The sequence below is a fragment of the Castor canadensis genome, chromosome 8 (genome assembly GCF_047511655.1).
Source record: "Castor canadensis chromosome 8, mCasCan1.hap1v2, whole genome shotgun sequence".
In the NCBI taxonomy this organism is placed as follows: Eukaryota; Metazoa; Chordata; class Mammalia; order Rodentia; family Castoridae; genus Castor; species Castor canadensis.
In genome coordinates, this window is record NC_133393.1 from 83,720,996 (window position 1) to 83,865,174 (window position 144,179).

Sequence of the window (144,179 nt, forward strand, 5' to 3'; positions counted from 1 at the left end):
CAGTGGAGCAAATATGGAGCCCTGAGTTCAAGCACCAGTACCACCAAAAAAAGAAAAGGTTTATTAAGAATATTAAAATATAAATAAATAAACAAAAGTGTAAGTGTTTATACTGACAAAGGCAGTGTATGGAATTCCTTTCTCCCACTTCAAGGGAAATTCTTAATTTATTCATTGGGCTTGGGTTTAATTAATACAACTGGTTAAATCATTAATAAATTAAAAATTAATATTTTATAAGTATTTGTGACTTTCCATATCCTAAAATGCTTAGTGATATAATTAATGAATGGGTAATCAAACTGTGAAGCCCACTGTCTTCTTTAATTGCTGAGGAATGGAGAGCACTTATGGTGATTTTGTTTCTCATGTGCTATTCTCAAAGAATGAATTCAGGGTCTTTTGTGCACACAAAATAGAAAGGCTATGGAGGTTGGGGGTAAAGAGGCTATAATGGTGTATGATGAAATGAAAAGAATATGATTCGGAGCCAGAATATGTAAGTGTGCATCTTATTTTTTTTAATAAGAGATGTAAAGCAAGAAAAAACTGGGCAAGCATTTAGGGGAATGAAGGGTTTGGGGAACAAAGAATGTCCAAAATGTAGTCAGGGAAGGCAACAGAAGGATGCTTACTGACTTGAATGAAGCAAGGGATAGTGAGATGGAGTTTGAAATAGAGTTAGGGACCAGATGCAGGAAATAGTTTGGCTGTTTACATCAGCAATCTTGACAGTACAAGAAAGAGCAAGAAGGCCAATGTGGCAGGAGTAAGGTGAATGAGTAGAGAGGAAAAAGGGAATCAGTTCAGGGAGGTGCAGAGGAGTGCTAGAGTGCCTAGGATTTTCTCTTATGGAAATGCGGAATCTGTAGGTGTGTATCTGATTGTGCCATTTACTGGTTCTGAGTGATACTGGACAATATCTTATGAGAATGCTATTCCTCCTCTATAAAATGGCTTCTTGACAAAACACTGTATGGCTGTTGTGGAAAAAACAAAAAATGTTTTGTAATTCTACTTTGCTATAGAATTAGCTTATGTCTTTCATAAACTATTTGAGACATATTCTGAACTGATGAACAAGAAATCACCAGAAAATTCTGATCTGATAGGACTCCACCAGAGTCTTACCCCAACTTTTTAGCCCTAGAAAACACATGAAAGCACAATACACTATAAACATGTAAATATATAATATACCATGCACAAAAAGATAACTTGTGTAGAATTCATTATCATTTAGACTATGATGTACTTTATTTAAGTCTATATGTTTACAGTCTTGAGTTTATTGTATGGGCTACATGGACACGCTTTAAGAATGATTCCATGGGAGGAGGGGGGAATAAAGGAAAGCAGTGGAGGGGGTAAATTCAAGTATGACATATTTGATACATTGTAAGAACTTTTATAAATGCCACAATGTACCCCCACCTAGCACAACAATAAACAACAACAAAAAAAGATTCCGCATAGGACATTGTAACCCAAAGTAGCTTATGTAATGGTCAGTGCACCTCTTTCTTTTCTACCTTTAAGATTCTGTACCTATAGACAAAACAAATGCTAACTGACAAGGTATAAAATGCCCCCATTCACACTTAGAGTAGGCTGTAATTCTGGAAAAGATCTTCTCTGAAGCAGTTTAATCTGATATTTGTCACCACAGAGATAGGACTGAACTCAGGTTACTTTTCTGAAAAGGAAGTGGTTGCCCAACTTTACACAGAATGAATCACAAATTCCATTTTTACCTATAACTAACATTCTTTAAAGTTATTTAATAGTTAATGAATAATTCTTTAGAAAGTGTTTGAAGGAACTATTATCATAATCAGAAAAGTTCAGGTAAGCTTGCTCAAGCCAAAGCAATCATCCAATTGACTCCCAGAACTGTAAACTAAATCATGAGAATTAAAAAAGGGACTCATATTCTATTGCTTCTCTACTGCTGTGTAATAAATCATTCTCAAATTTAAACCCTAAAATAACACTTATTATCTCCTACATTATGTACTTAGGAATCTAAGGACAGCTTAAGTGAATGCCTCTGGTTGAAGGTCCTATACAAGAGTGAGGTCAAGGTGTTGACTCAAGCTAAAGTCATCTCAGTACTTGACTGAGGAAGGATCTACTTCTAATCTCATTCACACGCCTGCTGGGGAACCTCAGGTCCTCACTGGCTGTTGGATGGAGATTGTTTTCTTGCCACATAGGCCTCTCCATAAAGCTGCTTACAACCTGGCAGCCTACTTCTCCCAGAGTGAGAGATCTGCATAAGAGCAAAAAATTTATATGGAAACACAAGAGGCCACGAATAGCCAAGGCAATACTCAGTCAAAAGAACAATGCAGGAGGTATCACAATACCTGACTTCAAACTATATTACAAAGCAATAACAATAAAAACAGCATGGTACTGGCACAAAAACAGACATGAAGACCAGTGGAACAGAATAGAGGATCCAGATATGAAGCCACACAACTATGAGCAACTTATCTTTGACAAAGGAGCTAAAAATATACGATGGAGAAATAGCAGCCTCTTCAACAAAAACTGCTGGGAAAACTGGTTAGCAGTCTGCAAAAAACTGAAACTAGATCCATGTATATCACCCTATACCAAGATTAACTCAAAATGGATCAATGATCTTAATATCAGACCCCAAACTCTTAAGTTGATACAAGAAAGAATAGGAAATACTCTGGAGTTAGTAGGTATAGGTAAGAACTTTCTCAATGAAACCCCAGCAGCACAGCAACTAAGAGATAGCATAGCTAAATGGGACCTCATAAAACTAAAAAGCTTCTGTTCATCAAAAGAAATGGTCTCTAAACTGAAGAGAACACCCACAGAGTGGGAGAAAATATTTGCCAATTATACATCAGACAAAGGACTGATAACCAGAATATACAGGGAACTTAAAAAACTAAATTCTCCCAAAACTAATGAACCAATAAAGAAATGGGCATGTGAACTAAACAGAACTTTCTCAAAAGAAGAAATTCAAATGGCCAGAAAACACATGAAAAAATGCTCACCATCTTTAGCAATAAAGGAAATGCAAATTAAAACCACACTAAGATTCCACCTCACCCCTGTTAGAATAGCCATCATCAGCAACACCACCAACAACAGGTGTTGGCGAGGATGCTGGGAAAAAGGAACCCTCTTACACTGTTGGTGGGAATGTACAACCACTCTGGAAGAAAATTTGGAGGCTACTTAAAAAGCTAGACATTGATCTACCATTTGATCCAGCAATACCACTCTTGGGGATATACCCAAAAGACTGAGACACAGGTTACTCCAGAGGCACCTGCACACCCATGTTTATTGCGGCACTATTCACAATAGCCAAGTTATGGAAACAGCCAAGATGTCCCACCACTGACGAATGGATTAAGAAAATGTGGTATCTATACACAATGGAATTCTATGCAGCCATGAAGAAGAATGAAGTGTTATCATTTGCTGGTAAATGGATGGAATTGGAGAACATCATTCTGAGTGAGGTTAGCCTGGCCCAAAAGACCAAAAATCGTATGTTCTCCCTCATATGTGGACATTAGATCAAGGGCAAACACAACAAGGGGATTGGACTTTGAGCACCCGATAAAAGTGAGAGCACACAAGGGAGGGGTGAGGATAGGTAAGACACCTAAAAAACTAGCTAGCATTTGTTGCCCTTAATGCAGAGAAACTAAAGCAGATACTTTAAAGCAACTGAGGCCAATAGGAAAAGGGGAACAGGAACTAGAGAAAAGGTTAGATCAAAAGAATTAACCTAGAAGGTAACACCCACGCACAGGAAATCAATGTGAGTCAATGCCCTGTATAGCTATCCTTATCTCAACCAGCAAAACCCCTTGTTCCTTCCTATTATTGCTTATACTCTCTCTACAACAAAATTAGAGATAAGGGCAAAATAGTTTCTGCTGGGTATTGAGTGGGGGGAGCGGGAGGGGGTGGAGTGGGTGGTAAGGGAGGGGGTGGGGGCAGGGGGGAGAAATGAACCAAGCCTTGTATGCACATATGAATAATAAAAGAAAAATGAAAAAAAAAATAATAAATTTTAAAATCAGAAAAAAAAAAAAGAAAAAGTCTCCTCCAAGCTGGAAGCTACAGTCTTTTTATAATCTAATCTTGAAATTGACAAGATTCTCATTAATTCTACCAAATTCTATTTATTAGAAATAAGTCCCCAAATCCAGCCTATCTTCAAGGGGAAAGAAATATACAAGGGCACAACAACAGAAGATAGAGCTCACTGGGAGCCTTCTTTGAGGCTGCCTATTCCATGCTCTTAGGAAAATATTGGTTTTTCTGTAGTTGAGATAACAAGTAGCCATCACACCAATCTTAAACCCATTTAAGAGATCAACTATTAACATACCTCATTGAACACATACTTTTGTAAGCATACCAATCAATATTATCTCCCTATTTCTAAAAATTAGTGAGGAATGAATTCACCTGAATAAGCATACCTCTGAGTGTGCCAACCAATCAACCAAAATCAGGTCATTCATCTATGACTCTGAGAATCCACCAACCTCTGAACTGCGTGATCCCCCAAACCTTCTATTAGATCAGTCCTCTGCTACACTAGGAATGACTGTGCTTGATAAGCATAGCACTCCCCTACCATACCAGTACTAAATTCAGCCTTGTGTTTTTGTTTGTTTGTTTCAGGCTTTGAGTAGTGTTCCATCACCTTTAACAACACTTTAAGTCACTAAGTTTTTTTTTGTTTTTATTTTCTGGTGGTACTAGGGTTTGAACTCAGAACTTCAGGCTTGCTCTACTGCCTGAACCACGCTCCCAGTCCTTTTCATTCTGGTTATTTTTGAGATATAGTCTTATTTTTTCCCTTGGGCTGGCCTGGATCATATGCCTCCTATGTATGCTTCCTGCAGTAGCTGGGATGACAGGCATGCTCCACCATGCTTGCCTTTTTCTGTTGAGATGCAATATTTGGCCTTTTGAGCTTGGCTTATCTCACTCAGGATAATGATCTCTAATTCCATCCATTTTCTTACAAATGACATAATTTTGTTTTTCTTTATAGATGAGTATTTATATTATATATTATAGATTATATATAAATATATAATTTATATTATATTGTATTTATAATACATAATTGTATATATTGCATATTATATAATATATATATATATACATATAACATACATGTAATATTTTCTTTACCCTTTCTTTGATTATTGGTTACCTTGCTATTTCCATAGTTTGGTCATTGTGAAGAGAGCTGAAATAAACATGGGTATGCAGGTATCTCTCTTGTGTATTGATTTATATTCTTTCAGATGTATTCCCAAGAGTGGTATGGCAGGGTCATAAGGTAAGTCTATTTTTAGTTTTTTTTTTTTTGAGGAACCTCCATACTGATTTCCATAGTGGTTGCACTAGTTTATATTGTAACCAACAGTGCATGAAGGTTCCTTTTCCCTCTGCATCCTTGCCAGCATTTGTTGTTTGTTTTCTTAATGATGGTTGATCTGATGGTGGTGAGATGGAATGTCAGTGTTGCTTTTATTTGTATTTTCTTTATGGCTGAGGATGTTGAACATTCTTCATGTATTTATTACCATTTGTATTTCTTCTTTGGAGAGCTGTTCATTTAATTCATTTGCCCATTTTTAAATTAGGTTATTTGTTCTTCTGCTGCTTAGTTTTTTGAGCTCTTTGTGTATTCTGGTTGATAATCCCTTATTTGTTGAAGAGCTGATGAAGATTTTTCTCCCATTCTTTGGGTTGTCTCTTGATTCTGGTAACTTTTTTTTTCTGATGTGCAAAAGCTTTTAAATTTGATGCAGTTCCATTTGGCAGTACTTGCTCTTGTTTCCTGGCAATTGGAGTTCAAGTCAGAAAATAATCACCTAAGCCTGTATCTTCTAGACTTTTTCCTATTTCCTATAATAGTTTCAATGTTTTAGATCTTACATTAAGATCTTTGATTCATTTAGAGTTGATTTTTGTACAAGGTGACAGATAGGAGTCTAGTTTTAGACTTCATGTAGATAGTCAGTTTTGCCAGTATCATGCAAACTTTTTTCCTGGGCTGGCCTCAAGCTATGAGCCTCTTCATCTCAGCCTCCTGTGTAGCTGGGGCGACAGGCACATGCTGCCACACCCAGGTTTTTTTGTTGAGATGGGGTCTTGAAAACTTTTTTTCCTAGACTGGTCTGGAACTGAAATCCTCTTGATCTCTGCCTCCCACATAGCTGGGGTGACAGGCACACATCACTGTGCCCAGATATTGCTTGAAGTGGGGTTTCACAAACTTTTCCCAGGTTGGCCTCGAACTGTGATTCTCTCATTCTCTGCCTCCTGACTAGCTAGGATTATAGGCATGAACAAATGACATCCTACTTGAAGCCACTAAGTTTGAGTAGTAACTTGTTAGGCAGAAAAACTATCTGATATACTGGCAAATAACAGGTCTATCACAAGCCATTGTTTTTTATGCTCAAAAGAATAGAACTCAGGTTCATTTGAGGTGAAAATTTGAAAGTATACATTGTCAATCACTGCTGGAAATGATGGCTTGTAAAAGCAGTTAAGACTCAAAGTTATTGTTATCATGGATTCAGATTAATTTCTGATTCAACACATTTTATTTTATGATTCCTTTTAAAATCCATAATTGTAGATGTCTAGTGTTCTGAAGGTATCTGCTAAGTGCATCAAGGGGACGTGAACTTTTCTCTTAAAATACTACAGATGTTGGTATGCTCTTGGAAGGCACAAACACATGCATAACTGCAGAATAATTTCTGAGATGCTGGTATCTAGAAGACACATGTTATAAGCTCTGATTTATTTCCATAGTGAAGAGAAGAAAAAGTATTATGTGATTCTTGGAAATGTGCTATGACTAGGTTTCTTTCTTCTCATATTTACAGGCTTTCATGGGAAGCTTCCTTAGTGAAGATTAGGCCAAAACATGTGCACCCCATGGCACCTTGTGTTAATTTTACAGATGAACAGTACATTTACAAAAAATTCTAAGGTTTGTCAACCAACAGATGAGCAGAAAACCCTGCAAAGAAGGAATGTAGCAAGAAATAGTCCTAGAAATTGGAGAACAGGAAGACAGAACATGTCCTGTCTGGTGGGGGGAAAAGGTGTTGGTACCAGTGGAAAGGGAGAGGAGGTGAGAAAGGGTGTGTGAGGATGAATACAGTGCAAATACTGTGCACATATGTATGTAAATAGAAGAATCATACCTGTTGAAACTATTCAAGGAATGGGGGCTGATAAAGGAGAATGGTGGAGGGGATGAATTCAAGTATGATATATTTGATATATTGTAAGAACTTTTGGAAATGCCACAATGTACCCCCACCTATCACAACAATAAAAAAGAAATAGTCCTAGAAATAAAATTATTTTCCAAATCAATTATATTTAGTACACATTTAACTTAGAAAACATCTTAGTGTATATAAAGAGCTAGTATTGAGAGGTTGTTGTTGGAGATAAAATCAAGAAAATTGAGTCTGAAATTGTTGTAATAAAGAATTTCAAGTAAATAAGGGATTTCAAAGGTAGTTTTAAAGAGCACAGGAGCTTTTGTTTAAATGCAGCAATGACATAATCAGAGCTGTGCTATAGGAATATCATTCTGGCACACGTGTAGGATAAATAATACTGAGGAGAGCAGATGGAAGGAGAAGATTGTGGTACTCCAGGTCCTCATCTTCCTGTTCTGCCATTTGCCAACCATGTGACCTTAGAAGCACCTGGTAATTGTGCCCCAGTCTCTTTATCAACAAAACAGGGTAAGGTTGAGCTGTATGATTTCCAAGGTCTTTTGTAGAATTTAAAAACAAAACTCTTTAGCTCTCTGGGATTTTATGGAGCAAAATTAAAGCAGTTTAAGAGTTTAGGTCATTGAAAGAACAAAAAGCAACATTGTGAGTATTGGTGAAGGATAAGCCTCCTCTGTTTACCTCTGCCATCTCTCGAAGAAGAAATCCTACTTGCATGATAGTTGACAGATGGTCTCAAGTACCTATTTCAATACGTCCAGTGATAGATAGGTGACTAACTCATTCTTCTGAAATATACCACTTCTTCCATTCCTGGGCAATTCTAATTGTGTTTTCATTTACTTTTATGTTGAGGTTAAGAGTTTCTCATTATTATCAAATGTGCTTTCTGGAATTTGAAGAGTAAGTTCATGTTTTCTTTTGGATAACCAACTTGAGCCTGTTCCATCTATGCTAAACATTCTATAGTATTTCACTGTCTTCAAAGGATGTGATTTTTGGACCCTCACCATCTTGAGCATCTTTAAGGAAAGGGTTACAATTTATGTCAATCTCCAGTTGCTGTTCTGGCTCCCCTTGGTTCCTCCTGTGCCACCTATACTTCCGTTGGTTGTCAGAACAAGAGCATGGCTCATATTCTTCCTTAAGATCAGAACCTGTGACTCTCCATTGTGTGGACTCTAATGATGAGGCCTGTGGAATGATTCAGGAATACTTTGTGGATTAACAAACTGGCTGGGACTAAACTCGCTAGTTCTCACTGGTATAGAGATTGCACCTGAGTCCAACTTGTCAAGGAAATAGTAACCTCTGGACTGATCACATCAGGAGAGACTGTGAATTCTCATGAGCCTTGAAGTCTGCAGGTCCTGGGCAGCAAGCATTTCTCAACATCCCTTAGTCAGCAAGCAGTTACATTCAGGCTGTTGAGCACCTGAATCCAACAATGTTTGTTGTCTCATTAATAAGACCACTTTCAATATCACAAGAGTGCTGAGTAGTAGTTCAAGTTCCCTTCCTTGAAATGCACACTTATTGTGTGTTATGGTTTGTGTCTTAAATGTCCCCCACAAGATCATGTGTTGATGGTTTGGCCCCCAGTGCAGCAGTGTTCAGAGGTGAGGCCTTTGGGAGATGATTGGATCATGAGGTCTCTGAGTTCCTCAGTGGGTGGATTCATGGCTTAATGGACTATTTGGGAGGTGGTGGAAACCTAGGAGGTGGGTCCTAGTTGGAAGAAGAAGGTCATTGGGGGTGTTCTCTTAAATGGTATGTTTTGTCACTGTCTCTTTCACCTCTCTCTGTTTCCTGGACACATGGGTTGAGCAGCTTTGCTCCACCATCTTCTCCCTGCCATAATGTTCTGCCTCCCCACAGGCCCAGAAACAATGGAGTCAAGTGACCATGGACCCAAACCTCTAAAAATAAATCTCTCCTCCTTTTAAGTTGTTTTTTTCAGGTGTTTTGTCACAGAGATGGAAAATTGAATGATACACTGTGTCCCAGGCAACATTGCCTTGACCTAGCATACCTAGCTAAGCCTCAGGGTTTTGAGGAAGCCGAGATCTCCAAGCCTCCTCTTTCTGACCCTTGGATGACATGTTTCCCTAGTAAATCTTGTCCCTTTTCCCTATTCTGAAGTTGTGGAACTCACATTCATCTCATCACCGAGCTATAGTTTTCCTTGTCAAGTTGCAAGTTGAAATATTAATGTGATGCTGTTTGGGTTTCTTGTTTCTCTGTACCTGAGCTCTCTTGTGCCAAGAGATTACTCAAGTTTTCCATCCCTTTTATTTATTCAAATGCGAGAAAATTTTTATAAGGTGTTCAATGTCATTAGCCTTCCTTTAGTGGAAATGCTTGATTTATGCATAAATATTCAAGTGTTCTTTTTATACTTGTCTATAATCACAAGAATATTATATTACTTGGTGGCAAGAATTTGTTCCCTGTTGTCAAATCAATCTCACTTATTCACTAATGTAAGACATTGAACTTGTATATTAAAGAAAAATCTTTTAACTAGAAACTATCATTCACAAGAGAAGTTGCATGTTCATACTGGTAAAAATAATTCATTTTGAGTGTAACTAAGAACAATGTTTCGATGCCAGGACACCTAAAATTTGATTGCTGACTTAACATCAGGCTAACATGTATCTAATATTCAACTTACATGTGCTTGCCTCAAGTGACTGTGAGCAACAGAGTGAGAGGCAGCAGCCTAGAGAGCAGGTCTACAGGGGCCTGGGACAGTCACTAGGCTTCCCATAATCCCACCTCACTACAAAAGGGACTTAGAAGGAGAGCAGGACTTCCTCATCCCGGAAGAAAGTCACACAACCTAGCTAAGAGCTTCTGGTAGCCCTGAGGTGGGTACAGCAGTCATGAAGGATGACATCAAAGGACAGCACATTAAGGATGTGCGAGCTCAAAAGACTGATACCAGTAACTAGGACAGCAGCCATGACAGTGAGTGTCACTATGGCCAAATGGCTAAGGATTAGATGTGTTCTCTAAAAAAAAAAAAAAAAAAAAAAAAAAAAAGATGTGTTCTCTGGTGCTAAGATGGTACATGAGCTCCAAATACAGATGCCACCTCAGTGAGAAGGTGGCGGACACTCCCCCATGACTGAACCTATGATGACTACATTTATCAATCATATTTAATGACATACATCAACTTATCAATCATTTTTATGGCAAAACATTAAAAAGAATCATAAACTTAATTGATAAATTCTGCTCTGCAAAACTAGCATTTATCAATATATCCTGAATGCAGGCTTCAAAAGACACAATCTGAGAAAATATCTGGACTTCAGTATTCATACATTTTAATGTAAAAGTACTGAATCAAGAATATTCTCAATTCTGAATTTGCTTGGCGTTTACCAGGTGCCTCAATGCCTATAGAAAGAGATGTTTTCAAATAGATACTAGGTTCATTTAAATAGAGCAGGATCATTTAAAAGTAACAAAAATTCAGAGGCACTGTTCATAATATGCAAATCTGAGGAATATTTTAGGCATGAAATATTTTTAAAAGAACTTATTAAAAAAGATACAGTTAGGCCAGGCACAGGAAATCCCAGTTACTAAGGAAGCAGAAATTAGGAGGATGGCAGTTTGAGGACAGATTGGGCAAGAAGTTAGCAAGAGTCCATCTCAACAAACAAGCCAGGTGTGATGGTTCACATCCATAATCCCAGGTATGTAGGAAGCAGATATAGGTGGATTTCAGTCTGAGGCCTGCACCAGGCAAAAACACAAGACCCTATCTGAAAAACAACTAAGACCAGAAAATGACTGGAGGTGCAGCCAAGTGGTAGGGTGCCTAGCAAGTGTGAGGCCCTGAGTTCAAATCCCAGTACTGCAAAATCAAAAGAAGATAAATTAATCACCAGGAATGGTGGTGCAAGCCTATAACCATAGCAACTGGGGAACTGAGGCAAGAGATGGCTAGTTTGAAGCCAGCCTGGGTTACATAGTGGGACTCTCAAAACACAAACAAAAAAGAATGGATAAATTCTTCAAAAGATAACAATCATCTATTAAAAATAGAAATGCTAAAGCTAAGAAATGGAGTTCATTAATATATAGCAAAATTAGTAATTCTTAGTGTACTTTATAAGGAAACATGTTTAATTAATTTTAATTTTGACTTACAAATAAATATAGAAAAGAACACAAATCATAAGCATGCAGTTTACTGAATTTTCATAAACTGAAACCAGCAACCAGATAAAAAAGAATCATATTCCTCCCAGGCCCCAGAATCCTCCCTCCCAGTCTTACTATCCACCTCAAGGTAACCTCCATGTTGGCTTCTGTCATAGGTTAGTCTGGCCTGTTTTTGAATTCTATTAATGCACTGTTTTGTATCTGGATCTTTATGCTGAACACTGTGCTTGCACAATATTGATTTTGTGTGGAGTTGTGTTTTGTTTTTCTCATGGCTGTGTCCCTATGCTGTAGAACTATGCACCACAACTTTTTATCCATTCTATCCAACTATGCTGTAGAACTATGCACCACAACTTTTTATCCATTCTACCATCGATGAACATTTGCTATGTTAGGTTTGGGGCTTTTAAGAATAGTGCTTTAAATGAGTCTGTTCTTATATGAGGCTTTTGATGAATATTTGTGCACTTTTCTTTTGTATTTGTTCCTATGAATTGAATGGCTGTCATATAGTATACATATATTCAATTTTAAGAGTCTGCCAAACCAGTAGTTCCTATTCCTCTGCCCATCTGCATTACCAACAGAGTTCCAGCTGATGACTCTTTCAGAAATAACATTTATCTTTCTTCTCCTCCTCTTCCTTCTTTTTCCCCTCCTTCTATCTCTTCTCCCCACTCCTCTTCTCCCTTCCCCTGTATTTTCTTCTTTGATAAATTTTTAGTGGATAAGTAGTGGCAATATTTTGTGAATTTAGTTTTTATTTCTTTCACGACTAAACAGTTTTTCACTTTTATTGACTGTTTGGATATTTCCTTTTATGAGATACTTGTTGGAGTCTTTTGTTCATTTGGAAAACTAAGTTATCTGACTTTTTCTTAAGTTTTGTAGAAATTCTTTATATACTATGCCATATGAGTCATTTGTCAGGCATATGTATTGCAATATCTTCTCCCATTTGAATTTTTTATGATTTAGTATAATATACATTGTACATTTTTTGTAATATTCTTTGCCAAAAAATATACTTCCTTTTCAGTCATTCCTAATTTGTTAGCAGTTCACCAAAAATGTGCTTTGCATTTTATTAAGTACCTTTCTTCACCTTGCAACTTGATCATATGCCTTTCCTCCTTTATTCTATTGATGTAGTGTGATACATTGCTTGCATTTTGAGTGGTAAATGAACTTCAGGTTCTTGGAATAACTCAATGTGGTCTTTTCCTTTTCTTTCCATTTCAGAATTTTAATTCCTAAGATTCCTAAGATTTTGTTTAGGATTTTTTTTATCTATGGTTTTTTTTTCAGCTTTTTGTATTTGTTAAGACTTGCTTTGTCAACTAAACTGTGATCCATTCTGGAGAAAGTTACGTAGGTTGCTGAGAAGAATGAATATTCTAGAGCTATTCAGTGGAATATGCTGTAAATGTCTGTTAGTCCATTTGATATATTATGCAATTAAATTCTGAGTTTCTTTGTTCAATTTTTGTCTGGATGATCTATTTAGAGAGTAGCATGGGGTACTGAAATCATCCTCTATTATTTTTTCTGGATTTATCTGAATTTATGTCCAGCAGTATTTGTTTTATGAAACTGGGAGCACCAACATTTGGTGCATATGTCTTTACAATATATATTCTATCTTCTTGATGGACTGTTCTGTTCTGGATACCTTTAGTCTGTAACTCAGTGCCCTCTTCTATACCACAGATTTATAGGATTGTTCCTTTAATTAGTATGTAGTGAACTTCTTTATTCCTTCTGACTAATTCTGCCTTGAAATCTGCTTTATCAGATAAGTATAACTACCTCTGTTTGCTTTTGGATTCCATTTTGTTGGCATATCATCTTCCATTCTTGCAGATGGTAAACAGTTACTTTTTAATTCATTCAGCCAACCTGTGTCTTTTAATTGGGTAGTTAAGATCATTTACACTTAGGGTTATTATTGAAAACTATGTGCTAATATCCTCCCATCTTTGTCTTAGAGGTTTTGATGAATTGATAATGATTTCTTCCTTATTCTCATTTCTATATTCTTTTAGTGAGATTTAGTCTTCCCTGAGCTCTCATGATTGTATATATCTTTCTTCCTTTTCTGTGTGTAGCTTTTTTTTCTGTATATTTTGCAATTGTAGCTTAGTGGTTCTTGATTGCTTTACTTTATGCTTATCATGGAAGGTCTTTATTTCTTCTTTGATTTTAAAGGATAACTGTTATTGGATGTAGTAATCTTGGTTGGCAGTTATTTTCTTTCTGGGCTTGAAATACATCAGTTCATGCTCTCTTGGCCTTTAGGGCTTCTGCTAAGAAGTCTGCTATTCTTTTGAGAGGTTTGCCTTTGTAAGTAACTTGCACTTCTCTCTTGCAGCTTTTGATATCCTTTCTCTGTTCTGTACTCTTGGCATTTTTAAACTATAATATGCCATGAAGAGGATCTTTTCTTGCCACGTCTAATTGGTGTTCTAATATGTATTCGTATGCCCATTTCTTTCCCCAGATTTGGGAACTTTTCTGCCAATTCCACTGAATAGGATGCCTGCATCATGGCATCCTCTTGTACACCACAGAAGCCTTACTTTTTTTTTCTTTATTGTTAATAAATGCAGTAATTCCTCAACCTTTTCTTCAATTCCTGGTATTCTTTCTTCAGGCTAGTCTAGTCTATTGGTCATGCATTCCATTGAGAATTTGATTTATTGAGTTTTTATTTCCAGTTCAGAACCAAAATTGTCTGTCCCCTCATTGGGGTCATTTATCATTCTTGGTTTGTTTGTTTGGCAGTATTGGGATTTGAACTTAGGGCCTCATGCTTTCTAGGCAAGTGCTCTTACCACTTGAGCCATTCCATCAGCCCATTGATCATTCTTAAAAGTAGATTTTTGAATTATTTGTCCTGCTTTTCAACCACTTTGATATCTTTTGATTCAGTTATTTAAGAGCTATAAACTTTTTTCATAGTTATTGTGCTTTTATATTGTGATTTACACATCCGTTAGGATGGATGGATATCTATTCAGTTTTAAAAGGGGTTCTTTTTAGTAAGAAGTCTTTTCTTCAGGGCTTAATCCCCAGTACCACTCAGAGGGGGAAAAAAACCAATGACCATAATAGCAACAACATTAAAACAAACCAGATATAGAAATACAATAAAAAACAAAAACAACTACTATACCACCAATAAACACAGATATGGTTATATATGGGACAGTGGTCATGGCTGGAGTCCACTGTCATGCCTCTTTATTCTCTATTCTGAGTGATAGGCCAGTCAGGGGTCACTTGTGAGCTTCGGGGCTGCATTTTTAGAAGCTTCCCTTTTTTGTGTACCAGGATCTCTGTCTGGCCCCAGTGAGCTTTGCAGCTTGTGAACCCAGAAGGTTCTCACTCACTCCAGTTCTCCACTTTCTGCACCCAGGAGTAACAAATGTCCAAGTTAAGGAGTGTTCCCTGAGTGTGTCAGAGAGTCGGGGAAGAAAACTGACTGATGAATCCTGCACTAAAGGGGAGACGTGAGGATTCCCAGTATTCTGCCTACTGGTTTCAGTGACTTCAGACCTCCCTTAGTAATAACCCTCTCTTCAGGAGGGAGGAAGCTGTGGAAATCAAGCAATCTTGACCTTGACTGAGTGCTTTCAGTCCTTCCTGACAGTAGGGAGGCACAACAGGAAGGCAGCTCCATAGTCTGAGCAATCCACTGGTCCCCAAACTTGGAACTTTCAGTCCTAATCCATACGTGACAGGCTTCGCTCCTTGCCACTGACAGTGGGGTCACCAACCACTGGGTCCTCTACAACTGAAGCTTCCCAGTGCTTAAACTTCTCAGTGGGTCCACATCTGGCCCTCCCCTCTTCACAGCTGCTTCTCACAGCCATTTCCCACTCAGACTTGTAGCAGGTGACCCCAGGTATCTTGACTTACCAGTGTTCCTTGTCTTCAGATCCCCAGAGAAGCTCAGTCTGAAACAATAGGCTTCCTCCCAAGGTGGCCTCTAGCTATAGCACTTCCGAGACATGGGGAGCAACAGAATGGATTTCTTCTCCAGAGCTAGCCTGCCACACAGGAGGAGTTACTGTCACACCAGATTCCAACGCTGGACTTAATGCTGAAGAGAACCTTGGGACTGTCCTGCAGCTGTTGTCTCTCCACACTGTCATCTCCACACTTACTCTAGGGTCATGGCTTTCAGTTCTCTTCTGATGTCACCCTCCCTCAGCTGTGGTTGGAGATGTGGACTGTTTCTTACTTTTCTCTGTGTCACCTTTCTGTTTCTCTGTGCTTTTCCAGCTGTCCTGTCACCTCTTTCTTTATTCTTAATGTTCTAACTTCTAATCTGCTATCCTGAATGTTCTCTCTATTCCATTCCTTTTATCATCCTTCTCTTGTTCCTTTATTTAAAATTTCTCTTATAAATGGCATGTGTTTGTGGGGTTTTAAAATCAAGTCTAAAATTTTTTGTTTTTTACTCAAGAATTTCTTTTTACGTTTTCTTTAATTACTATTTAGGTTTGTACTAAATACCAACTTACTGTTTGCATGCTATCTGAACTAGCTGTTCTGTTTTTCTCCACTTTTAACTTACTATTTTTTATTATTTCACTTTTCTGCTCTGTTAGCTTGTTAGTTACATTCTTTTATTATTCTACTCATTATCTAAGAAATTACAGCATTCATTCTTGATTTATTGCAATCTTATGAATTGACATTTTTATCTTTTTCTGGATAATGCAGGAGCCACAGAATTCTTTAATTGTGTTCACCCTGTCTTTAATATTATCATTGTCTTGTATTTTCAATAAGAAAATACATTATTAGAAATGCTTTATAGAATGAATATTCATTTAGATTTCTTCCTTTCATACCCTTCATTTTTTTCTTCATTTCAGTTACATCAAATGAATCCAGAAGCATAAAAGATGGTCCCCTTTGTCCCTTGATAAAATTCTGAAGGACTATCTCAGCTTGAAGTTTCCTTTGGAGTTGGCTAACAGTTTTGAGGCCTCATTTTCTCCTCTGCCCAATTTCACTTTCTTCACTTTCCTTACTTCTCTCCAGATGTTAATTACAATAGTTTTGCCCACAAAACTTCCTGCATGTTAATCTCAGAGCTGAGGCTGCTTCCTAAGGTATCTGACCTGTAGCACTGTATTTTATCTTAGTTTGAAATTCTGCTAATCTATTTGCACCTCATTAATCTTTCCATGGCTATGATGAATTGCAATGAACTATTTGATTTTTAAATTTTAGTTATTTTATTTATAATTCTATAATTTCCTTTATATGCACTTTCACAGGTTTCAATTCTCTGGTAAAATTCTTTACCTTGCTAAAGTCCAATCTGATTATTTAATATATGGATTGTCTACAATATGATTCTACTGTTGTTTTTTCCCCAAGTCTTTTCTGAGGCCATGCTTAATAATTTTTAATTCAAATGTTAAACAATGTCTTTGAAAAATCATAGAGACTTGGGATAATGTTATCTGCCTTGAAGAGAATTAAACTTTTTTTTTTTCTTGCAGACAGCAGGGTTGATTATATCAATGCAATCCAGCACAGCCCTGAGATGAAGATGGGTTTCACCATTTGCAGCAACTTGTTTGTTTCTGGTTATTCTTACTGCCAGGTTTAACACTTCAGAAGTCCTTCCTACAAGCTTGAGTTTGTAACGGGCTCCTCCTTTCTCTCTTTTTTCTTCTTCCCCTCTTTCTCTCCCTTTCTTGCCTTAAGAGTAAAACTTTTATATTATTAGAAATATTTGATATTATTCTTTTTATGTAGTGAAGCCCAGTTTGGCTTCACAATAATAAGCTAGTAATTTTAAAACACTTAAAATAGTTTTAGGAACATAGTAACCACTGTTTGAATACTTGCCTTTATGTATTATTTTGTAAGGGCATACTTTATATATATTCTGGGGTCCTTCTTGCCTTATAATGATTTTGTTTTAGAATTTCAGGATTTAAACCACTCTGGATGGGCCCTTTTAATACTAAATCTTGCTCTTGAGTGAAAAATACTAGAGGGTGATTTTAGTGTTAGTACAAAGATCCTAAATCTCATTATTGATGTAGCTAGTATATTAGAACCACAACCAATCAATTCCAAGCATTTGGTCAAATTTCATGCAATTAAACCTAAACATTGCAAATGAAAATAACACAGTTGTTTAAGAGGCTTTTTTTGCTTCTCTGTTAACACCTGGTTTTACACTTCCCTGTACTTCTGCTTAACAAGGTTTCATACTGCTTTCCCAGAAAAATCCAGGAATAATTGAAAGAAAACTACACAACTCTCCATCATATACACATTTAAATTTTGAACACTTTAAATCATAATCTAAATGTAATTTTTAAAAAAGCTGTTAAAGACTACAAGACATTAGAGACACAGTGGCAGAGACTAAGTGTCAGAAAGTCTGAATGAATCTACCAGAGCCTGCATCCGGGGCCCAGGCCTGAGATGCCCAAGTTCTAGAGAGCTGTACCTGGAAGCTGTCACTCAGTCTTGCAGTGTGCAGAGCCAGGGTTCTGAGTGAGAATCCCTGAGTCTGACCCATCTGGAGTCTTCACAGCTATCAGCTGCTTTCTTTTCCTGTACTTCAAACACTGTTGGGTTTAATAGACTGTTTCATGGTCTTTCTGCCTACACATGCTTCCAAACATTTTCCTCTGCTTTGACTGGCCCATGTGGATGGACACTGTGTACAGAGTTGTCAGGCTCTGAGATAGCAATTTTATCTGTACAGCACTCCAAAGGATCGCAGCTTTTGAATGTGTGAAAGTGATTACTTGGAAAGAAGAGTTGCAATAGACCTCAAACTCGGCACCTTCTTTGTTAGGTTTATCCATGTCAGTAGAAAACAGGATGGCACAGTGGGAGGCTCACATTAGTAAGGATGGCCACTAACAGAGGTGGTCTGTGATTCGTGCCCCCAAATCACAGATGCTGATGTTTGCAATCTATCCCTTATGTGGATATAGTAAAGTACATTCTTCAGTGATGGGGATGAAAACTCATAATGATCTGTGGTCAAGTAAGGATTCAGCCATTGTCTCAGACCTGGCAGGGCTCTACCCAATGTGGCCAGTATGGTGATTACATCACGAATAGGATGGCCATATATGCCCACATTCCAGGACAGTCCTGGTTTGTGTGTTGTCCCTGCATTGTCCAGTTAATAGACTCTTCACCCTCAAATGTGTCCACATTTGGAAGATAAATTTAATGGCCAATTAATTTATAAATGAATAAGAATCATGAAAAAGAAAACCACGTCAGGATAATGTGGCATCTGCTCTTACCCAATTTACAGTTCTGATAAATTGTTGTGATTTCTGCTAATTGAATCAGAAGGTTAATTGAATCTTCAGTGACAAAGGCGGGAGTGAGGCGGGAGGCATCCCTTCTCACAAATTTGTGCCTTAGTGAGCTATTGTACCCTAAAACTATACCGGAGAAGGCCATTGACATCATTTCACTTCTTTTCTACCGTTGGGGCTCAGAACATGATACTGCTAAGTAAGCCACTTTGGACTGACAGACATTGGCAGAGCCTCAGAAACAGTCTTCCTTCTGACCTTTGCCTGCCTTCCAGTCTTCTGTTCTTCTTCCCTCCCTAGACAGGTCATGAAAACATTTCCCTCAAAGCCAACCATAAAGTCTAAATATGTTATTCTGACCTCCCCTTCCCACTACACTCCTTTGTAAGAGCTGACCAAAAAGAAATCCTCTGACCTACCTCATCTGGCAGAAGGTCATATCAAAACAGATCCTGCCTTAAACCTGAGAGAACATCACATAGGCAAGAAGAGTCTAAGCAGACAGGTCTTGTTGGGTTTCTCTTCTCAGTCTATTACTATCAGGTCATGCTCTTTCTATATAGCTTCATCTTTCTGATGAATCATTTCTACATGGCTGTCCATGCTTCATCAAATCTAAGCATAAAAATGGACAGTTTCCTTTGGCCCTTTGGGTCTTCATTTCTTCACATAAAACCAGGCACAGGTAGTTTATACCTGTAATCCTAGTTATCTGTGTGGCAGAGATGGGGAGGATGGTGGTTTGAGGTCAGCCATAGCAAAAAGTTGTTGAGACCCCAAGTTCTATCAATACCTGGGCATGGTGTGGTCCATCCATCATTCCAAATTACATGCGAGGCTGAGTTTGGGAAGATCACAATTCCAGGCCAGTCTGGGCAAATAAAAGATTGTGAGATCCCATTTCAATGGAAAAAAAAAAAACAAAACCAAAACTGGGTGTAGTGGCACATACCTGTCATCCCAAAGATTGTGGTAAGTGTAAAGTGGGAGGATGGCTATCCAGGCCAGCCTGGGCAAAAAAGCGATATCCATTTCCAAAACAACTGGAGCAAAAAAGGGCTGGAGGCTTAGCTCAAGTGGTCAAACACCAGCCTTGCAAGTACAAAGTCTTGAGTTCAAACTCCAGTTCTGGGGTTGGGAGATCACTTTGATAAAGTCAGTTTGTTATATTTTTCTCCTGTTAACCATGTTTTTCACTGTAGGACTGTCACTGTGACCTTATGGTGGGAGGAGAGATGTTTATAGGTTTCTGTCCCTATGCCACCTCCCCCATTCCTCTCCTTCACCTCCTAACTGCTGTTACTGCTTTTTCCCTCCGCTCTCTTGTTTGAAATTATTGGGCCAAATCTTTATAAGATGTTTCTTGTTTTAGCAATTTTTGCCAAACAATTAGAATGCAAGTTGCAGCTGCACTGTAAGAAATTATTTGTCTTACTTGCTTGCTTTACTGGTTTCTGTTTTTGTATTCCTTGTGTCCCATGTCCTTCCCTTTTTTGGATCACATTTATATTTTGAATAGTATTTTCAGAAGAATATATGCATGGCAAAAATTGCATGTTGGAAATGATCTTCATTTTGCCTTCATGTGTGAATGGTAACATGGTAACCCATATGGGAAGTTTCCCAAAGCCTTTTCCCCTCAGAATAGGCTGGCATGTCTCTAGGGTATATTGTAGCTTCCAGTGTTCCATTGAGTTCAGTACCAGATTCATTCTCAGTCCTTCTTAATGCTCCTTTTCCTTTCACCTTCTCTCTCTTTTTGAGTTTGTATTTTCTTTCTGTCCTTAGAATTCATGACAATCACCAAAATGTGTTGTTTCCTAATATTCACGTAAAGCACACAGTGGGCACTTTTGATGTGAACACACGTGTATTTCTTGAACACATGGAATTTTGTTCCATATTCCTTTGCTTTTATTTTTCCCTCACACTTTCTTTTTATTAAGTGAACATTAGATTTATGGATAAAGTTTATGCTTTTCAACTTTTCACTTTACTTTTTGGATCATGATTTTTTAAGCTTAAGCTTAAGCTTCTACGTTGCTAAGTATGTCGTTAGCCTCCTCCATTCTTTACCTCAGTCTTTTCAGTGAGTTTTCACTTTAGCAACTAGAATTCTCACTTTTAAAAATAGTTTAGTTTCCTCATGCTTAAATTTCATACTATCTCATGTAGTGGATGTGATTTTCTTGAATTCTCAGAAGACATTCATTATGATTAATTTTTGGGATTTGTTACCTTCTTACATTAACTGTGTTCTCCTTGAGGTTAATTCTTCTATTTGTGTTATTTATTGACTTTCTTTTTTCCATCAATGTAAGAGCATGGCTTCACCACATAGTGGTGAACCTATGTGATGGCAGGCTTCCTCTGTAGGCCAAAGAAGCTTGTCTTCTCAGTTAGGGGATTCATGTCCAGAGTGAAGCCAGAAGTGACCTGGGACATTACTTTACTTTCTCTGTAACCCAAGGGTTCACACTTGACACTCCTAGAACTAAACCTATTTTATGGAGAGGTATTCTCAGGACTTTAGACTGGGATTTATTGGAAAGCAGTTTCGCCTATTCTGTGAGGTTTGCCAAAGTCCAAATCCTACAATTGTATACAATGATGTACTAATATACATTCTCACCAACTATTATAAAGAATGGTTCAGTTTTCTCTGCTTTCTCACTAATCTTGTCTTTCATCTTCTTGAGAAAAGCTATTCTAATAGGCATGAAGTGATATGTCATTATAATCCTTGCCTCACATGATACACAAAAGTCAACTTGCAATGGATGAAAGAATTAAACATTAGACTTGAACTATAAAAACTACTGGAATAAGATAGGGAAAACTTCTTGTCATTGGAGTAAGCAATTTTTTTTTGACCCCAAAAGCATATTCAGCAAAAGGAAAAACAGACAAATAAAATTTCATCAAAGTAAAGGAAATAATTAACAGAGTGGAGAGACAACATATGGATTGATATAAAATATTTGCAAACCATGCATTTAATAAGGGTTACAACCAAAATATATAATGAACTCAAATAACTGAATAACAATGAAACATATTAACCTGATTAGAAAAATGGGCAAAGAACCCAAATACACATTTCTCAAAATAAGACATGCATACAGCCAACAGGTATATAAAAAAAATGCTCAACATCACTAATCATTAGAGAAAGACAAGTTAAAACTATAAAAAGTACTTCTGACTTTTTGCCTCTAGATTAAGGATAGGAGCAAATGCTAAAAATAAGCCTTTTTTAAAGCATGCTTGGGATGTCCTAAGACCATGCGTGGTAATTGATATGCATTATATGCACATAAAACATTGTTACCTTGAATCTGTAGATGAGGAAGTTGAGGCACAGATAATTCAGAAAAATTTCCCAAGGTTACAAAGGCAGAAAGCAACAGAATCAGTATTCAAACCCAGGAATTTTCAGTGAACAGTGCTTATGTTTCACTACTGTGCCCTTACCCTTTTCCTAATTTACTCACTTTGGCACTTTTTTTATTGGTTACCACCTCTATGTAGGTATATGTGAAGCTTCCGTCTATTTGTACCTCTCCTTACCCACTTTTCAGACTTTTACACTCCTTAGCCTAGTTACATCTTTCTCTACACTATAAACATCACTCATGGTTCCTTTCCAAGGAAGCCACCTCAGTTTCACAGTGGACCCCACAGGATTCTGGGCTTGTATATTCCTCATGTTGTTATCCTTGGGGTTCTTTATTACCATTAAGTAATTATCTGTGTGTTTTGTATTCCCCAAGTAGATGGCAATCTCTTCAAAGTAAAACTCTGCATTCTCATTTAGTTCACAATCCCTTCTTAGACGGAATTGAGACCATAATTGACTTTGCCTACTCAAAACATTCAATTAAATGCTTGCTGAAGGATTGGAGAAAACCCTGTGGTTATTTCCACTCAGACTTAGAAAGTGAAGGTCAAGGTAACTGTGGAGGAAGCATCTGTTCTATGTGAGAATTTTGTATGAGAGAAATGGCCTCTGCAAAGCAGAGAAAGGTATTTCCTCTTAACACCATACTCAAAAGTAAATTACATATAAATATCTGAATAGCTTAGATCTACTTAAAAGTTTCAAATATATTATTTTTATGTCCTTGAATTTGGAAGAAAAATGAAAATAGAAAAATGGCATATTACGCTATCTTAAAATACAAAGCAATTTTATGAAAAAAGACATAAGGAAATCTAAAAAACTAGAGACTGGTTTGAAGAAAATATATGTAATACATAGCAGACAAACATTTATCACATATATATGTATATATACACACACATATATACATACATATATATATATATATATATATAATATGAATAGATAAGCAAGATTCTAGTTGGTGGGGATGTAAAATGGTGTACCCATTATGGAAAAGAGAATGGAGAGTCCTCAAAAAATTAAAAATAGAATTACCATGTGATTCAGTAATTGCACTTCTAGGTACATATATGAAGGTATTTAAAACAGTATCTTAAGGAGATATTTGCACTTGTGTTAATTATAGCATTATCCACAAGGACAAGTGGTAGAAGCAACTTAAAAGCCCACTGAGGGATGAACGGATACAGAAGATACCATATATAATCAGAGAATTTCCAGTCTTGAGAAAGAAAGAAACCCCCTGTCATATACTACAATATGGATATTATGCCAAATGAACTAACATAGTTACAAAAAGACAAATACTTCATGATTCCACTTGTATGAGATAGCTAAAGAAATCAAATTCCCAGAAACAAAATGGTGATTTTGAATGGTGATTGCCGGGGGCTGCAGATAGGGGCGAAAGAAGAGTTGTTGACCAATGTGTATAGAGTTTTAGTTTTGCAAGATGAAAAATGCAGTAGATTTGTTGCATAGGAATATGAATATACTTAACACTACGGAGCTGTCCAATTAAAAGTAGTTGATGGTAAATATTATGTTATGTGCTTTTTAACTACAACTTAAAAAACTGTTAAATCTCAGTTTGAGAGAAGCTTTAAGTATAAATACTCCAGGAAGAGAGAAACAATTGTCTTAAATTCATCCTTACTTATAAACACTTGGTAGCATATCTTGTTCTAACAGCAGGGTTTCACAGCAGGATGACTGGCTGAGAACTTCAAATTGTTAGACTTCTGAAGTGGTCAGGTGGGCACATGATGATGCCAAAAGTTTGGGCCAGTGCCGAAGTTAGTGATGCTCTGAGATGGAGAGGGGCATGAGTACTTGTTTACTAATATCGGTTTGTTGGGTACAGCATGTTCAAACAAAATTACTCAAGGAGTCAAAGCACGTTTGGAAAATGAACTGCTAGTGGTGTGATGGCTCATCTTTATTGCTAACTGGATTGGATTGAGAGATGCCTACAAGATTAGTAAAGCACACGTCTGAGTGTATCTGTGACAGTGTTTCTAGAGAGGATTATAAGGCAGGAAGACCTGTCCTTAATGTGGATGGCACCACCCAATATCCTGGAGACCCAGATGGATAAGAGGGGAAGAAGGAGGCCTGCTCTCACAGGCATTTTTTCTCTGTTTCTTGGCTGCCATGAGGTGAGCTGTCCTGTTTTGTCACACTCTCCCTGCCACGATGCACTAAAATCTTTGAAACTTTAAGCCAAAATATATCTTTCCTCCCTTAACTTGTGTGTGTCAGGTATTTTGTCACAAAGATGAGAAAAACAAGTAGCATTCAACACATAGTTCATGAAGTTATGAGTTTTCAAAGTGTTATAGTATACATCTCAATGCTGTAAAAAGCTAAAAACACATATGGTAGCCATTCATCATGATGGGATTAGTGGTTTTACACCGCTGGGTGGTCACTGACAATCCTGGTTAGAAGATTCTTAGGCACTTGCATCCTAAAGAAAGCACTGAATGGAGATACACTGATTGCAAAGCAGGACAAAGTTTTACTGAAAGTAGAGAGAAAACAGAGTTTTAAAGGAAGCATTGCAAGAGAAAATCAATGGGCTCCAGTCAGATGGTTCAGAGACCAAAACACCCTGATTTTTATTAGAGGGGTGATTTATTACTGTAAGAGGGTGGGGACATCTGGGAAGTCTTTGCAGGGTGAGCTTGAATGGATCTCCAAAGTAACATTGAGTCCATTCTACCCCCAGGATATGTTTTTTTTCCCTGTGTCTTTTTGCATCTATTCTCTCAGGATGTTGATGCTGACACATCTTAGGTTGGATAACTCAAAAACTCCTGTGACTTCCCATGACCTTGGTGATTATTTTGATCCTAATAGAGGCTATTAAGTGTTTTTTAGAGAGCCTAAAGAATCTTCTATTTTTGGTACTCTTTGTATATCCCCATTGCTTCGCTGGGCTGAGACAAGGAGAGTTTCTTCTTTCCCTATTACTAGCCTGCCTCAGTGGCAAGAAATTGTTAACCTGTTTAAAAACGAACAAACAAATCTGTAGTCACCTAGTTTGATAAAAGCAAAATTTACAAAAGCTTCATATTTCAGGATAAGTTATGTTAGTGTCAGCTTTCCATTACTAACAAAATACTTGAGATAATCAACTTAAAAAAGACAATTTATTTGGGCTCATGGTTTGGGAAGTTTCAGTCTATAGTCACCTAGCCCTGTCTCTTTGGGGCTGTGGGGAGACAGAACATCATGGCAGAAGTGTATGGATGTCAGAAGTGATTGGCTGGGGAAGCTGCTTACCTCATAGTGGCCAGGAGCAAAAGACGGAAGGAGAGGAAAGGGCTAGAGTTCAATATCTCCTTCAAAGTCACATCCCTAATGACCTAACTTCCTCCCAGTAGGCCCCACCTCCTAAAGGTTCCACAAGTGTCCAGTAGTGCCTCAGGCTGGCAACCAAGACTTCGGTACATGGGCCTTGGGAGGACACTTATCTAAATCACAGCACGTGCTCTTCCAGTGTATACCTCTTGAGTATATGAGTCATACTAAGCACTAAGAAGAAGTTATAAAATAGCAAAAGTCCAAATAGACTAAGTTTAAAAACTAGGAGATACAAATGTTACCTTTTGATTGAAGACATGAAAACAGAAACAGAACACTCAAATCAATTTTTCTTAAATCTTAACTTTATTTCACAGGAAAAGTTTCTTTAAATTAAGTTTATTAAAAAAAAATCCTAAGGATAAACTAATCAGAAAGTAAGGACATTTTACTTCAGAAATTTTTCTGTTCTATCTTCTCATTATTTTGAACATTTGCCTTACTGATAAATATATCCTCCATTGCTCCCTTTTGACTAAACTGCTATTTATACTGAGATAGCTGAGGTCAGGAGACTTACCTCAGGTTGTTTAAAATTCACATTAACACACATCTACAATAAACTGATAATGCAGATTAATGTAAAAATAGAAAACAAAATACTCTAACAGAAAAAAAGTGATTAAAGACTCTAAGTAAGCAATTTCCAATGATGAAGTTGTGGTCAGAAATATATTGTGAAGTACATAATTAGGTTCATTCAAATTAAAGTGAGATAGTGTATCTACCTATCATAAAAGCAAATATTAGAGGAATAACAATATTAAGGAGCAAATCACTATTCTCATAAACCGATAGTGCAAAACATACTGATAGAGCTATTTTGGAGAATAGCTTGGTGATTTCTATTAGGTTAAAGATGGTGTGCTGTAAGAACCAACTAGAAAAACATTTGCACCTGTGTATGTGGAGAAGTGGTTCATCACATGCAGCAGTATTTTTACAGTGTTTGCCAATTTTCATGGAATAAAGATTTCCATTAATTTCAAGCGACAACATCACATCACTGAATGGAGTTGTGTGTGTGTGTGTGTGTGTGTGTGTGCGCCCGCATGTGTGTGCGCACTTGCATTTTAATTGACACAGTCTGCCATAATAAAATACCATAGACTGAGTGGTTTAAACAATAGATAGTTGTTTTTCATCATTCAGGAGGCCAGGAAGTCTAAAATCAAGGTGGCAGTAGGTTTTGCATCTGGTGAGGGCCTTTTCCAAGCTTGCAGGTGGCCACCTTCTTCCTGTGTCTTCCCATGGCAGAGAGAGAGAGAGTTCTGGTCTCTTCTTCCTACGAGGACACTAATCTAATCATGAGAGTCCCAACCTCATGATCTGTAGACAATCACCTTCCAAGGGTCCACTTCCAAAAGCCATCACATTGGTGGTTAGAGCTGCACTATACAAATTTATAGAGGAAACCACATTTGTTCCTTGGCAATGCATGTGTTACTGATAAGAGAAACATGAGCCTAGGATGTGAAGAGTTATATAAGCCCATAGGCAATGTCCTGATCCTCTACAGTAACACAAGATTCTGCCCAAACTGTCGACCAATCTGTTTTTCAGGGAGATTTAAAAAATATCACAGGAACCCAGCAACTTTCACTGGTAAATTTTCCTCTAGCTGGAGGCTCCTGCATAGACTCAGGGTCCCTAGGGGGGATCAATTTCAGGGCATTTGTTTTCTGAGGGTAGAGATCGCTTGGCAGGGTGTGGTAATTAGCATTCAGGTCCCCAGAACCCCAGTCCGGATTTTTCTACTTTCACATTAGTAAAGCTAGTCAGAAGTAAAATAATTTAGTTGAAATATTGATGTGAAGTTCTAAACAGTACTTTATTTCATAACATGGTAAAATAGAAGGTAGTCAATGGGGCCAGTACTTTTTAATAGGTAAAATCATTTGATAAAGCAGTCCAATTTCTTCATTTTTTTTCTACACAGAAAGATGATGAATTCCATCATCTTAGCAGTGACTAGACCCTTCCAGCAACCCATCAATGGTTAGCCAAAACTTGTACCTTTAGGAAAAGAGATAAATACAAAATGGCAACTCTTTTTGGCCTTTTTTAAATTGCTGATTTAGCACAGGCTGAAAGAAATGCTGAGCATCCCTCTAGGAACAGTTTGGACTGCAGACCAGGTTTAAACATCCTCTTACTCACTAAGTAAAACTTGGGGGCTTTCCAAAATTATAAGTGAAAATGCTGGCAATGATAGAAGAAATAGGCCCACTGCTTTATGGAGAATAGTCAAGTTTCCTTTGAGATGATGATACAAGGACTCTAACCGTAAAATAATCAATCTCAAGTAGTTTATTCACAAATGACCTGGTAAAATGCTTCATGACCTTGTGCCAGAAGCCTGAGTCATGCTGAATAGGGAAGAATTGGATTTCTGTCTTTCTGCCTGCACCCCCAGGGCTGGTGGAAAAGTTCCAGGTTGTTGACAATGTCAAACTAAGTAGGGTTGTCTAGGAGCCTTACTGTTGAAACTGCACACCAACTGAGCTAGGCTAGGACATACAGAGACCAGGAAAGCCAATGGTGGAGACCATTTTTCTGCTTCTTCATTTCTTTAATAAAATGAATATAATAGAGTCTTTCTATGAATTCACTTAACCTATCAACTTGGCCAGAATTAGACTGCTTTAGAAAAAATTCAGATGTGAGGTCACATTTTATGTGGTTACACTGGGCAACCTTTCTTTAGTCTAGAGTGACCCCTTCCATCCTGTTTCCAAAACATGCACATGATATCATCCTAGTGATGGTAAACATGCCATTTTATACAACCTCTAATGGAAAAGTCTAGAACACTAACCACAGAGCATTTTAACTACACATTATCTCTCTCTCTCTCTCCTTCCCTCCCTTTCTTCCTTCTCCCTTGCTTCCTTTGACTGGAGTTTGAACTCAAGGCTTCATACTTGCTAAACAGGCACTTGAACCACTCTGCTTCTGAGATAGGGGCTCATGAACTATTTGCCTGGGCTGGCTTTGAGCCATAAGGTTCCTGATCTATGCCTCTCTAAGTAGCTAGGATTACAGCTGTGATCCACAGGTGCTCAGCACCATCGGTTATTTTTGAATAGGGTCTGACTTCATGCCTTGGCTGGCCTAGACCACAATGGTCTTATTTGTGCTTCCTGCTTAGCTAGGATGACAGGAGTACACCACCACATCCAGCCATTGTTTGCGATAGGGTCTTGTTAACTTTTTGCCCACCCTGGTCTAGAACCACAATCCTCCCAATCTCCACCTCATGAGATGTTAGGATTATTAGTCTTGAACTTGTATGCCCAGCAGAGTAGTTTTCTTTATTTCTAATATAAGCATTTAGAGATAAATTTCCCTCTCAGCACTGCATTAGGTGCATCCACATATTTCAACATGTTCTTAAAATTTCATTCAGTTCTCTCTATTTTTTTATCTTCTTTGGTCCATGGAGTATATCCATGTGTTTAGAGGTTGTTCTATTTTTCTGTTGTTGGTATCTAATTAATTGTTATGGTCAGAAAACACTCTGATTTCAGTTCTTTTAAATTTGTTAAGGTTTGTTTTATTTCCCAGAATACGATCTGTCTTGGAAATGGTCTATGGAGTTTTTGAAATACAGTATTTTCAGCTGTTGGCAGTAAAATGTTCTATAAATATCAATTAAAAACTGCTGGTTAGTTGTATTGTTCATATCTTTTATATCTTTGCTGATTTTGTCTTATTAGTTTTATGTTTCTGAGAGGTGGGTGTTGAAGTCCCCATCTATAATTATGGGTTCATTTATTCCTCTTTCTAGCCCTATCAGGTTTTGCTTCAGGTTGAGGCTCTGTTGTTTGATGCATACTTCATTAGGATTGTTATCTCTTCCTGTTGAATTTATCCTTTTATCATTATGTACATGATAGGGACAAAAGGATGCCTCTTGGTTCTAGGAATGTTCTCTTCTCTGAAGTCTGCTCTAGCAGATGTTAATATAGCCATTCATTTTCCATTATAAATTTCTATGTGTATAGCCTTTTCTATCCTTTTGCTTTCATTAGACCTAGGTCATTAAATTTGAAGTAAGTTTCTTACAAACAGCACAAAGTTAAGTCAAGGTTTTTATTCATTCTTCCAATCTCTGTCAATTGGTATATTTAAACCATACTTACTAATAAAGCAATTATTGATATGCTAGCACATAAGTCTGTCTTTTAAATTATTTTTTCCCTTGGTCTTTGTTCCTTTGTTTTTATTTTCTTGGATCTAGTGGATTTCTTAAACATAGTTTTGTAAGTTCCTCTTGATTTATTTACAGTGTTGTTGAATGAATCCCTTTTCATCGTTGCTATAGTGGTTTTCTGGGTATAACGTTACATGGTATCAACATTTAACCCCTTAGAGTGAAATATGGAAACATCACTTCTAGAAACTTCACCTTCCCCATTAAAAAAAAAAAAACAACTTTGTCTTGACCAAATGATGTTGTAATTTTTTTTCACAGTACCGGGGATCAAACCCAGGGCACATGCTAGGCAAGCACTTTACCCTCTGGCGTTTGATTAGTGCTCCCTGTGAGTGATGTGCTGTTTCCCTCAGGCTGTCTTCAAGACTGTTTCTTGTCTTTTGTTTCTGGAGGTTTGTCTTTCTTAGCCGAAATTTGTTTGGGTTTATACTAGTTTGGATTCAGTCAGCTTTTGATATATGTAGCTTTGTATCTTTTGCCAAATTTGCAGAGTTTTAAGCCATTTTTTTCCCTCAAATTGTCTTTCAGTTTCAATCTCTTTCTCTTGTTTTGTCAATGTAAAATACAAATGTTGAATGTTTTATTTTTTATTTTTGCCCCACAGGTACACAGCCCTGTATTTGGGGGAAAGTTTATTTGCTTGTTTTGTTTTCATTGCTTTCGGTCTCTTTCTGCTTACTATTCAGATTGAGTGAACTCTACTAACATTTGTTTGAGTCCATTGATTTTTGTCTTCCTTTTCCACCCACTATTAAGTACATCCAACGAGTTTTCTTTAATTACTGTTATTATATTTATCAAGTCTATAATTTCTATTTGGGTTTTTTAAGATAGCTTTCTTTGCTGGAATGCTCTAATTTTTCAATTTTTCAAGAGAATTTGTGATTAATTGTTGGATCATTTTTAGGATGTCTACTTTAAAATCCTTGTCTGACAATATCAACATGTGATTCACTGTAGTGTTAGCATCACCTGTCTGTTTTCATTCAAGTTGTACTTTTACTGGTTCTGCATATGATGAGTGCTTTTCACTTATATTCTGAAGATTTTGTCTAGTATGTCTATTTAGATCCTTTATGTAGGAAACAGTCACTGTGTTAGACTTGACACCTAGCACTTTGCTTACTTTGTGAGCTCTAATAATTACAGCTCAATTTTAAGACCCTTTGTTGTATTAATTGCTCTGCTTGGTTTATATGATTCTGCTGGGGCTTCCACTGATCCCTGCTGGTGCTGCCTGAGGATACAGAAATGTTTTCTGTAAGCCAGGCTGCAGGTGTCTTAGTGGGGGAAGGACATCCCCAGCCTGCAGGAACAAAAAAAGAACTTTTCATTTCTGAGAGCTTGTTATGACAGGATCTCCCTGAAGGCTAATCCCACCTGCCCCGTGTGTCTGGCCGGAGGAGGGGAGTCTCAGGCTCACTGGTACCAACTTTCAGGGCAGTGGCTGAGTCCTTCCTGATAGTTGTGTCCACTTGCTCCACAGGCATTCATTGGAGGAGCAATGGGGAGCCCATGGGGGCTTCTCTGGTTGCTTGCAGGGGACAGAGGTATGCTTCTCACACCAGGCTGCGATGCTTTTTGTGTTTAGAATTTTTATTTTAAATTACTAAAGGAAGTTTTTTTTAGAATTATGTAGGTTTTAATTAAAAAACTTTTGTGCTTATATAAAAACATAAATAAATTGGTTAAGGTGTTAATACAATTTTTCAGATGAGTGAATTTTTTATTTTTGCCTAAGAATCATAAATGTTGGTAGTTCTCAACAGAATATCTCCTTTTTGTTGTAAACTCTTGGTGATGAAGAAGAGCTTAATAAAAGCACCACTATTTTCCCTGGGAATTTCTTTTAACTGCTAATCATTCAGCACATTTTGATACACATTTGGAGCCAATAGTGATGGTTGTATCATACGCGTCATTTGCCAAAAGTCACTATAAGATGCCTTTCAATTTCTAAGATGTTGAAATGTGAAAAAGTGCTAAGAATTATGTTATTATATTAGTCAGTTTATGTTCCTTTCTTCAGTTTAATTAATTTTTTTAAATAATTTTTTAAATATACATGTACAACATCAACTGTAAAACAGCCTAGAGAAATCTATGTCTTTGGAAAATTCCTGGGCAAAACCACTTTTCTAGTTTAGGGTAGGATGAAGGTATCAATGAGAATAATCTCTTTTATTACACTTGGTGGCCTACAGGTGTCAGTGGGTTTCTTCTTTATCTTAGCTCTCTCCCATCCCACTTTCCAGTCAGTGCTACAGAAGTCTTTCTAAACTTTACTTTTGATCTCAGTTTCCTTCTTCTTGTATTTCAGTGGCACCCAGTGCCTCTGAGATAATGTGCGTGCATGTGGTATGTTCACAGGTGAATGTGAACATGTAATGGGGTATAGGATGTGCTTGTGCTGTACGGGCATGTGTGTACAGAATGATGGCCCACCATGGATGTTCATGGTCCAGTCCTTGGGTCTGTGAATATATAGCCTTGCCGGGGGACTTCACAGACGTGATTAGGGATGTTTTCAAGAGCAATATTATTATGTGTTATTGGAGTGGGCCCCTTGAATCATAAAAATCCTTTAAAAAGTAAGAGGGAGGAAGAAAGGCAGAGAGAGAGAGGAGTATAATGATGGAAAAAGAAGCATGAGACAGACAGACAATCAGACACAGAGAGTCCATGAGATGGTGACAAAGGGATTTGAATTTGAAGGTGCTATACTGTTAACTGAGGGTGGAGGAAGAGGCTATGGGCCAAGGGATTTATTTAGTTGTCCTCTAGCAGCTGGAAAAGGCAAGGGAACAGATTCTCCCTTAAAGTTTCCAGAAGGGACGCAGCCCTACCACACCTTGACTTTAGGATTTCTGACTTCCAGAATTGTAGGATAATAAAATGATTTATATTCTTTTTTTTTTTTTTTTTTGAGACAAAGTCTCATTATGTAGGCTAGGCTGGCATCTGCCTCCCAAGTGCTAAGATTACGGAAGTGCTCTACCACATTTGGCTTTAAGTGACTTGTGTTCTTTTACACCACTAAGTGGCCATTTGTTACAGCAGCAGTAAGAATATATAAGGGTGTATGTGTAGTAAGGGCATCTAAGTGTCTGTGTACAGGGGCTGGGGGAGTCCTGCTTTTGTGCATGTGTACAATGAAAATGCAACCTATACCAATGTAAGAGAGATGGTATTCAGACTTTAAATTTGTTTCATGTGCAAATAACTCACAGCCTTCTTTGACAATGGAAGGAAAATCACATCATGGTCATCTAAAAAGTTCATTTATTATATACCAATATACACTTTCTGTAATAAAAAAGCCTCCCAATACATTGAACCATCTTATAAATGAAATATGAAAATAAAATTTTTATCTGTTTACAAATGGGGTTAAATTAACCAGCACAAGATACCATATGTCTGTCTGTCCTGCAGTATGTGTGAACTCCTATCCTGCAAATGGCCAGGAGAAAAAATGGTGCTTTATTATTTGGCACTCTAGTATTGCTCTTGAACATTTATATAATTAAACATGTTGCTATTTTCAAGTTAGCCATTATAAATGTAAAATATTCAAAGTATATATATATATACATACACACAGATTTTACAGTTTTTCAATATTGTCGGATTAATCTGTAATATTTACATTTAAATATGTTCAGATTATACATTTTTAGCATTTATTTATTTATTTTTGTGGTACTGGGGTTGAACTCAGGCCTTCACCTTGAGTCACTCCACCAGCCCTATTTTTGTGAAGGTTTTTTCGAGACAGGGTCTTGTGAACTATTTGCCAGGCTGGCTTCAAACCCAATCCTCCTGATCTCTGCCTTCTGAGTAGCCAAGAGTGCCTGGTTACTTTTAGCATTTAAAAAATACCTTTTCCACTTTCTATTTTGATTATTGTTTAGATGAATGAAGATGAAAACATATTTTAAAGATGCTATGGAGCATTTTTCCCAAATGCTTAGTAATTTAAAAGTTATGATAGTTTCTAGTAATGCTCAGTTTCCATAACAGATTACACTATTTTATAGCATTAAGCCTCTGGAAAAAATACATAAAACAAATATGTATTTTCATAGGCACACTCCATAAGAACTATAAAAATATTGTTTAGTATGACCATATTTTTTGATACTTATGTATCATTACTGCTACACAACAAATATTCTTGCTACTGATTTGAAAAATGATTAGTGAACTCCAAAAACTCTAGGCAGTGAGTAGTAACTATTGAGTCCATTCCATGTAAGTATGTTTGGAAGTGAGGAAGAACGTAGTTTGCATTTCTTTATGGTGTTAGCACTTTTATTTCTATGGAGAATCACTCAAAATTGCATTATAAGACACATGAATGTCAGCAAACACTTAGGCAGGCTAAAATGAACCAAATCCTATTTTAGTCATGCTAAATTAAAAGAATAACCTTAGCATTGATAATTTTCACTTATAAGGAACTTACTTCTTTCTTATTTTCTTGTAGATGATTATTGTAAACATTGAAGGAGAGCATTACTGAACTATATATAACTTAGGTTTCAAATTTAAACTATCCCCAGTAGACAGATACATACAAATGGATTTGGAACCCACCAACTCACTTCCCTGCCCCACCCCCACTAATATAAATGTTTGAGCTGTGAAGAAAGAAAACTATATACGTAAAAATAAAAAATCAAATGTACCATACATTAACATTCTGATGACTACAGAATAAGATTATATACATAAACATGTAGCAAATCACAGTTTCCTGCACTGAATGTTTATCAAATAAAAATGTATCAAACAATACTGGGAAGTGTATCTCCACATGAACTGTGGTCTTCTGGAAATTCTGAATGAGAATGGAAGACGAGAGGGAAAGCCTTGTTCAAAGACAAATGCGTGACAGAGGACCAGGAAAAGCACTGAAAAGCAGATGCTTCCTCAGCAGGCATTTCAGCTAGAAGTATTACTTTTATTGTTGCTCTATAATTTAAATAAAGCCCCTCTCTATATTTAGGAAGATGTTTTAACATTTACCAAAAAACCGATTGAATAAAGAATTCACTAACTCCATGTCACAAGAAGGATGGGCAAGCTACTCTTTTAGTGTTGGTATTAAGTGCTATACACTGGCATCTGATCACTGATACTTCACAAGGATAGTCACAAGACAAGCATTTTGCTATCTCCCCTTACTCAAGAGACCACAGTATTTGATACAAGATGGGGGAGGGCATTAAGTGGTGATAGCTTTGCCACCAGGACATTGTTATTTGATGTTCTGAGGATACAACTATTTTTTACCTTTTGGATTAATGAAGGTGGGGGAGCAGGCAGGGAGAAAGGCTATTATCTAATGACCATTACAGGCAGCTACTTTGATGCTGCTGGACCAGTGGCAAAGTGCACCCTGGTCATCTCATAATTCTAGGAAAACCTGGGTAGAAATGTGCACAGATTTTAAACACATCAGCAGCCATTCTTGACAAGAGCCCTAATTCTCTCTTTTGCAGGTGTCTGGGGGATATTTAATAGTAAAAGTCTTTGGAATCTTCCTGTTATTTCCTATGAATAACATTCCAATCAAGGTAACTCAAATGTCTTTTGGAGCACAACTTGCAATCATGTCCAATAGAAAAAAGAAAGCGCTTCTCCCGTAGATTAGTGATGCTTGGCATTTGGGGGATCGAAAATCCAGTCAATTATGATGAGTGCCATGCTTCCCATCATGAAGATAATTCCAGTCACAAGGAAGATCAAAGCCTGCAATTCAGAGAGAACTCATCAGAGAACACAGACATCACACTTAGCACAGTTGGGTTTAAGTTGATTTGTATGCTGAGTCGTAACATTCTTATAACTCAGATGCTCAACAAATCAATTTGGAATCTTAGTTGGGAAAAGGGGGAAATTCAGTGGAGAAATATAACTTAAAGCTTCAACAACTGAGTAATAGTGAATCAATTTGGTATATCAAAATTATACCTTGCGATCACAAAAATTAAGAGATAGAAAAAAGATTTAATGAGGTGGGGAACGCTTACAATCTCTTGGGTGAAAAAGAGTTAGTCATAAAATAATAATATGTATATGGTTCCAATTTTATAAAACAAAAAAGAAAGCACAATATATGTTGCATATTTCCGAACAAAGACAAAAGATACATATATATATATATATCTTTGTATGTATGAATATTTATAACACATACACACACACATATAGATATATATATACACAGTAATTCAGAATTTTAACACTAGAAGAAACCTTAAATGTTCCATTCAGATCAACCTCCTAATTCTGTATATTAGAAAGCACCAGACGGAATTCTTTTAGGAGATAATTTTACTCATTTTTACAGCTGGTCAAACTGAAAATGGGTACCAAGTAGATAAGTAACTTGCCCAGGACACACTACTGTAGAAAATCACAAAGACAGGGTACAAAGAGTTAAAATTTGGGGTGAGATGGTGGGAGGAGCTTTTGATACCAAGTAGTCCTAAAGTCTCTTCCCAAGAAGTAGATATCTTCAAGGCAAAAATGGAGAGTAGTCGAGTAAGACACATTCTTTCAAAACCTTAATGAAAGCCCTTCTTAAACAGTCACTGATAATATTTAACTATCATAAAAACAATTATTTCCAATATATGTTTTGGTAGTACTATGGAAAAGAAATATGCACTGCCTAGTTTAATCAGATGGTACAAATGCATACAAATGTGATATAAATGTATCACAAAGAGGTTAACTGGTAAGCAAATGGTTCTGTTTTTTATCTCAGTCCAATCTAGGGGACAATGGGGTATGGTAGAGGGCAAGAACAACTGTTTGTTCTTGCAAACCTAACAAATATGACCAAAATGTTTACATGATTCAGTGACTCTGGTAAGAAGCTTAATTCCTTCTTGGTAATTTCACAAGGGTAGTGAAGCTGCAGCCGGCACCTTTTCCCCTGCACTCCAGCAGCCTGCACTCTTTTAGACTTCCAGCTCACCTTTGACTGTTGGTTCTTGTTCATTGTTTCACTTCTCTGGGCCATGTATATTTTCTGGTTACTCTTAAGTACTTGAAGATCTACTGTTTTTGGGGAGACATTGCAAGTCTTACTTACCCCAACCTTTTGGGGTGATCTGAGAGGTTCTTTTTTGACAAGTCTGAGATAAAAGGCTGCTGGAAGAATGAAAATCAGCATAGTGGCAGAAGAAGCCCCTGGGGAGAGACACACAGGGTAGATCAATGTCTTGCATGGTAGCTCTTCAATGAAAAGCAGACCCTTCAGAGCACACACCTTAGAAAAGTCAAATGGCACTCTCCCGTTCTTGCCACTAAAAGCACACATTTAAATCACACGAGCTAATCTGGTTGCCTATCCATACGAAGCATGTTTGTAAAGAAAATTAAAATATACCTAATATCATAGCTGCAGAAGTATACATAATATAAGCAACAAAAGGCTAAATACAACACAAACTTATTGAAGATTAGTAAAATAAGTACATACTAAGAAGGCTGAACTCGCCACATATGCTTCATCCACCTTTTCCTTTTCAAGTTCACCTACACCTGATTCTCTTAAAAGTTCCATACTACTTTAAAATTTGAAGGTTGGGGGTGTAGCTCAGTGGTAGAGTGCTTGCCTAGCATGCACAAGGCACTGGGTTTGATCCCCAGCATCACAAAAATAAATAAATAAATAAATAAATAAGATTTGAGCAAACCCTCTATAGGTAGAAAAAAATATATGTATTATTAAACCACGTAGTTAAGGGAAATGATACGATCTAAAAAGTCAACCTCCTATTCTTCAGAGGATACCCTTTAATGCTCAGCTGATACCCACAGACGGAGACAGTTTCTGGTATGTAAATATCTATCTTCCTGACTTCTTCCTTGATGACAGAGTTATGACCAAATCCTGGGTCTACCCCAAGGTATAGGACTTAACTTCTTTGAAGCTCAGTTTCCTCATCTGTCAGAAAAAGCAGGTGGATTAAATGACTATAAGGTATCTCCCAGTGTCACTTGGGAGGGAGGGAAAGTGACCAGTGCAGTTGCTGGAACCCAGCAGGGCCAAGGAGATTCCCATGAGACTGGGATGGACTGGGGATCTGACTACCTAGCACTGGCTCCCTGGCCTCCATTAAGGAAGAATAAGTCTGTGTTAACTAAATGAAACTCTTTTCAAAACTTACCTATGAATCCAAAGATGTATTTTATAGTTGGCACAAGGATAACCAGGACATTATTAAGTGCAATAATGATGGCCGCAATCAGAAAATGTCTTATCCAGCTGAAAGGTCTTTTGGGAAATAACAGTGTAGTCACTGATGTACGAATCTGCAACAAGGATGTTGAATGGCAAAATCACTTCTTTTTTATTTAACTTTTGCTATTATTATTTTTAATTTAGTCTCATCATTTCCTTTTTCCATTTCTCCCAGAAAAAAATCTTGAAGCTTTTTTCCAATTTTTTATTGCACTAAAACACACATAACATGGAATTTACTGTCTTGACCATTTTTAAGTTCAGTGGTGCTAAGTACATTCATATTATTGGGCAATCTTCATGCCGAATTTTGATGTCCAAGACAGGGTCATTTTTCTCTGGGAGTATAGTGTAGGTTCACCTTCTCAGTTTTCAGAATTTTTTTGTTAAAAATAATTCAGTCAGAAAGAGATACAATAACTGATAAGATACACATCTCAGAGACAGTGAGACCCTGTTGGTGACTAAGTGTGTCTAAAGAGACTGGCTTAAAGATTAAGGACAAAACTGAACTGATTTATGCGACTGTGAAAGGAATTTTTACAAACCTGACTAATTTTACATTTTATTTAACACTTTCCACATGATGTTTTAAAAATATAGTATTTGTGTGTGTGTGTTTACTCCTTTCTCTGTCTCTCCCTGTACCTCCCTCTTAGGTAGATTTTAAGTCCATAAAAGGCAAGGATAGTCTAGAACAAAATTAGAGATAAGGGCAAAATAGTTTCTGCTGGGTATTGAGGGGGGAGCGGGAGGGGGTGGAGTGGGTGGTAAGGGAGGGGGTGGGGGCAGGGGGGAGAAATAAACCAAGCCTTGTATGCACATATGAATAATAAAAGAAAAATGAAAAAGAAAAAAAAATAAAAAAAAAATAAAAACAGTTTTCAGACAAAAAAAAAAAAAGGCAAGGATAGGATTTAATAATCTCAACACTGCTCAGAGTTTCTAGCTTAGTGTCTTGCACATAGCAGGCACTCAGTAAATGCTGAATTAAGTTGACAGGAAGAATCTTTTCCCTCCCTTCAGAGTCCTTCACAGATTTCAGCCCTGTGTGAGCAGCTAAATAAGTAGGCAAAGGGTCAAGAGAGGCTCCATTTGCAGCAGTGCTCAAGTTACTGTGGTGTGGCTGGTTAAAGAGGTCCCTGTGGGCAGAGGGTGGGGGTGCATTTGTGTTTGTACAGCTTAAAAATGTTGAGAACATGCTTATCTTTGGAGACTGCGAGAAGCCACTTTTTTGACTTAGTGGAATTTGCTCTATTGGCTTTTCAGTAAGCGAGCACTTCAGTTAAGCCTAGACTTCACATGGTTAGAAATGCTGGGATTGATTTTCACTTAAACATTTTTAGTTCTGAAGTCTCTTAATGGTGTGGAGATGGGAAGGCATTTAAATGAGAGAAAATGTGAAATACATTTGAAACACGTATGAACAGCAAAAATTGCAAGCTAAATTGCTTGCAGTTTTCCATGTGACATTCCCTTCATACCATTCCACCAAAAATTAAAGCCATCTGTTTAGATTGGAAAGGGAATTTCACTTCTGAAATGGCGAACCAGACAGTCCTGCAAATGGTTTAAGAATGACTTTTGGAAAGGATTTTAAAAATTGAATTAGTGAAAATTATGAAACTCATTTTGCAAAACACACAGAGGAAAGCAAATGGCTTGATTTTATTTTCCTCAGCAGCCTATAAATTCTACGTATGACCTACAATCAGTGCTTGTTCAATATTGTCCAAAGTGACCTAATCAGTAGGCTTAAAATATGCTTTCTATGATACATACACAGAGCTTAAGGACTTGCCTGACAGTACTAAACACAGAATAAGTAAGTTGAATATAGATTCATTTTCTATGCACATCTATGTCACACTTGTATGCTTTTTAGTTCTTTGTTTAAAAATGGTGCATTCACTATTCACAATAGCCAAGTTATGGAAACAGCCAAGATGCCCCACCACTGACGAATGGATTAAGAAAATGTGGTATCTATTCACAATGGAATTCTATGCAGCCATGAAGAAGAACAAAATGTTATCATTCGCTGGTAAATGGATGGAATTGGAGAGCATCATTCTGAGTGAGGTTAGCCTGGCCCAAAAGACCAAAAATCGCATGTTCTCCCTCATATGTGGACATTAGATCAAGGGCAAACACAACAAGGGGATTGGACTTTGAGCACATGATAAAAGCGAGAGCACACAAGGGAGGTGTGAGGATAGGTAAGACACCCAAAAAATTAGCTATCATTTGTTGCCCTTAACGCAGAGAAACTAAAGCAGATACCTTAAAAGCAACTGAGGCCAATAGGAAAAGGGGACCAGGAACTAGAGAAAAGGTGAGATCAAAAAGAATTAACCTAGAAGGTAACACCCACGCACAGGAAATTAATGTGAGTCAGTTCCCTGTATAGCTATCCTTATCTCAACCAGCAAAAACCCTTGTTCCTTCCTATTATTGCTTATACTGTCTCTACAACAAAATTAGAGATAAGGGCAAAATAGTTTCTGCTGGGTATTGAGAGGATGGGGGGGAGGGGGGGAGGGGGTGGTAAGGGAGGGGGTGGGGGCAGGGGGGAGAAATGACCCAAGCCTTGTATGCACATATGAATAATAAAACAATAAAAAAAAAGAAAAAAAAAGGTGCATTCAATTCAGTAAGTTGAGGTGCAGGCATTCTACACGTACAGGGTCTATGAGTGTGAAGACTGTCTTTCTGACTTCCAGAATGACTAAGGTTTGGCCTACTGATATAAGCAGACAAACATTTATTTATAGCAATAATATGTAGAATGGTTGGATTAAATGGTGAAAGCGTCCTCCTCATAGTGAGGAAGGGTTAAGGAAATCCCAAATGAACTAAAAGAAGAGTTGTCAGTGCATTCCTAGAGGGCAACAGAGCAAACAGGAGGCAGGCTGATGGTGGTGGGAGTCAAAAGGAAACCTGCTGGTCATGCCCGTTAGGATGTTGCTGCTGAGGAGGGAGGCACGGATGGATGGAAACATCTGCAGTGCTGTTTACCCAGGGCAGAACAGAGGCAGCTCTGCGTTCTGACCCTCAAAGCCCTGCCTGCTCTTCCATTTATCCACATGCCCTTTTCTCCACTGACATAAACTGATAAGAATCTAGAAATGTGGGTCAGATGCTGTGGGTAGAGGAAGTTTCCAGCACCAGCCAGGGCCCCTGACCTGGAATGATTCTAGAATGTTATATGCATCAGTTATTTACAGAGAGGGTGTCCTGAACACAGCCTGTGAGGAGGTGCTAAGAATTTATATGGAGACCTAAGGTGAAGGTCAGAGATGTCAGAGGCAGAGTAGAAAGAGAGAGCCTAACTCTGTACTCTAGATGATGGCTAGACAGATAGATAAGTAAAGTCTCCTATCTCATAGACACAACTCCTTTCACTTGTAGGATTGCTTAGGACAAGGGCATTGAAAACACCTACTCTACTATAGTTGCTGGCAATGTGTGTCACATTTCCATGCCTATATCTATGTACGCTTCAAGACAAGAGATCTGAAGGCAACATAAGTGAGAAGAAGGATTTTACTAAGAGAAGATGAAATAGAATTAACTAGGAAATCTGAGATGTGATTTTTTTCCCTTTTTTTGGGGGGGGGGAGTGGTATTAGGGCTTGAATTCAGAGTCTTGCACTTGCAAGGCAGGTGTTCTACCACTTGAACCATACCCCAGCTCTTCTTGCTTTAGTTATTTTGGAGATAGGGTCTCACTAAATGCCCAGGGCTGATCTGAACTGTGATTCTCCCATTTATAGTTCCCATGTAGCTTAGATGACAGGTGCTTGCTACCACACCCAGCTTTTTATTGGGTAAGATGGGGTCTCACAAGCTTTTTGCCCAGTCTGTCCTTGAACCACAATCCTCCCTATCTCTGCTTCCTGTGTGGCTAGGATTATAGGTGTAAGCCACCATGCCCAGCTGAGATGTGAGCTTTTTTTTTTTTGAAAGAATTTGAGTCTGTGTGTTCACAGTAAACCATAAGATTATTTGGTTTTCTGCTTTTCATGGTGATACATGAACTTTGTGGCATAAAGAGAAGCACAGGTTGAAATGTCATTATCAATCCTCTTGAAGGAGATACACTCCCATAATAGACCCCCATCCCATCCCACTACTAAAGACATAAGCATTGGGGTGCTGGAGAAAAGTTAACTTCATTTATCCATGCATTTGTTCAACAAATATTACATATAGTTACTATGTGTCTAGTACTAAAAAGAAAAAAAATGAAAACAAAAAACTAACCCAACTGGAAAAAAGATTATAAATGAAGTAAAAGAAAAATAAGCAAACAGAGCCGGATCCTGTATTCTTGGACCCAGTTGTCATTTGTGTTGAAAGAAGGGGCACACTGATAGATTTTAACCCAGACTAGGTTATTTGTTTTATTGTTTGTATGTGGTGATATCAAGGTAGGTAAATCAACTTCCTAGTGTCAAGTGTTCCTTAATGCAAAGAAGACTGTCAGGAAAATATGGTGTGCTTTAGCATCTGACACACTGAAAACCATAACTCTAAATTCTAAGAAACAAACAAAAACACCACAAGCAACTTCTATGACTTTATAAAATTGTCTGAATTTAGCCTTGTAGGGCTGATTGGGACAAGGAGGTTGGACCTGTTATCTGCCACCATCACACTGGTGGATGCATGTCACATTCATAACCATTTAATTCATTTAGCACAGTTTCCCCCACAAAGTGAGTCATGGCACATGACAGCCAGCGAACAGTCTATGCTTTTGCCAGAAAAAGAAGTTTATACATCTCAAGAAAAAGCAAGATTCGCTTAAAGACCATTCTCAGCCAACGTTACTGAGCTCGTCCTCTGTGCCAGTCACCAGGCATATCTCCAGCTTCCAGAGACTTGTAACCAGTGGGGAAAGAAGGGGGCCTTTTTTTTTTTTTTTGGATTTTGAGGCATTTATTCTTTTTTATTTTATTTTATTATTCATATGTGCTTACAAGGCTTGGGTCATTTTTCCCCCCTGCCCCCACCCCCTCCCTTACCACCCACTCCGCCCCCTCCCTCTCCCAAGCAGGGGGGCCTTATGCAGATAATTTCACTGTTATGTGGTCTGGGCAAAGACAGTTTATATGCAAAGTGTTTCATAACTGCTAATGTTGAGTGAAAATACATAATAAAGGATAACTTCATTATTTTCTGAATATTTATTTTTATGGCCAACATTGGTTTTAATGGTATTTCATGCTTAAAAATTATTGATAAGCCTAATGATCAAATCTATTCCAGAGCTTTCTTTCCTACACAGGGGAAGAATTTCTAAGGGGAGATTTTTACCTTCAATGCTGAGTTGAAGCTGTCATCAACAAACAAAAGGCTAGCTTTTACTTCCCACTCCAATGATGGCACCCATCAATGTTGTCACCCACCAGTGTTAGTTCAACTGTTACCCACTAGTTGTGCACCCATAGTCGTATCTAACAATTTCTTGAGACCATGGCTCAAACACACCCTATTTAGGGCTTATGAAAAGCAATACAAAATTACTTAACAGATTTCTTTCATAAAATGCTTTGATTTAACAGTTCCGAGAGTGCTTCTGTTGTGCCAAAATGTGGTTAGTAAGATCTTGACCCACAAAAAAGGACTCCAAATATTCTTTTCCCAATGAAACTATTTATCCAGATTTTATCCTATAGTATACTTTCTGGTTTATAGTGGTGTTCTGCTTCATATCCAAGCTAGAGCTGATTTTAGGCTAAAGCTGTGTGTATGGCATTTGAAATACTTTTAAAGGCAAGAAATTATTAGCCACTACAGTAATAAGGGTCTTATTTCATGCACTCATGAAAAAGGAATGTGCTAAAATACATTTCAGCACACAAGCTACATTTAAAGCGATCATAAGGCTGTTATGAAAGTGGTCCTCATACACCAGGTCCTGTATGGATCATTCTGTACACGACAGTGCTGGTTACTGTGTGAGTAAATTCAGTGCTTATGAAAGAGGCAGAGCTGGCGGGCAGGTGAAGACCTGTGTTTATCCATAGGCAGTAGTTTTAACTTAAGAAACCTAAATCCTCATAGACAGCACAGCTGTGTGAGCCCCGGAAATTCTGACACTCGTGGCAAACACCAAGGAGAGGATGATACCAGCCTGAGTCTGCTAGAACTCAGTTTTGGTGGGGGAAGAGGTAAAAGAGACATATGATGGACAGCATAGCAAGTTTTGAGAAATTTTGTTCTAGTATGTAATTTTGTTAATACAAATCCATTCTTATTAGCCTTTTAGATATCTGATTCAGTAAGGTAACATTCAAATATTACAGCAGCACAAGACACTGAAAAAATCTGAAACACCTTCCACACTGTGGTGGAAAGGCAATGTGATCTGAAAGTTAAAGTGGTTTTGGCTCTCTAGTTTCAGAAGTTATATGAATTCCAACCCATTTTTAATAATCTACAAGACAGCAGCTTAAGCTCTGTTCTTTGAATTTAAAAATAATTTTCATGATTTTTCCCCCCACACTTTAAAAATACTACCTAAATACTTGTTATAGCTACATATGAAATGGCTGGTTTTAAGTGGCTCCAAAATGCTGTGTGAAAATAATAATATCCTTGGGCACCACAATTGCAAAGTCACACTACAATTAAATACATAGCAAGTCAGAATACAGCCTTCATTTATGGATTCAGCAAGGACTTTTTAATCAGAATTTTATGTACTTACTGGGAACAAGACAATGGGCACAGTCAGTGTTACTGCCACCAGGACTGCCAGGCGCACCATAAGAAGAGGGGTATCAAATGTGTACACTTTGCTATAAGCGTGAAGCAATTCATCTTCAACATCTCCTGCAAGAGTAAGAAAGAGAATGAGTCCACCTGGTGTTGCCTAGTCGACACTGGTTACTTATTGAAACATTTTGTGGAAGTAACACAGGACAGTAGAAAAGATCTGGGTCTGGGAATCCAGACATCTCTCTTCTCTTCTTTTAAGCTATGACTTTTGTTCAAATGCACAAAGGGATCCTGAAGCTTACAAAGTTCCAGAAACTAACAAAAAATTGCTAAGGCGCTTCTCAAGCTTATTTGCATCATCCTAAATCTATCTTTGCTATGGAGAAGCATCACAAACCAGGCAAGTTTCTCTTGTTGAAGTGGCTGAAAGGTCCAAGCTCCACCAGCTTGTCCCTCCCATCCCACCACCCTCTGCCCCCATCAGCTCAGCAGCCCCGATGCAGCTTTTCTAAACCCAGGATGGAAACTCTAGGACTAACGATACATAACTACTTTTCAAACTCAACAATTATGACATCATCTCAACACTGAACCACATACTCTTGGGCTTTTTAAAAATTTTTGTTTATCTTATGAAACTCAGTAGAGAGACATATCAGGATAAATTAGTGTGATTTTTAAAGGGTCTCCCAATGAATATTCTAAAATTGGTGATTCCTTCTTTGAAAACACATTTATTCAGAATTCCAGACCCAAATTACAAGGAGACATTTAGGGAGTCATCTGTAGCTGGATTTTCTCACTACTCCTCTCAAGATCAGACAAAGGGGTAAAATTAAAATTTAATGGTTATTGACCCTGATTTTCATTTAACTCACAACCAGCAAGAAGTTAATGCCCAATCCAGAGCAAGTGCTTGGTTAACACTCAAGTATTAGTCAAATAGAAAACAAACCTAAGCTAATGGCAGCCTATGCCTAAGTCAATTCTTCCCCAACTTGCCATGCAATCAATTTAATTTTTCAAGTCAGTCAGAAAAAAACAACCCAAAGTTAGAGAGGTTTATACAAAAATATATTTATGTTGATACACTGACTAGTGTCACTAGTCAGTGACACTACCAGGTTTGTATTTGGCTCGCAGTAATTTGTCTATAGAGCCACACTTTATGGAAGGTGCTCCTCCTTTTGTGTACTATTAAGATGCCAGAGAAGAAACATTTAATGCATAATCTAATCTAATGTGGCCATAGGCAGCTTTTTAAAAAAAAATATGTCCTTCTCTTTCTGAGGAAGCCATTCACTGCAATAGAATAGAATAAGACAAGTCAGAATTTTTACGTAATGCTCCAAGCCCCCAGATGTGACTGGACTGCTAAATAAGAAGCAGGTTAGAACTCGAGGACTTTTGTAAATTGCTTTTGCCATTTGCTTGGCGGTTACTTACTCCATCTAAAAATCTGGACCACATCTGACTGGATTCATTTTCATTTCTTCCAGCCTGAGATAGACCAGGGAGTCTAATAAAAAAAATCATCTATTCCAGAAGAAAGGCTAATTTAATGAGGGATTTAAAAAATAAAATACAGATGAATTCACAAAACTTTGTAACCTGTTAGCTAGGCTGGTCTAGGACTCATTTCCTTAGGTCAAGGAGCAAAGCTAAATGGCATGCTAACTGTGTCATTTATAGATCGTGCTGCTTAATTAAAAGGAGAATGATGGAGGGGGTGAAATTAACTAATATATATTGTAAGCACTTTTGTAAATGTCATAATGAACCTCCAGTACAACATTAATATGGTAACAAAAATAAAAGTAAATTAAAAAGTTATTGGTGAATCACCAATCTAACCAGGGTTTTCACAAACAGAATGACTTTGACAGAGCGACGTACCATAGAAGGTTAGGTAACCAAAGAGGGCAGCAAGCATGTACATGACAAGCATCCCTGTGATAGAAACATTGGACACTGTTTGCATCTTCCTTCGGGATCGACTGAAAAGAAAAAGAACACTGAAGTTTATTTCTTTAACTTATCAAAATAAGTTTTTTTAAAATTAGGATAAAAAGTAATGAAAGAATATATGTCTATATTGCTCGTTATAAAACCACATTTCCAGTACATAAACCTATAACTAATTTAAATTGTCTTAGAGAGCCAAGGAGGATTTACTTCCATTTTTCTTAAACACTAATCCTTCAGTCTTAGAAACAACCATTTCCCCAGTAGAACAGTCTGTTTCATGTCAGTAAGTAAGCTTGCCTACTGAATAATTAAGAATGTAATTAACATAAAGATGAAAGTGGTTCCTGATGTAGCAACCTTTTGCATTTTCTGGTCGGATGAGCTTAATAAGTAAAGGAATCCTCTAGAATCAGTTATAGTACTACTGCCAAGAGTTCAGATTATGAGGAAGCCGTACACTATTATTGTTCCTACAGTTGAACCTTCTGGAAACTGCTCTAGATGGTACCCATCTAGAGGTCAGTTGTCAGGTTTTGTGGAGTAACTGCTACATGTGATTTTCAAAGTAAATCAAAAACATGAAAATTGAAAGTGTTCAAAAAATTTTTATGATGTAAATTAGAATTTATAGGAAAATTATTGTTAGTACAAATGAAGACTGGGGTATCGATGTTTGGGTTAAAGAAGTTGATAATTATTACACGACAACCTTCCCTAAAAATAAAGAGGGAAGTTGCTAGAGTGGGCTCATACCCAAGTAAATTTCAACAACTTCAAGGAGAAAGAGTGTGAATAGATCACAGACCACCTGCTAGAAGAAACAAGATTCTCTAACCATGTCTCCAATGTACATATAAGACATGAAGACTGGATATTGGCATATCTGTTATGGTGAATGTCTTCCAGACAAGGGTTGTGAATTGACCACAGGTGACATCAGTGGTTTAGTAAGGCCATCCTAACTATAAGTTTTAGTCTTCATGGGTACAGTCATTTCCATTCTCAGTGGCATTGTATCTTCCCACCAAAATTCAAATTTAAATTCCTAACACCTGCCCAAATCATTACACCCATTGGCTCTTCCTCAATCTGCCCTGAACTCTCTCCTGAAACTATTACAGCAGAGGGAGAGGAGAGGAAGCAGATAAGGCAGTGTGGTGTATGGACTGATTCATACCTTGTTGGTTCAAACATATAACTGATGAATGGTGTGGCACAAACTTTTTCTGAAGAGAATACTACAAACCATGCTTCCTCACAAAGTATCTTTGAGCATATGAGCACATTTTCAAAGGAAATTAGAATGCTAAAATGATGGCTGTCTTACTCTTTAAGTTCACTGTAGATGGGAAGGACCTCAGGGTGGCATACAAAAGCAAATGCTAGGATAGGAATTGCATAGGCCGTCTGCAAAACAAAGACAACACCATATATTTAGCATTCCAACATGGATGGCAGTCCCAGGCCATCTCATCTTAGGAAATAAAAACTCAGAACCCACATGACTGGGGCTCATTAAAGTCTTGGGTCTCTCACTTACCCGGGAGTTGAATACAAAGTACTTGGGTTCACACTTGTCATCACTATGGGCTTCATATTCTATTCCACTGCCCTGAAGAGAGCCCTTGGCCTTGTTCTCATCCAGCCCCGCAGGACTGCGGTGGGTGTAATCCATCATGAAGTTCACATCAGTGCTCTCTGAGTTGTTGGGTAGCATTATTAAGTGCATCGGAAGTGTGTTGTTGAATGTCAAATTTCCCACATTATGATCCAGAACAGGCAGAGGACAGGGTATTTGAAATTTTTTGTAAATCACCTAGACCCAGTCATTTAAAAGGAAAAAAAAGTCAAGGTTTTGAGGAAAAATAATGAAATGAAAATCCATATGTGTGGCTTGTGGGGTGGCAGTGAGAGAACTCAGCTGAGGATCCTTTCACCTAATGGACCATGGAGACTCCCAATAGCCTCTTTTTAGGGAAAGAACTGGAACTATTGTTGACCTCTCAGAATCAACAGGACTGTATTTTGCATGAATTCATCCTAAGTCTTTCTTGCCCTTTATAACAAAGATGATCCTTTCCTTGCTACATTTCATATATTTTATATCTTCAAACTGATAATGGCTATGGGTCATCAAAATTTCCCTCTTCTTTTGCTTCTTTGGGGGAAATGCTTTATAAATTTTGTATCTCTTGTATTGTAAGAAATTTCTCCCTTTTTTGTTAGGGATAGAATTTCTTCTTTAATTCCACTGTGGTTGTTCTCATACTGTTGTGTAGAATGTGAAAGAGAAAATAGCTTGCTCATATAAATATAGCCTTTTCATGTCTCTTCTGGACCTTTTCACCTCTTCCTCCACCTTCCTAAATACTGGATTATTGTTATGGTCTTTTGTCCAAATATTTGCTCAGTGTGCCTAGAACATACCATTTACAATGATCTTGGCATTCTAACTCAACTATTTTTACTTTATTTTATGTTTATTTTTTCTTGTTCCAGATTCCTAAATTTTCTTTTTCCTTTCTTTTATATAGATACATGTTGTGCCAGGGATACGTTGTGGCATTTACAAAATTTCTTACAATATATCAATCATATCAGACTTGAATTTAACTCAACTATTTTTAAACTCATGACTGCTCTTTCCTCATTCCAAATGAGAATAGAGTAAAATTGCTTGTGGTGCAAGAACTATTTCATGCTAGTGAAGTCCTTGAACAAAACTGAGCACAATAATTCAGACTCTAACAACATCTCATGCTCCTCAATCTACATGGATCACGTCAACAAATCACTTACCACACTGACAAAAAACACCATGCAGGTGAGAGAAAATCCACTGGTGTAACCAAGGTAACCTATGGGTTAGCAGAAATAGTTTGGAGGGTGAAATAGCATCTTCAAGCAGCTTATGTATAAGATTATGAAATAAATATAAGCATAATTTCAGTTAGAAAATGATTTACCTAAATTTTTAAGAAGAGAAAGTGGAAGAATAATTCCCACAGACACAAATATGACGAGGTAGTTGCCATTGAGGTACCATTCCCTAGAAGTGGAAAAGAGACAAAGATGTCAAGATCAGAAAAGATCAAGCAGAATGAGCCATTTGATGTCACAGAAAGAACACAAGACATACCCAGTATTTTCTTCAAGTCCCATGAATGCTTTGATTACTTCAGGTAGTTCGTATTTAATGATAAAGAGGTAGCTGGACATAGCTAAAATGGAAAACATGACAGCTTAGTGGTGTGTGTAGCACTATAGTTACAGGCAAGTTGTAGGAAGTCATGACATTTATAAGATCTTCTTGGTAGGATGGGTGTCATCTAATCCTCTAAACAGAAAGAGAAGCCAACATATATTCTGTAATGCTTCCAAGTTTTCTTTCAAAAATAGATATTTGGTTTCCTTGCTTTTACATGTGGACTGTTGCTAAGGGTATCAATATTGATTTTGTGTTAAATTCAGTTCCCGGGTTTCCAGGGAAGCTGCGGTTGCAAAGTCTTTACCCTCATTAGTGATAAATCATCCTGGTCTATATTGAGTGTGCCTGTTTTTGTGTCTGTGGGTAATGAATTGGCAACAAAAAGCATAGGCCTGAAGACAAAGGGCAGAATTAGAGCTGAGTATACTCTACATCACTCTGGCTGTCCCCAGGTGGACACTGATCTGGTCCTCTGTAATCTCCATTAGGGGCACATGAGATCTCAGACCACTTGGTTGAAACCAGAGTCTTCCTGGATTGATAAGAGAATACAAAGATAATAGCTCAGCCCTTTTTTTTGTTAATTAAGGTTTTGGGTTTTTTTCCCTCCTATAATCTAACTCCCATTGGCCAAATAAGAAATTTCACAAGTGACAAAACTTCATGAGTGACCACATACTGTTGAAAATCTGATGAAATCTATAAATCTCTGAAGTGAGTATGTAGATGTATGTATAACACTGCAGCTTTGCTTACAACTGTGGCAATTTATTCAGCTTTCCTTTCTGAAGTCCAATCATTTAGTGAAGTACAGTACTAATTTATTATTTGACACAATGATCAGAAGACTCAATTAAGAATAAAATTTACCATGAAGCTTTTGGTATGGTCTCCATCCTTCTGATGAATTTTTGCTAACAGGCATTTCAAACACTTATATAAGTTATAAATTGAACTATAGTTCAAGAATACTTCCTTAACTTCAAACAGATGTAATAATAGTGATTATAATTCTCCACATTGTTTAGCTCTACACATGACTTCATTTAAAGAATGAATGTGTGTGAGATGACAGGGCATCTATTGTTACCTTATTTTGCAGCTGAGGATGCAAGTATTTTTCAAAGTTTGATGACATGTCCAAGCTCACATGGCTTGAAAAAGGCAGAGGGAATCCAAGATATAAGTCCCTCACTTCTGAGTCTGTTTCTTTCCTTTTGTCAAAGTGGAATGATTTCTACAATACCTGTTGCATCTTCCGTAGACATTACTTAGTTAATCTTTACAAAGACCTTGGTGAAAGCAGAGTTTTACAGAGCGTAAACAGGAGATATTTCTGATTAACTAGCTCTGTGTGGTACCATTCAATTTTAGAGCTATGAATTGCTGACTTTCAGCGATGTCACACTGTTAATGTGTTTGGTCTTTGAAAATTCAGTATGGTCCAGATCTGTTTGGGTAAGGTCAACATTATTCTGCTAACGTTAAAACATCTGTGATGAAGGTTAATTTTTTTTTAGGGGATTAAGAAACCAAGGATTCTAAATCTGGAGTTGCTAATTAAAGAAATACAACTGTTTTCCCTTGGGCCAAATATCCAGGAGTTGTATAAAATAACTAAAGTAAGAGCATTTTCTAGAGTGGTATTATGAAACTTCATCTCACCCTGCTCAAGCCACATGTCTTGTGTGTGGCTTGATGCACAGCCTACTGTATGTTTTATTCTATGGTCAGAAGCATTACAGTGGCTGTACTTTGAATAACTGGTGCTGTTGCTGTCACTCAGCGAGATGAGTCCAGGGATGATGATGTTCACGTCTGCTCATCTCAGTTGTCAAAACAAGTAAATTAGATCAACTATGAAGTGATCTTATGAAATGCTTGCGACTATAAATCTTGGTAAAGCTAAGAATTTGAACCAAATGTAAAGCAGTCTCTTCGGTGGGATTTGAGGGGTTTAGATGGTTTAAGGATCAAATCCAGTAAAATGAATGAGACAATCCCGGTGTTATGGCCAAATTCTACCTATGACTGCATTGTTAGTATATAAAAGTACATAGAGAAATAAACACAAATTGGGGTCTGGGGATGTAGCTCAGTGGTAGAGAGCATGACCAACATGTGTGTGTGAGGCCCTGGGTTTAATCCCTAACACCAAAAAGTAAACAGAAAAAGGAGCAGGCAGAGAAATCATTAAGATATGGCTGAGTCAAGCATGGTTGTGCACATCTGTAATCCCAGCACTTGAGAGGCTGAGAAGAATTCAAGGCCAACTTGAGCTACACTGAGAGACCCTGTCTCTTCCCCCCCCATCACCAGTTTTTTTTTAATTTATCTGCTTACCAACTATCCATTATTAGGGCAGGTTATAGTTGGATAAAGATGATTAAAGTAATTTCTCTATTCCAGAAATCCTACATAACCCCAGCGAGTTTATTTATCCAAGGGAGTGCTATTTTTGCAAGGTCTTTGTGCACATTAATTGCAGCACTATTATTTATAATGGTGAAAAGTTAGGAACAATCCAACTATTCATCAATAAGAATTTGGTAAACCAATTATGGTACTTATTTATAGTGGAAAACTCTAAAGGCATTAAAAGGAATAACATGCAAAAACATTCAAGTTGCATTGTTAAATGAAAAAGCAAACTGTAAATCAGAATTATAATATGTTTCAATTTTAACAATATCAATTTTTTTGGTAGCATTGGGGGCTTGAATTCACACTTGCTAGACAGGTGGTCTACCACTTTGAGCCACTCCACCAGCCCCTTATTGAGTTTGGTATTTTCAAGATAAGGTCTTGAGAACTATTTGCCCAGGCTGAATTTGAACTGCAATCCTCTGTAGTTAGGATTACAGGCATAAGTCACTGATGCCCATCTATCAATATATTTATTGAATTTGTCATAGAGGAAAACTGGGAGCAATTATTTTTGGGGATGACTTACATAAAATTTACATATATAAAAGTATGTAATGCCTTAGTTATTCACAATTAGCATAAATTAATTTTATAATTCTAAAAATGCCCATTAATGTCCCATTAATTCAAGGCATTCCAGAGACAAAGATATTAAGCTGAGACCCAGGCAAGGAGGAAGCAGGTTCTGAGCCCTTATTACATGCCATACATTATCTTATTCCATCTTCACAATGACGGCAGAAGGTTAGAGAATTTCATTTTCATAGATGAAAAAATTAGACTTAAAGAAGTAAAATGATTTTTCCAAGGTCACAGATAATGACAGAAACAGTGCAACTGACTCCAAAAGCTTATTCTTTACTCAGGGGTTCAAAAAACCTTTTTAAAAAAGTAGCATACAACCATACAAACAAACAAATACATAGAAACAGGGCCAAGAGAATCCTGAGGAACCTAACAGCTCAGAGAAATGATGCACCAGGGAGAGGAGAGGGAGAGAGGGAGAGGGTGGGGGAGAGAATGTATGTTATGCTATGCTAGAGGTCTTCATGATATATTCACAAAGGGAATATATTATGCACAAAGAAGTCATGGAGGATCTAAAAATATTTAAATAATACTAATATTATTGGAGGAATGAATTCAATTTGCTGTGGTTTGAGACAGAATATGATGAGATAGATGACTGACAGACAGGCAAACAGACAGATAGATATGGCATTGGTAGGAAAGGTATGGAAAGGTAGGTAGAAGAATGGAATGAAGACCCTTGTCTCAGGCCAACAAATTTAAATAAATTTCACCTTGAAAATAACAAGGGCATTTGCATAGAAGAAGCAGGACTAGACTTGGGCCTGAGAAAGTTTATCTGGGGGATGGATTAGAGAATGGGAGCAGGGGGAGTTCAAAGCAGAGTGATCAGTCAGAAACTGCTGCCATAGTCTGAGCTAAGATGGGGGCCACCTGAATTGTGGCCCTGAGGCACAGCAGTGGAGAAATTCAAGAGACAAGAGAGAGATCAAATGGATGGATTTGGTATTCGAGTGGATGTGCAAGAGGGAGGAATGAGGCTGACACTCAGATTTCTGATTTAAAAAATGGGATGACTGATGGTGGAGTAACTAGAAGAAAGAACAGAGGACCAGAGCAGTAGGTTGGCAGATAGGCAGGAGAGAGGAAGTAAGGGACACTACATGGGGATAAAGTTGGCCCCATGCAGGAGACACAGCCAGCAGGGCACCTGGACTCAAGGTCTGAATGCCTTCTGGGAGACAAAGACACAGCAGAACCAGGGTGAAGCTGGTGGGCATTGTCTAAAACACTGATAAGGCATGCACTTGCTGGGCACCTGTGACTCATACCTGTAATCCCAGCTGCTCTGGAGGCAGAGATCAGGAGTTTCATGGTGTTCAGTGCTAGCCTGGGCAAATAGTTTGTGAAACCTTATCTCTAAAATACTCAACACAAAAATGAGTTGGCGGAGTGAGTGGCTCAAGTGGTAGAGTGCTTGCCTAGCAAGTATTCAAACACCAGCGCCACCAAAAAAACAAAAAAAGATTCATTTTTAGGCTCCACTTTGGAAATCATAATTCACTAGGAATTATAAAGAATTTATAGAACCAGTGCTTCTGATGCCTAGCTGTAGATGTTTGTCTTGCTACAACTTTTCCAGACTCTCTCCAGTGGCCTCGCTCAGTGGGGGCTGTGCCTCACTAGCCATAAACTTGGCTGTACCAACTGCCACCCCATAATGACTCTTCAATCTTATGAAATGAACTCAGTCATACATATGGGACATCAGCTGTTCTGGCAATGAGAAATGGAGGCACTCATGCTTTAATTTTTAAAAGTGATAATTAACACCACAAAAGCATTAGAAATTAAGCAAGATTTCGATCTGTATTTCAATTCCAGAGTTCATATTGCTGGGTTGTTATTTTATTTTATTTTGGTGGGGCTGGGGTTTGAACTCAGGGCTTTGTGGTCGGATATTGCTGTTTTTAATTAAAGAGGGATAGCAAATCTCTTAAGAAATTTTATTTCTGAAATTTAAGAACAACAAAGCAGCTGTTCTTTTGGACTGGAAGTGTTTATTTGCTGCTATGAGAGTTTTCCTGTTTATTGAACATTCTATAGAAAGTTCGAGTGGTCCATTGAAAGCCGTGTCCCCTTACCTCCAAGGTTCTGCAGTGTAATGGAAAAAAAGGCTCCAATTTTTCCAGGCCATCCAAAAGCCTTCTCCCCTAATTTTTCATAAATTAAAGACCCTACAATGACAGATAAAATAATCTTGTTAGAAGATTGTGTTAATGACTAAAATATTAACTGTAGTACTACATTGACTTCCTAGCCATGTAAATAAACATGTAGAAATAATAAACCCCAAAAGAGGCAACCTCAAAAACCAAAAGGCAATGTGTTAAAATGGTCTAAAGAAGCTGCACTATTGCTCCATTTACTTGAGCAGTGCTTAGCAAGTCAGAATAGTTCTATCATCTACCAGAAATCTCTATTTTTTTCCTATTTGATTTGAACCTGAGCCAATCAGCTTTCACTCTTGCCTCTCACTTGCCCAAATAACTAAAAATCTTGACAGACCATGTCACTGCAGTCAGAAGAAGAAAATGAAGTATGAAACCGACTAAAATCATCTTCAGATTAGGAAACCTTACAGACTGAAAAGCACTTTCACAAGGAGGAAAACAGAAAAATATTCTCTTATCTTAAGATATGGACCTAAAGGGTTGCATACCTCCTTCCTTGGCTGTCTTTAGTAAAAGGTGAACTGAATAGAGTGATAAGATTGCCACCGTGAGCAGCAAGATTCTGTAAAGGAACAGAGAGTAGAAAAATAAAGTTTCTATAAAAAATACGACATTGTAATATTAGATGTTACAATAAATGATCTGTCTTTTCAAGAGTGTTGATTTGGGGAATGCTGAGAAATTCTTAGCAGAATGACACACATATCCTTTAATGTCACACACTAGAATTTTCTGTATTTTATGTGTTTGAACCTACTATCTGAAGTTCCTAACATATTTATTTTAAGGTTATACCGTTGTAGAGTCTGTTTTATAGCTGAGATGCTAGGTGTATAACAAAAATAGCAAATATGCTACTTACTCAGCACATAGACAAATGCACATAATATTTGCATCAATAAATGGAATTGGAGGGCTATTCAAGAGCCTGACTAAATTTTAATCTAAAATCTGGGCATCCAGAAACCAGAGCATGCAGTCTGTGCTCCATTACTATAATCCTAAAGTTTGTCAACAAGAGGGTCAGACAAATGCATGTGTAAGAGAGAATGCAAAGAAAGGTAAGCATAGGGAGCAAAAAAAAAAACTCCTCTTTTTTTATTCTGAAAGAATCATTTCTGGCATCAGGACCTTCTATGTGTCCACATGTATGCATGGTTGCTTTATGTGTATACTGATCAGTATTTTCCAAAACCAAGAATTAGAGCATAAAAAAATAAGAGTGTGAGTAGAGCCAGGCCTGGTGGTACATGCATGCAATCCCAGCTCTAAGGAAGTTGAGGCAGGAGGATCGTGAGTTCAAGACCAGTCTGGACTACATAGCAAGACCCTATCTCAAAAAACAAACAACAAAGAGTGTGAATAGAAGCATCTGCTTAATAAAGGAAGGGACACTACTAACTTTTACCTGAAATTAAGAAAAAAATTTCCTTTGTTTACTTTACATGTTGAGAATACACTTACATTTTCACCACAATTTATCTGCTCCAGTAGTAATTCCCAATGAAATCAATGCTACAAAGTGAATTGTACATTTTATAACTACTTGACCTATATTGTGCTGTTCTTTTCCAGAAAATATATTTCTCCCAGAACTGACTAATCAATGATTTATTCACCTTTTCCCATATGCCTTGTGAACTTACCTGTTTTTAATGAATCATGTATCTCAGGTCGCATAGAAAAATAGTAAGCGTTCCTTATATTCTAGACTTGCTTTGGCAGAAAATACTAAAAGTGAAACTGATTGAATAATGTGTCACTTGAACTAAGGAAGACACTGAATCCATTCTATGCCACTTGGACCTACAAAACACATCCTATTGTGTTTAGTGATTTAATTGCTCTAGCCAAATTAATCTGCTAAATGTTTATACGTCTTTGTTTTAAAAATGAAATAGTCTCTTTCCATGAAATGATCTGTGTCTCTGGGACTGAGGCAAGTGTTTCTCATTTCTATTCATCACTGATCTATCATGACCTCTTGATTAATTTTAATGGTATGCATAATTAATAAGGAGAAGACAGTCTTTTTGTCTTCGGTAGTGCACATTATAAAAGCATGAAAATTATGAGTACATTTCTAGCATAAGATTCACATAACAAAAAGCTAGTTTATTTCAAATGAGGCTTACAAAGATAAAGTTGATATAAAAACCCCTTCAAATAAAAAGTAGTATATATAAGAGTTCAATCAAAGCACTCACACAAGATGAATATTTATAGTCCTGATCCTTTTCCCTCAAATGGCTGTGTGATTACCTAATCATCTGTGATGTTCAGAACATAAATAGTATATATTTGTAACATAAATGGTGCATGCTTAGACATTTAACTCACGAGCATTACATTTGGGACCAGGGTCTGTGCACACGTGATGTCTATCATTAGACTGTATTCTTGTGAAGAATTCCACTGCTGCTGACTGTGTCTTAGAAAATACTAGGGCATACGTAATGCCTGCAAGCATCTGTGGTTGTCCATCCTGGATGGTGCAGTATCCATCCTGGAGGTCATCTATGTGCGACTGCTATGTCTAGGCAGCATTTGACCAAGTTTGGGAAAAGCACACATGTTTGAGAATAAGCTTCACTCAGCAAATATTTCCTATGCATGCTAGGTTTTGAAGATGAGACATGTGGTGAAACATGGACTCCATTCTACGAATTTTATAATTTAGCAAGGAAGATAGACATAAACCACATGACTCAGACAAACAAACTAAAATATTAAAACTGCAATGAGTATAGAATAGATTTGTCCCAGTCATGGAGGTCAGGGAAAGAAGCATGAAGTTGAGATCTAAAAAGGTTAAGTAGATGAAGAAGGAAGAAAAAGAGAGTTCCGAGTATAAAGACTCAGTGGTGAGAAGGAATATGGCACCTTTATTGCATGGTGAGCAATGCACCTGGTGGCAAGGGACATAAGGAGTGGGCGTGCAGGGCTCTCAGGTCTGGTTTGAGGTGGGCTATTTTCCCTAGGAATATTTTACAGTCACATTTGATTCAGGGAAAGATCTTCTTGACCTCTAAACAACAAATTACTTTAAGCATCTATTAAGCAATGACATCCTCTGCGAAATGTTTCCTTTGTATGAACTGCTAAAGCATTTGGGGTGGTTGAAAACATAAAATTTCTGCCCTTTGGTTAGAGATGGTTAGGTGAGCAAGTATCAGGCTGCAGTTTTCGCTAAGCTGGAGGAATTCACCGATACATCCTTCAATTCTTTCTTTGATTCTTCACAAATGTCGTACCTCAGATTGGTAATTGAATGAGTACCAGGTTGTGCATGGACTTCATCACCAAATGTAGATATGTATGTTCACTTACATAAAAAGTATGATGCCTGTGTTGGCCATGGCATAGGATAAGCCCAGAATTCCACTGCCCATGATGGCATTGCTCAGGTTGAATGAAGACATTCCAAAGGAAGTGGTTCCAGGATGCTTGAAACAAAAAAAGGGATGCTCTATAAGCAAACATTTGTCACAGCATCAATCCTCTCTTCACAAATTATCTGTTCTGGAGGAGACTGCAATCCAAAATCAAAGACCTTAGCCACTGATCATCACTCAAGTTTAATAACAATATGTAATTTTCATAGAATGAACTATGGTGCTTAGCCTCAACACAAGTCTCGGTAAAAATAAAAAAATACAGGTGGAGTAAAACAAAGATGGGAAACATGGATGATTACAGATTACATTTAGGTTAGAATGACTTCTCAAAAAAACAAATAAATTTCATAAATGATTTATGCAGCCATATGGCGAACAAGAAAAACAAGCCCTTATTCCAGTAAGGGCCTGAATAAACACAGAATTGCTGATCGAGGCTTGGAAAATTTCAGTCACATTGTTTTCCCACAGAGTCAAGGTAGATGAAACTCTCAAAGCTGTTTATTGCCTGAAAGCAGAGACTCGCTTACATGTTCGTCATCATAATCTGCCAGCTTCTTTTCCCCCAAAAATCCATTTGTCAGGAACTTCTGGCTTTCCGCATCTTCGTTAGCAAATTGACTGCACACACACACACATACACACACACAAAAGGAAAACACGAAAGTAAAAACATGCAAGTAAATGCTCTAAATTAGATTTATGTGTCAGGTGATCTAAGAAATTGAATTGGAGGGGACAAAACTAAATTAGGGGGGAAAAAAACACCTAAAACTTTCTTTCTTCTTCTTTACAACAGTGTTCCTTGCAGACTAACACCTAAACTCAATTTATGACTAGACTTGGGGAAGAAGAGAAGGTGTTATGAAGGAAATATTATTTTTAGGTGAAAAACTTGTGTATGCCATTTTTATTCTTTCCCACATTAACTATGCAAGGAAGAAACTAATTGTACTTAATTTTGTTCCCACTTAGAGCCCTTCCAAAGAAAGTGTACAGAATAGACTCGGAGTTTTCTAAACTACTTCCATGTCTTAATCATGTGATTTTATTAAAATAAATTTATCTATTTATTTATCCTTGTGGTGCTGGAAATTGAACCCAAGTCCTCAACAATGCTAAGCAAGCACTCTACCACTGAACCATGCCCCAGCCAAGATTTTATTAACTTAATGAACATTTGTTAAATGCTTAGGCACGTTTGGTCCTCACCTCATTTGATGCCGAGAATATCCCTATGAGAAGAACTGTCATGGTCCTACTCATAAGATGAGGTAACTGTGGCTCAGAAAAGTGAAAAGAGCATGTGCCTACCTACCCGACTCCAGATCTCTGGGCTTCCCTAAGTAGCAGTATTTCCTCTTATTTGTTTATTAGAATATAGTGCAATAGTAGCTCTATGTTATGTTTGGTTATTTTTGCATTTGTATATGCATGCGTATTGTGCTAATTGCTCTAAAATATATCCAGGTTATTATGAGATAATGGGTGAAACTAAAAGAAATCTAGTGAGGAGGGAGAAGAGTTGGATGGGAAACGAGGCTTCAAAATGGTGCTAGCCACAGAATATTGTGTTTATGGTCTGCTTGGGCACAGGTTAGAAGCTGCACGAGTTAGTCACAATGTGACTGTGGTGGTCAGCTCTTGCAGTCCCATGCTAGGAGCTCTGAGGTTATGGACCAAGGGCCAGCCATATTTCTAAAAGACTTGACTAACCAAGGCCAGCTGCCACCATTGCATTTTTACCCACCGAAATAGCACGTATGCTTTTTTCATGTGTGCTCAACTCTGTATGCTCCTTAAATGCTTTCTAATTAGACAGATTGCAATTTTTAGGGCATTTCTTGCATTAAAGACTAAGACAAAATAATTTGAGAGTGTTTTATTGAAGTAACCCTTAGAAATAAAGTGGGAAAGGATTATAATAGGAGATCTATGCAAATTATCTTTCATAATAGAAGCCAATTTTGAAAATAATGTGATGAAGAAAAAAGAAGGGTTACTTTTTGAGAATAGAGAGTGCTACAATGTGTAGAAATAGCAGACAAAGCTGGTTTTATGTACTTTTCTAGAACTCAAGGAACAGCTGGCTCTGAGCATATAAGTTGAAAGCATTTCCTGGCACTCTCCCTCTACTCCTCATGGGAAACACAATGCCCTCAGCCATTGCCTTCTTCATTTTTACACCCTCTGCCACCTTTTTTGTGATTTATAATAGTAGTCTGCTATGCAAGGATAAGTATGCAATGTTCACAGCTGGAAAATGAGACGATAGGATAAAATGAACTGGGGACTACAGAACAACATTGTCACTTAAAAGTAGAATTTAAACTCAGGAATGTCCAACATTCTGTTTTCAGTTTAGTCAATAAATAAATCACTATTCCATGAGTAATTTTTAAAATTTAGAATTTGAAAGTAAGCTTATTATCTTTTTTTGAGGTATTTGCATACTGTTATTTTGGCATGAAATGTATTGTAGCCCTAAAACATGCAGGATTGTATAAAATAAATGAGCAATGTCCCCAGCATGTTAAATGTTTTGATATCAAATACAGTGTGATATTGAGAACATAAGTAAAATGATTCCAAATAAATGCAATCTGTTGACTTTCTCAAAAAGTTATGTTTGAAGTTTCAATACAAATCAAACATAAACAAAACCCATCTTTTTCAGGTGACTATAAAATTGCAAAATGATGACTTGTGTTTGAGCCAAGAGTTACAAGGTAAGCCATTGTAAGTGGTTCAGAAGTCACTGTATGAAACTTGAAAGCATTGTTGCTCTTTCCATTACAGCTTTTTGAGGGCCAAATGGAATCACTCACTCTGGGTCTCTATTCTTGGGATGGTGACCTCTTCAGTTCAGCCAACATCTGCAGAGTTCATAATTGTGTGTGTTACTTTCAGAATCAAAAGAGCCCTCAGATATGGATCAATTTACTAAAGGTGATGATGTGGAGAAGAAAGAACAAAAATGTATTAAATACCATCTATAGTCCATGTACTCACTTAATCCTTGAAAAGTAGATGGCTTGCCACTCTGCCTTGTCCACTGAAGCTCAAAGAAGCTAAATCTTTTCCAAAGTCAAGTAAGATCTTGGCAGACTCCAATGTCCTGTGTTCTACCACACTGTATTTCCTCTAGAAACACTCAACTTAGAAACAGCTTCTCTGCCCCAACAAACCTCAAGTTCGCTGCACTGTACTACTTAGGGGAAGAACACTTCTGCCTGAAGGGTCTTCCTGGACAATGTGAATCAAGTGAGAAGTCCTTGTTTATAGATAATATTCCCTACTTTAGACCTAGATTTGGTCAAAAATTCCCTTCTGAATGTCTTTAATCATACACAAATTTGTGCAATATATTATTTTATGGAAAATTAACTTTCTTGCCAAGTAACTACAGTGCACCTAATATGCACCAGGCAGTGTGATACATGCAAGACAGCAGAGACCATTAACCTGTGGTGCGATTAACTCCCGAACTGGGAGAAGGAGCACAAAAGAGGGGTGATCACTTCCACCTGGCAGAATAGAGGCATTTGGAGAGGCTGCATAGGAAACCTGATACTGAGCTGGTTCATGGAGGGAAAGGAGTATTAACGGAGAGAAAGGCAGAGTAAGTGGGTGATTTCAGGTCAGTGGAGCAGAATGAGTAGAGGCAAGAGAGTACAAGAAGGGACTATACCAAGACACTAGACAGGAGAAGTAGTTCAGGGACAGATCACAAAGGATTCCACGCAATGCAGAGCCTCATGTGTATCTCACAGCTAATGCAGTCATGAGAGGATTTTACCCCATGATGGGACATGCTTCTGTTTGTAATTATAAAAGATTATTTTTGTAAAAGTGTGGGAGACTACACAGAGGAAAGGAATATACAAGACAGATAGACAAATAAGGGCTGTTCTAACAGACAAGTGAGAGAAAATGAGGACCTAAAATAAGATGGCAATAGAATGGAGAAACAGAAGTTGGAGGGTTTGAAACATTAATAAGGTCAAAAGAACTGAGTGTAGATGACCATTGTGTGTGTGTGATTTGAGAGAAGGAATGAGTCAAAGTTGACATCCAGGGTATTTGGACTGAGTTGCTGAAAGACAGTGGTGATTTTTTATTAGGACAGGGATTACTAGAGGAGGATCAGGCTTTGAAGGGAATGACAGGAATTCGGTATTAGACATTATAAGTGTCACTTTAGAAATGAGGCAATTCAGACACCTTAGTTTTCCTGTAGCGATTAATTGTTCTGTAGACAGTTAGATATTGTGATCTGAATCTCAGTTGAGAACTTTAACAGGCTAATATAGCATATGTCCTATATTGTGGGTGACCCTATGATAATTATGGATGACCTTGAGCAAAAGAATTGCTACAGAACCCTAGAGATGTAGCAACATTCATAGTGCAGTCAAAGGAAGAAGAATCTGAGAAGGAATAGTAGAAAAGGCAAGAGGCTAAGTAATTGAACTATAGTGTACACAGTTAAGACCAGGATGTTGTAACCTCAAATCTAAATTAGTTGCACAAAATGGACGTTACTACATATTTCAGGACTAGGGAATTGATGTGTTAACATCAGTGTTATTGTTATCTCAAATTTATTTGTAAAAAAAAAAAAAATCTAATTCTTCCCAACAAGACCCTTGTTTTCACTATCCATAGCCTGTCTCTGTTTTCCATGGAGCCTGGTAGTTTTTCACCCCATACCTGCTCATTGCTGCCTTTTCTGAATTTCCCATTCCCAGGTAGCTATCTTGAATACTTTCTCCACTGCTGCTTTCATCATCGGGTTCGATGTTGACATTTCTCAGTTCCATGGGATCCATTTGACCTGTCAGCGCTTTCTTGTCCACACAAGAGCTCCTTCAGTGTAAATAATATACTGTACCTTCGGCTTAAAGTTCTTCCACTTTTTGTTGATGTTCAGAACACCCTGTTCTGCAAACAGAGCACAAAACACATCATAATTTTCTTTAAATTAGATGAATCTGAATTACCTGCTTTGTGAATGCATTTTGTAAAATATGAAAAATAAACTTCTGGAAACTTTACTAAAATATGTCCTGGGTGTTTCCTTTACCTAAAACAAAAACCAAACTATGCGGGCATAAAAGAAAAATCAAAGCAGTAGATATCTAAAGTGCCTATGCAGAACAAACCCAACAGTTACCTTGCTAATCACCATGGTAAGAAAAGGAAATTCTAAGAAGTGGCAGAAGTCTTCATGAAAATGTATTTGTAAGCAAACTTTGCATGATCTAAAAGAAAAGACAAAAGTAAACTGTTGGCAAAGGAAGATCTACAAGGTTTCTTTAGTAGCAGTAACTGGAAAGAAAATTAATGCTTTAATCTAATTGTGCATGAAAGAATTAAAAAGTCCTGGCAACTGGCAACCCAGGCTAGGGTCAAGGTTAGGAGGACACATTCTCGGCATCTGGATCCCGAAGTCAGAGTTACGAATTGGAACAAAAGGCAGTATAGATTTACCTACCTCTGAATGATCACATGTCACCACTTATACCAACCAATGATGTGATTAGTTTGACAATAAAGTTTATTTTAACAACAGAGAGATACTGCTCTGTCTTTACCTCATTTGACCTCAGCACAAGTCCATCAACTTTTTTGAACCTCATTTTTCTCAATTTTAAAGTGACAAGGGTTGGACTATCTTTATGTTTTTTAAAAATACTATGAGTCCATGAATCCATTATATTTTGCCAACAGAATCTCTGAAATTTTTATAATTAGATTCATTCAATTATTTCTGAACCATTATATTGGGAGAAACATGATCACTCTCAACAGGAAAGGTTCTAAAATGTGCATTACTCATTTGATAAGGAAATCCTAAGCAGAGAAACTAGAGTAAAAATTCCTCCAGAACTTACAAAATCCATAATCCCCTTATAAACATGGAGCTTCCACATGGGAATGCCTTCCTTCACAGTCTCGTGCCCTGGCAGTACACCCATGGAAGGCAGCACACATGTGAGATGGATTCACAACTCCAAATTACAGATGTTACAAAACACACATGGAAACTCACTAGTCTTAATGTCAGTAGGCACAAGAAATGATTCACAAATAATGAAGCAATTTAAAGGAGACTTTAAAATTAATATAATAAAACATAATAAAAACTCAGAAGGGGAAAATAGCAGGCTGGGGGTGGTGACAATTGGGAGTGGAGGCAGTAGGATGAAAAGTTCCAGGCCAGCCTGAACTCCACTGTGAGACCCTTCTCACCCGCCCACACACACACTAAATAGCAGTAACAACAAAAATGAAGGAAGAAAGGGAGGAAGGAAAGAGAGAGGGAGGGATAGAAAGAATGAAAAAAGAATGGAAGAATAGAAGGAAGGTAGAAAATAATGTCCATAGAGTAAATACATTGTAAAAGAAGAAAAGTTACTTTGTAAAAGAGCCCAAAAAAGAATTCTTTAAAAACACAGTCACTGAAATAAAGAAAAGTCAACCAGCTGAAGGAAGAATTATGAAACTGGAAGACAGATCTGTGGAAATCACTCACATAATAGCACAAAGAGATAAAGGAAGAAAATGTAAAAGAGAAGAGATATGAGTTTAAAAAAAAAGGAATAAGACATTTAAGCATAGAGTAACAAGTCATTCTAGTATGACAGAGTTGTGAGACTAGGCAAGGACAAAATAAGAAAGAAATAATGGCAAAGAATTGTCCAGAATTGAAAAGATAATAATTCTCAGAATTTAAGAAAAGTACATGGCTTTTCAAGTAGGAAGAATAAAAAATGAATCTAGACATAAGCACTCGGCAGTCTAAGTACATAATGTAGAAGCAAAGCAAAGAAGCTTAAAAGCTACCAGAGAGAATAGAAGACATAAGGACTGGTGGAGTGGCTCAAGGGGTAAATGCACCTGCCTAACAAGCATGAAGCCCTGAGTTCAAACCCCAGTACTGCCAAAACAAAACAACACAAAACAAAAACAGAATGAAACTTGAGAATAGAAGACATGTAAAGCTTAAAAGAAAAAAAAATAGAAACTCAAATGAGTACAAACATTTCCCTTACCTATCAACAGTCTCACTTCCCAGTAACACCCACTAATTACAATTTCTGTTTTTAGTTCTTCATTTAACTTTAGCCATCTAAATTTAAACAATTCATTAAAACTTCCCTGACCTGGCTCATTAACTCTAGACTAGTATCTATGAAAGACAAGGAAACTGACATGCTTCTATCCTTCCCTCACATTCCTAATATTTTAATTAATAAAATACAATGTTGAGAACCATAATGTTTTCATCAGAAAACAAAAAAAATCAGCACTTATGTTATAATTTGTGTTGATACATGTCCCAAAGAAGAGTACATAATAATTGAAATACAACCTAGATTACCAAAATTCTGGAAGCAATTTTTCTGTGCTTTTTTACTTTCTGAATGGCTCCCCCTCCAACCTCTGCATGTTGTTTAGTTGACAAATTCTTGAATGCTTGTTTATCTTCCTTCTTCATTTTGCATTGTGATGAAGTATCAACTTGAATAACTCTCACACAGCAGAATTTCTGAGTTGTTTCAAATTGGAAAATGTTTTTATTTTGCCTTCAGACTTCATTGATTGTTCAAATTTTAGATTCAGAGTCATTTTCCTTCCACAAGGTCAAAGATATTTTTTCACTTGACTTCTACCTTCAACTGGTGAGTCTGGCTCTCATTTCTTTGTAGGTAACATATTATTTACCAAAGGGTTTTCTCTATACCCTTATCTGAAATGTGAATAACCTTTAAAATTCATCTCATTCAGCATATGGAGAAAAAAGTCAATAAAAAACCTGTGGCTTTCTTCAGATCAGAAAAATGTTCTACTATTTTAAAAAAACACTACTACTTTCTCTACATTAAGTCTTCAAAAAACTTTTTAGACAGGTATTGGACCTCTTCATCCATACTGATAAACTTCCCTTTTGCAAATGCTCCCTGACTTAACAAAGGTTCAAGTTAACAACTTTTCTGATGGCTCTACAGTGTACTGTGTTGATTAATGATAATGTTTAATAGGGGCTATAATTCATATCATGAGTATTTGCCAAAGGACCCTGTGTGTTGAAGGTTTAGTCCTTAGTGTCTGGCACTACTGGGAAGTGGTAGACTATTTAGGAGGTAGGGCCTAGTGGAAAGATGTTAGGTCATTGGAAGCATGCCCTTGAAGGGCATACTGGGACCCCAGACTGTTCCTTTCTTTTTATTTCCTGGACACAACAAAGTAAATAGGTCTCCTCTGCCACACGCTACAACCATGCTAAACTGTGCCAGCACAGGGCCAAAGGAACAGGGTCAAACAACCATGGACTGAACTTCTGAAACTGTGTGCAAAAATAAACCTTTCCTCCTTTAAGTTGATTATCTCAGGTGTTTTGTCACAGTAATCAAAACTGACTAGCACAGTGGGTTAAGTGTATTAAATGAATCCTTGATTTAATATTTTCAACTTACAATGGGTTTACCACTATGTAGCCCCTTCTTAAGTAGAAGAACACTTGTATCTTCCATCCCCTTATCTTAATGACCATGTTCAGGGATAATTACCTAATGTCATATCCAAAATAACACACTAAATTTTCAGCTATATCCATTTTTCTTCTCTACCTAACTATTTGATTAACTATTTTTCTCAGTCATGTTTTTAATTTTCATGTTTTCTTATCCTCTTTCTTTTTCTTCATATCACTTTTTTTTCACTACTGTTGTTTTGTTTTATAGATGCAATATTTTTTCCAGATCTTTCTAAAGATATTGATTGGAGGTTTTCAGAAGTTCTTTCATTCTCTAAATTCTGTGTATCTTTTGAAGGTGGTTAGTCTGTTTGCTCATCTTGTTCCTTCTCTTTCCTGCTGTGGGTTTTCCTTATATTCCTGCAATCCTAGGTTGTCTGTTCATATTTATGAAGAAGGAGTGTAGTGGTTAGCTTAGTCAGTTAGGGCTCGGATTTCTCAGACATTATGATAGCTATCATTTTGTTGGGAGTTTCATTGCTTGATTTCCAAGACTAGATTCTAAGTCCCCTTTTTTCAACCTACTTTTAAGACTTCATATACCATCTACTTGATTGGGCTAAGGATGGCCAGAAAGCTGGTCAGACATCATTTCTGAGTGTGTCTGTGAGGGTGTGGAAGAGATTAACATTTGATTTGATAAAGTGAGTATGAAACGTCATGTGGACCAGCATCAATCAATGTGCCGAGGCCCTGAAGGGAACAAAAACATGGAGGAAGGGCAAATTCACTCTCTCCTTGATTGGGACATCCATCCTTTGCCATTGGACATTGGAGTTCCTGGTTCACAGACCTTGAGATCCCAGATTCTCAGGCTTTCAGCCTCAGATTGAATTACTCCAGGAACTGCCTTGGTTCTCCAGTTTGCAGATGGCATGTGTGGAATTTCTAAGCCTTACTTCATAGTTACATGAACCAATTCCCATAATAAATCTTGACTTTCTATCTATCTATCTATCATCTATCTATCTATCTATCTATCATCTACCTATCCATCTATCATATCTATCTATCTGTCTATTTATCTACCTATCATTTATCATCACCTGTCTATGTCTATCTCATTGGTTCTGCTTCCCTGACTTATTCATACAACACCAAAGACTTCTCAGCTTACATCTTCCACCCAGGCTTCTCCTTTGAGTTCCACTTTCATGTGTCCAGGGCCTAACTAACATCTGCATATCATAAAGAGTTCAAATTAAATGTATCTAATATCTAATTTGTGATAGTTCCTTCTTCCCCCAGTGTTTCCTATCCAAAGAATACTCTCACTATTCATCCAATTATTCAAACCAGAAGCTTAAGAGTATGCTATTATAAAACTTTCTTTCCTTCCTCCAGTATCCAGTCTGGTAAGTTTACAACTAACTGAAGTATTTCTCAAGTTAATCTACTTCTTTCAATTTCTTCCACCATCACTTGCCAAAACTACTGTCAATGTAATGTTCTTACATTGCCTACTGTAATAATCTCCTGATTGATCTCCTCAAATCATCATTTGCCTTCTCTAACCTCCCTATTCACTTTCTACACAAAAGGCAGAATGCTCTTAAAACAACATTGATTATATCATTTCTCTGCTTAAAAACTCTTTAATGTCAAACTACAATTCTCAACAAGCCCAACAAGGTTCTACTTGGTCTGCCCACTCCTTCTTCCATACTGTCTCTACTTTAGGTTTAGCTACACTAGTCTCCTTTCAGTTTTGAGACTATACCGTGTTGTCTACCACCTTAGGCCATTTGCACAAGATGGTCGCACCAACTGAAATGTTCTCCCTTCTCCTCCATTCCATTGTTTATCTAGCTTTCCCCTCTAGGGGGATGCAGGAGTATTATCATGAAATCAACTTAGTCTGAGGGATGAGGGAAGGGTTCTCAAAAGAACAGACATTGGGACTAAGACCTTTATTACCACAGGTGCACACATACCCTGGTACTGCAGTTAAAGTCTGTTTCACTTGTTCTTATTTATAGGAACTTCACAGACTTCCTTCACATTAAACCATGCCAATTCCAGAATGATGATGGTGATAAAAGAATATCAAACACATATGTGGCACTTACTACCTGCCAGGCACTATGTTACGGCTTTAACAAATAACAACTCATTTTATTCTCAGAGCAACCCTCTGAGGTAGGTAATAGCTTTGTTTTTATTTCCATTTTACAGATAAAGTAATGGAGGCACAAGTCAAGTGACTATGCCATGTCTGTATTGCAGTCTTTACTACAGAGAACTAATGTCTGGATAAGGAACAAAGATGCTAGCTTTAGTGAGTAACAGAACTATATGTAAATGCTAGAAAAATTGACTATTAACTTTTCCAGACCAATATTATTTACCACAAAATTAGTACAGTGAAGGTTAAAGTGAGAGTTTGCATGCCATATATAAAGCATTTAGTCCATTCTCTTTTGAAGGAGATAAATTTCATGAAATAGTAGCTTAAGACCTCAGATCCTAATCCTAATTTTGGTCCTGAGTAAGCAAAATCTCAGAAAAGTTAAAACATAAGTTTTTATAGCTCTTCAGTGTGCATATTCTGTTATTGATCTATTATAAGGTAATAGAAGCTAACAGCACAATTTCAAAGACATGGGAACATTTTGAGACATGACATATTCTGAATCATTTGCCTGTAGTATAAGTATGTACCTCGAAGCATTTAGACTGCATCAAAATTGCTAAAATTTAATCACACTATTATTTACATGATTATATTTCAATATGGAAGTGTTTTACAGAGAGTATTTATTTATTCATTCATTCATTCAATAAATATTGAGAATGAAACATGATCCAGAAACAACGGAAGTCATAGAGAATGAATAAGACACCATCCTTGCATTTGAGGAACTCAGCTTACTAGAGCAAACAGATCTTTGAACAAATGATTACAGTATAATGTAATTAAATTCTTTGCTTTTTTTCTTTGCATAAATACTTACTGAAATACTCAACAAATTGCTGCATGAGTAGGAAGGAAAAGATTAATGTTGGCAAATACCATGATTGAAGAATGTAATTTTCACAGGCATAAATTCTTCTGCTACTGCCCATCTCAGTACCTGGTACTTCATCCATGCCATTGCTCATTGGAGGAATCCATCCTTTCAATTTTGACAACTCTCAGTCTCTATCTTTCACCTCCCTACTCAGGTCTGACCTATTACTACTTCCTACCAGTCTTTTGTTCAATATTTATCTAAAATTCATTCACTCTTCCTCTATGACCATTGTTATCCCAAATTATTAATCTCCTAATAGCCCTGGAGGGATTTTCTATTGGCTTTTTAGACTAAAGTTAAAAGTCCTCATCACTTTATTGATTATTTGAGAAATAACTATCTCTGCCACTAGTCAGATGCTTCATGAGGATGGAAACAGTGCCAAGTTTGCAGACTCTACACTTTCCCAGCATCTAACACAGTGCCTAGTGTTTCATTCTACTAAGACCAAAGCCACCTGAAATGATCTCCATGCTAGATAAAGTAGTCATTCTTGTTATAGCTTAAGGGATTAATATTTCAAAATGAAATGGAAATGTTATCCTTTGGTTACTAGTAGAAGGAACAGCTTTGTTGCCCAAAGAATTCTCAAAAGAAAAATCAGATTTGATTTGATAGAATTTTCTGTAGCTCAGCCTTCCTCTCCATTGAAGTCAAGCTTTTCTGTGATACAAAGAGGTCTTACAAGCAGACTGCACCATTCAGTGCAGTGGTCAACAGCACTGCTAATTCAATCCACTCATTCGTGGGGTTCAAAAACCCAAACTTGAAACAACAGCATTAAAAATAGTATATCACATTAGAAGACTTTGGTTTCATGACATTTGTTAATGGATATCTAGGTGTTCTAAGTAGTGGATTCCGTACATCCAAATTCTAGTTATTAAACATTTTAATGTCTTGTACTTTTAGTGGCTACCTAAGAAATTCAGTATAGAAGAAGATTCTAAAAGAAGTAGATTTCTCAAATTTTATGTTTAGGGTTCAACTTCAAAAAAAAGACACTACATCTGATAAATAAAACTGTGGTAGAGTCAAGAGGCAAAAGTTGTGACCTTTGGAAGGTACTGCAAACATTTATTTTACCTGATAAGTGAAAGTAGAAAGGAAGTGATGTCACCAGGGCAGACTTCCCACCATTGCTATGGCTCTGGTCCTTTGTACCAACCTGGTACTGATAAGTTCACTCTGAAATCTAGGTGTAGCTAGCTGACAACCTCACATGACAGTCACTCTGGGGTTGAGCAAGCAAGTCATAGATAGTTATGCAACTTCAAAAAGGCAAATAATCTTATATTCAAGGAACTGATTTAAAACCACATCTAAAATGTACCTCAAAAAAAAAATTAGAGGCTGGCAGAGTAGCTGAAGTGGTAGAGCACCTGCCTAGCAAGTGTGAGTCCCTGAGTTCTAACCCCAGTACCACCAAATAAACAAACAAACAAATAAATAAATAAAATGAACCTCAGGTAAGTGAACATAGCTTTGACAAGAAAATCAATCTGATACTACCTTTATATTAAATTTTCTTAAGTTCCTCCACTATATCATTCTTGTCATATTTCAATACTAAGACAGTCTCTTAATCTATCACATGATTTCTTAGAGAAATTAGCTTCCATAAAGCTATTCAGTCTGAGGTACCTCTCAGACAAGAAACTGCAAATAACAATAGAACCATAGCTCTATTGGCTATTTTCAATTGCTGGTGCTAATAGTTCAGCATTTTCATTCCCTTCCTATACTCAGGCATAGCTTAGAAGCAACATCTAGGAACAACAAGAAGAATTACAATAAATCACCCTATGCTGAGGTCTTTTTCCTTGGCTAAAAATATTACATGTTTGCTAGCATAGGAATTGAAGCAGTCATGTGACAAGGTGTAAATGTGTTCTGTTCCTTACAGACTTTCTAGTTCTGTTCTTAGAAGAAGACACAGATTCTCTAGGCATCTATTTCTAAATAATGGGTTTCACTATGACTTTTTCATATATGTATATAACTCACTTTGATCAATTTCATGCCCCCCCACGCCTTTATAGCTTCTTATCTCCCCTCTCCCCTCCTTTGGTCCCTGTCCTCTCTCCAAATAGTCCCTCTTCTATTTCCATGTCTTTTTGTTTATTTTATTTTTATATTTTAACCTTTTTTTTCTTTGGGGTACTGGTGATCAAACACAGGGCTTCATACTTGCTAGGCAAGGGCTCTACCACTTGAGCTATGCAACTAGTTCTTGTTTGTTTTAAGTCTAGATTCCATATATGAGAGAAGTGATGACTGCACACCCATGTTCATAGCAGCACTGTTCACAATAGCCAAATTAAGGAATTAGCCTCAGTGCCTAGCAACAGATGAGTGGATAGAGAAAATGTGGTACCATATACACAATAGAGTATTTTTCAGCTATAAAGAAGAATGTAATGATGACAGGAAAATGCATGGAATTGGAGATCATCACATTAAGCAAAATAAGCCAGACTCAGAAAGACAAACTGCATGCTTTCTCTAGTCATTTTAAATTCCCAAGTAAACTTTAGCTCATATTTTCTTGCACAAATAATAGTTAAGTTGCAGAATGAAAAGGGATATGTAGCATGTGTGATACTATCATAGAGAACACTTGGTGTTGTACATTTTAATGAATGATCCCAATAATCTTCTGTGAATTATGGTTGAATCTACATTCTACATAATAGATTCTGGGCCATTCCCAGAGGTAATTTTTTGGAAATAAATAATTTTTGCTACTTTAAAGTAATCATATTAAAAATAACCACTTCAACAACAAGGGATTGGACTTTGATCACATGATAAAGTGAGAGCACACAAGGAAGGTATGAGGATAGATAGGTAAGACATCCAAAAAACTAGATAGCACTTGTTGCCCTCAACACAGAGAAACTAAAGCAGATACTTTAAAGCAACTGAGGCCAATAGGAGAAGGAGACCAGGAACTAGAGAAAAGGTTAGATCAAAAAGAATTAACCTAGAAGGTAACACACATGCACAGGAAATTAACGTGAGCCAACTCCCTATATAGCTATCCTTATCTCAACCAGCAAAAACCCTTGGTCCTTCCTATTATTGCTTATACTCTGTCTTCAACAAAATTAGAAATAAGGGCAGAACAGTTTTTTTTCTGCCAGGTAGCGAGGGGTAAGTGGGGGTAAGGGAGGGAATGGGGTGGGGGGAGGTAAGGGAGGGAATGGGGGGAAGGAGGGAGAAATGACCCAAACATTGTATGCACATATGAATAAAATAAATTTTTTTAAAAAAATAAATAAAATTAATAAAAATAACCACTTCAATAATCTTTAAAGCATATTGCATAACATGGTTAAAGGAAGTACTAGAGTTTAGCTGTAAAAACTACCATTTTTTCAGAACTTAAATGTTGCTGATCTTTTAGGAGTACAAGTGTAAATACTTTCAAAATAATCCTAGAACATGATTTAAATACAAATCTGAACTGAAGGCTCTTGAACTATAAAATAAATGGCAATCTTTTTTAGAAAACATATCTAGAACTTTTTGTCCTAGAGCCCATGTATGTGAATTATTTCTTCAGTTCAAATATTTTTTCACTAAGTTACAAAACACTCCTAGTTTTGCTTTAGTCTGGACTTTTCATTAAAATCATCACCATATACTCTGTAAGATGCTAAAGATGCAAGGGTGTTATAGTCCAGCAGCTATTTTCAATACATTTGAAGAGAATAGCTCTACTTTTAGATAACTTGATTCTAGTTCTTTAAAACTTAAAGCTATATTTGACTAAATTTTGTGGGGTTTTTTGTTTTGATTTCAAGATACAGAAAAAAATCTTAGTGTATATTTTTTCTTAAAACAAACTATGTCAACTTTTAATTCTATTCGGTGATTATAAATAACTAAACACCTGTTACCTGTTGCTTTTGCAGTGTTTCATTTTCCTATGCTCCACTGTCCTAATTTTATACTTAAAATTAAAATTATCTAAAATATATCTGTAATTGGGATCTGGGTAAATAATTTCAATGTTTGACATTCCATTTAATTGATCTTCTCTAAAATGACAAAAAAGCTACCCAAGTAGTAGTTTCAAGTATTTTAATTTGTAACGAATAAATAATCAACACAATAAAAAGAGGAAAGAAAGCACTATGGTAACACTGGGAACATTTATGTAAAAACAGCTGTACCTTAATTATTTATCCAGTCCCGTGCAGTCTTTCATGAATTGTTTGGCATGGCAGACCCTTTCCCAGAGTTGACTTATCTAAACCTTTGCGGATCTAGACAATGATTTAAAGACCAGTGGGAGTGAACAAGCCAAACCAATCAACTCCACCACCTCACTCCACCCAACACCTCCCTCTGTCCAACTTGCGTCAGCTTTAAAAAAGAGAGAGAGAGAGAGAGAAGCTTACTCAGTTTACTGTAATATATTTGGATTAAACATCAGTTACACCAATTTCTATTTGCTTTTAGAATTTTGGCTTTTATACAACAAAATACTGAATGTGTTACTTTGGTATCATTCTGTATTAAGACCTTCTAGATTGGTTGAATGATAAAGCTAGAAATGCTAATTTTACAGAAGATTTTATTAACTGAGGTCAAAGTAAAACAAGCCAATAATAATAAATCTGGGGTCAGATTACTTAATGAAATATTATAATCAGAATGTATAGAAAATATTGATTATTTGGTGAAAGAGTTAATTTTTTTGAATTGTTAACTTATTTAGAGGAAATTTTACAGAATGACAGATACTTCCAAATGGTACCAAGTGATTCAAAGTACTGGAAGTTTGGACATTATAGACCATCATCAGGCACTGCTACCACTCTGCAGGCAGTGTGCAGAGCAAGCAAAAGGCTGTTTGATTTTGTTTTGTTTTGTTTTGTTTTAAACAAACCTACTTAGCTCTCCATTCATCAGAGGAAGAGTTAAAATATATTGGCAAATAATTTTTCCTGTTATGGAGATTTATCAACATATTCTGAAAGTGAGGTAAGAAAAAGAGTGGAAATCAATCTAGATTAACAGTTCTTTGCCTTTTAAATATTGATGATGGGAACAATCTGATAGCCAATCAGAGGCAATGCTTGATTACAACAGTTGTGTCAATTCCTATCTGTATAAAAAAAGTTTGATTAAGGAATTCTTAAGTTGATGCAATACGTTAAACATAAAGCAAAATGGCCATCTGTTCATTTCTCCTTTTCTTTTCAAATATGCCTATTTGGCCTACTAATGTTTAGTATAGCTTGTCTTTTACTTGGCTCTCAATGCATTCTCCATTTTTTTAATGTATCTGGTAGTTTTCTCTTTTCTCAGATGAGAATTTTTATGGTCTAGGGGAAAAAAGATAGTAGCAAATGTACTAATTTTAGTTTCTAAGAAACCTACAGAATTTTCCTTTTCATAGTACTATTTCTAATATTTAATTGGAAATTAAATATAAAAGCAAGCAGACTTGTAATAGTTGTTAAAAAACCCTCATACTTACAAAGCAAAAAAAAAAGAAAAGAAATTAAATACTTCTATCTAATAAAATTCTGTTTCAATAGTGGGTCAAGTGAACAGGAATGGATGTACTCCAATATGTGAACTTTATTCTAGTACATCGTCATGTTAAATAAAGGAGATAAATGTGTGAGTGCCTAAAAACTTTTACCTACCTTAAAATTTTAAGTTTCATCTTCCTTATAATTCTGATCTTCAAGTAAAATAAATGATAGTGACTTAGCATGTAGAAGAGGCACACGTAAGAAACTTCTATGAAGGGTCTCATCACATCTCCTTTGAACTTACTCTACATAGCAAAATTGTTATCACAAAACTTTTCCAGCACTAACTTCAAAATCAAATATATGCACATAAGAGCTAATTTGGCCAAAGTTGAATGAATTCAAGTAACTAGGGTACTGGCTTATGGTTTCTCTAAATTTTTTCCTAGATCATTTGACATGTTCAGATGTGGCCAAAGTCAATCAAAACTCACAGTAACTTTCCTTTTGTAAGAAAAAGACAGACTCAAACATAATAATCTAATGTTCTGTTTCTCAAAACCATGCCATAGTGTAATGTCACTTACATTTGGTAACAGATTTATATTCTTTTGATCTTTAAAGCAAGATAAACGCAACACATTTAGTCAGGTTCTAGTTTTGTTCGGCTATCATTGTAGAAATAGGTAATGGACCACACCATGTACATTCTTTTAAAAAATGAATAAAATGAAAAATATGTAGGCAGTGGAAAATGGAGCAAGTCTGGGCAATGAGATGACAAACACCATAACTTTTATGATTCTTCGAAAAAGAAATTCAGATTAGTGCTGCCATTTATAGGTGTGTAAGACTGTTTCTGGGGGCATAGGGGTGGGGTTGGGGAGTAAGATGCGTCCATGTGAAGCCATACTTGACTTCCAAGACTACACCGGATCAACACCAGCATAACTGTGCAGTGTGCTCCAGGACTCTAGCATAAGAAGAGTCCCCAGGGGCTGAGATCATCTGACAAAGTTTCAAGGAGCCGTCGGGCCTTGAAAGTCTATGTGAGATTCCTGTAGGCAGAGAATAAAAGGAAAGGCATCTTGTATGAAAAATGCAAAATTCCTAAAAGCATGTTCTAACCACAGTGAGGGTTATTCTGGCTATAGTAGAGACCTTTTGAACCAAAATAGGAGAGCAGAATGGAATCACCCAGACTGAAAAAGGCATTAAGCCTTGGAACTCACATATTTAACAATGAGGATCATTTTGAAACTCTGTGAGAAAAAAAATAACAAAACCAGCAGGACAGGGATGCAGGAGAGATGATGGGGTGGAGGTGAGGACAAGGAGAACTGTGAGGGGGTCAACTGACTGTCTGAGGAGGATGGAAGAAGGAAAAGATGTACAGAATTGAAATTTGGGGAACTGATTCTTGCATTGCTATTTTTTTTAAATCTCAGTAACTCACAATATAAGCTATGAATTTCATGTGATCACTTTATGAGAAACAAGAAACTTGCAATAACATATTTTCTTCACACAGAGAAAGAGAAAATATGTGGTGATAATTAATTCATTTCAGTACCCCTTCCATCAATTTCTGGCTATAGTGGGCCAACTAGTACAGGGAAGGTTCTAGAATGAACATCCCAAGAGAATGGTATTATTTAAATGTACAAAGTTGTTAGCTCCAAAGAAAGTGATTCAGCTCAATCCCATGCACTGAATTAGACATTTTCTCATCCATAGTTAAAATCAGTGATCATTCTGTTTGGAGTTTCTACCTGTTTGGATGTCCTCAAAGAGAAAGCCTCAACTGGATCAAATTAAAATTAATCAACAATGAAAAAAAAAAAAAGAAAGAAAGCTTAGTCAGACCATCATAGCATTTTGCAATGCTGCTGGGAGAAGATAACCTCTTGTTTCCATCTTGACTGTTGCCAATTTTCTAATTTTAGTCATGGGACAAAAAAATATATATGTGGGAATGCTATCTGCTTATAACCAAATTGGAAGAAGACATGCAGAAATGACAATGACTAAGAAGCCAGATTACACTTCTCATACTTGTTAGAGAAGTGCTCTGCCACGTGAGCCACACTGCAAGGCCTTTTTTGCTTTAGTTATTTTTCAGATAGGGCCTTGTGTTTTTTCCCAGGGCTGATCTCAGACATTCATCTTCCATTTATGCCTCCCTGTAGTTGGACTCACAGGTGCGTACCACCACACCCAGCATGGTTGAAATGGGATCTTATTATATTTTTGTCCAGACTAGCCTCAAATCATGATTCTCCCAATCTCTGCCTCCTGATAACTGGGATTATAGACATGAGCCACTGTCTAATTTTTAATAATTGTGTAGCATTTACTTGCTTTCTTTCACTTGTTGAATTTCCTTTTAAGGTCATCTAAACTTTTTTCCTGATTCTGTTTCTTTTAATTTTTCTATTCTTTTAGTATTTATTTTATTTTTTGAGACAGGATCTCACTATGTAGCTCAAACTGACCTCAAACTTGCCATCCTCCTGCCTCACCCTCCTGAGTGCTGGGATTACAGCCATGTGTTACCAAACCTGGTTTAACTTTTCTATACTCTACTGTATTTATGATGTTTTAGTCTCCAAGAAGAGGTACCATTCATCATTTTCAGCCCTTGGATTCAAAAACTCAAAACCTAATAAAGTAGATCAAGTACCAAGATCTTGTGTGTGTTCTCTTCACACAACGAATATTTGTGTTTCCAAATGTGGACAACACATTAATCCAACTACAGTCTTTGTAGCAATGTAGGGAAATGCCTATTGGACCATCCAGGTCTTTCCCACTACATGAAGATACTAACAGAACTGCAGGTAGAAATAATATTTTGATGATTTTTTTTAAATATAGGATTAACCCTGTGCCTTGCGATTTCCAGGCTTAGAGTGCTGAAGAGAATTTGTGAACTTTTTTGATTTCACAGCTTTGGTAGTCCAAATTCTTTATCTTATCTCTTTAAATATTGGCTCTTACAAAAGAGAAAAAAAAATCCATAGAGAAATGTTATAGAAATCTTCCTAAATTATTCAACTAGAATTCTGTTTTCACAAAGGTGAGTGAAGAACTTACATGCATGTGTACCATACCACATTACTCACCAGATGGTGAGAGCTTAGGTACTCCATGTGCATCTCTTTTCATGGTTCTGCAATTATTCACCTCAACTTACAGAATAAAAAATAAGAAGTAAAAGAAGAGAAATTTGAATATTCATGCCCCAAAGAGCCACATACCAAGTTATTTATAACCAGAGAAATAAAGTTTAACAATTTTCAAATTCCCCTTCAGCAAAACTTCTTAGACATTCATGAGAGCTTGGGCACTAGTGTTTTTTTTTTTCTTTTAATCTGATATAGGGTTGGTAAACTGTCAGGAATTTTAAATGTTTCTGTTTAATATTTAGAATTTCCATACATTTTTTTAAAGTTGTAATCATCTATTAGTTTCACTGATCTTGTTATAGTTCTTCACTATAATGTATCTGCTTAGGTAGAAGCCTAGAATAAACTTGGGGTACTTTCATCTACATCATCATATCATGCTTTAAAAATAACATCTTAACACACATGCACTACAAATCACTATAATAATAAGAATTGGTCTCATTTGATATACCTGCAAGGACTCTAAATTTAAGACTCTTTCAAATAGGAGGCCCCAATAGGTTTCTCAGCCCAGACCCCTGGGAGAGACCCTGCCTCTCTGACCTAGGGAAATGCAATGATTCTTGTGGAAACAGCTTAGTTGATGGCATTCCCCTCTATTCAACCCAACCTAAACCAAATATTTTGGAAATATTTGAATAGCCAACCACTATGTCGCAAAATTGGCAAACAAGTTTGGTGCAGGTTGGCCAATGTATTGACTTTGTCACAGACCTAAATAGAAAATTGCATTTAGTCTCAGCAGGAAAAACAAAACAAATAAAAAAAAGAAACAAGTTGGAAGACAGCCCATGCTGCTGAGTTTTTCTCTGCCTTTCTCCCTTGACATGGACCCTTCTGGTCTACTTCACTTCTTGATCACACATTGAAATGATGCAGAGAAAAGTATCAGGAACTCATTTCAGGCTTCTGGATAAACACATACATTATGGTAAAGATGGATGACAAGGTCTATAAAATTTGGGGTCAATTACCACTGAAGTAATGTACTGAAATTCTGAATATTAAATTAGAATTCTTAAAAAGTTTGCTTTAAAGAATGATTCCTAGCCTTTAAAATGCCTACTAGAGAAAATAGCATGGCTATGAGATATATAATTATGTTAATAATTATAGCAACACTTCCTCAACAACAAAATCATCTTGAGAATTTCAGTTTTCCACCCTGAATGCAGTATTAATATAGTGCTGAACTGAGTTGGCTGCTTTTCTAACTAATGGAAATGGGATGTTTAAACAATTACATTTGTCTTGGGCCACAGCATATTAATTCCCTTTGCTTTCTTTCATATTTCCAACTGTCCCTTTCCTTTAACAAACCTCCTACTAGAACAATTTTGATGTTGAAATTTCTTTTCCTTTGTTTTTTTCTCCTTTCTTTCTTTCTATCTTTCTTTCTCTTCTTCCTCCCTCCTTCCATCCTTTCTTTTCTTTCTTTCTTTCTTTTTTTTTTTTTTGGCAGTTCTGGAGATTGATTTCAGACCTCACACTTGCTAAGTAAGTGCTATACCACTTGAGGCAAGCCCCTAGTCCTTGATTTTGTAATTTCACTAGCAAATGGATGCTGCAACTTTGGTGTCATCTGATTTGAGTTTGGAATCTCAACATTTTCTGAGCTGTGACCCAATAGGCTGTTATTGAGTGACCAGACTGAGAGCATTTAGCCAATCTTCTGAAGGGAAGGGCTTATCCTAAGTGGGGATGACACAAACCTGTGCTGTGCAAGAATCAGCACTCCTACTAAACAAAGATATGCTCAGACTTGTATTTTTAGTATCCCATCCAGAAGCAGAAAGAAGGAATGTGTGTTATGCTGGTTTGGATATAAAATGTCCCCCAAAGGTACATGTGTTGAAGGCTTGGTCCCCAATGCAATGTTCAGAGGTGGGGTTTTGGGAAAGTGATTGGATCCTGAGGACTCTGACTGGTTCATCCACTGATGATGTCAAATGTGGGAGGTGGAACGTGATTGAAGGAAGTGGTTCACTGGGGGAGTGATTTTGAAGACTGTGTATAGTTCTGGGCCTCTTCCTCTCGCTGACTCTCTGCCTCATATCCATCATAAAGTGAGTCTCTACTCTACCATTGTTTGCCAGCTCGATGTTCTGCCTCACAACACACAGGTCCAGAGACAATACAGACAAGTAACCATGTACTTAATTCCCTAAAATCATAAGTCAAAACAAACCCTTCCTTTTTTAAGTTGACTTTCTCAGGTATTTGGTCACAGCAACAAAAACCTAACACACATGCTCATCAGAGAGCACTGTTCAAGGGAATCTGGGCAGAGAGAGAGAAATAAGTATTGTTGCATTTCCTAATTCACTTTTCAGTAAACTCAGGATTTCTTGAGTCAAGTCTCCTTGGTGGAGGAGAGACATGTTTTTGCACAGAGAGTTCATTTCCACTGCTGGGCTCCAGGTAACTCTAGGGTAGGGTTGCTGTGAAGCCAGAGCCCTTCACTGGGGCTCCTGGTTGACTGGTGTGCTTGTCCTTTGATATAAGGGTAGGTAGTACTCAGCCCAGCAACATGAACTCCACGTTTTGTGCTTTAGTTAGGAATGATAATTCCTGGAGGGCTGGGTATAAAATTGGTACCACCAGACTTTCTCTAGATATATCAAAACTGACTCAGAAAAAGCAAATGTCTTGACTCTATTTAATGGGAGAGCAGTGGAAGGGAGATTTTCAGACAGATGGTGTATTTAGGTTTGAGGATGGATTCAAAGTATGTCTAGACAGCCAATTTAGATTAGTTATAAAGCAATCTGTTTTGTTTAATTTGAGTAATTTTAAACTATGTCTGGCTTGTATTCAGTTCTGTATAAATGTTGAATGAATGAAAGTCTTTATTAAAGGCACCAATTCAAACTAGGAATATAAAATCTTTCTTTAGAATTTATTTGTTATGCAAGAACACATTCTAATAATCACTATTATTGATGAGTCCTTCCACATATTAAAAGACAGTGCTCCTTCTCATCCTCAGAGATAGCTGTGAAAAGCTACAGCAAATACCCATGCTATTTGAGGTCCCCATAGTTTTCTTGGAAGGAGCTACCTTCCTGGAATATTAAGCAACCATTATAAATCATGTGTTCAAAGAGCAATAAGGATATGAGAAGATCATAAATTGTTAAAAGTAAGAGTTCAGATCTAATAATAATATTATCCTGATGTTGTTTTTAAAATTTTTTATACAATATATAAAAATACACAAAAGGGGGAAATGCCTGAAAGAACATATATCAAAAGATTATATTATTTCCAGATCTGAAAGAAAATAAACTTTATTTTTTTCTAATCTATATTTGCTGACCAATTTCAAAAACTATGGATTACTTTCATTTTTAAGAAAATGATAATTAGAAACAAAAGCAAAGAAAAACAAAGAGTTCCTTTCTTAGGTTTTTCAACCATTGTTAATGAGTTCCAAATATCAGACACCACATCTCTATTTTTAAAGAGAGTATTTTGAATATTTATCCAGGAAACTTCCTTAAAAAGTCCTTGATTTTGGGTAGGCACTTATGAGCTATTTAGAGTTGAAATAAAGTTATACATTTCCAGGTTATTCTAAAAGGATGGATGGATTTTTTTTCCCCATCTGCAAGAGGTACCCTAATAGACCTCAAAATATTGTTGTGAAAAATGGAGATCAATTTTTTTCATAATGCTGCAAGATAGTCAGTTTCTATGATGGCATAATAGGGAGTCATCTCCACTTATTCGTTCAGTAAGTAATATTGATGCCTACCTGTGCCCAGCTCTATGCTAGGGACTAAAGCTAGAGAAACAAACAAACAAACGAAAGGTCCAGTGCCTGCCCTGGAGATCTGCTCTTTCAAGTGAACCCATTGCTGAAGTTGGTCATGATGATGTAATGTGTTGCACGCGATGCCCATGGGATCTGAGGGGAAGGAGAAATGTGGCACCTAATTTAGCTTGAAAAGGATGAGGAAGACTTTCTGGAAGAGGCCATAGCTAGACTGCAGCTTAAATGGTAAGTGAGAGTTGGCAAGAGGAATGGAACTGAGAGGAGAGCACAGCACAGCAAGGAGGCAAGAAGAGTTCTTGGCTTCCAGGTGCTCCTAGAATGATGAGATTCACGAAGAGAGAGGTCATGCAGTGGGATCATAAGGGGTTTTGGAAATCATGTCTATTCAACTAAAATGAATTAACTAAAAAAAAAAAATCCAACCCACCAGCGCCACCAGAGATCGAGGTTTCAGATGTGTCAAGAAAATATACTTTGCTAGAAATCGCAATAAAGGTTACTGCAAAGTTGGGTGTGGTAGCTCATGCCTGTAATCCCAGTACTTGAGAGGTAGAGATCAGGAGGATTGTGGTATGAAGCCAGCCCCAGCAAAAAGTTAGCAAGATCCCATCTTTACCAATAAGCTGGCTATGATGGTGCACACCTGGCATTCCAACTATTTGTGAAGCATAAATAGGAGGATAGCAGCCCAGTCTGACTTGGGCAAAAATGCAAGACCCTATCCCAACAATATGTAAAGCAAAAAGGGTTGGTGGTATGGCTCAGATGTTAAAACTACCTGATTAGCAAGCTTGAGGCCCTGAGTTCAACCTCCAGTACAACCAAAAAAAAAAAAGAAAGAAAAAAAAGTTTACTACAAGGAGTAAACATCACCTCTGCAGCCTGAGTAATTCTTCCGTGCTGTGAATCCCTGGAAACAGTGCTTGTGTGGACTTGGGCTCTCCTTTGTGTTTGAATCTTCAGGATTATTGTATTACAAATTTGTGTCAGAAGAGAAAACTCAGGTTCACATGGTACAGATGCTTCTAGATTGAGGAACAGATGTGCGTCTTTGGCTCACGTACCTTACACATGCTCAGAACACTTACTTTACCCTACAGCTGGGCATCACAAAACAGTATCACACCCAATACCGCTAGCCTGGGAGAAAGACCAAATTCAAAAAGCAAAGCCTGTTTTCTACTGAATGAGTTATCATTTTTGCACAACCATAAAGTACTGCATAATTAAGAAGGATCCAATTGCAAGTCTCAGAGGAATTGAATATTTAAGTATCCATATCTTGGCTGTGTAATCCTTCCTAGATGTTTGGAGATTGCTTTTAAAGTAAGAAGCTGATGTTCAACATATTTAAATATTTCCTAATGATTTTAAACTTTACCTAAGTAAAAACTGATGCTTGAGTGAATTATATGAATGACGTCTTACTTTGCAAGCATCAATATTCTCTAATTCTTTTTATAGGGTGTGTGTAGGGCAGCAGGTAGTAATGAGAAGATGGAAACACGCTCCTTTAGAATGGGTGATGACTGAAGAACACAATCCTGTGGACTCCTGCAGTTTTGTGTCTTTTCGGTCTCTTTAAGAAGCTGATGGCATTTCCTTTGAAGTTCACTTAAGACATCCAGCATTAGCTTTTTCTTTTTTTTTTTCATTTTTCTTTTATTATTCATATGTGCATACAAGGCTTGGTTTATTTCTCCCCCCTGCCCCCACCCTCTCCCTTACCACCCACTCCACCCCCTCCCGCTCCCCCCCTCAATACCCAGCAGAAACTATTTTGCCCTTATCTCTAATTTTGTTGTAGAGAGAGTATAAGCAATAATAGGAAGGAACAAGGGGTTTTGCTGGTTGAGATAAGGATAGCTATACAGGGCATTGACTCACATTGATTTCCTGTGCGTGGGTGTTACCTTCTAGGTTAATTCTTTTTAATCTAACCTTTTCTCTAGTTCCTGGTCCCCTTTTCCTATTGGCCTCAGTTGCTTTAAGGTATCTGCTTTACAGCATTAGCTTTTTCTAAGGCAGCCTGAGAGCAGCGTCACTGCTCTTGCCCTGGAACTATCTCTGTTTGTCTCTTCTAGTCTACACAAGAAGGCTTCTGACACTCTAAGGAGCTGAACAGCTGGACACATTCTTCTCATTCATTTGAAACTCAAAAGATATAGGTTCAAATTCTGACTCTACCAGTAACTAGCTGTGCTCTGAGCATGACTGTCAGTAAACTGTTTGAGCCTTTGTTTCCTCATTTGTGCAATAGTATGTAATTCCTAAGTGGCAACAAGACCATTGGGAGTAAAGGAAGAAATTCACACACTCACTCACAGACCTACAATGTGCCAGGCACCATTTTAATACATAATGAAAAATGAAATTTTACAACCCTAAAATACAATATAATTACAATGATAGTTTAGACAGCCCAAATTTCTTTCTTCCCATGAAGAAAGTCCTGTTTGGACTAAAAACCTTAGCAATGTAAGTGAGTGGTAACTATACTTACGCAGCAATTAAAGAAATAGCTGAATAAGGTTGTCCATTAGAAAAGATATTGAACATAAAATTCTATGGTGATGTAAAATCTCAATTCTAAATATTTCAATTTAATTCTCCTCATTAAAATTTTCACCAAAAGTAAAAGATGAACAATAAAATGAATTGTCTTTAGCCCTTTATTCTTCCCTTCCCTATTTTCAGTCAGTCAATTGGCAAACCATTCAACCTACAAGTATCATTGAACATGTATTGTACCTGCAGAACAATGGTTGTCAGCATCTCCACATCTTTAGGCATTCCTCCTATTTCCTCACACTTGGCTGTATTTTATTCTGACTGGCCATCAGCCTTAGAACTACTGGGGGGTTTAACAGTTGGGTTGATATACACAGGAGATCTGCTGCCATGTATACATGGCATGTGTTGTGTGTTATCTATATGACAAGAGATGGTACGATAGTTACATCTGCATTTATGTCTGCATAGTACTTTTTTCCTGGTCACAGAGGCTCAGTTTTTACCCACTGGCTCACATGCTACAGTCTTACAGTCTTTTCTCACTATAGTTCCAAACTCTTCATCAAATATGGGATGCTCAATGAAATGATGGGTACGTTGACTCTGGAGTCCAAGTTCAAAATTCAAAGTTCAGAGCAGATACCCAGACTCTCACTCCAGACTGCCTACTCACTGAGAGAGCTTTGACGACTTAAAGTTATTTGCTCATTCTTTGTGTTGCCTCTGACTCCTACAGAGGTTATGGTGTTGACACGCTAGATTGCAGTATACTTATTACATGCCCTTCCAGGCTTCCAAGTCTTCAAGAGCAGATTCTGTGTATTATTTACCATGCCTGGGTCAAATAGTATAAATTCTGGGACTTGACTACCTAGACTTAAACCCAATCACTGTCACTCATTTGGACAAGGCGTTTGCCATTTCTGTTCCCTGCAGTTCCCTCATCTATTTAAAGCAGATAACAATGCCCATTAGGAGAATTCACCAAATTAATATTTCTACAGCATTCAGAAAACTGGCACACAGTAAAGATTATATATTTGTGTATTAAATATATATATGTATTTATATAAATACACATGTATTAATATATATACATATGTTTATATATATGCATATATGTATGTATATATATATATATATATATATATATATATATATATATATATACAGGAACCCAGTTTTCTTTTTAAAAACTGATCTAATAAAAAAAAACTTATACAAGGTTACTGTGAGGGTTAAAGGAGATAAAAGGTATTTAAACATTGTAAACATAGAAGGTATTTTTTTATTGATGTTTATGTATAAGAGTGATGTGACATTCCCAAAACTGATTAGAGAATTCAGTAAGTTTCAGCACCTTTCTCTTTGGAAGTGTTCAGTTACTGCTATTGATTACACTGCTATAAAGCTGGAAAGGAGCAGGTTTTGACCCTGACCCATGGAATCTCAGAAAACAACCCGCAATAAGACCCAGTTTGCAATATGTGTTTGTTTAATATTAACCAGTCTGCAAAGCTGAACAGCACCAGGGTATGTGTTTACCCTGAACTTGCCTTTAGCCAATATTTAAACATGTAAATGTACTTGCAGATTTGGGGAGGGGAGTGTTTGGTTTGATCTTGCTTTGAATTCTCATTCTTTTTGGTAAGACTGGCAGTCAAACATGAAGACCCGACAATGTATCAAGACACATTTTCCAAATGCCAAGGAAGGGGCCTACACTTTACTTCCACTCCAATCATTGGGGCTTCTGAGCATTTTAGTTCTCCTTTCCAAATGGGTGGGCCACTCAGTTCTGCTGTAATCACAGTCAGCTGAATCAGATGTAAGACCCTTTAATCAATATGAATGGGTGTGGATACGTCAGCAGTATGATCAATGACTGGCTCTCTTTGAGGCAGCTTCTTGATCAAACAGGAACACATAATTGATGATCATCTTCTATCTATACATCAATTCAGGGAAGTCTTACAAATGAGCATATACCTGACTTTTCATTAATTTGAAGCTTGCTTAGAATTTGAGTTGAACTCTAAAAGAGTATGATGTCAAATCTTTATTAAGTCCAGTTTGACTCATTCTTTGAAATATAGAAATGAAGGATTTCAGCTGGGTGTGGTGGTACACAACTATAACCTCAGCACTCGGGAGGCTGGGGCAGGAGGAGCACAAGTTCTAGGTCAGTCTGGGCTACAGGCATTGTTCAGAACCAACCTAGACCAAATAGCAGGACACTGTCACAAAAACAAAACAAAAACCAAAATAGCTTAGCTACTTTATATTTTTACAGGAACCCACTCCTAAGAAGTCCATTATTTTTTATTCAGAATAATGATCACATATGGAATTATTAAACTCCAATTCAAAATTTTACCTCATATTCTTGACTAAAAACCAGATGGCAAGTTTAATTCCAATATTTCAGGACTAATTCCCAAACTTTTGATGTTTATAATATTAACAGATATTTGCATTTATAAGGGAACTACTGGCATGGTCTTGAGGTCCTCAAGCACTCATCAGGCCTGCTGTGATGTGTTTACAGTGCAATGTGGCACTGAATAAAACCTAGGGGCTTGCCGTAGCAACTCTGCAGTCAAAGTGTGTACATACGTACTTGTATGATAAGACTTTTGTCAAAGAAGCATACAAATACACTTCAGTTGTACAGGTATAGATTAGACATTCTGCAAAATAGAAAAGTGTATATAGTAGTACTATCTTCAGACATAAGAATATTTAAATCCATTACTTAGAATCAATATGTCTAAGTACTTATTATCATCATCGCTTTTAACAAAAGGAATCTTTAGGATTAAGTATGTTTTGTTGGTGGCAGAGAACCTACAACAAGAGCAATGTAAGGATTTGGGTTAATGATTATCATTTTAGAAAAAGCATAATATGTAAATAGAATGTCTTGTTTTTATTTTGCCTGACATTTTCTGTATTGATAGAGTTTTCAAACTCATGCAACTGAAGAAAAGATATATTAAAGGAGACGCATATGTACTATGAATTTTGCAGTTGCATAGCTGATTACACTTATAACTACTACTAATGAAGCTACTTAATTAAATATAATACTAATAAAGTAATAGGAAGTTGTTATTCATGAGACCTATGTAATTTTAAAAGTATTTTCTAGTGTCTTCTATGGTATATTCTAGTATTTTCTAAAGTGCAAGTATATACACTGGTGTAAGCATAAAGTGTTACATTTTCTTACCTTTTTCACAGTGTACAGAATAGAGAAATACTGCTAAAGTTAAAAGATGAGAGATTTTGGAAAGGTTTGCTTCTGACTTTTGCTGGAAGAATAGAACCTGCATGTTCATCAGACATTTGTTTCTTACTGAAACTCCTACCTGAGAGTCTACCAGCTAATGGTAGGTGACGGGGGCAAGTCAATGAGTTCTGCACACCAAGGTCATAAGAAAGGCAATTTAGACAAATTACAGACCTATGAACCACTTCTGTATGAGTCATATTCTCATCCATTCCATAAAACCACTTCTCTATCTTATTTAAATGGCACTGATTTTTAAAGTTTAAATCTGACTTGTTTTTAGGTAAGTCAGATTTGCAGGAAGAGAAAAACAAGTTCACTGTTCCTTAGACATGACTTTTTTGATGATCTTTGGCAAAAGGTATTGTTGGTCCCTAAAATGAACTCTCATTAGTTTAGGTAATGTACTATGACTCAGCTTCACTTCTCATTAAGGAAATTTCAAATTTGTACAAAAGTAGATGAAATAAAATAATGAACTCTCAGGTAGGCGCTGTGTAGTTGTAACAATTACCCATGGCCAATGTTAAGGCACCTAAAGCACCACTCCCCCTCCCATCGTTTTAAAGCATATCACAGATATGAATTTGCCTAACAGATACTTCAGTGTATATAAGTAACATAAAAATACTTTTGGAAACATAGTCATGCAGCAAGCACAGTTAAGTCCAAACAACATGACCTATTTACTGGTTATGTCTGCAACCTTAGAGAAAGTTGAGCAAGTAAGGACCTCTGGGTGAGTAGAGCAGGGCATATTTTGAAACCTGATTAAAAAGAGCATTCCAGGTTGGCCAAGTTCTTTCAGGAAAAAGTGTTTGGCAAATCATGGGTATAAAGTGTTAGGATATTGGGCAAAATTAGAAAAATATAGGCTGAAGGATCCTCAAGGCAGCAAGTGGAAGAATAGTAAGTTTCAATTTTTCTTTAAAAGGAAGCAGTCTTACAAGAGCTAGACTGGAAGGCAAATACTGGAATCTGAAGCTGTTTTAAAAATCATCCAAATTAAACAAAATTCAGAATATGGTTAATTATATTTGATAAATAACTAAGTTCTATCATTGAATAAATTGCAAGAGGGGGAGAAAGAAAGAGATGAGAGGTGATTGAAACCATGGATTAGAAGAAATTTAAGAGATGAATCAACCAATGACTATAAACCCTATTTGGATTCTGATTAAGGAAATGTTAGCTCATTTAAGGTGTGACAATATTTTAGTTATTCTTAAAGAGTTCTTATCTTTTTGAGATATATTCGAAATGCATGGCTCAAATTATAGGATGACTTGGATTTGCTTAGAAATAGTCTGGTGGTAATTTGGGTGACTTGGATCCAGTAGCAGGGAGTAAAGTTGTGATATTTCATCTATAGCAGACAAGTCTTGACTATGTTGAAACTGAGTGAAGACAGAAATTCATTACACTGTACTTTCTACTTGAATATGTTAAAAAATTTCTATATTGAAAAGGTTTGCTTAATTAAGTTTCCTACTTTAGAACTACATATGTTTCTCCTGCTATGCCTGCCAAAAATTTGAAAGCAGAGGAAGATACTACAAATTCCTTCTGGATGGGGAAACTCCTTCAAGCAACCAGAAATTTCTAGTAACCAGCACTGCAGTTTACCATTATAGATAAGTTTATAATGATGATATTGAGGTACTCTGAAACACTGAAGGATAAATTATGTTCATAAATTTTTTAAATTTTAAAGTGCACTTACTGTATTGTTTTTAACAGTTTTGAGGTACAATTGATATTTTAAAAAGAACTGCACATGTTGAATACAACCTAATAAGATTGATCATATGTACATACCCATGAAACCATCACTAGAACCTATGCAACATACAAATCCATCACCTCCCAAAGTTTTCTTATGTCCCTTTTGCTTAATTTAGTTTTGTCTGAGGTAAGAACACTCAACAGGAGATCTATCAGCCTAACATCTTATAGTTGCATACCATAGTACCATTGACTACAGGCACTGTGCAATACAGTAGATCTCTAGAATTAATTCATCTTTGTAGAAATGTACCCATTATTTGATTATCTCTCACCCAAAATAAAGTCTTTGCCAAGTTAATAATATTTGTATTAGATCTAAGAAAGGAGGAAGCTTTCTGCCTTAATACATGTGTGTCTAAAGGTGTTTGACTGGAGATTCCCCCTTCCTGGCTGAGAAACATGGGAGATCCATGTCCTTTCTTATGATGGCAGTCAGACTGAGAGACAGACACAACGAAGCCTAAACAATCAACTTTTGTCATTGCATCCTCCACTCAGACCATAGTCCCCTCAATTTTGTGAAGACTGAACCTCATTTGAAAAGTGAGTGAAAAAAATTAATTAAAATGTTAAGTGTTTATTAATAAAGTCATATTAGTGATGACAACAATAATAATTTTCACTGAGATCTCATGATAGGCCCAATATTGTGCCAAGTGCATTAAGTATGTCACATCAATAATAGCCTCACCTTTGGAGTATTATTATTAGCTATATTTTACAAGGGAAGCAGTTGATGCTCAGAAAGATTAAGTAATTTACCCAAAAATCCTAGCCAGGACTCACCCCCTGTCTCTAACTTTGAAGCCCAACTCTCAATGTCACTCCATCACTATCAGGTAACTAATTTGTGTTGGACACTATATTAGTCAACTTTCTGATGCTGTGACAAACTTCAAAGGAGGGAAGATTTATTCTACCTTACAGTTTCAGAGGTTTCAGTCTATGGTCACTTGGCACTGTCATTTTGGGTCTGTGGTGAGGCAGAACATCATGGAAGCCAGAAAACAAAAAGAGAATCAGGAAAGGGCTGGGTTCCCAATATCCCCGCTGATCACCTGCCCCTAATGACATAACTTCCTTTCTCTAGGCCCCACATCTTAAAGGTTTCACTGCATAGTGACAGTACCACTAGCTGGTGATTAAGTCTTTAGCATGCAGGTCTTTGGTGGGGGGGGCGGCATTTAAGATCCAAATCATAACAGACATTATGCATAAAACAGGATCCGTGTCTCTGTGATATGTGGGACAGAACAGAAGAGCACAGCATGAGAGCTGAGGCAAGTGGAGAAGATTTCAGGCAGAAGGTTGGTGTGACTTCAAAGAAAGGAAGAGGATCTCAGGAAGGAGAAATGGGATCAGAAGTTTGACCCAGTAATAGCAAAACAATAAGAGTCTACTTTAGCTCAAATGAAATATTTGCATAGAATTTGGCTGTGTTTGACTTCCAGGCTCAGGAATTGAAACTTTAAGGAATCTTAAGATTAATTTAGTGCGTTATATTTGATTTCATGCTTCAAGGTGCTATAATATTATAAAATAGTTTGAAAGAAATTGTACAACTAATAATGACCTTTTTGTCTACATTGATATGGTGCATGTGACATTTCTGCTTTATTTTAGAAAACTCTATTTCTTCTCTTTAAAGCAAAAGGTTTAAAGAAAAATAACCACTCTCCTACCATTTTTTAAAAAAGGAAAACAATGCCTGGAACTTAAAAACCACAGTCAACATATTTACATTTCTTATCTTCCCATGGCAGTCATCATTAGTCAAATTAAGTAAGCAGGCTAACATAAGAGAGGTAAACAAAACTCAGTGGACCTTTGTTCATTCCCCTGATTTCCAACAAAATGTTCATTCCCTCAGGATTACAGATTACAGGATTAAGTTAACTGCTGCACCACATTCTGAGGGGCCTTTGGAGTGCATACACAGCAGCTATGACCCAGAAGAACAGCCTGCTATCTAATGTTCACTCAAAATAAATCACGAAAACAGGACAAATGGTTCTAGTCTACTTTGAAAGATTCACAAAAGCCAATTTGCCTACAAAAGAATTGGTTATTTTAGTTGGGATAACCCTTCATGTTTAGACTCTAGAACCACCAATCCCCACCTATCCTTCATCCTCTCACAGGATGTAGTACAAAAAATATTTTTCTGGTAACAAAAATCATTAAAATGGAGACTTATGGGGCTGGAGGTGTGGCTCAAGTGGTAGATCACTTGCCTAGCAAACTCAAGGCCCTGGAGTCAAAAACTAGTACCAATAAACAAACAAACAGATAAATAAATAAGTAACTAAATGGAGACTTGGGGTGTCAGCTAGACACAAGTCTAGTCAAACCCCCAGACTTAAGAATTTGTTTCATTCTGTGAATTGACAATATGTCTCTGAAAGTCCAGAATGTGGAATTCTAAAATCTTCCATAGAAAGGGGTTTTTACAAACTCTTTTGGATGGCAGTGGATATTTTGCTGTCCCCTCTGCTTGGCAAGTATGGATAGGGGCAGGACAGCATTCCAGCAAGTGCTGGTTGAAGGGAGGTGTGCAGCCTGACTCTTGTAGGTACTTTCCAGTGACCTGCTTCCCTTAGCTGGCTGCAGCCTCTACTCTCCCTGCTTTGGGCATGCAGGTGAAGGTTAACATCCTCCTGACATGAAGGGACCTCCAAGAGACACCCTTACCACCAGTGGATGGGGTGAGAGGCCAGAGTTGTGTAACACCGATGTGTTTGAGCTTGAATAACCTCACCTTAATGGTTGTCCTTGGGCTAAAGAAGCTGTTTTTGGCTCTGGGTGAACCCTTGAAGCAGAAGACCTACTAGCTATCATTTCTAGTCATGCTTCTGCCCTCCGTTGTCAGCTATGTGAGTGAGTAAGTAATTTCCTATTTGGTCCTTGTGTTTGTGAGTTTCAGGAAACCTGAGTTGTCTTAACTAAAAGTAAAATCACAGAATAGATTTTGAGTATGAAAATTTAAAAGGTACCTGGTTTCATACCTTATTGTCTGAAAATATAATTTTTTACCCTGTTCCTTTTCTCCTATTCAGTGCTTTTGTTTTAAATGGAGATATATCATAAATTCTTTTGCCCTATTTCACACATTTTCTTTTCACTTTGAAAAGAAAAACATTCAAATCTTGCCCTCACACTTTTCACCTCACCAAGTATCCCCAAGACCTCTTCAGTTCCACTGATGTGGCAAACAAATATCACCACAGACTTGAAAAAAAAAAGACTTACTAGAGTCAAACATCTGGAATACCAATCAGCAATGAAAAGGACAAAACTATTCAATTACACAATTTGAATGGACCTTAAGAGCATTCTGCAGAGTGCAAAAAATTAGCCTAAGGCTAGAGGTGTGGCTCAAGTGGTAGAGTGCAAAACCCTAAGTTCAAACCCCAGTTCTGCTCCGCCTCCAAAAAAAAAAAAAATCAGCTTCCAAAAGATCATACAGTATGATTCCATTTCAGTGACGTTCTCAAAATGACAAAAGTATAGAAATGGAAAACATCTGGTTGTCAAGGGGGGATGGTAAAGATGGCTGTGACAATAAAGGCGTAACACCAGGAAGAGCTTTGTGTCGATGAAAGTTCCATATCTTGATTGGTGGTATTTACACAAATCTAGGCCTGTGATAAAATGGTACATAAACTGTGCACACGCTCCTGGTTTTGATATTGTACTGAAAGTATGTCAGATGTCACCACTGGAGGAAACAAGGTCTACAGGTGTGACTAAATAGTGGAGCACTTGTTTAGTATAGGCAAGCCCTGGGTTCAATCCCAGCACCAGAGGGAAAAAAACACAGCATTCTGGAGGAAAATGGCAGAAAGTGCAACTTCCTGTAGATGTGTGATTATTTCAAACTAAAGTTTCAACATGTGAACTCCTTTGTAGAGAAAGACTCATTAAAGATAGCAAAGTAACCCATGCCAAAAGGGTGCTAAACATTTTTAAGTGTTGTGAGTAAAGAATTGCTTCAAAAGACAAGAGAGAATTAAGGCGTTCTCCAGCAATAATAAGCAGCTCTGTTTGCATAGAGCGCTCCACCATTTGAATGCATTTCTCGCCTTCACAAGACCAGGCTGCAAACACCAATCTTTAGATCACTTTGTAACAACAGAGGTTAGTTTGGTCCTAGATTTTAAGAGCATTCTGCGTTTAAAAACAAGACCACAGCCAAGTGTAGCACGCACCGCCTAGCAAGCCGCAGACGCTTCTTCAATCCCCAAGAGCCTCCCAGCCTCTGTCCCTCGGGAGTCCCTGCTCTGCCTCCTTTCTCAGTTCTTCGCCATAGGTGTTTTTCTCCCCCTCCTCCCTCCACGTCCAGATTCATCTTACTTACTCCCTTACTTGCCACTTTTCTCCACGTCGCCAGATCTCAGCGAAAGCAGCCAGCGAACCTGTGTGCGCGCGCGGTGTCGCCAGGCCTCCCGCGGTCCTCGCTGCGCGCCACCTCGCAGCTCATGCTCCCCGCGACTGCTGCGGCGGAGGACGCGCGTCACCCGCGATGCCACCAGGCGGCCCGCACCGAGTCCCCACACTGCAAACTGAGCAGCGGCCGACCTGCTGGCAGCCAAGTCTGCGTCTAGGTCAATTACATCTTTTCCCTTTTCTTCTTTAACATTTTTATAGGACCGGGAGTGTACATAGTGTTATAAAATTATGCCAAGACAAATAGTAAAGTCCTTGTCCTGAGGAGCATGCAGTATAAAAGGAGTGAATGACGCAAGGTGAGGTGCAGATGACAGGACAAACAGAAACAGGCTAGGTAGAGAGAGACCTTCCCATGAACAGTGAGGTAGAATCAATAAGGCTTTCAATGGACCAGAAAATCGGAACACTAATCCAGGACCCCAAATTCCCAGGGCCGATTGCAGAAATAAAGATCTAGATTAGCAATAATATTTTATCGAGTGTTTTTTAGATGCCGTGTAGTATCATGACAATAATTTTATAAGGTGAGTACGATTATATATAACTAGAAATCTAGGGTTTATTTTAACTGTTTCATTTTTTAAAGAGTATAGTCCTTAGGAAGTGCCACATGTGATTCCAAATGCTTAACAAATGCTTTCCAAATGCTTAACTCGTTTGCTGCTCAGAAAATGCCTGTGAGGTAGGAACTATTATTTCTCCCATTTTACAGATGAAGAGTGAAGAAGTCAGGTTAATTAAGCTCTCTCAAGGTCACATAGGTCAAAAGTGGAAGAGCCAGAGTTTGAATCCAGGAATTCAAATGACAGAGCCAAAATGTGAACGCAGAAAGCTGAGTTCTGTGGAATCACTGGACCTCATGGTCACACACTTTGAGTCCCAAGCCTGCCTCCTTCATCATGTGCAGTAATGTACATGAGATAAATAATTTAATTTAAAAACATTTAAATTAAATTTTAAAACTGTCAACAATGCACAGGCCTTTAGTAGCTAGATGAAAAGTGCTTATTGGAAGAATAAAAAATATCAAAACAAAAAAAAAAGGAGAAAGAAGGCTTGCTTTCTTTCATTTATTCAACAAACATGTACCAGTGTCATTATAACAGACATTGGGGTGACAGCACTGAACAAAAGAGAGAAAACAGAGGAACTGGAGATGACGTTCATTTTAATGATAGATACAGCCTAGATTTATCTGAAGCAATAGTAGGAAATAGCCAACAGGAAGCAAGGGAATATTTCATTCATATCATGACAGTCTCTGGGTTACACTGTTCTGAATGAGTATTATTTAGGAAGTGTTTCATTTCCTCTCTTATTTCCTTCATTTTGGTTATGACAGTTAAAGGAAAATATGCTATCAAAAAAATTTTTAAGAGCCAGAGGTGGTGGTGCATACCTGTAATCCCAGTACGTGGGAGTCTGAAGCAGGAGGATCCTGAGTTTGAGGTCAGGCTGGCTACATAGTGAGAACCTGTCTAAAAAAGCAGACAAACGTGGACATTTGTTAGCATTTCAAATATTGCTTTGGGTGGTAGAGGTAATTACTTTAGTAATAATATCTATTGCAGTGAATGTTTACTACCCTTCAGATATCAGTCTAACATTTTCTATGGAATAACTCATTTACCCTTCATAATTCCAGAAAGTTGAGGCCATTACAATCCCAATTTTACAGCTTAAGAAATTGAAGCTCAGAAATATTAAGAAACTTGCCTGGCACAGGCATGTTTAACTGGCACAGACATCTACTGTGGAGATAGGAGGGTAGCATTCAATACTGTCACCCAATTCCCCATTTCATTTTATTTTTTAAAGACACATTTTTCTATAACACTCTAAAAACTAAAATCAGGCAGGAAGGCACCCTCCAATTTTCCCATGGGGGGAGAAAACCCAAAAACAAATGGAGAATAGCAATTGTTGGGAAGTCTTTCTTATGAGCGTATAGACTATATCTATGCCAAAATAGAATATATGCTCAAGAACCAGAAAAACAATTTGGTTTTCCCATACAGGAGGCACATACCCTTCATTTTCCATCTGAATGCTGGTTTTAACATCCTAATGTTGTAAGTCTAAAAAGCTATATGTTATTATGGGGAGATGATAAGTATATTACTAGTTGGTGTATATACTCATTTTGTTCTCTTGTTAGCACAAGTCACTTCCAAAGTTCAAGGGAGGGGCAGAGGTAAGGGACAGCTTGGAGGGAATGTGGAGGGACCTCCCCGACCACATCTCCCTTCCCAGCCTCCTCCCTGGCATTCTCCACACCTGAGTGCTGCACACTGATTAAATTCCTCAGCTGGATCCCTCCTTCTCTCTCCTTCCCTTACTTCCTCCTAGTCTTTGCCTGACTTTCACTTCCGCTTCCAAATCTAGCTCAAGTACCACCCAGCCTTGAAGTATTCCCTGACCCCTTTCTAAAATCAGATTCTGTGGTGGAACGCTCAGATCTGACTCTTCCTTGGTCTTTTATACTGTAGAATGCTACGGCTTCCTTATTTATCCCTTCCTCCACGAAACTAATTCATCATTCAACAAGTATTTCTTGAGCACTTAGCATTTGCCCAGCCCCCCCCTTTATAAGATTACTGGGAGATAATGATACTCAGTGATCATTCATGGAATGAATGAGTGGAATTAGGTCATCACACACAGAGGGAAGAAGACCAGAGGAAGATTAGCAGTCACATGGTGACTCTGTTTTTCCATTTTTCCCATCCCTTGCATCTTATTATGTGGTACAGGAAACTTCCATCTCCCTTCTTTCCTTAAAGTTTTGTTCTCCCCCCCACCCCCCAGTTTTCTTCAGTTTACTGCTGCCTTTATTGGAACAGCAGGAGCTTTGGTATGGACAGACTTGGTTCTAATGCCAGAGCCCACAATCACTTACTGTGTGCCCCTTGGCTCTTTTCTTAGCCGTGCTGGGCTTCCTCCATTTGCCTTTCTGAGATGACTAACACCTATAGCAGGGAGTAGTGTGGGAAGATTTAATGAAATTCACCTATGGAAAAGGGGGACCAGCACAAAGCTGGTTCTGAGAGGTTCCTCCTCTCCTCTCTTCTGTCTCACCCCTTTCCTGACCCCAGTCCTTCCTACAGTATTTTAAACTATTATTATTTTGTTATATTATTATTTGATATATATCAAGAATATGCAACTAGTCATTAAATTCATTACACCTTTGTTTTTTGCAGAAATCACTGCTTTGGATATATAAAAAAATTTTAAGGGGGGGATTAAGTTTTTAATACAGGATAAGATGAAAGAAAAACAGAAAAAGGGGAAAAAAAATCAATACATAGAAGCCTGAAAAATATGAGGAAATGAGCAAAGGCAATACCAAAATGTAAAAAAAACCCAAGTCCACAGCTGCTCTATTTCTGTATTTATTATGCTTTTTCTGAGCTTTCTTTTTTTTTTTTGGTCTTAATGGGGTTTGAACTCAGGGTCTTCATGCTTGCTAAGCAGGTGCTCTACCACTTGAGCCACTCTGCCAGCCCTGTCCTTAGCTTTTGATAAACTGGCCTGCAACCATATGTATATTATGGTTACAAATGTCAGTCATTTTAAAAATCCAGTCCAGGGGCTGCAGAGATAAAGAACCTTAGCTGCATGTTCGTGTCTTTGACTCTCTCAGAATATAATTAGTTGTAATACATCAAGTCTGCTTTATGTCTCTAGAAGTCACCTCTCTGATTTTGCCTATTATAAGTACAAAGTGAAAGAGAATTGTTCATTCACATTTAAGAACAGGTGATGCCCAAACATTTCCAGAACTGTTTCCCACACTGTGTGCCTACATTTCCTGATCCGTAAATCACCATAATAATAGAACCTATCTCAGAGGTTATTACGAAGGTCAAGTGTTAATATGAAGGAAGCACTTAGCAGCAATAAGGAATGTAACCACTATATACATATGAGTCATTTTTTATCATTAATCTAGCTGAAACTAGCAACAAGCTCATTTCTTATTCCAGCAGCCTTGAAAAAAAGAAATCTGTTTATCCCAAATCTTCGAACTTTTTGTTGCTCTGTGATAAGATTAGACCAATAAAAATTTCCTATCTCTGATCACACATGGTACTTAGTAATTTGAGACAATCAAATATTCTCTTCAGTGTCTCTTTCATTACTGACTTCTATTATCGATTTTTCCTTACATTCATTTGCTAGAATTTGAAAGATTATATCACACACATTGTGTGAGGAATCTACTAATTTCACTGACTTTTGAGAGTCTTGTTTGTGGTGAGAACAGCAAAAAATCATGGACTGATTTCCTTCCCCCACAACCCCAGGTGCAGTTGAAGCAAAACCTAACTATAGCCCTAACTACCAAGCCCTAGCAATTGTGGTCTGGGTGTAAAATGTTCTCTTCACAATTGCAACATAAGGCAATCTGGTCATACAGATCATGTTTGAGCTGCCCAGAAGCAAACAGGGATGGCTATGGAAAGCAGCCAATCCGGAAGCGGCCAACCCAAGCTGAAGCCCTTGCTGCTCCCCACTGCCCCTAAAGGCCCCAAGATGCTCTTCCAAAAGGACAATAAAGCAAGCTGGTCAGGGAGCCTTTGGGAATGGGGTACTTTTGAGGGAAGTACTTGGTTGGGATCTGCTTACTCCTGGGCAGCTCCCAATTCCTTCATTTTCTGTGCATCTAAGTACCCACTCCCCCACCAAGACACGTGGAGATCCATGCATCTTTTGCTTTGAAGCGAATCTGTCCACCTCCAGCATAACCCCGCCACGTATCCAAGGATTCTACTGCAGACTGCCGCTCGGGACCTCCCGGCCCTGGACTGGTCTCTCAAGTTCCCCCCCATGACTACTCCCCATGCGTCCTGGCACTGTTGCGAATTCCTGGCCGGGGTCTCCTAGCTTAATTCCCTCCTCTTCCTCTGGCAGGCATTCCCAAGGCCCTTGCTGTGCACATAGAAGAGGCACTCTCCAACCTCCGGGTTGGATGACTACGAGGAGCTGGGGGAGGGGCGGGGGGGTTCCCGGTTCCCCCATCGCCCCACCCCACGCGGTGCCAGGGTGCAGCGCCCACCTGTCACTCCCGGCTCACCTCCCGCCTCTCCCCATCTGGAGGAGCTCTTGGCTCCCTGTCCCCCCCTTCTCCCACCTCCCCTCCTCTTTCTTCCAGTTCTCCAAATCTTGCCCCTTCGGATCTGGCCTCTAATCACTCCTCGCCTTCCCCTCTGCTCCGGAGCTTCTCCCCTGTCATCAAACGTTCCCTGTTCTCCTTTTGCTCCCTCCTTTCTCCCCTTAGTTTTTCTCACTGTTCCTCCCTTCGCTCCAGTGTACAGCACAGCAGGCTCCCCAGTCCGACCGTGCCGGACGCAGGCTCAGTCTCCAAACCCGCCCACCGCTCCAAAACGAAGCCAGCTGACCCCAGCCCGGCCCTTGTCTGCCTGGTCCCTGAAAGAGACTCCCCCAGACCGGAGTCCCCCATCACTCTGGGAATCACACTGGCCTGTTTTCGGGGGGCCCAGCTGGCAGAGGCAATGGGTCTATTTTAATCTCTACACCAGGTGTCCCCGCCCTGAGGTCATGGGCACGGGTCCAGCGACTCGGGTAACACCTTGGCTGCGCGATCCCCGGCAGACGCCGAGGAGCTTCCCCGTGCGGGGTCAGACCCTCAGCGAGGCAGGCAGCGCGGCCACCGCAGGGGAAGGCGGTCGCAAGGTCCCAGCTCAAACCCAAGAGCCAAGGGAATACCCGGCTACCCCGGCAGGACCAGGAATGCCCCCCCAAGTCCCTATGAGAGTGGATTACCTGGCACAACCACCTTCCCCGGGAAAGGAAGTCCGCACGAGCCACCCGCGTGCCCTGGTTTATTTTGTTCTAGTCAACCCAATCATTAACCTGCAGAAACCCACCCAAAGTGTGATCACTTAGAAAGTAAGAAGAATTAAGGACTATCAATAAGTTATGAAGAGCCACACCGCCCAACCTAAGCCCCAGACAGCAAAGCGACCGAGCTGCACACGTGTGCATGTCCCCATGCACACACACACACAACCCTATTCAGACTCCGACCAGTCACACAAGTTTACACACTGACAAGTCTTTAAGTCTAACCGAAAATGTACAAAATTTCACTCACCCGCCTCTTTTTCTACCCTCTTTGGATTGGGATCCAGAGGAAGTATGGGAAAGGGTGGATTGAGAGACCCTTCTTTTCCCCTTTCTAGAGAGTGGAAATTTCCATCCTGTGATAGGGGGCAGCATCCCCAGTGTCGTGTTTCCTGCGGACCCTCCCTTCCAGCCCAGCCACCAATCGTCAGGCGGCAACCTGAGATGTAAACAAAAGCATCCTCCCAGGTGGAGCAGAGTCGTCCAGCTGTCCCCCCAGAGGGAAGTCTGGTGCCCATTCCCTAATCTTTCCTGGGTCTGGATAAGGGAGATGTTGGTGTGAGTTTATTTATTTGTTTATTTTTGACAGTTAGGTTTCTTTACTATTAAGGTTCCCCTGATTGGGTCTGTCCTAGGTGCAGAAATATGTGTTCATCTTCATTTTGTGTCTGTGAATGAGTGTTCAGGGTGGGTGACTTACTAAACTCCAGGTTTGGGGATGGGAAAACTTGAACTTTACATAAAGAAAAAAAGTGAAGAAGGGGTACAAATTAAAAACCTGTCATGCACAGTAAGTGCCACTTTATGCAAGATCAAAACAAAAGGTAATGTGCTAGCACTTTCCATGGGTGTTTTGTGGCGATTTTTCCTGGAATTCTAATTTAAGAATAATTCTTAGTGTATATGGAGAAGAAACTAGGCTATAATAAATGACATTATAACTTCAATTCTGCTTTTTGAAGGTTCTACTTACCATCTTAAAGAAAACTGCTTAAATAAGACCATTCTTTGTTAAACAAAATTCTCATTTCATAGAAGATCCATGTAACAATCTCCTGTTTATTTAGTGACAATTGTCATTCTTTAGGTTGAAAAGCCTAAGCAGACTTGACCTCAGAGAATTTAGCAAACTCACCAAGGAACATAAACTATTTCCTCAACTCTCATATGCCCAATTTAACTGTATTCAAAATAGTAAGTTTCATTGTTTGCTCATTCCATGAACACAGAGAACCTTTTCATTCTGTAGTTGCCAATAACTAACACCAGCAGCACCTTCACCCTTTAAGAAGTAGAATTACAAGCCTGGCAAGGTGGTGTATAACTACAATCCCAGCATGGGAGGCTGAGGCAAGAGGATCAAACGTTCAAGGCCACCTTTGGCTATATAGTGATACCCTGTCTCAAAAAAGAAAACAGAATAACATCAACAGAAACACACCTGAACATATGTGTATAATCAGGAGCAGGAAAAATACTACATTAGTACAATACACACACACACACACACATAGACACATCAGATCATACTGAAACTATACCACAATGCAAATTCAATAGCTAAGGTTTTGGAAATTAAAAAGAAAAAAGCAATATATAAGAAATAATTAGTTCTGTAAAAGCTGATTAGCACTCGTGCCCAAATATGGCATACCTTTTCAGGATGTTATCACAGCAGTTTATGTTTTGTGAACTTAGAATGTTTCAGGGTAATTTGAAAATCCCCATTAAGTTTGTTAAAACCATCATTCTCTTTAAATTAACATACTTCTCAGTTGGTGTTTATTTAATAAATACAATCTTCTTTTATAAATAAAGCTACTAAAATATCAAAGTTGACAGTTTGGGGAGGAGATTAGTGAGAGATGATGGTAGATATATAGTTTTCCTTGCCTAAAAAAGTAAAACCCAGTTTTATGAAACAAAATCGGCATTCCATGGAAAACACAAGTGAAGATGTGATGAATCAATTTTAAGACAGAAACCAGTTTCCTTTACAACTTTTAAGGTGACTGCTTATTTAATCAGTTGTTGACATCTACATCTTAGATAATATAAGAAAAGATCAAAATTTGTGGTGCATTGCCCAGTTTAGAGAATTATGGGTTATTCATCTATATATGCTGGTATTTTTAATTCCATTGTGGGTTGGGGAAAGTGAGTCTTATGTTCATTCATAATGTAATTTAGTGCCAAGAAAGTTCAAATTTTTCATCCCTTGTATATTGGTAGAGCTTCAGAAGATCTCAGAGCAATGTCTGTGTGGTACGAGACAATCAAAAGTTCTTTATCTTCTGTGCTACCATCAAAAACTTGAACCATGTATGGCCATGTTGCTCCTACCCAGCAAAAGCAAGGATTTATTTTAAACCAGTGTTTGAAAGGAAGGGCGGCAACCCTAACTAATGATATAGATATCTCTGCAGGACTGCATCATGAAACACGTTTTGGTTTAACATCAGATCATTTACTGGCTCTGGAGAAGATAGCTTTATTCCAAATTTCAGAGTAATCATCCTTGGCTAAGTTACTTTTGTTCTTAGTGACTCAGTTTTGTCTGAAAAAATGGAAAACATTTCTTCACGCTCTGCTTTCCTGTTATAAGCTATTTTTTGATACTAGTACAAACTCACCAAATGATGGAAGAAAATACAATGTTTGCTATGGAGAAAAAAAGCTTACAGAGCACTTGTAATCTACTCACTGTTTGGATAAAGTTGAATTGGTTGAAGATCTCCACTTTAAAATTGTATTTGTTTATATTAAAGCTAGGAGTTGCTACTTGTTTTATTGTAACTGCTTTTGTTTTAAGAAAAACTTATACACAAAACAAATCCCAAAACACATTCTTTAGAACTAAAGCCAATACTTGAAAATAGTTCTATGCCCTAATACATTTGGAAAACACCATGTTGAAATTATTGTGTGAGTCCTAGGAGGTTTGGATCACTTAAAATCTTTGTGACTCTGAGTTGTGATAGAGCCTACAATATTTCTCTGTGACCATAGGCACTTTTATGGAAGAATATCTCTCAAGTCTAACAACCCAGAGATCAATCATTAATAGATTATAATATAAACAAATACCTTAGAAAAGAAATAGAACACAATTATTATTCAACCACCATATGATAGTGCCATAAAATTCCTAGTTTTATGGATTATCCTTGCAAAATTTAATAGCAGTGATTTTAGTAGTGATTTGATAGTAGTGATTTTGGTATAAATGCTATTATCTTTGGCAGTAGAGTTTCAACATGAATTATTTTATCAATCACTAATTATAATTAGCAAAATGGCTTTAGGTTACAAAGTATCATTACATATATTCCATCGCTTTGTACTAAAATAAGCCTATTGTGTAGTTATCATCATTTTCCCCATTTAGAGAGGAAAATGAGGTACAGAGAAATTGAGTGATTTGCCCAATGGCACAAAGCTAGTTAGTGACAAAACTGAAGCATGAACCAGGTTTTCTGACTCTAAATTGAATGTCACACCTCCCATAGCTCTCCTCCTTTTTCTTTACTGGGATTTATTATTGCTTTTCTGTCTACAATTAAAGCCAATGCCAAACGGCATGTTTAATCCTAAAATTATGATTTTAAAAATAATTCCTATAAGGCAATTATTTCTTGCTTTATCATAATTACATGAACTATAAATCTAATGACAGTGGAATGATTTTTATTTTATGTGAATTTGAATTCTATGTAAGTGTAAAATTCAGTAATACCTCAAATCATCCTTCTGGTAGTTTCTTTGGTGTTATGTTCTCTAAATGGCCTATAGAGTATTTCTCACTGCACCAGGAGAAAGACACTTGGATGAATAACTCACTCACTGTATCCTCAGTTTCTTTCACTCATAATGAAACAACTAGATTCTGGATCTAAAACCAAGCATATCAAGCTAGATCTTAGAGGATTCACCTCTGGGATCCAAGATGGAGACTTCAGGGTCCAGACTTTGAGGTCCAATCCAGGAAGCAGAGACCCTGCAGCACAGAGATGGCACTCAGAAGGGAGAATGCATGTGTGGTGTGGTCAGGACCCCACACCCAAACCCAGAGAGACCGGCTTTTGTCTCGCTGGTCTGAAAGTGACACTATATGCAGGCAGCTGACCAGTCAAATCCAGCAAGGCCTCCACTTTTCTTTCCAGCTCAATACTCAAAATACCAATCACATCCCTCTGTACAGCCAATATTCTAAACCACTCACTGTCCTCCAGTCTCCAACACCATGGCCTTCCACACCTCAGTGCTTCTCAACATTCTGTTCCTTCTTCCTGGAAGCTCTTGCTACAGAGCTCTGCTTGTCAACCTTACCTTTTGTCATCTTTCAAGTCCCAGCTCGTATGTCAGTACTTAAGTGGTTTTGTTTGGGTGGGGAGGAGAAGGGTCTTATCTTACCTCAGTTTGGGAGAAGGAACATTCTTAACCTATGTGAGACACTGGAGAAGTTCAATGTTACAGAGTCACCTTCCATGCCCTCCCATGCATCTATCTACCCAAGGGAATTATGTCTCCTATTTCACTCAGGAGGCAGTTCCCCCTCCCTGATGAGGCTGTGAAGACACAGGGTGGTTTAGACCTTGCCCCTGTCTTTCATTACCATGCTTCTTGGTCAGCATTCAACAGCCCACAAATGCAGAGCTATGTATACATGCTGAGCTCTGAAGAATGAGGCACATCTCAGAAGGGTGTTCCTGGTAGAACATGAATGGTTGACAGGCTGGCTAATTTATACACAGGAAGGCTTTTCAAGGAGGTTGTGGCCCCAGGCATTGCCTTCTCTTCAATCCTCTCTCACTTCTGGACTCTGATTGCACAGAATAGCCCCCTATTGAGTGTGGTGACCAGATATGGTGACATACAACTATAAAATCTAGGCTACTAGGGAGGCAGTGACAGGAGGATCATGGTTTGAGGCTAGCCCAAGCTAAAGCATGAGACACTATCTGAAAACCAAACTAAAAAGCAAAAGGTGAGGCCCTGAGTTCAATCCCCAGTACTGTTAAAAGAAAAAAAAGAGACAGAGAGAGAAAGAAAGAAAGAAAGAGAGAGAGAGGGGAAGGGAGGAAGGGAGGAAGGGAGGGAGGGAGGAAAGCAGGAGGGAGGGAGGAAAGAGCCACATTTACTCATCCTCTGATTTAACAGACATTTGTTGGCTAGCTCCTGACTGGTAGGTTCTAGGATAGAACAGGGTAGTGCAGAGGAGAGTGTGTGACAGGTGGTAGAAGAAAGCTGTCTCCTGATTCCAATGGAGACTTAGTTAAAACATACCTAAATACCTTCCCCAAAGCATCAAGGCTGTATGTAATGTTAATTATTCCTACCCTCTGCCATTTGAAAGGGACTTCTTTCCTAGGGATGTCTGCATAATTAACAGAATAATAAAATAAATTTCAAGCCAAAGTGATGAATCTCTAACTATTGAATTTCATTTACCAGGAAGAAACTGTACATATTCTTATAGGGCAACCATGGGTTTGCCTTAGACTTGTCTGCACTCTGGGGTAAAACAGAAACTCCTAGGCTCTAATCTGAAGTTGATTCACTAATAATTTGGACTATTTCTGGGAGAGAGGGCAGAACTAGAGTATGAACTTGGGGCCTTGTTCTTGCTAGGAAGACACTCTACACATGAGCCACACCTCCAGCCCTTTTGGTTTTGGTTAATTTTAAGATAGGGTCTGAACTTTCAGCCTGGGGCAGGCCTCAAACAATGATTCTCCTATCTCTGCATCCTAAGTAGTTGGGGTTTCATAGGGCTGGTGGAGTGGCTCAAGTAGTAGAGCATCTGCCTAGAAACAATGAGGCCCTGAATTCAAACCCCAGTACTGCCAAAGAAAAAACAAAATCACCGAGTACCTGGGATTTCAGATGCAAACCACCATGCCCCATTTGTTGGCTAAGCTGGGATCTCACTACCTTTTTGCCTATGCTAGCCTAATCTCCACCTCCAAAGTAGTTAGGATTATAAGCAAGAGCCACTGTGCCCTGCTTTGGGCTGTGACTTTTGAATCTATATTTTAATGACATCATTCTAGTACATGACCAAGTTGGAAAACCACATCCCCACTTTTTGAAATGCCTGAAACTACCCCAATCAGAGGTTGTGGGGGGTTGTAGGAGTCATGCTTGTTTGGAAGGCCAACTCTCAGGCTTTCCAAAGACCATAACAACATCTGGGAATGACTTAGGTCCAAACAGCATGGGATTCCTTGTGTTTCAGGGTCCATTCCTGCTACATGGAGACTGTTTGCTCTTAAAACCAGGCTGTGAACATCAGCAGGGTGGGGCTAACTGTCATGAAGCCTGGGACCTGATCTATGTTTTGTAAAGCAAGTTTGTGGATGGCTACCTGAATGAGAATGCAAAGAATTCTTCAGTCCCAACCAGACTTACTGAATGAAAATCTCTGGGGTGAGCCCCAGGAATCTGCATTTTTAACACCTTCCCTAAGTGGTTCTGCTGCCATTGGGACTGATACTGTCTAGAGCAGGCTCAACCACTGAGGGGATAGATGTGAGGGAAGGTTGGCCAGGTGGCAAGTTCAGCAGGCAAATACAGAACCTGAAGGGTCTGGTGACACCTAGCTGTAGTAAGGAGGAGCAAGAGGGCCGAGAAAGGAGTGTAATTCAAAAGCCTTGACCTCTAGGCAGAATTAGGAACTCTAAGGGGCAGAATATGGAAAATTGAGATGAGACTCTGACAGGAAAAGAAGAGGACACTCGGGTCGTGGAGCATTCTGATCATGGTACTGGGAATTGGTGGCAGGACAGCATTCTCTCCAAGGGTCCTGGGGCAAATTACCAAGAAATAATTTAGACAGGAAAAACTAGGTAGAAACATGCTGCTCCCTCTGAGTACCCACGTGACTCAAGGGGAAGTCCCTGAATGAACAATTCCTCTAGGTTGAGTTGAAACTGAATGTGCAGGTGGAAATAACCTGGCAGCTCTGTGTAAAGTGGGGTGCCAGCCAGGAAGGGCAGAATCTGCTGTACTGCCTTGCCTGGAGGAAGGACCCTGGTGGAGAGGAAGGCATCCACTGCATCCCAGATGTGTCCCAGGTGCTGGGAACAACAGCCATGTGCCTGAACTCTAGTGCCACCATTCTACAGTAAGATTTTCTCCTAGGACCTCAGTCCTACCAGGAAATGATTATGAAGAAATAGAATCGTGATTAATTGCAAAAAAAAAAAAAAAAAAAAACCCAGCATTTATTTCCCTTTTCAGCTATTAAAAGCAGTTGTTTTATGAAGCCAATAAAATTGATTTGTATCACTTTGCAAAAAAGGAAGAAAAATAAAAGAATGTAAAGGGTGATATGTAACTAAGAGAAATACACAAGTAAACTTAACTTAAAATAACCTCATGCTGGAGATGCTCTATAAAATTGATATTTTATCAGCAACTTGTTATGTGAATAAATAACAAAAATTTTAAATGCAAAATGAAGCAAAAGGAACTCATCCATTGTCTCTTTTTGGAATGTAAGACTGAACAGAGCATTAGTAGCCTAAAAAGTTACGTTTTTTACTTTATCGTTTCATTCATAAATCTTTACTGTCCATCTATTCTAATATGCAAAGTTTCACCTCTATATCAGATTAAATTTAAAATACAGGATACTAAAATGTGGTAAAATAGAACCTAACATTATATCATTATATATACATATATATGTATATATGCTATACATAAAATTTCCCATCTAAGGGTGATCTATTTCTTCTTTTTTTCCTAAGTATTTCTGAGTAAGTCACTTGGCATGTGACCATGTACCAGCCCATCAGCCAAACCACCAGCCTGTTTCTTCTCCTATGCTTCGGTACCTCATTCACCACAACCCTCCCTGGAGCCACTTGGAAATGGTCAAAAGGGACATCCTCCCTACCCATGCCCAGAGTGTGGTGTGCAAGGAGGCCAGGCTTCCATTCAAGCGGCAACAGACTACTTGGTTTAGGGCAGTGGTAGAGAGAAAGGGCCCCTCCAGTTCCTTGAACAGCTTCTCCTTCTGCCTTTCCTCCTTCTCCTCATTGTCCTATCCCACCCCTCCTTTCATAAGTCTTCCCTGAAAGGTAATGGTAGAAACTAGTTGGGGGCAGGGGAGAGAAAGGGTTGGGGGCTGGCAGTTCCTACATTGGCAGGATTTGAGCCCAGAGCCTCCACTGTGTTTTTCAAATGTTGAAAACATGCCTAGGCTAGATTTAACACAGAGGAGAACAATCTTTTCTTCTCCTATAAGCTTTTAGGGTAACCACTATGTATTGCCTCTCATTCTTATGGTTCTGGAGGCAAACACTGCTTTTAGGCAAACACTGTTCTAACTCCATATAGGGTAAGGAAAGTAGATTGATTGAAACTGTTAAGAATGTTAATATTTAGCTAAAAAAAACATGACACCAGCAGTTACTGAATATTACTCTTCTGGTAAGATACCTGTTTTTATTACTTTGGAAAACACATACAAAAATCTGATGTTAAAATTTCATTTGGACTCAATAAATGTGCTTTCTCCTACTACATTCTATCAGCTCACAGATAAGTCCAGTAGCTACAGATTGAACTCTGACAGAACAGTAAGTACACTTTGAGGGTTGTGATCTGGTTAGTGTTAGAAGAATCTGGAAGAAAAAGCATCTGTAGGCCAGTGCCCTCCCCTTTCTCTCTGAGGCAGAACATTAAAGGCATCAGATTTTGGAACCCTAGGAGTGGAGCTGCGTGGGGCAGGACAGAGGAGGGAAGGTAAGAAGGGCTGGCTCTACTTTGTGACCTTGCATCTAATGACTTTGGAGTCCTAGTGTTAAAAACCAGTTGGCTAGGGTTCTTTTACTCTACCCAGATAGAAACTGTGGACAGACAAAGAGAAGCTCCTGCAGTTATTCTAGGCCCTTGGCAGATATTTGCAGGTAGTAGAGTGATGACAGTGGGCAGTGACAGTGAGTCCTGGGCCTCTGACAGACAACTAGGGTGTGCACAGGGTTCTGGCCCTTGTGACAGAGAGAGGGCTCTCCACCAACCAATCCCAATCAGTCACTGTCAGTTTTACTTTCCCTGTTGCCCATTGACATTCTCTGCCATCTGTTGCCTACCCCTGCCACTGTGGTAATTTTTTGCTTGGGTCACTTAGCTTGCCAGACTTACTGCTTCCCTGATGCCAGGGCAGCTTCTTCTCTGCTGTTGCTATTTCTTCTCTTCTTTTTCTTCATGTTACCAGTTTGGAAAAAGTGGGCAAGACCACTCAAGAGAAAATTTTTACTGGGACCTGATTTTATTATAGCATCCATGGGGGCAGCAAGAAGGATGTGTCCCAGCTGCTCACAAAGTGAGCTAGCATCCTGCTTATATAGCTAGAAGGAGAAGACAGCAAGACCGTCTGCACCAATCACAGCAGTCCCCTCATATTTGTACCACTCACTGTATAGTTCATTATGCAAATGAAGGATTGTGCTTGCACCAATCACAGGTCTTCTGGTGAGCCCAAATACCCTACCACAACCAGAGTGCAGACAGCAGTTGGTCTTATGTGGAGCTGAGGTCCTGTACAAGCTGCTTGCTGGGGCAGTGCCTTCTGGGGCTGGAGTCCTGCTTTGGGTGTTGGCAGGAGGGAAGTCTGGTTTCCTGATTGGCAGTCCTTTATTTGAGGCAGCTGGGCCCCCCAAAGAATGGTCTAGCAGCTGTCAATTAGAGAGTTAAATCTCCCCAACCACCAACTATCTCAGCATGTTTAAAGGGAAAAAGCAAACTTTCAAAAGGGTGCTTACAACAAAGGCTTATCAGTAACAGTGCTTTGACATTATTTAACAGTGCTCTAGCAGCTTAACTTCTGACACAGTGTCCCTGGAATAGTTGGGTCCCTACCAACAGTTTCACCAGTAGCCTCAGATCACCTGAGACCTGGGTTCTTAGTTCTCTGTGATGATGAGAGACAGACCTACATGCTGTACCTCTAGGAAACTTTCCCCTGTTCTCCATCCCAGGAACCCACCCTCTTGAACTAAAAGTTAGACAGGCTATGCCCTAAAGTTAATAAAAAAGACATGACTCATGACTACTGGAAAAGATATACTGGATGGATAGGTAGATAGATAGACAGATAGATAGACATAGAGATACAGAGATAGATGTTGATATAATCCTAATTATTTTTAATGTTTTACACATCTACTCTTATACTTTATAGCTATCTCCATCTCTATATCTATATTCTTACTCTCAAGTTAAAAAATCAATATCAATATGGATTTTATCTACATATCTATATTATAGCCATAGCTAGAGCTATAACTTAAGCTAAAAGAACAATAAGGAGCTCTTGAAGGTTTCCTGGCAGAATCTTCAAGAATCTCACAATTTGCAGCAATTCCTACTCCTCTTCACCCATCTCATTAGTACAGTTTGAAAATGGGACCAAGGGTAAACTCATTCAAAGCACACTGTAAATATTGATGAAATTTTCACAATGCAACACCCTTGTACTATTGATAATTCCTAAAAATTAAAAGAAATTTGGAGGTTTGTTGCATTGATAACATGTTCACCTCAGTGTCTTGGCCCTTGTGCGGGAGATGGAATTTCTAAGTTGTTGTCCCCATTTCCCACAAAACTCCTTCCATGGAGATATTATCAACAGCATTAACATAAATGGAGGAAACAGGAAGGACCCCAGGAATCAGTGAGCTGGTTCTCTTTTTCATCCCTTTTTCCAAATGAAAAGCTAAAGTTCCCCAAGCATTCCATGCATTCTTTGAACACCTGCATTCTCTCTGCAGTTGCCATGATTCAAACATGAGGAAGGAGCTCGTCATCCATGGGTCGCCAGACACTAGTGTGTCCCCAGGTGGTGGAGATTGCAGCTTGAGGCAACCGTTGACAAAAAGTTGGCAATAACTCACTGATGGACACCGGTGGTCCCAGTTACCTAGAGACATAGGTAGGATGGTTTCATCCGATAAAGGCCCAGTGGCAAAAAAAGCAAGCAAGACTCTATCTAAAAAATAACTAAAGCAAAAAAGGGGTTGAGGTGTGGGTCAAGTAGTAGAGCACCCACTTAGTAAGCATAAGACCCTAAGTTCAAACCCCCAATACACCAAAAATACACACACACACACACACACACACACACACACACACACACTCACACACTCACTCACATACACATGTGTGTGTGTGTCCCCAAAGGCAGGGCAGTCACTTCACCTAAGGAAGGAAGGAAGAGGGCCTTTCTACAGAGCTAACATCTAACCTGAGTCTTACAGATTCAGGCAAGTAGGGACTCAAGGCTGTACAATCTTGCTCGTAGATAAATTTGATTTAGAATCCAGGGGACAAGCTCCCATTAGACCAGACTTCTACAAAATAAGATTCTGCTCAAAAAAACAGTTTGGATTTCAAATCAAAGTAATACATTTTTCTTATATCTCTTTTTTTTTGGGGGGGGGGTTAACTTTGGTTTTATTGCACCTGACATTTCTTATATCTCTTAAAGAGCATTAACCAGAACATGTCTCTGTAGGAAATACTTAACAGATTTCTTTAAAATAGTTCTAGTGACTTTTCTTGGTGATGTGGAATGGAACTACACCTGAAAATGCCTTGTCACACAACTAGTAACTGTTAAAATGAGAAAAATACTATCATTGCAAAAACATTACTCATTTGATTGATGAAAAGTTGAGCTTTTGTGGAATACAATGTTTTTCTAGTTTGTAAATACAGTGATGAAATCCTGTATGTAGTTGCCCTTCCCAATGTGCTTCCACATGCATTCTTTCTTTAAATCTGTGATTTTACTGAAAAGACTCCTGAAACAAGAACTTAGAAATGAGCAGTTGCTGTGTGCTGGGTACTCCAAGGGCCCCTCACCTCATTCTGACATGGCCTATGGGCTGTGGGCTCTCTTGTCCCATTGACAGACTAGTGGAGGCTCACACTGCAGTCTGTACCAGGAGAACTCATCCTTTCCTCTTTCAACCTTAAACAATGCCTTTGATCATATTCCTTTAATATTATTTACCCTATCCCAATTATTTTGAATGTATTACACATCTACTCTTTCATTGACTATTAGATCAAATATACCCACTTCCCAGTTTATAAAGGACCTGCTCACATAGACCCCACTGAAGTCTCCTCACCCAAGCTGACTTGCTCAGAGGCTTGGGTCAGCCTGCCTGGGCTCGTGCTTGGTACCATCACTTACTTGACTCATCACTTACTACCTGAGCAAGCTGTCTTATTTCTCTGTGCTTCAATCAATAAAACAATGGTGTGCCTCATGAAGCTAGAAAGTATGAGATTAAAAACGAAAAACACCTGAGTTGAGCACTGGTGGCTCACGCCTGTAATCCTTGCAACTCAGGAGGCAGAGATCAGGAGGATCACAGTTCAAAGCCAGCCTAGGCAAATAGTTTGTGAGTCTCCATCTCAAAAAATCACATCACAATAAAGGGCTGGTGGAGTGGCTCAAGGCTCTTAGTTCAAACTCCAGTACCGCCGAAAAAAAAAAAACAACTAAAATACAATAAAATGGTATCTTGCATATGGTAGAAACTGTGTTTTAGTTCATTTTCTGTTAGTATAACACCAGAGACTGGGAAATTTATAAAGAACAAAGGTTTGTTTATCCCTTGGTTCTAGAGGTTGGAAAGTCCAAGATCATGGTGCTGCCTCTGAGCCAAGAGCATCTGATCAATCTGCACATCCCAACTGGGATGTGTCATGGCAAATGGCATGGTCAGACCACAGGTGTGCCTGAGAGAGCTCATTTTTATTAAAAAAAACCCACTTCTGTAATAACCCATTAATCTACTAATCTGCAAATGAATTAATCCACTGATGGCCTCATGAGCCAAGATCCACCTCTCAATACAGCTGCATTTGAACCATGTTTTCAACACATGAAATGTGAGACACATTTAAACCAAAATGCTCAGCAAACATTAGTTGTTAAGATTATTGTTCTTATTGTTATCATTAATTACTACCTTCTTCCATTCGCAATAAAGACCATATATATCTATAATATGTTCTTTCCTGTAAACCTTCTATATCTTTTTTCTCTAAACTTTCCATTCATCTACAGGACCCAGATCCAATATATCTGGGACCTTTTCAGATCCACCCTCCAGTTTGAGTCACAAATGTAATTTGTTGTGTACATATTTAATATCACTCACTACACTATATTACACTTAGTTGCTTATATATCTATCTTAGTAAAAACTATGAGCTCATTAAGATAAGGGACCATGCCATATTTATTCTTTTAATTTCAGCACATAGCTTATAGCTGTCCAATTAATTTCATCTAATGAACAGATGATTGAATAAACAATGTTGGAAGGATAATAGTATTCCCATTAAAAATATAGTCTAACTATCAGAGCAGGAAGAGATCTTGGTTAGTCACACTGCTAAGAGGTGGCTCAAGTGGTAGAGCACCTGCCTAGCAAATGCAAGGCCTTCCTTGAATTCAAACTATAGTACTGCCAAAAAAAAAAAAAAATCAAACTACAGATCCTATTTTTTGGCTACTCCTTTATCAATCAATTTAACCAAAGGGATTAGAGTGTCCTGACTCTGCATCCTGAAATGGGGTCAATCACAATCAAACTTCTTGTTGAAGTATGGAGCAGTTGTTATGGAGACTATTACAGAACCAATAATCATATGCATTTCCTAATAGCTTTTGAGCCTTTGCTATTTGTAACTGCCATTTGGATGTACCAAAGAGTGTGAGAGGAAAACAGCTAAGGAAATATGTGTGATAGAAAACTATGTAATAAGTTTGGTGAATGATTTTGTTGGCTATTCTAGTTATCGACTACTGCCTAAAAGACTGTTTTAAGACATGATGGTTTAAAATAAAAACAATAATGTATTTTATATATAAATTTGCTCATCAGAGACAATTCACTTCTGCCCAACATGGTACCAACAGTGAGGATTCACTTCTAAGTTAGCTTACCTACATGGTGACAAGTTAGTGTGGAGTGTCCACTATAATTCCGTTATGGCTGTTGCTACAGTTTGGACCTGGAATATCCTCAAAAGGCCAATCTGTTAAAGTCTTGTTCTCCAGAATGCTGCTGTTATGAGGTGGTGGAGATGGGGCCTAGTGAGGGGGCTTAGAGCACTGGGGTCATGCCCTTAAAGGAGATCATGGGACCTCAGTCTCTTCTATTCTCTGTCTGTCCCTCTGTGTCTCTCTTTGCTCCCCAACTACTATAAGGTAAATGGCTTCCTCCACCACATGTTCCTTCCATGATATACTGTCTTGCTATAGGCCCAAAAGCAATGAGGCTAACTGATAGTGGATTGAAATCTCCAAAACTAAACCAAAATAAGCCTTTCCTATTTTAAAATTGATTATTTCAGAAGTTTGGTTATAATAACAGAAAGCTGACAAGCATGGCTTTAGTCTGAGAGCTTCAGTTTTCTCCTCATAAGCCTCTTCAAGGAACTTCTAGAGCTTTCTCACAAGGTGGTAACTACTTTCCAAGTTACCAAGGGCCGTCATTTAAGAGTCACGAATTGGAAACCTCCGATCTCTTAAATCAGGACCTAAGAAAAGCCACTAGGTTACCTGGCCATAGTCTACTGGTCAGGTAGTCACAAAGTCTGACCTTTGTACCTACTTCCTCATGGCAAATATCAAAACTTTGAGATCATACTGAATCTACTGCAATGCAAATGAATTAACAAGAATAGGGAAAATTATCCTCAATATACTTAAATTACATGAAAGATTTCTTGCAAATATAAGGTATAAAAATAGTATAGGGACTTATTTTGGAATGGCAGCATGAAGAGCTTTGTAGACTCACTCTTCAGAGAAATAACAATACTGTCTAAAAATATTAAAAAGTAAAAATAAAAAGAATAATTTTAAGCCTCTGGAAATTGTCCTAAGGTGAAGAAATGTTTACTCAGGAAAATCTACTAAATCTTGGTCAGAACAGTGAGAGTCTGTGATGCTTGAGCCATGACCCCTGCTCACCCACTCCCAAGCTCAGAGTGATGAGAGCTGCATTGTGGAGTGTAGCTAAGAACATGGGTTCCTTCTTCCATCAGATCACAAGCAAGGGATATGATTCCTCACTAAACAGCCAGGCTACCAGCATTTCTCATCATCTCCAACTCCAGAGTGCAGAAGCTAAATTCCTGGTAAGTGCCAACAGGAGATCAGGGGTCCCTTTTTCCATTCAGTCTTCGCTCACAAGGCAGATGCTTATGGCGGGTGTCACAACTAAGAACACTAGGCACTGATTACCCTTACAATAGCTTATTATTCCTGGAGCAGGACCTACATCAAAGCTTCTACCCTCACCTAGCACCTGTTTATACAGCATCACTGTCACTCACAGGGAAGTGAGTGACAATTTTCCTCATATCCTGCTCCAGAGCACAAGTGAGAGATATGCCTAAGGAGACAAAGAGTCCATAAGAACAGCTCCAAAGTTCTCCCTAGAGGAACTGATTTTATTTAAAATAGACTGTGGGGGAAGTTCAAGCCCAAACACTCATAAAAGAAATGGAGGTTTAGGTTTAAGGAATTAAGAGGTGATACCTTCAGAAGAGTGACAAGCTAAAGGTTAGACTAGCTAGTTCACAACAGAACCCAGAAAAGGGTTCTGAGAAAGACCAACCTGGGGTTTGAACAAACTTCAAAGGTTGGCTTCAAAGATTTCCCTTGCCAAAAAAACACAAAACACTTCAATGTAATTGGATACTGCTATGGAATAATATATGCTCCAGGATATTGTTAAAAGAATAGAGCAACCAGCCAGACATCAGTGAAGTCTAAATCTGAGTGTGATAGCAACAGAGGCAGACAGTATAGTAGGGAAATCAGGAAAAGAGTCAAAGAGAGCTCTGTTGAAACCATAGTGATCTTAAGGTGACTTCATACAAAGAAGATGAGATGATGCCCTAGGAATGCCACCAGACGCTTAACGTGGCAAAGGAAGCAGACCTACTAAAATACTTTCCAACCCAATCACTAAACAAATGAACACACAACCAACAAGCAAAGCAAGCCCTAGGGAAAGAGGGGAATAGTATCCAGAATCACTATCCCAAATGCCCAGTTAAAAAAATATTTCATGAGTTATGGAAAAATAAAGGAAAGTTGTGACCTATACACCATATGAGAGATGATAGGTCCAGATATTGCGTTTAACAATGACTTCAAAGCCACTGTTATAAACATGTTCAAAGAACAAAAGTAAACATGTCTAAAGAAATAAAGAAAGATATGATGTCACTGCCTCATGAAATAGAGATTGTTAATAGTCATAAATTACTCAAAATTTCCACAAGGAAATTCTGAAGACAAAAGGCAAGAGGAGTGAAATGAAAAATTCAAGGAGGCTCAACAGTTGATTCTAACTAGCAAAAAATGTAATCAACAAACTTGAAAATGGGTCAATGAAGATTATGCCATACGATGAACAGAGAGAAAAAAAATGAACAGAGCCTCAGTGAAATGGGGGGAGGGGGCACTACTAATCGCATTGACCGATTGCAATTGCCGTGGCGGAGGGAGAGAAGAAAGGAGCAGAAAAGAACTTGAAGGAATTATGAGTGAAAACAGGAATCTATAAACCCAAGAAGCTCAAAAAAGTCTAAGTAGAACAAATGCAAAGAGATACACACCAATAGTAATAATCCTAAAAGCACAAGATAAACTTTTGAAAGCCATCATCACATACAAAGGAAAAATAAGATCAACATCAATTTCATACCTGAAACAATGGCTGCCTGAAGGGAGCAGGATGGCATATTCAAAATTCTCAAAGGACAAAATCATCAACCAAGAATTATATATTTATCCAAGCTATCTTTCAAAAATGAAGATGAAATAAAGACTTTCCCAGAAAACTAAAAACCGAGAAATTATTGGTTGCAAACTAAATCTTACTGGAAATAATAAAACAAGCTTTTCAGGTTCAAAGCTAATCACTTCAGGCAGTAATTTAAGCACACACACATGCAAAAAAAATTAAACAGTAATGGTAAGTTTAATTATGTAATTATAAAAACTAATATAAATGCATGTTTATTCTCTCTTAACTGATTTAAAAAGAAACTGTGTATGTTATATTTGTAAAATATATGCAAATGTAATATATTAATAATTAAATATATTACACTATTGAATATACATGTCACAAATATTAAAACAGCACAGAGGAGATTGTTGGGAGCAAAGCTGTATTGAATTGAGGAAATTACCCCAGTTGCTCAAATCCGCAGAAAGGAATGAAAAGAGCCAGAAATGGGAAATAAGTAGGTTAAAAGAACATACTCTACAAACACATTCTTGTTTTCATTTATTCCCTATGCTTATTTTAAAATTTATACAGAGTAATAATTATAACAATGTATTTTGGGAATTTTAACATTTAAGGATGCTATATAAATAACAATAATAACACAGAAAAGGGAAAAAGGACCAGAGCTACATAGGAAGAATGTTTCTGTACCTTACTTAAATTAAATTGGTATAAATCAAGTGGATTCTAATAAATTAGAATGTATATGGTGAACACTAGAGTCCTAGAGCTCATTAAAGGAGTTAATATGTTACACAGATACTATTTGTTCAGTGTGAAAGAAAGAAGGAAGGAGCAAATGAAGCATAAAAAAAGCATGAAATATGTTTTTTTAATAAGGAAAGACAAAACCCAACTGTTATCAATAAAACAAAGTGTGACTGGTGTAAGCAGGTCAATAAAAAAAGGAGATATTGTCACACAACATTTAAAAATACAAGGTTGCATTATATATTGTGTGCAGTATACAGACAGACAGTATCTTTAGGTTCAAAGATACAAATAGAATAAGAGTAAGTGAAGGGAAAATGTTATATTATGCAAACATGAATAAGAAACCTGAAATGGCTATACTAATACTAGAGAAAAGTATTTTTAAAATGTCATTAAAGATAAAGAGACATTTGATAATGATAAAAAGTCAATCCACAAGAACATATAGCAATTATTGAGCAAACTTGCAGAATTAAAGGGAGAGATCAATGGTTCAGCAGTAACAGTCAGAGACTTCAGTATTCCTAATGGACATCTCTAAACATGCTGTCTAACAACAGCAGAAAACAAATTCTTCCCAAGTACACATAGAATATTTTCCAGGACAGACTGGCAATAAAAAAAACCTTACCAAATTTAAAGCTGTTTGAATCATAAAAAATGTGTTTTTCAGCCACATGAAATGAAATTAGAAATCAGAAACAGGAAGAAATTTAAGAAATTCACAAACATGGAAATTAAATAACATAGTTTCAAAGCAAATCATAAGGGAAATTATAAAATATGTCAAATGAATGAAAATGAAAGAACCAAAATTTACAAGATGCCAGCAAGGCAGTTTGTTAAAGGAAATTTATAACAACAACAAAAAAGAAAGACCTCAACTCAACCCAATCATCTATTAAACATACTAGAAAAGGAATAGCAAGTGAGTTCTAAAGGAAGCAAGCAGAAGAAAATAATAAAGATTAGTATGAAAATTAATAAAATGGAGAGCAGAAAAACAATACAGAAAAATCAACAAAACCTCAAGTTGGTTCTTTGAAACAAACCCAATAAATTTGAGAAACATTTAGCTATGCTGATCCAGAAAAAAGAGAAGAAAATCCAACTCTTTATAGCTACAAATTTTAGAAAATTAAAATGAAAAATGAAAGAGGACATTTCCACATACCTTAAATAAGTAAAAAGGATTATAAACTGCAAAAGCTGAATATCAACAATTTACCTAATTTGTAAATTCCTAGAAAGACACAAACTTGTAAAATTGATTCAAGAAGAAATAGAAAATCTAATAAGACCAATAACAAATGAAAAGTTTGAATCTATAGTCATAAGATGATTCCCAGATAAAAGCCTTCAGGGGTCCAGGTGGCTCTAGTGGTAAACTCTATCAAACATATAAGAAGAATTATGTCTGTTAATTCCTTACAAGCTATTCCAAAAAATAAATAAAAATACAATGATGAGGGCAATGAAGAGAAAGATAACTATATCATAATTCTTGGAAACTCTGACTATGTCATGTTACATAGCAAGGGGGAATTAGAGTGGCAGATAGGGTCACAATTGCTTATTAGCTGACTGTAAGGTAAGGAGTATATAGTAGATGACCCATTTGGGTCCATTTAATGAGGTAAAAGGAGGTAGAACAATCAGAACCAGAGCTGGAATCTCTGAAGAGAAAAGGGAGTCATGAGCCAAGAAATGTAAATAATCCTGGAAAAAGCAGAAAAGATTTTTTCCTAGAAAGCGCAATAAAAAGCCTTAAGCTTAGCCCAACATAATCTATTTCAGACTTACAACCTTCAGAACCCTAAGATAATATATTCATGCTGTTTAAAGCAATTAAGTTTGTGGTGATTTAACAGCAGCAATAAGGAAACTAATGGAAGGGTGATTTGATATCCTGATATCAAATCAAACACAGACTTTGTAAGAAATAAAACTACAGACCAGTATCTCCTATTAAGATAGATTTTTAAAAATCCTTCTCAAAATACTAGTAAACCAAATATAGCAACATATAAAAAGGATTGTACAACATGAGCAAGTGAGTTTATGCCAGTAATACAAGGTTGGTTTAACATCTGAAAATCAATTAAGGTAATTTATCATCTGAAGAACCATTTTAACAGATGTGAGGTGATATCTCATCATGGTTTTGTGTTGAGGGCACTGGTAAGTAGTCATGTTGAGTATTCATATATCTCTCGGCCTTTTTTGATTGTCTTTAGAAATGTCTATTTAGGTCCTTTGCCCATTTTTAAATTGGGTTGAATATTTTCTTGTCACTGAGTTATTTGAGTTCCTTATATATTTTGGATATTAACAGTTTACCAGTTATGTAGCTCACAATTGTTCCCTCCCATTCTGAAAGTTGACTGTCCACCTTGCAGATTGTCTCCTCTGCTGCACAGATATGTTTAGTTCGGTGTATTTATCCATTTGTTTATTTTTTCTATTGTTGCCTGTGCTTTAATGGTCACATCAAAAAAAAATCTTTGTCCAAGCCAATATCAAGAAGCTTTTCTCATATGTTTTCTTCTATGTTTTATAGTGTCAGGTCTTATGTTTATGTCTTTAATTCATTTTGTGTTGATATTTGTATATGCCGTGAGATGAGAGTCCAAAGTCATTCTTTTGCATTTGGACATTCAATTTCCTCAATACCATTTATTGAAGAGACTGTGAGGTCACCACTGTGTGTTCTTGGCACTTTTGTTGAAAATCAATTAACTATAAATGCATGCACTCATTTGGTTTCTATTCTGTTCCCCGTTAGCCTACGTGTCTGTTCTTATGCAAATACTAAGCTGCTTTGATCACTGAGGTTTTATAATGTATTTGGAAATCAGGAAGTGTGATGCCTCCATTTTAGGTCTTTTGCTCATGCTTACTTTGGCTGTTTCGGATCTTTTGTGGTTGCATATGAGTTTTAGCATTGCTTTTTCTATTTCTGTGAATAATGTCATTGGAATTTCGATTAGGATTGCATTGAATCTATATATTATGTTGAGCAGTATGGGCAGTGAGATACAATTGATAGTCCATAAATAATATGGGATTGTGCAATTAATTTTCAATAAGAAAATTTAGTTGGAGTAAAAATAACCTTTTAAACAAATGATGCTGAGCAACTGAATATTCACATGTGAAAAGATGAAGTTGGTTCCCTATGTCATACCATGTACAAAACTGAATTCAAAATGAACCAAAACCTGGAGGTAAGACCTGAAATTATAAAATCTTTAGGAAAAAAGTATAGAAGTAAATCTTCATGGCCTTAAATTAGACAATAGTTTCTTACATATCATACATAATAAACAACAAAAGAAAAAACAGGTAAATTGGATTTCACAAAATTAAAAGCTTTTATGTTTCAAATGATACAATTAAGAAAGTAAAAAGATAACCCCAAATGAATGAAAATACTTAAAAATTCTGTATTTAATTAGAGTCCAAAATAAAGAACTCTTATAATTCAATGATAAAAAGATAAATAACCCAATTTAAATTTTTGCAAAGGATCTGAATAGACATTTCTCAAATGTGCTTGAGTTCATGCAAGGATGTTCAATAACATTATTCATTAAGGAAATTCAAATCAAAGCCACAATAAGATACCATTTCACACTTTTGGATGATTATAATCAACAAGCATTAGAAAGGAAGTTGGCATCCACATGTATTCTTGGAGGAACATAAAATGTGTCACTCCTTTAGAAAACAGCCAGGTAGTTCTTAAAAAGTTAAACACAGAATTACCAAGTGAGCTAGAAATTCCGCTTCTATGAAAACATAACATCTACAAAAAATTTGTACATTGGTGTTGATAGTAGCATTATTCATAATAATTATTAAGTGGAAGTAAGCTAAATGCTCATCACCTGATAAATAAATAAAATTGTTATGTCCATATGATGGGATGTTGTTTGACAATGAAAGCAGTGAAGTATTAATACATGCTTCAACATGAATGGACACTTGAAACATTATGCTCGATAAAAGAAGCCAGTCATGACGAATGGATTAAGAAAATGTGGTATCTATACACAATGGAATTTTATGCAGCCATGAAGAAGAACGAAATGTTATCATTCGCTGGTAAATGGATGGAATTGGAGAACATCATTCTGAGTGAGGTTAGCCTGGCTCAAAAGACCAAAAATCGTATGTTCTCCCTCATATGTGGACATTAGATCAAGGGCAAACACAACAAGGGGATTGGACTATGAGCACATGATAAAAGTGAGAGCACACAAGGGAGGGGTGAGGATAGGTAAGACACCTAAAAAACTAGCTAGCATTTGTTGCCCTTAATGCAGAGAAACTAAAGCAGATACCTTAAAGCAACTGAGGCCAATAGGAAAAGGGGACCAGGAACTAGAGAAAAGGTTAGATTAAAAAGAATTAACCTAGAAGGTAACACCCACGCACAGGAAATCAATGTGAGTCAATGCCCTGTATAGCTGTCCTTATCTCAACCAGCAAAACCCCTTGTTCCTTCCTATTATTGCTTATACTCTCTCTACAACAAAATTAGAGATAAGGGCAAAATAGTTTCTGCTGGGTATTGAGGGGGGGAGCGGGAGGGGGTGGAGTGGGTGGTAAGGGAGGGGGTGGGGGCAGGGGGGAGAAATAAACCAAGCCTTGTATGCACATATGAATAATAAAAGAAAAATGAAAAAAAAAAAAAAAAGAAGCCAGTCATAACACACACTCGCACACACATATATGATTCCATTTATTTAAAGTGTCCAGAATAGGCAAATCTGTAGACAGAAAATAGATTGGTGTTTGCCCAAGGCTGTGAATAGGAGTTAAGATGAGGGAATAGGCAAAGATTACTAGTGAATTTCTTTGGGGAGTATGAAAATGTTTTAAGACTGATTGTGATAATCGTTGCTCAAGTCTATGAATACATTCAAAATTCACTGAATTGTCCACTTTAAATTACATGAATTATGTGTAATGTAAATTACATCTCAACAGTGCTTGTTTGTTTGTTTTATTGAGGCAGGTTTTCTCCAGGTAGCCCTGGCAGACTTTGAGATCTTGAACTTGCTATCTTACCTCCGCCTTCCAACTGCTGGGATTATCAATGTGTGCCACAGTGCCCAGTAAAAAGTGTCTTTCTTTTTAAGTTAAAAAGAGTGTTTTACCTAGTTGGGCAACAGTGGCTCATGCCTGTTCATGCTTGTAATCCTAGCTACTAGGGAGGCAGAGATCAGAGTACCGCGGTTGGAAGACAGTCAGGGCAAATAGTTGGAGAGATGCTATCTCGAAAATACCCAACACAAAACAGGGCTGGCAGAAAGGCTCAAGTGGTAGAGTGCCTGCCTTGTAAGCTTAAGGCCCTGAATTCAAACCCCAGTACCGACCCCCCAAAAATGCTTTACTTGATAGTTCATAGTCAGACAATGACCAAGAAATTCTGTATGACAGATTATGTGGTTAATCAGGTTTTGCTAAAGTTTTGGCAAAAAATACAAAGGAACTACAGCATATAAGGCAGAAAAACAACTACATGCTAAACATAATTTTCCTGTACCTTGTAAAAGAGTCCTAAAGAAATTAAGCTTTATGGCCAGGTACAGTGACTCACATCTGTAATCCTGGCTACTCAGGAGGCAGAGAGATGGGGAGGATTACAGTTCCAGGACAGCCCAGGAAAAAAGTTTGCAAGACTCCATCTCAACCAATAAAAGCTGGGTGTGGTGGTATGCACGTGTCCTTCCAGCTATGCAGGAAGCATAAGTAGGAAGATCATGGTCCAGGCTGGCCTGAGCACAGGCACGAGACCCTATTTGAAAACTACCTAAAGCAAAAAGGACTGGAGGTATGGCTCAAGTAGCAGAGTATCTGCCTAGCAAGTATGAAGCTCTGAGTTCAACCCCAGAAACACGAAAAAAAAAAAAAAAGAAAAGGAAGAAAAGAAACATTTTCAGAGTAGCTTCTGTCTCCAAACCTCCCCAGTGAGTCTTTTCCTCCAGTATCCCCCAGGTTGGCCTCACCCTAGGAACGTCTTCCATTTCCTGCAAGGCAGTTCATGAGACACAGTTATCATTTTTTGTTTTTCTAAGTCTGAATTATTTACATCCAGCAACAGGATGGTCCAAGGTGGGCTTAGCCTCCCCAGTCCAGTAGAATATTCTGGGCTTAGGTGTAGCACGCTATGCTCAGTTCCTTTGATCTACTCCTTTATGTTTCTAATTGTCTGCAATTCTCTCAAGTAGAGTTTCTCCAAACAATGCAGTTTATATTCCCTTACCAAGAGAAAACTGCCCATTAATGAGTCATGCACCCCTTACTCTAAGAGGAAGCACCGTTCTAAAATAATCTGTTGGAGGTAGTGGACAGGAAGGGATGGTGGTGGTGGTAGCAGCAGTAGCTGGTACTGGAAAGGGAGGGAGTGGTTTCATTAGTTAGGTATACTACCTGACTAGAAATCACTTGTAGATCACAACTCTTGTTTTAAGCAAAGTTTGCTTCCATATTAAATAATATTCCTGTGCCTCTGGCTCACAAAAGTAGTGTCCATTCATTAAGCCAGACTAACTACCTTTCTGCACAAAGCAAATTCTGCTGACCAACTTCTTGCTTCTCATTACCCTAAAATATAAATAGGACCATAGTTTTATTTATTATGGTTTCTACATCATTAGGAAGTCCTATCCTACAAAGTTATCCTTGGAATCTTATGTTGTGCCTAAAACCTTTCCTACTGGGGCCAAGAAACCTGCTGGCAATGTCTGCAATCCTTTATTCTTCCTTCAACTGTGTCTGGTATCGAATTTCTTGCCCTGAGTTTTTCTTGGCTTAAACTGTATTCCCTGGAACTTTTTGTTGTTGCTCTTATTGCTTAATTATGAAATTTTTCATTCATGCAAAAACAAAGAACCAGTTTTCCCAGCAGTTTTTGCTGAAGAGGTTGCTATTTCTCCATCATATATTTTTAGTGCCTTTGTCAAAGACAAGTTGATTATAGTTGTGTGGCTTCATATCCAGGTCCTCTGTTCTGTTCCACTGGTCTTCATGTCTGTTTTTGTGCCAGTACCATGCTGTTTTATTGTTGTAGCTTTGTAGTATAGTTTGAAGTCATCTATTGTGATACCTCCAGCATTGTTCTTTTTACTAAGTATTGCCTTGGCTATTCATGGCCTCTTGTGTTTCCATATAAATTTAACATTAGATTTTTCAATCTCTTTGATTAATGTCATTGGGATTTTGATGGGAATTGCATTAAACATGTAGATTACTTTTGGGAGTATAGACATTTTTGCTATGTTGATTCTACCAATCCATGAGCATGGGAGATCTCTCCACTTTCTATAGTCTTCCTCAATCTCTTTCTTCAGAAGTGTATAGTTTTCCTTGTAGAGGTCTTTCACATCCTTTGTTAGGTTTACACCTAGGTATTTGATTCTTTTTGAGTCTATTGTAAGTGGAATTGTTTTCATATATTCTTTTTCCGTTTGTTCATTATTAGTGTATAGAAATGTTAATGATTTTTCTATATTGATTTTATATCCTGCTACCTTGCTATAGCTATTGATGGTGTCTAGGAGCTTTTGAGTAGAGTTTTTTGGGTCTTTAAGGTATAGGATCATGTCGTCTGCAAATAGGGATATTTTGACAGTTTCTTTACCTATTGTATTCCTTTTATTCCTTCTTCTTGACTAATTGCTCTGGCTAGGAATTCCAGTACTATGTTGAATAGGAGTGGAGATAGTGGGCATCCTTGTCCAGTTCCTGATTTTAGAGGGAATAGTTTCAGTTTTTTGCTGTTAAATATAATGCTGGCTGTAGGTTTGTCATATATAGCTTTTATGATGTTGAGGTACTTTCCTTCTATTCCTAGTTTTCTTAGAGCTTTTATCATGAAATGGTATTGGATTTTATCAAGGGCTTTTTCTGCATCTATTGAGATGATCAAGTGGTTTTTGTCTTTGCTTCTGTTAATGTGGTTTATTATGTTTATTGATTTTCGTTTGTTGAACCACCCCTGCATTCCTGGAATGAAGCCTACTTGGTCATGGTGAATGATCTTTTTGATGTGTTGTTGAATTTGGTTTGCCATTATTTTATTGAGGATTTTTGTATCAATGTTCATTAAGGAGATTGGCCTATAGTTCTCCTTTTTGGAGGTGTCTTTGCCTGGTTTTGGGATAAGTGTAATACTGGCTTCATAAAATGTGTTAGGCAGTTTTCCTTCCCTTTCTATGTCATGGAACAGTTTAAGGAGGGTTGGTGTCAGTTCTTCTTTAAAGGTCTGATAGAATTCAGCAGAGAATCCATCAGGTCCTGGACTGTTCTTTTTAGGGAAACTCTTGATTGCTGCTTCAATTTCATTTTGTGTTATAGATCTATTCAGGTGATTAATATCCTCTTGGTTCAGTTTTGGATGATCATATATATCTAGAAATCTGTCCATTTCTTTAAGATTTTCAAATTTATTTGAATATAGGTTCTCAAAGTAGTCTCTGATGATTTCCTGGACTTCCATGGTGTTTGTTGTTATCTCCTGTTTTGCATTCCTGATTCTACTAATTTGGGTTTTTTCTCTCCTCATTTTAGTCAGGTTTACCAGGGGTCTGTCGATCTTGTTTATTTTTTCAAAGAACCAACTTTTTGTTTCATTAATTCTTTGTATGGTTTTTTTTGTTTCTATTTCATTGATTTCAGCTCCTATTTTTATTATTTCTCTCCTTCTATTTGTTTTGGGATTTGCTTGTTCTTGTTTTTCTAGGAGTTTGAGATGTATCATTAGATCATTGATTTGGGATCTTTCAGTCTTTTTAATATATGCACTCATGGCTATAAACTTTCCTCTCAGGACTGTCTTTACTGTGTCCCATAGGTTCTGGTAGGTTGTGTTTTCATTTTCATTGACTTCCAGGAACTTTTTAATTTCCTCTTTTATTTCATCAATGACCCATTGTTCATTAAGCAATGATGTATTCAGTTTCCAGCTGTTTGCATGTTTTTTTGTCTTCATTTTTGTTGTTTAGTTCTAGTTTTATTGCATTGTGATCAGATAGAATGCATGGTATAATTTCTATTTTCTTATATTTACTGAGGCTCGCTTTTTGCCCTAGGATATGATCTAGTTTGGAGAAGGTTCCATGGGCTGCTGAGAAGAATGTGTATTGTGTAGAAGTTGGATGGAATGTTCTGTAGACATCAACTAGGTCCATTTGATCTATGGTACATTTTAGATCTAGGTTTTCTTTATTGATTTTTTGTTTGGATGACCTACCTATTGATGATAATGGGGTGTTAAAGTCTCCCATGATCCCTGTGTTGGAGTTAATATATGCTTTCAGGTCCTTCGGGGTATGTTTGATGAAATTGGGTGCGTTGACATTGGGTGCATATAGGTTGATAATTGTCATTTTCTTTTGGTCTATTTCCCCTTTTATTAGTATGGAGTGTCCTTCTTTATTTCATTTGATCAATGTAGGTTTGAAGTCTACTTTGTCAGAGATAAGTACTGCTACTCCTGCCTGTTTTTGGAGGCTATTGGCTTGGTAAATTTTCTTCCAGCCTTTCATCCTAAGCCTATGCTTATTTTTGTCGGTGAGATGGGTCTCCTGTAAGCAAGAAATTGTTGGATCTTCCTTTTTAACCCAGTTCGTTAAAGGGTGCATTTTGATGGGGTAATTAAGTCCATTAACATTAAGTGTTAGTACTGATAGGTATGTGGTGATTCCTGTCATTTAGTTGTTGTAGTTGTTTGAAGATTTGATTGTGTGTACCTAAATCAAGGTTACTCTCTACTTTCTTGCTTTTTCTTTTCCTGTAGTTTGGTGCTGCCTGCCTTTTCATGGTTATGTTGGGTTTCACTTTCTGTGTGCAGAATCCCTTGAAGAATCTTTTGTAGTGGTGGCTTTGTGGTCACGTATTGTTTTAGCTTCTGCTTATCATGGAAGACTTTTATTGCTCCATCTATTTTGAATTATAGCTTTGCTGGGTAGAGTATCCTGGCGTTGAAGTTATTTTCATTCAGTGCCCGGAAGATCTCACTCCAAGCTCTTCTTGCTTTTAATGTTTCTGTTGAGAAGTCTGCTAATAGTATCAAATTAACTCACTTCTCTCTTCCTCTGTGACCACTCTGCTAGTACAAACTACCTTCCTCTCTATCAGACTTCAGGAAGAGCTTTCCAACTCTTCATGTACCTTTCCTGCCCCCTCCCAACAGATTTTCTGCCTTGTCACTAGAGTGAACTTTTCAAATCTAATGATGATATGAAACCCATGCTTCCTGAACCATGATTCTTAAGATAAAAAGAATAAAGTGTGTCCTGCAAGATCTGGCCCAGCCTGCCTCTCCTGGCCTCCTTGTCACTCTGCCCTAGACTTTCAGGTTTTTTTTTTATTGTTTTATTATTCATATGTGCATACAGTGCTTGGGTCATTTCTCTCCCCTGCCCACTCCGCCCCCTCCCTCTCCCTCCCACCCCTCAATACCCGGCAGAAACTATTTTGCCCATATCTCTAATTTTGTTAAAGAGAGAGTATAAGAAATAATAGGAAGGAACAAGGGTTTTTGCTAGTTGGGATAAGGATAGCTATACAGGGAATTGACTCACATTAATTTCCTGTGCATGTGTGTTACCTTCTAGGTTAATTCTTTTTGATCTAATCTTTTCTCTAGTTCCTGGTCCCCTTCTCCTATTGGCCTCAGTTGCTTTTAAAGTATCTGCTTTAGTTTCTCTGTGTTGAGGGCAACAAATGCTAGCTAATTTTTTAGGTGTCTTACCTATCCTCACCCCTCCCTTGTGTGCTCTCACTTTTATCATGTGCTCATAGTCCAATCCCCTTGTTGTATTTGCCCTTGATCTAATGTCCACATATGAGGGAGAACATACGATTTTTGGTCTTTTGGGCCAGGCTAACCTCCCTCAGAATGATGTTCTCCAATTCCATCCACTTACCAGCGAATGATAGCATTTCGTTCTTCTTCGTGGCTGCATAAAATTCCATTATGCAAAAGACTTTCGGGTTTTGAAGTGTTGTGCCTCCCCCTTCCCCGAGTCTTTCACATGCTGTTCCCCATTGTGAAGGACTCCCTTGTGGTCATGGAATGAACTTCCTTTCGCTACTCAGATCTCAACACAAAACACTTTTTTATGGAAGCATCCCTGGTCCCTCAATCTGGGCCAGATTTCTTTGTTATTACTTCTTATTTAATTGTACCCTTTTCTTCCTGGTACTTTTATCATATATAAAAATACAACCCTCTTCTACCACTGTATTGTAAGCTCCATGAAACATGAATAAATTAGTGAATCTTAAACTATATGATTTATGGGTAGCCTTGTCAGGATCATGTGGAAACATTTTGATAGTGCTGATAACAATGATATGGAATTCTGGGTTTTCATTGCTATAAATCTCTCCTTTTTATGTTTTAAAAGTAACATCAGGCCATAGGCTAATTATTTGACTGGCATAAAGACGTAAAGGGTGAGAAAGCTTCTGGCATAGATGCTGGATGAAAGGTAAAACACCTTGTAAAGGTATTTTAATAAGATGGAAAGCTCTCTGGTCTGCATTCAATGCATTCAACTCTTTGGTCTGCCTTTTGTGTATTCTGAAGAGCTGTAGTCAAGTAGGACAACTCCCAGCCTCAGTTTTATCATCTATAAAATAACATATACTGTCTTCCAAGTTAGTTATAGTAACTACTAATTATATATCCACAGTGCCTACACCACGATGAATCAGTAAATATCTTCAGACTCCAGAAATTTCAAATAAACAAATAAAGGAAAGCACCCAGCAGAGTCCCTAGCAAATAAGAAGTATTGAATGAATGACAACTATAAAAGTAATGTGATAATAACTGACAAAGATGCTTTCTTATAAGGAAAAGGAGACAGCAAGATAAACTAAAATAGAAGATTGACAGTAAAAAGGGGAGCAATCTGGGCAATGATCCAGAGCAGACTTGTTTCAGTCCATAGTGCCTAAGCAGGTTGAGTAACTGCTCAGGAAGGGGAAGACATATAGAACCAATATATAGCCATCTGTCCACCACACAGTGTTATTTGTATGTCCATAGGTAAGTAAATAAAACTGAGTGGTGGAGTATGGTCCCACAAAAGGAAGGGACAGACAAGTCACAGGAAAAAGAGCAGAACCAGCAAAAGGATGTGTCAGAGTGGTCAAGTGAGGATGAAGCAGGTCATGACATCAGACCTCCAAAGAGTCAACTCAGATAGAAACAAAAACACGTCATCTTTATCTATTGATGATAATAAGAAGGTTGTAGGTGACTAGCAAAAATAGCTCTCAGCAATATGGAGGGGCAGAGGTAGACTTAATTGAGTTGGACAGCCAGCGGGAGGTTGACAAACAGAGAGTGTGAGCTTATATTACTCTTTCAAGAAATGTAAGTTGAGGCTGGGAGTGTGGCTCAGTGGTAGAGTACTCGCTTAGCATACAGGAGGCCATGGTTTCAATCCCCAGCACTGCAAACAAACAAGAAGAAGAAGAAGAAGAAGAAGAAGAAGAAGAAGAAGAAGAAGAAATATATCTAAAACAGAAGAGACAGCAACTATTGATAGTTTGAAAAAGAATTAGGAGAAGGGAAGATGTCCAGTACACTTCAAAGACAGGGGATAATTAACTGAGTTGAAGTTCTAAAGAGGTATCAGGGGCCAGCCCTGCCCTTGTTGACCCACTGGTGTGTCCCACAGCTAGATTCCCCCAAATAAAAACCCCTGGGGATCTTTTTCCAGTCCTCTGTGTGGCCTGGCCCCTAACTGGCCTTGCCTTGTATTTACATACTTGATCCCTGCTGCTTTTCTCTGAACTTTTGCTTTGCCTCTTGTTTTCTTTAACCTGCATTCACACTGAAGATCTGATGACTGATTTAGCTTCTCGGGCAAGCAGCCACTACTCTACTTGGCCACTTTGCCACGCTTGCCCTCAGCTGTTACAACCCTTTTGGCCACTTTGAGTAGCTGCCCTACCAAACTCCCTTGCTGGCTGTCCACACAGAGGAGAAACCTTCCCAAAGGAGATCTTGCCAGAGCACAAAATCTCAAGAAGAGGGCAAGGGCAGCATCTGAGGCTGGAGAAAAAGGAGGCGAGGAAGGGGAACGGTGAAATGGACAGAATGTGGTACTTTTTAAAAATTATGATAATATATTATAATAAAAACAAAAGTTTTGTCTTTAGAACAAAAAATTATAAATAAAGAAAATGCTCATTCTTTGTGCAATAGGTACCCATTGACCCCTGGTACACCATGTGCTAGGTACTGATGACAGAGGTAAACGGGACCCATCCCTAACCTCATGGGTCTTTCTATTAGCAGACAAAATGCAAAGACATTTAACCAATAATTACACACCTGTTTATGAAGCTGGGACTTTGGGAGAATTCTACCCTGAAAGCTTCTACTTTCACTGAGAGACCAGAGGCAAAGTTATTTGCTCAGAGAGGCAAGGGAACTGAGAAAGTGGTTTGACTCTGCGTATTATTGTATCACAGGTCTCCTTCCCACACCACTTCGGTGGTACTGGTGTTTGAACTCAGGGCCTTCAGCTTGTAAACTAGGCACTCTAACACTTGAACCACTTCACCAGCCAGAGTAGGCGGCTTGAGAGGAAAGATGAAGATGGGAAGGGAAGCTGCAGGAAAGGGAAAGCCAGACAGATTAAAAATATGCACAGCAGTGGAGATCTACACATACTCTTGAATGTTTCCACATTCAAACCTCTGAACTTGAATTTAATTTGCTATGTGTGTTGCTTATTTGTTTGTAAAACAGCACTCCTTCTTTCAATACGTTAGTCACCACTATCTTTATCACAACGTCTCCATCAACAATTGTCCTTTGCTGAAATATCTTCAACTCACACTAAATTTACTAGAAATAACTAATTTATATCTATGGTTTTGTTACATGACAAAATAAAACTTTTAGATTAAAAGCTACAATTGTGTTCTTATTAGGTTCCTAATAAGATTTTAGCATGTACTCAGAGGAGCCATTTGGTCCTATTCTCCTGGGCTTTGACAAGCTCTGAACAATTGCCGTCCAAAGGCAGAGGCAATGTAGCCCTGGTTAAGCATCTAAGTATAATATTATCAATAAATGGATGCTAATTACATCCAACATATTTAAACAATTACATCTTAATTAAATTCTTGTAAATTATAAGTGCCTCTGACCTTTTTTTCTTTAACCCCCAAAATGCACATTTCTTAAAATCACTCACGCTTATGAGAATGTATTTGCTGAATACTAGAAAAGAGAAAAATAAGACAGCTTCTCTAATATTTTCTTCCGTATGAAGTGTGCCTCACAGGTTTTATCTTCTATATGGGGAATTCTATATGCATTTACAGTTTGCAGTTGATCATGTACTAAAAAAGGGCATTTTCAGGTTGTTCTTACTGTTATTTTAGAAGGGTCTCACTGAGTAGCTCAAGCTGGTCTTGAACTTGTAATTCTCCTGCCTCAACCTCCCAAGCCCCAGGATTATAATTGTGCACCACCCCACCTGGCATTTTCACTGTGACAAGAAGTATTTACTGATGTTTTATGCATGGCTTTGATTCACTTGTTTTGTATGTATCTTTCCTATGTCCCTCCACTTACCTCATTTGGTTTTATCAAGTATGTATTTGGTATAGTTGATATATTATGAGCTGTGAGATAGAAAGGATTCGTTGTTGAATTTTAAATAACATTTGTGCATAGTAGGTAAATAATAAATATTTATTGAATTGATCGAAATTGAGCCAGGATCAAGTTTGATGGTTGAGATACGTGTTACTATGGTAGCAGGCTGAACCCATAGTACTAAGAGCAGGGAAAGAAGGCAAAAAAGATAAAGTGAGAAAACACTGTTACATATATTCATTATCCATGATAGCTATAGATAATTTGCCTGGTCAAATTTTGATTAGTGAGAAATTGAGTTACATATAATCATATCTGATGCATTCACTTAAAACTCACACCTCAATCTTCATATCTCCTCATTTGTATACTGATCCCTATGAAAGGAGTGAATATCAGTAGCATGAAAGACAATATAATTACTGCAAAAAAATAACTTCTTTCAGTTAAGGTCTTCACTCATCCATAGCTTATCCTATAGTATTGTGTTGATTTCCTATAGTATTTTTTTAAAGCACCAAGTGATTTGCCTGTATTTTAGACTATCAGGGTGAAAGCAAAATCAAAGTAAAAAACAAAACAAAACCAAAAAAACCAAACAAAAAAACACAAGGACAGACAAAACAACAAATAAGTGTTGTGTCTTTCTTCTTAGCTGGCTCACATCTGAACTCCTTCCTGTGTTTAGGGAATTCCTCATCTTCAGAGCCTTGGTGGAGGACTCAGCTGTTGCTCATTATTAAACATAATGTCAAATATAACAGGAACTTGCTTTCCTGGCCTTCTTTGCAGGTAGAGCCAACACATGCCACCTTAGAGCCACAGACACTGGGAGGCTGCTCTCTTTGGCAGCAGTGGCAGGAAAGCCATGGTGGGGGTGGAGCCCATATGGCTTCCCAAGACCAGCCCTCTTGTGTGAGGATGGAGTCTTTTCCAGATTCTGCCACCCTTCCAGTTTCTTCACCCAAAGCCACAGATGGCCTGTCTAGGACCTTTGTGTACAAAAGAAAAGGGTGCTCCTCCAGGCAGGAGCAGGACTGGCACCATCTGATGCTTCTGCCTCTATCTTTAAAGAGAGCCCCTCAGTTATCTGTGCTTCTTTTCGTAGATCCATTTTCTGTCTGAATCAGCTAAAGTTTGCCTTGCCACATACAACTAAAAATCAAGCTGACATGTATAGTAGGGGTATCACACTTAAGCAAACATATCCAAAAACCTTTTCTGAGTATTATATGCCTTTTAAATTACAGCAGAATTCTTTTATGTGTGTGCTGCCTTATTATTCAGACCTATTATCACAGGACCTATTGCATCTCCCCCAAATGTAGCACAACCAGCAAAGGTTTGATATGCAGTCAGCATTGGTCTTCTAACCCAGAGCAAATAACTAGACGACTTAAAACATTCATATTGAAGTTAAAATGACTCAACTTCCAGTATTTAAATGATATCATTTAAAAGTTAAGCTTCTCTTACCTTGGGAGGAGGAAAGAACAATAGTTATCAGCTAGTACCTAGGGAACCATTTAAAGTATACATGCCATGGAAACAATGCTAGGAATCTCTCTGTATAGCTGTCCTTATCTCAATTAGCAAAAATGCTTTGTCTTCTCCTCAACAAAATTGAAGAAAAAGGCAGAACAGGTTCTGCCTGGAAGTGAGGAGAGGTGGTAGGGAGAGGGAGAGGATGGAGGTAGGGGGGAGAAATGGCCCAAACAATGTATGCACATATGAATAAATGAATTTCAAAGAATGGAAAAAATAAAAAAATAAAGTATACATGGCACAAATCCACCCATGGGAAGAGTAAACTGTGTCACCTGGACACTCTACTCTCTCACCCATGAGAAACTACTGTGTGTTTCCTCCAATTCCATCATGGCCACTGTGGCTGTCACTACCAGTGAAGACATACAAGGCTCCCACTACAATCACTGGGCCTACTTCAAGGGCAGAGCCAAATTTACCTAAATCTAGGTGTTCACATATACTTCCTGAGTGAGTTTATGTGGTTCACTGTGAAGCACATGTAGACATGTACCATCTACCAAGTTTCATTCCCACACTGATTTTTCTGCCCCATCTGTGAACCTAATCCCTGATCTTCTCCTCCCAAACCCCTGTGACCACAAGAATCTCTGCTCCATAGTCATTAGTTTTCCCAGTACCTACAACTTCTTTCCCAGACTTTTCTCCACTCCTTAACTTCACTGAAACATGGAGGCTATTTCCTATGTGCTCCCCAGTATCAAAGTGAGTTCTTCCTCATAATTTCAAAGCTGCTTCAAGACTGTTTTCCTTCCCACTTTAAAACTCCTGTCTTGAAGGCTGGACTATCTAGTCTACCATCGTCTTCCTTCCAATTGCCTGCATCTCAGAACTTCCTAACCACACTGGCTGGTTGACTGAGATATCAGAACCTGGTTTATAGCCATCCCCATCACAGTCCATAGGGTTGTTGTGCCTTCCTCTGAGCTGAAATCCACGGCCACAAAGATGTTCCACCCAACATCATCTTTCAATGAATAAAAATTATTTTTTCTTTTATTAGGTCACTAATTTTACCCAAACTGGCATTGAATTCTTGAGCTCAAGGAGGGATTCACTTGCCTCAGATTCCTGAGTAGCTGGAACCAGAGGTGTGTGTCACTGTACCTAGCTCAGAAATTCTTTAATGTAATTTCATTTATCAATCTGTTATAATTTATGCTCTTTGTATCATGCTTTCATTTTCATTTTCTATCCCAACATGTTAAAAATATTCTATTTTATATTATCTTTTTAAATAATATCTTTTTAAAGATTATTTTATATTATCTTTTTAAAGTTTAATAATTTTGACATTCTCATATAGTTTTTTTAGTCCAGCTGTTATTGCTTTTTATCATGTGAGAAAGGCATCCAACTTTATTATTTTCTATAAGGATGACCAGTTTTTAAGAATGATTTATTGAAAAAAAAATCATTTCTGCATTGGTCTGCAATACTATCTCTATTCTATTTCAAAAGTCCATTATTCATAGGTCTGTGTTTTTGAGCGTCTTTTTGAGTGTCTATACATTGTCTCATGGGTCTATTTTTTTATGCCAGACCAACATCCTATAGTTTTAACTACTTTAGTTTGAAAATGCTATATAGAGAGCATGTTTACTTGGGGGTACTGCCCTCATCTGCTTTTTCTTTTAAAAGTCTTACATATTATTGACTCTTTGAATATATAAAAATTTGTAACCATCTTGTCAATTTTTGGAAAATAAAAGTCTATAGGAGGTATGATCAGTACTTCATTGAATCAAATTATGGGGAGTTGAGCTTTTAAAAATATTTCACTTTGCTCTTCAGTGAACATGGTCTGTCTTCCCATGTAGTTAGACCTTCAGTCTGGGTTTCTCCACAAAGGTCTTTCCTATCTTCTGCTATATTCATTATTTGGTGTTTTTTTTAAATTTTTTTTTAAAAAAACTCTTTAATTTTATTTTTCAATTGCTATTGGCATGTGAGATGCATACTGACATTTATATGACTTAGTTTCTAGCAAATTCCTTAAACTCTTTTATTAATTCTATTAAGTTATCAGAAGTCTCTTTTAGAGTTTCTATGAAAAAAATCGTGTCATGTGTAAATAATTTCAATTTTGTTCCTTTCTAATCCTTTTAGTTTTACTTTCTAAAAAGAAGAGAAGAGAAAGAGAAATCATGCTTTGTCTTTCACTACTAAATCAACTTTTGACAAGTTAGTTTCAACCAAAAAAACTTCCCATAATAGCATATTAAGGTTCTAAATTTTAGTTATATTTTTATGGCATTTGGTTAGTATGTCTATTTGGGGGTATGAAAGCTATATTTATACATTGCATATGCTTAGTTTGTTATATATTTAAGTAACATTGTACTTAAAATAGTTTAAATAAATCCTAGAGGACTATGAGGATTTTTTTTTCCTTTGAAAGGTCTGTCATTTTTTACTTATATTTGTGCTGGGAGACTATCCTTGGCCCTCCTTTGAGATACCCTAGCTTTGCTGGTCTTCTTATATGTGGGGAAAATTTTTCCAGTTACCTCCTTACCTGTGGTGAATATATCCCAGTACACCAGTTTCCCCATCATGGGGGCTCCTGGGTGCTCTTTTTAAAATACTAACTGATTCTAATCTTTGACTACTTAAAAATATCCAGTAATTTTCCTCTACCTTTAAGATGAAGGTGAAAATTCTGGACTCAGAAGGCTCTATACAATTTGGTTCCTAGCTACTTTTTAAAATTAGTCTATTTAAACCATTCTTTCCACAGTTGACTCTATCACCATAAATAGAAAGCTCCATCCTTCCATTTGCTCAGACCCAAAACCCTGGTGTTGCCTTTCACTCCTTCCAATCATATACCACATCAGCAAATCCTTCAGATTCTACCTTCAAAAACATACAGAATTGGACCACTCTGTACTCCTTCCATACTGTTGCCTGGTCCATGTCACCATCTCTTGCTATAATTTTGTAATAATACTTTAAATAATGCCCTTACTCCTGTATTAGTATTCTGTTGCTAGTATACATATTATCACAAAATTAGCAGCTGGAAACAAAACTAATCATTATCTTATAGTTTGATGCAGTCCAGTAACCTTGGCTCGCTTTCATCTCTGGGTCTCACATAAAGGTGTCAACAAGGCTGCATTCCTTCCTGAAATTGAATCCACTTCCAAGCTGATTCAAGTTGCTGACAGAAATCAGCTCCATATGTGGATGTAATATTGAAGTCCTGATTATTTGTTTACCATCTGCTGGAGGTGGTTCTCAGCATTTAGAGGCTGTTTTGGTTTGATATGGAATGTCTCCCAAAGTCTCATGTGTTGAAGGCTTGGTCCCAAAGGCAATGTTTAGAAGCGGGGCTTTGGGAAAGTGATTGGATCATGAGGGCACTGACCTAAGCCATAGATGAATCCATTCTAGCTTCATAGGTGAGTGGACTATTGGGAGTTGGAGGAACTGTGGAAGGCAAGGCCTAATTGTAGGTGGATCACTGGAGGGTGTGCCTTTGAAGGATTTGTTTTGTCCCTATCCTCTTCCTCTGTCTGTCTCTGATTCTTGGCTACCATAAGGTGAGTGGTTCTGCTCTACCACGTACTCCTTTGCTGTGATGTTCTGCCTCACCTTGGGCCCAAAAAAGCAACAGAGTCAGCCAACCAGGAACTAAAACCTCTGAAACTGTGAGCCAAAATAAATCTTTCATAACTTTAAGCTGTTTATGCCAGGCATTTTGTCAGAGTGATGGAAAGCTGACTAACCTCTATATCTCTTGGCTCATAGGCCTCTTTTTCCATCTTCAAAGACAGTTGTGTGGATCTAAGATTTCTAGTACCTCAAATCTCTCTGACCTGCCATTTGCCTTATCTCTCCTCTACCTTTATCTTATACTGTTGTGCTGTATCCCTCCTCCTCTCTCTCTCTCTCTCTCTCTCTCTCTCTCTGGGCAGTGACTTTTCTACCTTCAAGAGTCCTCAGATAATCTAGAACAATCTATTTCAGGGTCTGCTGGTAAGTAACCTTAATTATATCTGCAAGGTCCCTTCACCAGTAGTACCTAGATTAGTGTCTGACCCAACAATCAAGGAATAGGAATACTGGGGGAATATCCTTGGAATTCTACTTATCATAGCTTCCCTATAATCGGTTTATATCGCAGTAATTAGAATGGTCTTCAAACAATAGCAATGCCAATTCGTGTCACTCTTCTGCTGAAACCACTTCAAAAACTTCCTATCTCATTCAGAGTAACAGACAAAGCCCTTAGAAAGGCCTATTAGTCTTCTAGGATGTCACTTCTCCCTCATACCTATCTAATTTCATCTCCCCTTACTCTTCTTCAACTCCAGCCACACTGGTCTGTGTTTTCTCCAAACTTGTAAGTCACACTGTGTTTCAGGGCTTTGTGTTCTCACGTGGCTATCTCCTTACCACTTCTGTGGTTCAGCTCACCTCGTAAGTGAGGCCAAGTCCTTTGGTCCTGTACTTCTTCTCGTACTTATTTACTTTTTTTCCTTCTGTATCTTTTAAAACCCCATCTGAATACCTGTTTGGGTAATGTTTGCTTCTTCTATTAGAATTACAAGCTCCACAAGGACAGGGATTTGTCTTGTATCTTCAGCATACAGAACGTGATAGATCATCAGCATTTATGGAATGGTTGAGTAACTGAGTTCCTTACTATCCTTTAGGTTTCAGTTTAAATGTGACTTCCTCAGACTGGCATTCCCTGATGTCTCAAATTTTTATTTGCTCAATTAGTACCTTGCTTTTTTTCTGCCTAACATTTACCACAAACTGTAATTATAGGGGTTAGTATGTGTGGAAAGTTCCTGGAAATTGCCATACTGAGTCAATGCTTGGTGGCTGTAGTTACAACCCCATTAGGATGGCATATTAATCTGGGTCCTACAAGAAACATGTCAAAACTGAACCAAATGTGCTGGTATATTAGTAAAGGGATCATCTGGATGAGAGAAAACAGAAGGAGCTGGAGGAGGCTGGAAGACCTGTCAGAATGTGATAGGAGCTTAACTCTTGACTCTATTTCAAAGAGGGTTGAGTAGAAGCTTGATGCCATTATCTAAAGAAGATTAATTCCTCAATTCTACAAGCCAAAAGCCATCAAGAAATTCTTGAACTTGTTGAAACTATTCTAAGAAGGAGAGAAGGGATAAAGGAGAATGATGGAGGGTGTGAATTTAACTAAGATATATTGGTAACACTTTTGTAAATGTCACAATGTACCTCCAATACAACAATAATATGCTAACAGAAATAAAGGAAAATAAAAAAAGAAACCTGTTGAAATTGTTAAAATGGGGAAAGGAGGATGAGTGATAATGATGGAGGGGGTGAGTCTGATTCAAGTATATTGTAAACACGTGCAAATATCACAATGTAGCCCCCTGTATAACTATTATATGCTAATAAAATATACTAAGTAGAAACAGTTACAAAAAGAAATTCTTGAGTCAAAGATTAATGCCAAACTTTCCCATGGTGTGCCTAATTATCCCACCATACTCAGTCCCTGGCAAGCACAGCCCCAGTGTAGACAGTGGTGGATTCCAATGCATGGCAGCTGGGTCCTAGTAATTACACTCCCAATGGCAGGAGGCCTTCAAGATGCATGTTTATGGCTGCCACCATGGGCAACCACTCTTCCGTTTGTCTCAGAGTCCCTGAAGCCATGACATGTTCCACTAAGTCTCTGCCAGCTAACAGACACAATTACCAGCCATCCTCAGTGATGCTGACATCCTAGTCACCTGAGAGGAGGTCGTCCAAGTTCATTTGCCTCTTAATGATTACTCCGCCTCCCTGACCATTTCATTAAAGATGGTTCTAAGTACCACATCTCTTAAGTTTTTAACATTCAGCTTTACTTCCTTGTTATTGATCAGCATCAGTACACATTTTTCATGTATTCTGGGTCAAATTATTTGCCAAACACACCCAATAAAAAAAAAGAGGTCATTGTAGACTACAATAGATGCTGCTGTCCTGAGAAACACATGTAGGCTGAGGGCCTTTGTCCTTGTGGTGCTTGAATGCACCCTGGGCGGAGCTGCTTACACAGTGCACTGCAACAGTGTATTTCAGATGCAAATGGTGTCATCACAAATCAGCTCAGCACACCTACACTGGCTTTAAAGGAGATACATGTGCCCTTGTGTGAGTGTTTAACTTTAGGCTCTTCCTCTGCTAGACTGTGAGCCTCAAGAGGGCAGAGGCTCTGCCCTCTTGTTCATTCAACATTTTATTCTCAGGACCAAACACAGTGCCTGGCACAGACAGCATCCTCAATAAGTACCTGTCAGATAAATGAGCAACAGATTTTGGTTAGTCAATAAAACCAGATCAAAAAAAAAATGTTTTGAGACCTAATATTAGTTAGATGTTATCTTCATATGAACAAAATCAAACCATTAAGTTTCTAATCAATTTTTGAATGGGTTTAGGAGAAAGTAAGTCTGGGAAGTACATTTCTGTTCCTGATGCCATAGCCCTGGGGCAGATACACCAGTGATGAGAATTCCTACTCAGATAGATGGATGTGAAGTTAAGACCTGCTCTGGGGAGACTGAGGCTGTTGTTGGACCTGCCTCACGCTTCACCTGATGCTTTGAGACTGACCTGCTCCCCATCTGTCTCATTCTGGACAAGAGTGAAAGGGGTTAGATTCAACTGAAGTCAAGTCTTTCTCTAAGATGGTGCCCTAATCCTATATCTGTGTCAATCACAGCCATGTCAAGGTAGACTGTGACTTTCAAATACACTACCTTAGAAGTAGAAGAGGAAACTATATAAGGATGGGCTGTTTAGTCCTCTTCCTGAATTCTCCTTTATTATCCCATATTCCCTTTGAGTAGGCTATTCCCTTTGTAAGGGTGTGATATTAGGGCTCTAGTTAATCTGACAATGTGAGTGAGTTTCAGTGTTTACCTTTAAGATCTCTCAGCTAATAGAGATCCAGATCAAATTATGTGAAATAAAGGGAAATGAACTGTGGCCATTTGTGAGGATTTTTCTCTACCTATTTTATTGTAGAAGCTGTAGCCTATTCCATGAATCAGGAATTATTCAGTAAGCTCAGAACTTACTCAGAAAGGGCCTAACTCTTTAAATTATTCAGAAAAATAAGAATGGATCTGTTTACTTTAAACACTCATTAGACATGTAAAAAGATCATTACTCAATTTTTGTTAATGGTCCAAAAGAGAATGTTCTATTAGATGATGCTCTCTGGGTGTTCTCTGAGCTTTGTGGACTTCGCCGACACTCCAAGCAGTCACATGTCAGGGCCAAATCCAAGAAGACAAAGACACTTTGTGGCAAGGGCTAAAGATTTGCCATATGATTTTAGATGTGGTTTTCCGATCTGTATGGGTTCAGTTTCCTAATCTCTAACACAGGGTAAAATTTCTCATTAAGGACTTAGAGAAACAATTGACAAACTAATTATAAAACACTTTGCCAGAATACCATACCACACAAGGGTTCGATAACAAAGGCTGCTTTGTAATCACAGAATGTTTGGAAAGCTGATCAGAGACTATGTGAATGATGTTAACTTGGGAGCTAACAGTTTGGTTAGATTCTGTTTTCTTTTCTTGCAGGGTGGTACTGTGAGGAGAGCTGCAGATCTCAGAAGTTAGTCATGCAGGTCTGGGCTTTCTGTGTAGTGTGTTTTCTGACAGGCAATGGAAAGACAGAAGTGAAGACATCGGTCTTCCTTTCAAGTTGCTGGGAGAAAAGGGAAAGTGAAAAGATGGGTCCTTATAACTCCACATGGTGCTTTAAGAGTACAGATGTCAGTGCTGTGCAATATATAGAAGGGAAGCACAGTAGAGGAGCAACATCTGGAAGGAGTTGTGGAGGGGGAGTGAATTGAAGAAAGTTGGGGAGAAGGTTGCCTCCTTCTAGAGCTCCCAGCAGAAACACTGGCTGGGAAGCCACATTTTGTGAAGCACTAAATGAGAGGGGCATTATATAGGGGCATTATATAGGGGCATTATATAGGGCATTATAGCTTTCCCTACATTTCCAGTCATTTCCAAGGGAAAAGCAAGGGGCCCCCTAACAACTCTTTCTCCATGTTCCTTTCAAAAAGCCCTTACTCTCCCTGGGGGGCTTCTACAAGGCCAGGTCTTAGGATTGCCATGCCTCTGTCTTCTAGGGAAGCTTTGAGGAGTCCGGTTAGAGCAGGAGTTCTTAAAGAATGGCCCACACTGCTCCCCGAGTGGGGTCCCAGCAATGTGTGTTCTAACAAGCAGACTAGATGATCCTCATGTATGCTGAAGTTTGAGGACCATTGGGTTAGAGGGAGACAAGAGAGAATGTTAGGAAGCCAGTTAGGATGTTTTTATTTTATTTACTATTAACAAATAGGAGGGACCACCTGGGTGTTCATAGATTCTAAACAGGATATGGCAAAGGAAAACTTGAGGTATGGCCTCCCTAAGGTAGTGGCTATTGATCTTGACTGAGATCCTCACCTACAAATGCAGATGAAAATATCAACTTAGCTCCTGTCCAGCAGTGCTGCTCTAATTAACCAATTAAGAGATCAGAGAGCAAGCAAAAGGAATAAGGCCCAAGAATATCACTAAGTGACAATTCGTAGTGTTAAGCAATGCCCGCTATATGCTCACACACAAATTAACATGTTGATCTGAAAAGGAATACATTAGATGGGGTGTGTGAAGCGTGGGACTTTCAGGGGGCTCTGATCTACTATAACCACAGATCAATTGCCCCGTCAACAGCTCCGTCCAAGCAGGTTAACCACCATCCCAGGACTTAATCTTCAGACTGCCTATGGAAGGCCTGCTCTGGTTTTTCCATTATGCCGCTGTGAGTTCTGGAGGTGGAGAGCAGTATTTTGGTTTCTTGGCCTTCTTCTGTTCCTCGCTATGATTTTTAGAGACAACCATCAACATTCAGAACACCGGTAATTTACTGGAGCACACAGCTCAGGCTGTGTGTATGAGTGTGTGTGTTGAATACCAACTACATGCACATGAGTCATCCCTGCTCTATTTGTGGACTGGGGAGAAGATTGCCAAGTGGCTGCATTGCCTAACTTGGCTCCACAGCTAGCCAAAAACATATGAAGCTGGACTAATTCTGCTCACTTATTACTCAGCTTACAATTTAACCAGTAAAATGTGGAAACTATAACATTTTGTCAGTACATCGTTAGAGGAAAACTGACGTTTGAACCTTCTCTTTGGTTGAAACTTCCTAGAGATCTTCTGAGATTTCTCACCAACTTCTGACTTCACAAAGAGATGGTATGGAATAGACAAAAAACCTTGAGTGTTAGAATCAAACAGATTTAGTTTTGAATATCAAAAGTGCCACCATTTTAAATCTGTTTGGTTAAGTTGCTGAAGCTCTCTAAATCTCAATTTTTCTATCTGTGACATGGGCTAAAGCCTTATGTAGTTGATTTGAGAGAAAGATACTAACACACGTATGGGTCTGGTATATACCAGGCATGCAAAACCTCAATTCCTTTCTCTTCATGTTACAAATCTTTTCTTTCCCCCGTCAATTTAAGAGCATATGGAAAACTTTCAGTGTTTATGTGTTTCTCTTGTTTTCTTTCAGTCAGCATAAAGTTAATACTTCTGAGGTCCAGGGAGCCTAGCGCGTTTGCCAGAATCTCTGAGGCTCCTTTTAAGGTCTGAAGAGTGATATTCCTATCTGGGAAGCTTCCACATCCCTCTGAACTCCAGCTCCTGCTGTCGGGCTACAGAAAACAGACCACAAAATATTAACAGGAACAGACTTATTTTCCCATACCCTCAAAAGAACTGAAGAGAAAACAACTGGATTTTCGGAGCCATACGACCAAGACATATGATATATGATAGCAATGAGATTAAATAGGACACAAGTTACTAGTGTTCAACCCATGAGTGATCGTAAACTCATTCTCTGTGACGTGC

The 144,179-nt window shown here is 37.9% G+C and overlaps 1 protein-coding gene across 6 annotated transcripts; it reads right to left on the reverse strand.

Annotated features, from left to right (window-relative positions):
• Positions 1-33,066: 33,066 nt before the first annotated feature.
• Slc38a4 (solute carrier family 38 member 4) lies at positions 33,067-100,864 on the reverse strand. 6 transcript variants are annotated; one of them, XM_074083223.1, is made up of 17 exons: positions 74,298-74,656; positions 63,737-63,824; positions 63,274-63,504; positions 59,091-59,181; positions 58,493-58,608; positions 55,651-55,724; positions 55,073-55,165; positions 49,902-49,983; positions 49,729-49,811; positions 49,562-49,620; positions 48,303-48,578; positions 48,090-48,169; positions 46,691-46,791; positions 44,784-44,908; positions 37,992-38,136; positions 36,794-37,008; positions 33,067-35,559 (listed from the first exon to the last, which is right to left on the reverse strand). In XM_074083223.1, exons 3-17 carry the CDS (start codon positions 63,390-63,392, stop codon positions 35,458-35,460), a joined length of 1,761 nt encoding a protein of 586 aa, XP_073939324.1. In that variant the 5' UTR covers positions 63,393-63,504; positions 63,737-63,824; positions 74,298-74,656; the 3' UTR covers positions 33,067-35,457. The 6 variants fall into 6 exon arrangements, with proteins under 6 accessions (XP_073939324.1, XP_073939325.1, XP_073939323.1 ...); XM_074083224.1 differs by lacking the exons at positions 63,737-63,824; positions 74,298-74,656 and adding an exon at positions 100,745-100,864; XM_074083222.1 differs by lacking the exons at positions 63,737-63,824; positions 74,298-74,656 and adding an exon at positions 94,540-94,801.
• Between the last annotated feature and the right edge of the window lie 43,315 nt (positions 100,865-144,179).

Excerpts from the sequence above, each read along its gene's own strand:
- Slc38a4 (XM_074083224.1), bottom strand. The coding sequence starts at position 63,392 with ATGGATCCCATGGAACTGAGAAATGTCAACATCGAACCCGATGATGAA. Across the intron at positions 58,609-59,090 it reads CAGATTATGATGACGAACAT|CATCCTGGAACCACTTCCTT; the intron begins GTAAGCGAGTCT and ends TTTTGTTTCAAG. Across the intron at positions 44,909-46,690 it reads TGGTTACCTAACCTTCTATG|GAGATGTTGAAGATGAATTG; the intron begins GTACGTCGCTCT and ends TTACTCTTGCAG.